Here is a 144,179-nt window from a genome sequence, read left to right on the forward strand (position 1 = left end):
TACTCCATCTTTTTTCTTTTCAGATTTTCTTCTAAGGGCCTTCCCCGTCTTCACCGTCTCCCTCCCCGCCTTCTTCTTCATTTTCTCGTCTTTTGTTCCAGTCCATGGCTAGAACATCTCCACGAGGCAGTCGGTCGGGAGAGCCGACTGACGACCCTCGGTCGACCCCGGAGGTGGAGATCTCTTCACTTTCGGGGCCGAACGTCGATTGGCTCCGGGAGCAATATTGCATCTCGGAGCAGTTTTGGCTGTTCGCCCCTGGTGCCAACTGTCGGGTTAACAGCCCACCTGAGGGTCAGGTGGCCTTCTACGTTGAGGACCTCCGGGCCGGCCTTCATTTTTCGATCCCGGAGTTTGTCCGAAACGTTCTTGACTATTACGGACTGTGCCCGGCACAACTCGCGCCGAACTCAGTTCGGCTAATAGTCAGTTTTGCTCTTCTGTGTCGGCTTTTGCCGACTGATCCTCGGATCTCCCTCTTCCGAGCTTTCTTCATCCTCCGACCCCACCCTAAAGCCCGAGGATGGTGGTACTTTAATCCTCGGAAGGGGCTTTCTTTCATCACTGGTCTTCCGTCGTCCATTCATGGATGGAAGAACCAGTTCTTCTTCGCATCCTCTTCTGCCCCCTGGGGGTTTCCTGCCCGTTGGGGGAATCTCCGAATCGGACCGAACGAGAACAGTCGGGTGGAAGCCGAGGATCGAAAAGACTTCCACCGACTGAAGGACATCTCGGTGTCGAAGCAGAGGGAGCTCGTCACCGAGCAGGCCCTGTACGACGCCGGCCTCAGCCCGATCCCTCGCTTAGGTTGGTTTTTCATTTTTCTTCCCCTTTTTTTTCTTTTTATTTTTTTTTATGGTGCTGACCGTCTGTCATTATTTGCAGATATGCCGTCGAGATCAAGACTGACGGCAGCCGATGTGCGTCAGTACGCCGTTCGAAAGAGGCCAGCGCAAGGTGCCGGGCCGTCGCGACCTCCCAAGAGGCCCCACGTAGCTCCGCCGAGCGAATCGACTGGGTCAGGGACGGAGCCCGTCATCGCACTGTCGGCACCGACAGTGCTCGTCGAAGTCCCGTCCGAGGGACCGTCGGGTGAGGGCACCGCCTCGCCTGAAAGAAGGACGACCGATGAGTCAGTCGATGGCGCACTGGCTGCTCAGCCGGCGGAGGAGAATCGGGAGGGAGCGCACGAACCCGAGCGACCCGCGCCCACTGCTGCCGTGCCATCGGTCGAGACTCGGTCGTGTTCAAGCCTGCCGTCTATTTCCGACGTCAGGGCCTGGGCGTCCGACCGAGGGAAGGCCCCTATGGCGTCGGGCGATGAAGGACAGTCGGCCGGCGGTGGAGGATCGACCGACTTCCCACTCCCCGAAGGTGCATCGGGCCTGGCCAACCACGACTTGGCCAGAAGGCTGTGCCAGGCGCTCCTCCTTCCCGTCGACATCGAGGCGATGAAGAACCAGCGTGTCTTCGACATGCTGTCTTCGTTCTACCCGATGATGATCCGGGTAAGTTCCTTTCTTCTTCATTTTCAATGTAGTCTCTGTAAGCTCGGTCTCCTGACGGTCAGTTTTGTTTTGTGCAGCTGGTCTACAACATATCCGAGCTAGAGGTCGGATACCGAAAGTTCGGCGACATGCGCACGGCTTGGAGAGACAAGGTCGCAGCCGTTGAAGCCGATAAGGTTGTCCTGGTTGACCAGCTGCAACAGTTGGTCGAACGGGAGGGCCGACTTGAGGGGGAGGTCTCCCGACTCAAGGAAGCCTTGGCGACATCGGAGTCAGAGCTGCAGTCGACCCGGGATGATGCGAAGAAGAAGTCCCGGATTGTCCGTCGGCTTCGGCACGAGCGGGACAGCCTCGCCAAGGAGCTGGACGCCGACCGCGAGCAGCTCCGAGTAAGTCTCAGAAATCTTGCTAAGGTCGAGGAAGGCCTGTCCGTCGCCCAGGCCGACGCAGATGTCGCGAGGGCAGAAGCGGAGTCGGCGAAGGAGGCCATGGGTCGGGCCGTTGAAGACTTCCGTGACTCGAAAGAGTACCACGAAGAGCTTCTGGAGAGCGGCTTCCTTTCGTACTGGGTTGGGTACGAGGATGCTCAGGAAGCTGTTCGAAGCCTGTACCCGAAGCTTGATCTCAGCAGCATTGTTCTGCCAGAGTCGAAGGCCCCAGCTGCGGAGGAGACGGTCGATCCAGCATCGGGAGGCCTCACCTCCAGGGCGGAAGCCGAAGAAGATGCGGAGCGAGCTACCGAAGATCAGGCGGCCCCGACTGCTGAAGCCAGAGCGCATTCGCCGACCGTCCCCCATCGTTATCCAGTGGAGGAGGCCGACTCTGAGGACTAGTCGGTTTTCCATTTTTGTTTTTCCTTTTGCTCTGGCTTGTATTCGGGCTTTGGCCCAACTTTGTAAGCTTATTTTGATTTTCAATGAAATCAAAGTCATAGTTTTTTGGACTTAAACTTTTTCCTTCTGCATGTCTTTCTTTTGTCCATGTGTTGTGGGATGCATTTGAACACGTAAGTCGCTAACCCATATAGATCAGTTAGGACGTTCGGTAATTCGTGCCGCCACGAAGGTAGAACTAGTCCCGACTTTGGATCGATCTCTTGATGATCGAGGGCTTAAGTCGGTCGTCCTTCGCCCGACTGCGAGTCGGGCATCCTTCGCCCGACTGTGAGTCGGGCGTACTCATCGAGCCGAAAGCCGATCGATGCCGGATAAGACTTGGCAGTCGGATCTCTTTCGACACATTCAGTCGGATGTTGTTCGGCGCGTTTAGTCGGGGGAGCGATGATAAGTCAGATCCCGATACCCTAATGTCGGGTACTTACACTGCGCCGCGTGATATACGGTGGTAAGCCGAATATCTCCCGGTCGGCTGTAGCTCGGTCGGTGAGTCATGAACGCGACAGTAGTCGCTTCATGTGATAGACAGTGGTAAGCCGAATATCTCCCGGTCGGCCGTAGCTCGGTCGGTAAGTCACGACAGCGGTCGCGCAGGCGTTAAGCCTTTCTTTGGTCGGGGCTCAGTCGGCAAGTTAGCCGATCGTTCGGCCCGAAAGTTCGATCGTAGAAGGAGTGTTGACTCCCATTATCGGGGGTGGTTTGGCCCTTGTGAGCATCCGATACACCATTGGCGGCCGAGCTGATAGTCCCATGCGGACATTAAGTCCGAGTCGGGGCGTCGGGACTCGGCCTTCTTGGCGAGCGCCGATCGTCAGTCGAAGAGTTAAAACTTCAAAATTTAAAACTGAATTTGTATTCTGAATGAACAAGTACAAAGTTCATTGGTGATACAACTTCAGGTTGTCGGCGTTCCAGGTCCGAAAAATGGGTTTCCCTTCCAGAGTCTCCAGTAGGTAAGCCCTCGACCCATAGGTGTCTGCTACCATGTAGGGCCCTTCCCAGTTCGGAGCTAGCTTTCCTTGGTCCAGAGGCTTCGAGACCTCTGCCTTTCTCAGGACTAGGTCCCCCGGCCTGAAAAGCTTTGGCTTGACCTTGGCATTGTAATATCGGGTTACTTTCTGTCGGTATGAAGCCATGCGAAGTTGGGCCTTGTTCCGTAATTCGGGGAGGAGGTCTAGGTCGGCTCTCCGATAATCAAAGTTATTCGGCTCTTGATACTGCTCGACCCTGGTTGATGGGAGCCCAATCTCGAGCGGTATCATCGCCTCCGTCCCATAGGCCAAACTGAAAGGCGACTCCCCGGTCGGAATGCGGGGGGTCGTTCGGTAAGCCCACAGAACGGAGCTCAGCTCGTCGACCCAGAGGCCCTTGGCTTCATTCAGTCGGGTTTTAAGCCCGTGTAATATGGTCCGATTGGTCACCTCGACTTCGCCATTGGACTGTGGGTGCCCGATTGAAGTCAGTCGGTGCGTGATGTGAAATCTCGCGCAGAAGTCTCTGAAGTCTTGGTTGTCAAATTATCGCCCATTATCGGTGATAATGGTATGCGGCAATCCAAACCTGAAGATGATGGACTTCTGAACGAAGTCCTCCATCTTGCGCTCGGTAATCTGCGCCAAGGGCTCGGCCTCCACCCACTTGGTGAAGTAGTCGATAGCAACGACTATGAACTTCCTTTGGCCCGATGCTGGAGGGAAAGGACCGAGAATGTTGACTCTCCACTGAGCGAAGGGCCATGGGGCGACAATAGGAGTGATTTGGCTGGCTGATCGGTGTTGTACGTTGGCATACTTCTGGCATGGTTCGCACTTTCGGACCAACTCAGCCGCATCCTTCCTCATGGTGGGCCAGTAGTATCCCTGCCGCAGGACCTTGTAGGCTAAGGATTTGCCCCCCAAGTGGCTCCCGCAAATCCCTTCGTGCACTTCTCTGAGTGCATAATCTACATCGGTCGGTCCCAAGCACCTGAGCAGGGGAAGGGAGAACGACCTTTTGTAGAGTCGGCTATCCATGATCACATATTGGGACACCGACCATCAGAGCCGCCTGGCCTCCATGGGATCTTCAGGGCTGATCCCGTCGGTCAGGTACCGAACAATCGAATCCATCCAACTTGGTTCGGCCGTCAGTTGTAGCACCTCCTCAACCTTGTCGATACTCGGCTGCTCGAGATTCTCCATGAATGTCCGGCCCAAAGAGTCGAAAGCCGAGGTCGCCAGCCTGGAGAGTGCGTCGGCCCGGGCGTTCTCCGACCTAGGGATGTGAAAAATTTCAAAATACCCGAGGTGCGTCACGAGATCCTTCACTTTCTGGAGATATTTTGCCATGGCTGGATCTCGCACCTCGAATTTGCCTTTGACCTGCCCCACGATCAGCTGAGAGTCGGAGAATGCCTGGAGGCTGTCGATCCCAAGTTTCCTTGCCATCCTCAAGCCGGTGAGGAGCGCTTCATACTCGGCTTGGTTGTTGGAGGCTTTGAAGTTGAATCGGAGGACGTACTCAGTGACTACCCCATCCGAGTTGGTGAGCAGGAACCCTGCCCCGCTCCCTTGAGCGTTTGAAGCTCCGTCGATGTGCAGTACCCAGATGGAGACCGGGTCAGACTCGGAGACCGCGTTTCGTCCGGGGTCCACGTCTTCTGACCCTCGATCGGCCGTCGGACATTCTGCGATGAAGTCGGCCAGGACCTGGACCTTTAAGGCAGGTCGCAGCCGGTACTGTATGTCGAACTCGCTGAGCTTCATCGCCCACTTTGTCAGTCGTCGCGATGTATCAGGTCGGCGCAATATCGCCCTCAGGGGCTGGCTGGTGAGAACCACAATGGCATGCACCTGGAAGTATGGGCGGAGTCGCTGTGCGGAGACGGTCAGGGCGAAAATCATCTTTTCTGTCTCCGAATATCGAGCTTCAGCGCCGTGGAGCACTTTGCTGGTATAGTAGATAGGTTGATGGGTCCGGTTCTCATTTTCTCTGACGAGCACCAAACTGACCGCCTCGGGGGAGGTGGCCAAATAGAGGTACAGCGTCTCCCCGACCTCTGGCTTCACAAGCAACGGGGGAGAAGCCAGGTACCCCTTCAGCTCCTCGAAGGCCCGTCGGCACTCATCCGACCAAAAGAAGCCCTTCGCCTGCCTCAGCATTTTGAAGAACGGGAGGCATCTTTCGGCCGACCGAGAGATGAATCGGCTGAGAGCAATGATCTTTCCATTCAGCTGCTGGACCTCCTTCTTGGTGTTCGGATGGTGCATGTCGTTGATTGCCTTGATTTTCTCAGGGTTGGCCTCGATTCTCCGTTGCGAGATGAGGAATCCGAGGAACTTCTCCGAGGTTACTCCGAAGGCGTACTTAGTCGGGTTCAGCTTCATCCGGTGTCGTCGTAGAGTGTGGAAGGTTTCTTCGAGATCCCGGATATGATCCAAAATCTGCGCACTTTTCACCAGCATGTCATCGACATATACTTCCATGTTGTGCCCGATCTGGTCTTTAAAAATCTTATTGACAAGTCGTTGGTAGGTGGCGCCGGCATTCTTCAGTCCAAAGGGCATTACTCGATAACAGTAGAGGCCCTTGGGGGTCACGAAGGCAGTGTGCTCCTCGTCCTCGGGCACCATCCGAATCTGATTGTACCCGATGAAGGCGTCCATGAAGCTGAGCAGTCGATAACCGGATGTCGCATCCACCAGCTGTCGATCTTTGGAAGTGGGAAGCTGTCCTTCGGACAGGCCCGATTCAAGTCGGTGTAGTCGATGCAAATCCTCCACTTCCCGTTGGCTTTCTTCACCATGACAACATTGGCGAGCCAATCGGGATATGCAGCCTCTCTGATGAAGCCCGCCTCGAGTAGCTTATCCACTTCTTCGTCGATGGCCTTCTGTCTTTCAGGAGCAAAAGACCTTTTCTTTCGCCTCACCGGCCTCATCGTCGGATCGATGTTGAGTCGGTGCATTATTGTTTCTGGGAGAATGCCCGACATATCTGCTGCCGACCAAGCAAATATGTCGGCATTGGCCTTCAGCAGCTCCGCCAACCGTCGTCGTTCTGGGTCGGATAGTTGAGATCCGACCCATACCTTTCGGTCGGGGCTCTCTGCTATCAGAATTGGAACGAGCTGTTCGGCCGATGAGCCTTGTTCTTCCTTCTCCCGTTGGTCTAGTCTGTCGATCGTCAGGGAGCCCTTCAATTCGTCGCTTTGAGCGGAGATCTGAAAGCATCGGCGAGCGAGCTGTTGGTCCCTGCGTATCTCCCCGACTCCATTTTTGGTCAGAAACCGAACCAAGAGATGGTACATCGAGACAATCACCTTGAGGACGTTTAGTCCGGATCTTCCAAGTATGACGTTGTAGGTCGAAGGCACTTGGACAACCACAAAAGTCAAATGGATCGTGCTTTGTCGCGGTTCGGTGCCGACCGTCACGGGAAGGGTAACTTCTCCTTCCGTCATGACGGCATCTCCGACGAAGCCTATCAAGGGCGTAGAGACCCTATTGAGTCGGTCGATTGATAGTCGCATCCGGAAGAAGGTCGAGTAAAACAAAACGTTCGTTGAACTTCCATTATCTACAAAAATTCTTTTTACATCATAGTTTGCTATTGTTGTCGAGACAACAACAGCATCGTCGTGGGGAGTTTGGATGCCCCGAACATCTTCTTCCGTAAAAGTAATCACGTCGTCCAGGCGCAGCTTTTTCGTCGGCTCCCCTCCTGCAGATGTCCCCGGGCCTAGTCGCTTGGAAATCTTATTGATGACCCCGGTCGTTGGCTGATTAGTCGTCGCTTCTTCAGTCGGCTGGGGTCGTCGATCGGCGACTGGTTGAGTCGGTGGGTTCCTCCAAAATTTACTGAGATACCCTCGGCGGATGAGAGCTTCGATCTCATCCTTAAGCTGGATGCATTGCTCGGTATTGTGGCCGTGGCCCCGGTGGAATCGACAGTACTTCCGTCGGTCGAGGCCTTTTGCCTTCAGAGGCAGAGGCCATCGCAGGTACTCTTCTCCCTCGATTTCCATCAGAATCTACGCACGGGGAGCAGAGAGAGGAGTGTAGGAGTCATACCTGGGATGTGTCGGCTTAGGAGTCTGCCGTCGGGGCGACTTCTGGTTTCATCGCGGGGGTGAGACCCGACCGTCGGTCGGGGGCCTGCTAGGTTCGGCGGGGTCTCGACCCTTTCTTCGCTTTTCCTTCGGGCCCTTGAACTCGGTCAAGCACCGGTCGGAGGCTCCTTCGTCCGCGCGCATGTACTTGTACGCGCGCTCCAATAGTTCGGCATACGTCCAGAGGAGGGTCTTGTCCAGGAAGTAAATGAACCGGGATGCCCTCAGCCCCCGTTTCATGGCCGAGATAGCCATGTCTTCGTTGAGGTCCCGGACCTCAAGCATGGCCGCATTGAATCGCGTCACGAAGTGTCAGAGCGTCTCGTTTTCTTCCTGTTTGAGGGAGAACAGGCTGTCCGACGTTCGCGGCGGCTTCCGACTGGTGCTGAAGTGAGCCACGAAAGAGTGCTCGAGCTGCCCGAAGGAGTGGATACTTCTCGATCGGAGATCGGAGTACCATGCCCTGACGGCTTTGCGGAGCGTGGCGGGGAAGCCGATGCAAAAGAGAGCATCGGTTGCCCCCTGAATCGTCATGAGAGCTTTGTAGCTCTCCAGGTGGTCGATTGGATCGGTGGAGCCATCGTAAGGCTCCACATGCGGCATCTTGAACCGACTGGGGATCGGTTCATCGAGAATGAGTCGGGAGAGGGGTTGGGCGGTCTGGAAGTCGACGTCGTTTGAAGACTTCTGCCCGTCCACCTGCAGCTGTGCGAGCCGACGGTCGATTTTCTCGAACCTGCGTTCGTAGTCGTCCATCCGTCGGTGCTGGGAGACCCCAGGAGTGGAGTCTCCGAAAGATTCCGAGAGAGAGGCGGATGGTGTTCGCGGTCGCTTCTCCTTCCTCGCTCGTTCCAGCTGGGAGGGAGAATGCCGTCGGGACCGATGGGCGTGGTGCCGCGGCCGCCCCTCCTCCTCTCTGTGGGAGCGCTGTGGTAGGTGCTCCTACGGAGGCGACAGAGATCGATGCGGGCGTCAGCGGCTGCTCCTGGAGAGAATCGGACGTGCCGCCGATTGCCCGATCGGTGATGGCGGCAGCTGGATCGGCTGTTGCTGAAGGCTTTTGACCGCATCCGTCAGCACGGTCATCTGCCGCACGATCGCTGCGATTTGCGCCTCCGTGGTCACCGCGGGGTGTGGAGAGCTGGGTTCCGCCGCGGAGGGTGGAGGAGAGGCCTCTTTCCGGCGGGAAGAGTGCCTCGTCGATCCGGTGACCCTCGATCGCTGAGCTCTTGTCTTTGTCATCTAGAATTCTGTGGGGGTTGCGATCCTTGGTGCTGTCGATGAAGCACTAACTTGTCACTATGAGCGTAACTCCCCCCTACCTGGCGCGCCAATCTATTGCGGATAATCTCCTCGTCGCCTGATCGCCGGGAATGAGCGCCTGCAAAAGAAAGTCCGCACTGACCGGAGGTGGCTCCGGCGGGGACCCTCCGACGGTCAAGTCAGAGAGGAGACTAGGCAACAGCGAGAAGAAAGCAAGGAGCTCAACGAGAGAGGGAAAGAGAGAGAGAGGGTGCAAGCCTGAGGGTTTTGAAGGGGCCTCTAGCACTGTTGCCTTCCCCGATATATATAGTGGAGCGTTGTATGGCGCCGTCATTAATGGCGCGGACAATTGAAAAATTGTCAATTCACTGTAGACTGTCAGAGTCGCCGTAAGGTGTCAAATCGCCGTGGGGCCATCAAATCACTAGGGTTGACAATGCCATAGGCGGGATAATGCCTCTAGGCGGCAGTGCCGCATGCTGTTGTCAGGACTGACAGTCTCTGGCAGTAGTATGGCGATTGGAGGAGTCGACCGACCTTAGGTCGGTGGCCAGCTGAGGGGCGTCGGGTGGAGATTCGGATCCCTCCGACAGTCAGTCGGGCACGTCGCGGGAGTCGGGCATCGGACCCCCTGGTGCAGTCGGTCGGTAGAGAGCCGTTGATCGGTCGGTAATGGCACCCGACGATCGGTCGGTCGGTCGGTCGATCGGTCGGGTATGCCCGATTATAAGTCGGCACGAGCGGGATCGGTCGATATTCTCCAACAATATATATATATATATATATATATATATATATATATATATATATATATATGATACATATGGTGTAATATATAATTTCTCATTTGTAAGGAGGCAGAGAAAGCATCATCCAAAAAATTAACAATAGGATTTGATTCGATCCGAAAAATTTGAAAGAGGCATAAATTATATATATATATATATATATATATATATATATGATGCATATGATTCTCATTTGCAAGGAGGCAGAGAAAGCACCATCCAAAAAAAATTAACAGTAGGATTTGATTCGATCCAGAAAACTTGAAAGAGGTATAAATTTGAACAGATAGGGCTGACGTTACGGTTGGGCGGACTAGTTTGGTGACCGAATAAAAGACAGTGGGCCTCCAGTGAAGTCGAATATCATGCGAGTATGATGATGTTGGTAAGTTGAGGTAAAAGGTTATTCTGTACCATGTCGGCAGAAGCTTCATGTCCGCTCATCACTCGCCGACTTCAAAGTCCAAGTTCGTTAGTCTTTCGTACTTGTGTTCTAGAAACCAAGAAACGAAACAGTGTTTCCGATTTTAAAGCAGAAATAAAATAGTGCATACCTTGAATTCGTCCCCAAACTTTCATCTAAAATAATTTGCAGAAGCCTCTATGGGTGTGCTTTCTCTCCGCGTGACTTGCTGGATACGTAGCATTGCATCTGCTCGTGTCGGCCGCCGTAATCCTTGGCATGAAGTGCTATAGTTCATGTCATGGGATTAGTGCACTCATTGCAGCATATCATCTTCTGGCCGCAGCTCGAGTTATGGGAAATTCTTAGAATCTGAGTGCATAGCACGTTTTGATAAGCTCCAAAATAATCTGGATGAAATATTTCTTCCTTTTTGTAATCGATTAATTATGGACATGAGTTATGCAGCTAATAAAAATTTGATTTGTAGTCATGCTGTAGGAATTTCCTATAGAAAGTCGCAGGAAATTTGCACTCCAATATTATCTTTATCTTGGAATTTCCTATAGAAAGTCGCAGGAGGGGTTTGCTTGTGCCATTAAACACCAATCCATCGATCACATGTCAGGCCTCTCGGGCCCTGTAGCATTTTTTGTTTCTCCCTTGATGGACCTACACCCATAGAGACGTTGATCATACTCGTTGTCCTTCTAAAACTAAATAAGAATAAAAAAAGGGTTGAGATAAAGAATCATAACTACATGGGCCCATCCTGTTGGACCAAAGTCTGTGGTCTATCCAACTCGTTTCATATTGGATCCAAACATTTCTAATGATGAAGCCACGCTCTTATGGTGATCCATCTTCTCCGGGTACGAGCTATATAATTGAGTGCATCTTTTTCAACAAGAAAGAAATGTTTCCATGACCATAAATCCCTGATGTCGAGAGGAAATTTTACTCGTAAAGAGAGACTGCAACACAGCTTGCGCATTCAATTAATTTAGTTAGTTTCTGACTGGACAGCTGGAGGACTTGGAAAGCAGTCGAAGAGATCTCGTTGGTGGCGTCCCAACCATTAACATGATCCCAATCGGAATGTGTCATTACCGGATTCGAGTTAGGATTTAGCTGGGACCCAACTAGGTTGTTAGTCATGCACAATTGGGATTTAGTCTTTGTTCATTAAGCCTTATCTTCTCGTTCCACTAATGGTTAAATAGGGGGTGGGGGTTTCCTAATGTTTTTGCTAAGAAAAGGAAGGACAAAAAAAAAAAAAAAAAAGAGAAAAAAGATAAAGTGACACCCAGCAACTGCAACATATCTTTGAGACAGTCTCCAAATCATTCCATACCGGTCCTCCAACTTCTTAACGAACCTGTGGTGCTAGCCTACTATTTACATGACCAAAATACCCTCAATCTCTTTAGATATCTATGAATGTCTTTTGAGCAACGGATGAGTTCGAAATGCTTTGAGATCTATGTAATGGGTTATTAAAGATGTTTTGAGATCTATGCAAATCAATGCATGAAGGAGTTTGGAGTGTTTTGAGATATGTAAAGTGGGTGATAATTTAATATGAGTAATATACTAAGGATTTTTTGAGATCCATACAAGTGGATGAATGAAGGGGGTCTTAGAGTACTTTGAGATCTACGTATGGTGGATGATCCTTAAATATGGGATCTATATAAGAGGGTGCTTTTATATCTGTTTCATACAAAAGATCCTTTAAGACTCCATCCTATTTAATATATATCAAGGATAATTTTGTCCAACAACCATTTTATGCTATGATGTGATAGTTATGTGCCACCACTTTATTAATGGAGATGAATAGAATGGTCAGTTTGTAATAATTTAAAAAATTTGAGGGGTCAATTTAAAACTTTTTAAAGTTAAAGATGGTGCCTCTAGGATGAAAAATTTCTGGTTAGACCTGGTTCACAGTGGATCACGGACAATTTATTAGTTGGAAGGAGAAAAAAAGCATTAAATATATGGTAGGGCATGTTGTTAAGGAAGGAAAAGCATTAAATACATGGCAGTAATTGTTGTTATCACACATGAAATAAAAAAGTGGGAAAACAAGGATTAAATTATATATCCATGGTCTACCGTGAATCAAGTCCAACCAATAATTTTTTCTCTAAAACACATCCAAAGTTGAGCATGTATCACTATAGTTTTTCCAAAAAAAAATATCCTTGATGTGGAAGCAAGTCTTGTTCGTTAATAGAAAATCTCATTCTCATGATAAGGTATCAACCGGACAGGTTGTTCTGCTCTTAGCATTCCAAAAGTGTTATTACATTTTGAAACTAAGAACCTCCTATAACTATGGTTCCATCAGTATTACATCGGTATATTAGTCAAGATTTTCTATTGTTTTGTTGTATCTTGAATAGAATTTTCTAATACTAAACATTAAGCTATATTTCAAAAATGATAGGTAATCTTAATTTCAAATATCAACTAATATCGTGATGACATCATCATCAAATACATATTACTAAGATCTCAAGATTTTTCAATTATGAAACTTTCTTTCACTTTCTAGCCCAAGATGGACCAATGTCTCAGTGTTTCTTGAAATGTATCATCCATCCGGAGAGATGTTGTTTTATAAAATTTTGCCCATCCAATAAAAGTATTCCATTGGCAAATTGATATTGTTTACTAAATCCAAATTTTAAACTATATACAAAGTATTGCTGAAAGTCATAAATCACATGAAATATCATTCTAAAATCAAACCAAGGTTCTAATAACAATATTTTTTCTGGTGTGATAGATCTCAACTAAATTGTTATATGCTGCTAGGATGGCTAAGGCATGCCATTTCTCCTATCCTTTATATGTGAAATTATTTAATATTAAAATAATTATCATTATGAAGGTGTTACAATAGAAGATTGAGGGGAACAGAAAAATAATGATGTTATCATCCAAATCATCGTTCACTCTTAAGAAATTAGTTTATATATTACGCAATTGTTTTGGAGAGTAAATTGATAAAAAAAGATTGGAATTTTACAATTTAGATATCATAATTATTTGTCAGCCTTCGGAGTATTTTATTTGGTGATAATCCAGATGGCACACCTCTTGGTTCCATTATTAGGTTATCTAACCTATGAACTAATTGCATATTAAAAAATTGAAAGGATTGCCTTAAAAAGGGAAAAAATTTAAGCAATGAGTAGCCATGACAACAAAGGGAGGCCACTTGCAATCACATGAAAAAATATTCAATAGGTAAATATCGCTTAAGTAACAAGGAAAGAGGTCATCCAAGTCCATTTGGACAATTTTTTTTACCAAACAAAAAGGAAAAAAAAGAAAAGTTCCATTTGGTCAAAGACGCCAATAAGCAATAACTGAAGTCTGAAGAAGTGCTTAGTTATCAGTTTACAATAAGAAAAAATTATTTATGGATCCCTAGATGGATCGAAAATTATTTTTAAGTCTCTGAAGTTTTCAAGTTGAATAAAAAATCTCTGAAATACTAAAAAATTATTTCTGTGTAATCAAAGTACATATCTGTATAACCTGAATATGAATATGCATAATCAAATATTGAAACTAGGTAACCTGCATAATCTGAATATAAATCTGTGTAACTTGAACATAAATTCGTGTAATCTGAATATAGACCTGTATAACCAATCTGTGTGGATGGTAGGGACCTAAAAATAACTTCTTAGCATTTCAGGGACTTTTTATTCAACTTGAAAAGTCAAAAAACTTAAAAATAATTTCGAATGCATTCATATAAATAATTTTTCTATACAATAACTAATATCATATATTTTGTTTGCCTGCTTTTAGTCTCCAAATATCCATCATCAACAGCCCTTATCTTCTTGTTTTTTTAATGAATAAAACTTGAGGGTTTCCCCGACGTGGGGGCGAGCCTTGTTCTCATTGTGGGTGACCTCATCCTCGCTGCTGGGTTGCTGAATTGTTCGTCGCCCACGCGGTTGAGGGAGATGGTCTCAGCCCGTCGCAGAAGCCAACAAATTCCAACGCCTTTCGGCGGTCACTTGGGCGAGGCGTTATCCGCGGTTTGTAGAGGAGACCACTCTTAAGGTTTGAACGGAGCGACCACTGAACCGTCCCCTTCTCGTATTATTTTAACGAGAGGTGTAGACAGGGAGATAATTAATGGTAATGTCCGTCGTGATGAAATGTGGCGTATGATCACGATATCTACTCTCGTGTTACTCGTGTCTTCATCCATCCATCACAGGGCCCCACCTCATTTATGTATTCTAGGGCTTTCTGTTGGATTTTTTATGAGATGCTGGTAGCATCTTTTCCACCAACGGAGATGGGAGGGAAACTCTCACACCCAGGAGATATTACTGGACCATAATTTTTTGGTATAACAGCTACCTTGAAATTTTTTTTTAAAGAATTTGTTTGATTGAGATACATGATCACATTATAAGATAATTTAATGATTTCTAAAATTTTTATCATATTTGATTAGTAAAAAAAATTACTTTGATAAATGATAGCAAAAAAAAATTACTATATTTAGTAATTAATATAATCATATATATATAGAAATATTACCAAATATCTAATAATATATTTGAATAAATAATTTAAGTAATAATTTTTTTTTCTCATTCTATTTGTTGGCTATTTATGGTCTACTTATATAAACGTTATCAATATTGGCTATTTTGAATATTAAATATATTTATATGAGTAAATAAATAGTTTAAATTAATTATAAATATATTAAAAATATATTTCTTATTATAAATAAATTTTAGTATATTTTGGTATACAAAAAAATATATTAATTATTAATAAATCTAATATAAGATTTTTTGATAATTAATAACTATCTATTAATGATAAATTAATAATTAATATTTATTATTATTTATAAATATTGATAATCAATATATTAATATTTTTATAATATTAATATATTAACATAATGAATATAATTATATAATATAACTAATAAATTATTAATATAATATATATGAGGATATTTTCATCAATGAATGATATTTTCAGGTTACCTCCACTTGGTAATCCAGCATGAAAAATAAATACTATGTACCCCATCGGTGCTATTTATTTTACCTTCTCTTAGGAAAATAGACATGGGACTATCTATTTATTTATTTATTGTTTGAATGAAAGGGAGGTAGAAATAGCCATCCAATTTTTATTGAAGATTAGAAAAAATTATTTATTTATTTTACCATCTTTCTTATCTACTTTTTGCACTAAACATGATAATTTGATATCAGATTTATTTTTTCATGTCAAATTACCCCTAACATAATACATGCTTTAAGAAAATTTGGAGTTCCTCCATATATGCCAAACACCAACATGTAGATAAGATAGGGAGCTTCCAAGCTGTCTTCATATCATTTGAAATATGGTTCATTTTACATCTAGTCTAAAGTAATTTTACCTGCTATCAATGAGTAAACACAAGATCACAAAAATGATAAAATAATGCACAATTTGTTTCCAAGTGAGATGTTGAAATTGCCATATTTTGAGGCAAGCATTGTACATGACCTGGTTGTTATACCCCTCTAGCCATTGAGCAGAAATCAAGTTTTCATTCTTGAGTGGCGCCCTATATGTAATTAGACATAGTAATTAATACCATATAGATCTCCCTCCCTTTATCTCTGCATCAAAAAAATATATATATATAAAAATAAAAAAAATATAATCAATGTCATTATATTGCTAAATTATTAACTTTTAATATCATCCTTATTTTTATTTTTCTCCATATTTTAACCCTAACAAATTTCTAGCACTTTTTAGGGGACAACCTAGCTATTTATCATTTAGCCCCACAATATCCCAATAATAAATACTAAGCTTCTTAGAGCTTAAAACAGGAGTTCCTAAGTATATTAGGGAGGAGTCTGACTTCTAGTTAAAACTAATATCACTTTTCTTAGAATTTGGTGCCCTGAGATTCAGCCCACAGCAAGGTTCGCAGTGAAAAAATGGAGTCTAACGAGACCAAGATCATCCCAAACGGAGCTCGGATGGAGGAGATATGAGCTTTTGAAGTCGGCACGAAACTCGAGGCCGCGGAGGACCGTCGCCAGCCGACAACGGCGCTGCCGCAGGCGGCGGTGCGCGGCCCAAGTGGGGCCAACGCGCGGGACGCGCGGCCCAAGCGGGCAGGCGGCTCAGTCGGGCGCATGGCCTAGCTCGTGCGCGGGCCCGCACGAGGGCGCGGCCCAGGCCCAGGCACCTTGCCTGGGCCTGTACCCCGATCCACCGTGGATCGGGCGGTTCATGGCGGACCACGTGGGCATTTCTCATATGTTTCTCGCGGTCCACGGTACTATTTCATGGACCGGTCACGATCGGATGGTCCAGGAAGTTTTCGATCTTGATTTAATGGTTTAGGGGTTTGATTTGGCTTGTTTAGGAGATCTAAACCTAATCTAATTAGGTTAAACCTTTGTTTAAGGCCTTTAAAAGGCCTGTGCCTCAATAGAGAGCGGCGAGTGGTCTGGTTTTTTGCTGAGGAAGCCGTGCGGAACCCGAGAAGAGAAGGAGAGAGAGGCGTGGGGCCACTGTGAGAGAATGAGCAGGGCTCCTGGACAGCGGACGTCGGTCACTTCAGGGGTTCAGGGGGTCTTTCAAGAGAGAGAGCGCTTTTGAGAGGAAAACTTCTAGAGAGAGAGAATTGGGTATACAAGGATTGAGGGTGAGGTCTCCTCTTGTAAAATTTCTTTTTCATAGTAAAGTTTGCATGCCCCGTGGAGGCGAGCCCTTTTGCGGCTGATCTACATATTTTGATTATTTTTATTTTGTTTTGTTTCTTCTTTCTCTTACTGCATCGCGTGGTACTGAAAAAGTCTTGGGAGGTGGTGTCCTAGCCAGACATCTACCCAACAAGTGGTATCAGAGCAAGGTGGTACAAGGACGCAGATTGCAGCGGTGGTGAGCAAGACTGAAGATGGAGAAGATAGGAACAATCAAGATGGAGATCAACAAGTTTGATGGTAAGAGCAATTTCTCTTTGTGGCAGGCAAGGATGAAGGACGTGCTCATCCAACAGAGGTTGATCGATGCTCTCTTGTGCGATGAGAAGCCGACCACCACAGAGGTGCGGGATTGAAAACGGTTACAGATGCAGGCGGTGAGCACCATCCGCATGTACCTGATGGATGAGATGGTGATCCATGTACTGAGCGAGACTTCCCAACGGTGCTGTGGTCGAAGCTTGAGGAGTTGTACATGGCAAAGTCTCTCACCAATACTTTTTTTCTCTGGAGGCAGTTCTACCAACTGCAGATGACTGAGGGACAGAGCATGCAGGAGCATCTAAGCCACTTCCAGAAGATCCTCACCGACCTCCTCAGTATTGGCGAGAATGTTGAGGAGAAGACCAGGGCGCTGGTTTTGCTGGCGTTGCTTCCCCCTTCGTACGGATCCTTAGTGACTGCTCTTCTAGTGGGGAAGAGCACCATCAAGATGGACAAGGTCACCGCGGCGATACTCCAGAACGAGGTTTTCAGGAGGGAGAATCCAGCTTCGAGCTCAGATGGCGGTAGCTCAGCTTTGGTGGCTTCTGGAGGAGCAGGAGGCGGTAGACGGAGCGATAGGAGATCGTAATGAGGGCGGTCCAAGTTCAAGAGGGACTTGAGCAAAATCAGGTGTTACCGGTATGAAAAGTTGGGGCATCTAGCCAGAGATTGCCCTTAACTCAAAAATCGGATGGTGGCTGCTGTAGCAACAGCCGGCAGCGATTCAGATGGAGATGTCCTGGAGATATCTGACGAGGTATCTACTTTTTTCCAGCAGTGGATATTAGATTCTGCATGCCCCTATCATGTATGTTGCAGAGAGGAACAATTTGACTCCCTGGAGAACAGTGATGGCACTGTATATCTGCCGGATGGATCGAGCTATGCGATCAGAGACATCGGGACGGTCAGTTGGAGGATACATGATGGTGCAGTGAGGAGATTGGGGGAGGTCCGATACATATCCAATTTCAGACGGAATCTTATCTCACTTAGCAGACTGGATTCGAGAGAGTACAGGACGGTAGCCGGTGGAGGAATCCTGAGGGTGCTATGCGGCGATAGGATCGTGCTGGAGGGGAAGAAGGAGAGCAGAGGATATTATTACCTGGCGGGAAGCCCAGTGCGAGGTGGAGCTTCAGGAGCCAGATGGAGTCCAGAGCGAGGTGGAGCTCCAGGAGGCGGATTGGGTACGAGACAGGAGACTCGGGAGGATGAGAGGCGACGTCGCAAGGTAAGATTCCTATTGCCATAGGACGATGCCCTGAGCAGGTCTCAGATCAGGAGGAGCACAGCATACGACGGAGATGGGATCGAGCAGCCTAGCTCGACTCCCATGTTTTCCCATCCATGATCAGCAGACGATTGCTCCAGAGCATGGGGGCAAGGAGATCCAGAAGCTCTCAGAGTTTAGAGGAGGCCGAATATCGAGTCGAGGTAGAGATTGTTAGGATTTGACGCCTCAAAATTCAGCCCACAGTAAGGTTTGTGGCGAAAAACAGGGTCCAACGAGATCAAGATCACCCAAAACGGAGCTCAGATGGAGGAGATACGAGTTTTTGAAGTCGACACAAAATTCGAGATGGCGGAAGACCGCTGGCGGTCGGTGGCAGGCCGACGGAGCGGCGGCGGCATGCGACCCAGGCTGGGCCAACGCGCAGGACGCGCGACCCAGGCACGAGGCCTAGGCGGGCAGGTGGCCCAGTCGGGCGCGCGGCCCAGCCCGTGCACAGGCCCGCACACTGGCGCGGCCCAGGCCCGCGCGCGCGGATCAGCCCAGGTCCAGATGCCTTGCCTGGGCCTGTACCCCAATCCATCGTGGATCGGGCGGTCCATGGCGGATCGCGTGGGCATTTCCCACGCATTTCTCGCGGTCCACGGCACTATTCCGTGGACCGATCGCGATCGGACAGCTCAAAAAATTTTCGGTCTTGATCCGACTGTTCATGGGCTTGATTTGGCTTGTTTAGGAGACCTAAACCTAATCTAATTAGGTTAAACCCTTGTTTAAGACCTTTAAAAGGCCTGTGCCTCAACAGAGAGCGGCGAGTGGTTTAGTTTTTTGCTGAGGAAGCCGCGCGGAACCCGAGAAGAGAAGGAGAGAGAGACGTGAGGCCGCTGTGAGAGAAGGAGCAGGGCTCCTGGACAGCGGACGCCGGTCACTTCAAGGGTTCAGGGGGTCTTCCAAGAGAGAGAGTTTTTGAGAGGAAAACTTCTAGAGAGAGAGAATTGGGTGTACAAGGGTTGAGGATGAGGTCTCCTCTTGTAAATTTTTTTTTTTATAGTAAAGTTTGCATGCCCCATGGAGGCAAGCTCTTTTGTGGCTGATCCACGTATTTTGATTGTTTTTGTTTTATTTTGTTTCTTCTTTCTCCTGCTGCATCGCGTGGTACTAAAAAAGTCTTCGAAGATGGTGTCCTGGCCAGACATCCACTCAATAACTTTACGTAGACACACCCACACAAAAATCAACTTGATCACCCTTCTATGGCATCTCCAAAACACAAGTTTTTTTGGTATAATTAAAGATCTGTTTGGCATCAATATTGTTGTTTTTCTGTTTTTGTTTCTGTACAAATTAGTGAGATATTACATGGAATTAACGCTGAAGATAGCATTTGTATAAAGGTTCTGTTACGTACCTCTATTGCTTTTATTTCACTCTTTCTTGAAAGCATAAAATATTTGCTTCCAGAAAGTATAAAGAATTTGTAAACAATTTAAACAAACCAAAAGATTTCACCATACACATTATTCAGTCTATTTCATTTTCTTCTTGGATTTCAAAAAAAAATAAGAAACAAGAGCAATACCAAATGGGACTCAAGTTGTCTGACTTGCTAGCATACCACTGGTGCGTTGGTGTCTTAATTATGACAGTCTAATCTCAAACCCATTTTGCTAGAAAGAGGGACGCTGATTAGCTGCAATTAAATTGTACAGACTTCTTATGATTGATTTGCCCCTAGTTGTGTCCCTAATCATCATTCGCACTAGCTAGTGTGTCTCCATGAAATCAAGGAGCCGGGAAGCCAACAATTGCAGCTCGTCCTCACTAGAGTTTGAAAAGTCAAGAGTACTCTAGAAAATGGTTGCTATCGATGCCATCCACATCAAAATCTGAAAGGTTAGAAGTATGCTACAGAATGCTATCCCAGACTCCGTGGCCTATTCTCTTGTAAGAGGAAACATTTAAGGGAAAAAACGAGCAACAGCAGCAGCTGGAGAGCGATTAGGATACCTACGTGGCTACACCAAAATCACCTCTCCAAAGTGATCCCTTATTCACCACTCCCCATTCCTTGCAAGAGTGGGGTCCTCCTCCCCTCTGGCCGACTTCACCCTCTAACTCTCTCTACTTTATGTCCGAAGTCTTGGAGGTTGACTGACACCTGAAGGTTTAGGTGGGTATTAAACGTTAAGATATATACTTCCGGTGTAAAAACAAGAACTTTCCCGGCCCGGAGAATAGAGAAGCACTGATCTGTGGAACCGGTCTACCCATAGCTAGAGAAGAACTGAACTGGAACCCCACAACCAGGAAACGACGTCAACCAATAAAGTCGAACATCACATCTTTGGATGTATATAAAAGACTGCAAAGGCTCTCTCACGTCCTATAACGTAGGAGAGCACCAAATTAAGAGACCACTCCACTTTGTTTGTGACGACTCCAATTAATTCGGTGACATGAAGCAGAGGGCAGAGGCGAGCTCCACATCCGAGCTGTTGGCATGCGATGTTGAGGCGGCGATGAAGGAGATCGATCGAGGGCATGAGCTCATGACTCAACTCCGAGCCCTCCTCATCCCGTTGCTTCCGGCAGGCGGCTTGACGGAGCTGGCTGGGGACCTCTTTGAGGAGATACTGAAGTCTTCCACCATGGCCCTCTCCAGGCTTCGCGACTGTAGCTGTGGATTGTCGGCTTCTTCTGACTCCGATGATGACCGGAGAAACAAATTAGTTGTTGATGGGAAGAGGAAGAGTACCGAAGAGAGAGAGAGGCCAGATGGTCGTAGGAGAAGGTTTGCTGGATATTCTAACCTCCTCTCTTTCTTGCTTATCCAGCCAATTTGCTGCTAAGAATTTTAGCTCGAAGTCACAGAATTTAATCTGCTAGCTTTTTTCTTTGCCATAGCTACCGCTGTTGTTGTGGGGATGGCCAACTTTACTTCAGAATTGCCAATTTTCTTACTTCGCCTCCTCCTCCTCCCTCCTCTTTCCTTCCTTTTTTGCCCCCCTTTTGCAAGCAAAGGACACAAAAAGCTATAGTTACATCATCCGACAGTTCCATCTTATGGTTCAAATCACCATTAACTATCAACAAATTTAGGAAAAGCCATCAGGCAACATGTGCATCTTCTTGGTGGTGGTCTTGCCATTACTGACGCTGTTGTTGTGGGGATGACCAACTTTACTTCAAAATAGCCAAATTTCTTGCTTCTCCTCCTCCTCTTTCCCTCCTTTTCTTCTTCCCCTTTTTTCAAGCAAAGGAGGAAAAAAACTATAGATACAATCACCATTAACTATCAACAAAACTTAGGAAAAGCCAGCAGGTAACATGTTCATCTTGTACACTCCATACTTAATTTTTCCCTTAAGTATTCTTTTTTAACCTTCTAAAAACGGTATATTTTATTTTTTTTGTGTATCATTATTGTTAATTTATATTATTTTTGTTAGTAAAAGCACTAAACCTTTGATTGTTATATAAAAAAACCTTCCATTTCGTCTCACTGCAGGAAGCAACTTGACTCATGGTCCATTGTTACTTCTGTCCCACATTATGATGGCCACCAATGGAGGAAGTATGGGCAGAAGACGATTAATAATGCCAAATACCCAAGGTACTTCAGTAATCTCTTGATCTAAATTCCAAGGAAAACAAAACTTATTTACATAAAATAACAATTCAAAATTTAAAAGGAAACATAAATATTATAAACCATCTGCCGCAACATCACTGCTTTTAAGAGAAGAAAATATGGGATTCCTGCAATGCAAACTGATTGAAGGTTCTCCTAATATGAAACAGGAGCTACTACAGATGCACTAATTCTAAAGACCAAGGGTGCCGAGCAACTAAGACCGTGCAACAGGAGGACCGCGATTCTGATCCCCCCAAGTTCCTTGTTACTTACTCCATGCAGCACACCTGCAAGAACGTGGATATCAACTCCCCTTTCATTGTGGATTCCGCACCAAGAAACACTCCAATTCTTGGCTCTGAATCTGAATATTCCTTGTGCTATCAGCCTTCTCCATCCTCTATTGTCACTGAGAACCAGAGCCAAGGTTACAGCCCATTGATCGCCGATAAATTGCCAACAGATGAGCTACTTTCTGGCCTTCTTGCGCCTGCAACACCCATTGGCACACCAGGATTGGTAGATGAGATATCGAACATATTTTCACCGCTGTACACTGATTGGGATATGATGATGGATGCAGTTGATTTAACTGAGGTTAAAATATCTGAGAAGGAAATTTCTTTTGAATCTCCGTGGTGGTTGAGAGAGGTTTCTTAAGGACTGGACCTGTAGCTTCCGGAAGAGGGATATAGTGCTGACGAACCGAGGCCTCTTTTGAGCTCCATGCCACTTGCGAAGATGTATATCATGGGCTAAAAATGGATGTATGCATATAATTAAGTTATTATTTTTTTCCCTCTCTCTCTCTCTATCTCTTTTCAAAAAAAAAAAAAAAAAAGAAGATTAAGAAATAGAGTTTGAGAAGCTTCTTAGTTGTAGAGGATGTGCAAGTATAACATGCTAAATGTTGTGTGAGGTTCTGGCAATACAATTATCTTTCATCCTTGAAAAGATTTCTTGTATCTGGGCCTACCTATTTAAGTGTTCACATGGAAATTAAGACACCATTTTGCCAAGAAGCCTGATGGACGACCGGGCAGTTGAGCGAGAATTTTACCATCATCATGTCATCATCGTTTCAAGAAAATGATTATTTTCCTTTTTTTTTTTGGGGGGGTGGGGGGGGGGGGGGGGGGGTCACTATGTCAGAAAAGACAAATATCATACCGTGCCTATTCAGCTACACATAACTACAGAAACTTATGTGGTCACTATGTCAGAAAGACAAATATCATACGGTGTCTATTTTTATCCTTTGTTAGTAAAAAAAAAAAGGCGAGTTCCATATTCTAATGAATAAGAAATGCTTGGAAAATAAAGGGTGGGAAATAGGACAGGAAATCGAGGGGTCAGTTACAACAGTTGACGCTTAACCTAATATAGCAGCGGAAAAAGGAAATATAGGTTTCCAGCTTGATCCTTTCTTACATTTGTAAATATTTTACTGCTCTTTCTCAATAAATTTGGTGACTAAGATGTTAATTAGGCACATTAATCTCCTTTTACATCAAAAAAAAAAAAAAAATCCAGTTGACGCTTAACCCATGGTTGTTTAAAAGAGTTGGTGCTATATATAAGAATAGGTATACAATCCAATACAACTTCGGATATAGGACTAAGAATAATTAAGTCCTTTAAAAGTTTGCATTATTCTTTACATTTAGAATTCAAAAGAGAGCCTCGAAAAAAGAGAGGAGATTTATTGGCAATTTTATTTGGGCAATATTTTTATTTGAGATTTTTGCCTTCAGCTAAAATTTTTCATATTTGTATTGAGCAAGCTGCATGGGAAATAATGTTGTTCTTTCTTTTTTTTTTTTTTTTGAAAGAAAATGAATCATGTTTTATCATGATTCCCTAGAGATTTTTACTTGATGTTTCCTGGAATTATCTTTTTTCAATTTTTTTTCCTTGAAAATCTATTTAGATCGATTCTAGAAGCTATATGATGATTTTGGATGGCTATATTTTTTGAAATAATGGTAACATGCTATCAACCACTTTGTCATTGAAGAATATAATTCCATGGGATAAAGCCCCTCTTCAATGAGCGTGTCCTCCCTCTTGTCAGCCCGCGGACAAAACCATCCCTTTCTTTCTCTTTTCTTCTCTTTCCCTCCATTCCTCGCACATGCCTTATCCTATTCTAGCTCTCTTTCTTCTCTTCTTTATATTCTATCTCCTCCTCGCTCTCTTATTTTCATTAGTATTTGACAAAAAAGGCAACTCGCTCTCTTATTTTCATTAGTATTTGAAAAAAAAAGGCAACTCGCTCTCTTATTTTCATTAGTATTTGAAAAAAAAAGGCAAGATACAGACATGCCGCTAACCGGATCTCCTTTGAAGTGAAATGACCAAGTTTGCCATCTATCATGATCTGATAGTAAGATGGATTAATATTATTTGAATTTTGAAATTTGAATTTCAAAATTTGAAGAATGTTTACTGTTTTTTTTTTTAAGGGATTTTAAATTTTGCAATTTTGATTTTTTTTTTTTTTATTGTTGGCTAGAAGTGGGGGATTTTTTTCTCATTATTTTGTACCCTTTCTAGAAAAGACACCATGCTAGGAAAAACTTAAACCTTGTGACCTAGGGAAGAAACCAAGAAAGAGAGAGTATGTAAGGGATGACCTACATTAGGTAACAAAGTCCATCACTCAAAACCAAAGACACCATGTTAGCAAAATAATCCTCCTTGTCTATAAAATTCTAGAATCCTCACCATATTACTAGCACATATGGATGCAAGTAGAGTGATGAGTCCTACCACACTATAGGGATAAACTAGATTTGGTGTACATTATTTGAAAATAGCAGAGAATAATGTGGAAAACTAGTGGAGGTATAAATAGGTAAACCAATTCTATCTCCACCCCATTTGCAGAATTGTTTTTCTTAGAATTGGATAGTTTGATCACATTAAGAATCTGTTCTAACTTAATATAAGAATTTTTGATATTAGACAACACAATGCAAATCAGTTGAACTATATACGTACTCTTCACCAAATCTTTGCTAATGGAACGACCTCTACCCGTATCATAACATGTATAGATTTCTCCCATAAAAAAGATTGCTTATAAAATCTTTAGGAAGATAAAAGGTATGGGGATGGAAGAAGATAAATGAGGAATAAGATGAGAAGGTGAAATAGTAAAATTCACCATAATTAATTCAACATGATATAATATCTCAATGAATCAAAACAATACGTAATAACCTTTTTGCTGCAAAAAAAAAAAAAAAAAGCCCTCAAGAACTTGTAATCTATGAAAAGGTTTAAAGTTCAAACCTAAAAGGTGAGATTCCCATGATATCTCTTACAAGATACTAAAAATACAACTAAACTCTTAGCTTGATTATATTTGTAAATTTGACAAAGTTTTTTACCCTAGAAAGAATAGGACATGACCAAAAGGGCCATTCTCAGAGATCCGTCTAATCAATCCAAATTAATGAAACGTGAAATGGGTGTGGAGAAGTATGTTTTTTTAAAGTTTATTACTCTTTGTTTTGTCAAAATGTTCCTGCTAAATTTTTTAATATTTTATTTGCCGATTCCCATGGATGCTTTTATTTCTAGATTGGTTTAAAAAATCTCATTTACTCAGAAAAAGATAATTACTCCTTATAGATTTTAGCAGGAATCACTACATGATATTATTTATTGATATTATTTATTGTTTTAAGGTATTTGGGCATGAGATGCAGTTATTAATCAACATGTTAATGCTAGCACCAATCCAGAAGCAAACCCATGACTAAAATTCATGGAATCCATCACTAACGATTAAAAGGAAATATCTATTCTAATCCAACTGCTTCTTCTCCTTCAATTGTCAAACTGCATTTAGCCTTCTTAGAAAATCTTGGCTTAGCATTTTTCTATTTTTTTACCCTTTAATTGCTGAGGATGGTTGTGCTGAGTTACTGATAAAGTAGGCCATACAAGTTTTGTCATTAAATTTCATGAATCTAGCATTCCTGTCTGTCTTACTGATGAACTGGGCTTGCCGGTAAGAAATAGTGCGAGAATAATTTCACTAGTTTCCAACTAATATCCAATTTTCTCTGAAAAAGGAAGCCTTACTTGCATATCATTGCATGGTAAAGCGTATCCAGCTAGCCACCTGTCATCGTCCCCAATTTGTCATAGAAATAAGACAACACTGGTACATAACTCGCTATAAATATGAAATGATGGACAAATGAAACAAAGCAACAAATAGTGTTGTGTTGCGCAAATATACTGAAAAAGGCCTGCCGAAGCCGAACGTCCCCACGTCAAACCGCGGGCGTCGTTTTCTCGTCGTAGACGCGCTCCGGTCCTCCCGTTTGGTGATTACACTGTCCAACTTGGCTGAAGAATTTCTTGACGCGCGGGGGTCCACAATAGTACACGCTGCGTTCTGGCGTGCTGTCTGCGTGGCCTTTTCTTATTGGTTCAGATCAGTGCTTGGTGTTCGTCACTGGCCACACCAACAGTGACCTCGTGACTCTCGTGGTCTGGTCCCAAAGACAAGGACTAAACATTGGTAAGGGGAAAAAGATCTTACACCAATCACCATGCTTCATTAAACGGGATGCTTCCAAGTTGTCAATTCTAAGGGAGCCATCTTAGTACACAACGCTAGTGATTTTTCTTAAGTGAGTTATTGAGTCACCGAAAGCGTTATAGAATACTAATGGCCAGAATAGGCACGTCAGCAGTTTCGTTATCCAGGAAATACACGCACCTTCGTATCTGGAAACACAAATTCCATGCAGGGTTAGGTTTTGCCTGGTCAAAAGGACACGTTCAGCTTCTCCAGATGGACAAACTTAGGGACAAGAGAAACCAATAGTAAAATGCGAGAACCAATAGTCATTGTGTTAGGTACTAGAAATTATAGAGTTAACGGGCAACTATTGCAAACTATTTTCATATATAGTTTCTTCATGGGTGTTTTAGAGTTTACCAAGCTCTCAACTTCTCAGCGTGTTTCTATGCGTTCACTCTGATTCTTTAGCTTTTCAGTAATTTCTAGCTCATGTTTTTGCCTTCCATTATCTTCATGTCATGCATTAATTGTTTATTTCCAACAGCACTAAATATTTTATTTTTACAACATTGCTTGCTTTTCATGCTTATTTTATTTCTTATACATTTTATGAGAAATTTATTTTATTTGCTTGATGCTTCATATGTGATTTATAATTTGGTTCAAGTATCCCCATATCCAACAGGCACATCCTTCTCTTTATTAGTATGGAAGAGAGCTAAAAGAGTCCTTGGCTTATGAAGTTAAAATAATAAATATTAACCAAGGACACAAATGAATAATAAGATAAAAAAATTATGTCTGTCAACACATATCTATTTTGTCCGTGAATAAAGATTTTTTACTTCTCTCTGATGAAACCAAGAGTAATTTAATGTATAATATGTAGATTGTGATATAGACAACATCTTCAAATTATACTGAAATCGTAACATGGAATCCTAGTTAGATTTGTTTGACCCATTTTCTGCTATCTTTATACGATGCACCACTCTCCTAGGTTTTAGAATAGTAGCCTACAACCCAAATCATAATTACAATATGGAATAAGAAAAGAAACAAAGTATATTCGATTTTTATGTTTTACCTGCTTGCCAAGTCTTTACTCCTGTTGATTTAAACTAAAGTGAAAGACGTGTAGAAAGAGTCTTGATAATAGATTTTCAAGAGTCAAATACAATTAATATAAAGCACAAGAAAGATTCATGATATGAGCATTATTAACTTTTAACCGAAGGTGCCAACTTTGCAAGCCAGTAAAATTCCTTGATTTTTGCAACAAAGACTTGAGTTCAAATATTATGTTCACATCAATTACAAGGTTTACGGGTATACAGAGGAGCACTAATGCTTCTTGTTTGGATTATCAGGATTTTCTATTCAAGAAAAAAAAAAAAGAAAAGAAAAAGAACCCTGCTCATATAAATTAGATACATGAGATATGATATATCAACTATTATCCATTACTAGGTATGTGGAGGAGCATTGCTAAATAAATGCTTGAAATCTAGGTGGACTTGCAACCATTTTCCTTAAAAATAGAATAGAAAAGAAAAGAATCACATCTGGGTTTCTAAATTAAAGAATATATAGTAGTGTAGATTGATGAGATAAAACAAACAGGCTTGAATCATACATAATTTGAACCATATAAGAATTTCAAGCATGGGTTTCATTTGATATATTGATTATTAATTATCAATGCAAAGGGAATGAATTAAGTATGGTCTTCACAAACATTAAGTTATTGTTGATAGAAACCTGCTTCAACTTAATAAACCTTACCATGCAACCCTTCCTGCAGAAAAGTCTTATACTTTGTGAAAGTTTTCATCAAAAGATTGTTGGTCTCTTATGAGAGGGTCAACCACACTAAAGTTTTGGAACTTGACCCATGAGAAATAAAAATGCACCCATTGGCCCTGGATGTCGTACTAACCATTTTTGACATGAGACAATCAGTTTTGAAAAAAGATAACATGCATCTCAATCCATTTCCATGAATACCTATACCTAGCTCATTTTATACCATATTGGCTGTTATTCACTGGCATTAAATTCTTAATACAATCCCTTACTTTTCGTAGCTAGTTGGCATGTAACTTGTGCCATTCTAATTTGTGAAAATTAAGGCTATATGTACGGACAATGATCCTTGTAGTGATATCCATGATTCTTGTGGTGCTTTTTGCATGGAGATGTAAAATGCAAGGTCACTGCAATTGGTCAAAGCCCATATATGTATTATTTTCGAAAAAATTAATCCATGAATTCTTTAATCCTCATGATGCAGCGTACAAATATACATATATGAGAAAGCAAGAACAAGCAAATGGGATGGAAGGAAGTACTCTAAAGAACACGGTTATCCTGTCCAATGCAAACGAAGCATTGTTTTAAGCTATCGTGATCAAAGTTTTGGCCAGAAGACCAGTAAACAATTACAATATGAAAAGAAGGGTGCACTCAACAGGTCCTGTTTAATTAACGATTGGTTGATCGCCATCTCATCCAAGGAGAAATTATAAGACAGAATCATTCTCCACGTAGGATATAGGCAAGCCTATAAAAAGTCCGCATACAGTAATTGTTGGAACCCCCATTAAATGCTAGCTAACCATTCCCCATTAAGTTCTATCCATGGCTAACCATGGTTTAGTAGAGAAAAAAAAAGGCACACATCAGTCATCCCTGATTCCCTATTAAATGCTAACTATTGGGGCGATTCAGCTGACTCCCCGATTCTGACTTTTGATTGGCCTGATAAGCACGACCTGCTGATTATCAATCGATGGACCGACTGCCAGTCGACTATCCTCAAATTTGACAAATTTCAACTATGACGACTCGACTGATTTCAGACCGATGACTGTCGGCATATCAGAGTTACCGATCGATGCTCATTCGAACTTCCATAACTACCGACATACGATCGACATATTTTGATTACCGACATATAGTTGGCTTATCAGAAACTGCCAGTGCAGAAAACGTATAATGGCTAGAACATGATCAGTGGCAAGTATAAGCATCCATCCCACGATCACATAATACCGGAATAAGTGAGACCCATATGTCTAACCGTTACAGACGGTTATCAACTACTCGTCTATAAAAGAAGGTAAATGAACAGCATTTGGGAAGGTCTCTTGAGAGTTGAAATTCTGTCTCTTTGAATATTCATCTGCTGTTCATCACTCTCCATCGACTTAAGCATCGGAAGATTTTCGTCAGATACAATTCTGGTCAATGTGGACTTTATTTTGCAGGTGCTCTTCATCAATAACAGACGCAACAGGAGATTAACCGCAACAGATTGACGCACCAGGAAGGGGTAGATACGAGCAACAATGGCAAAGACCAGAGCTTAATATAATTCTACAAGATTTGCGAGATAATTTTTCCATCAGAAAGATCTTCCTCCCCTACCTCTAATGGCAGAGCCCAGCTTCTCGCATCCTGTAATCACTACGGACGCACAAATTACTGCTCTAATGTAGCAAATGAAAGTATTGACAGAAGCGATCCACAGTCTCCAACAACAACAGACACAACAGCAGTAGCAACCACCGATGGAGAAGTCGGTGGCTTATTCAGTGCCATCCAGGCACAGTCGCTGTCCTCCATGGTGCTCATCCTCTTCATCTCCAGAACGACGACTATCTCGACATTCTTATCGAGTCGAGCAACCACATTTTCAGTATTCTCATCATATCGCTCATCCTTTATGATGATCTCCTTATCCTTCTCTTGTACATAGCATCAAGAAGGGAAAAGGCCACGTGCACCTTCTCCTTCCCCATCCTCAAATTCTTTAAGAGATTCTACCTTCGAATTATCTCAACAGCGGTGGCTCAATGACTACGAGTGCAAGTTCAAGGAGATCGATCATCAACTTATCCGACTTTAGGTGGAAGATCGAAAGTCCTCTAACGACTACGACTTCCACACTGCTCAACCTCTCTTTCAATGTATCTTGGATGAATCAATCCCATCTCGATTCAAGATGCTGCAGATGGAGCCATACGATAGCTCCACCGATTCAATTAATCATTTGAAGAGTTATAAGACTCTCATGATGATCCAGGAGGCAACCGACGTCCTCTAATATATTAACTTTTCGGCAACTATTCGGAAGGCTGCTCGAGCCTGGTATTCTAGACTTCAGTCGGAAAGCATGAATTTCTTCAAGCAGTTCGAGCATTCTTTTGTGACCCATTTCAGCACTAGCCAAAAGGTGCCATAGACATCAGACAGTGACTTCTCCATCAAGCAAGGCGAGACAAAGATATTGAGGAATTTTATGGCTCGCTTCAATATGGCCACACTTGAGGTCAGAGATCTCAATAAAGATATGGCCATATCGATCATGAAGAGAGGTCTGAGAGGATCCAGATTTACTTATTCTCTGGATAAGACTCTCCTCTGGACTTATGCTGAACTCTTAAAGCGTGCATACAAGTATATTCGCACAGATGAAGGTGCTTCTGATCAGCGCCAGACAGAAGAAAAAGGTCAGAAAAAGAAATAAATAAAAAATAAAGCTCCAACCAAATCAAATCGGTCAACCGCCAATAAACGAACTTCACTTCATTGATGGAGTCCAAGACCAAATAATTTTGACAATAGGTATGACTCCTATACTCATCTTTTTGCTCCTTGTGCACAAATCTTAATGGAGATCGAAGGAAAGGAGTATCTTTGACATCTTCCGTCAACGAATACTCCACCGAGGAGTCACGACAAGAAGAATTACTGTCGATTTCATCGTGATCACGATCATGATACCAAACAATGTATTCAACTTAGGAACGAAATAGAGGCCTTGATCCGACGTGGTTACCTCGAAAAATTTTGACAAGATCGTCCGACTCAACCTCCCACTGACCAACAGCCTCAGCCACAAGTTGAGAAAATGATCAACCATCGACTAACGACAGGAGTGATTAATATGATCTCTGGATGATTGAAGGACTGGGAGGCAACTTTCGAAAAAGAGTCGGCAAAAAAATGATGACTTGATAATGTAATTTATTTTTTGAAAGATAATATTAGGAGAATACAAACTTTTCATGATAATGCCGTCATCATTTCGACGATGATAAAAAACTACGATGTAAAAAAATTTTAGTCGATAATGGAAGCTCAACTGATATTTTTTTTTACTCAACTTTCTCTCGAATACGACTACCAACTGACCGACTCAGAAGAATCTCGATGCTATTAGTCAATTTTACTGGAGATGCAGTTATCGTGAAAGAAAAAATTACTCTCCTACTAACCGTGGGAATAGATCCACAATAAAATACTATTCTTCTGACATTCACAGTCGTCCGAGTTTCATCAACCTACAATGCCATATTTGGATGACCTGGACTTAATGCTCTGAGAGTAGTAGTTTCAACATACCATTTATTGATCTGATTTTCAACAAGAAACGAAGTCAGAGAAATGCATGGAGATCAACAACTTGCTCAACGTTGCTTCATGATCTCTACAAAGAATAATCAATCTAAAGACTCTTTGTCTATTAATAAATTAGACCAAAAAAAAAATGAAGAAAGGGGTGAACCAGTCGAGCAACTGATTTTCATCCTATTAAAAGAAGAAAATTCTGAGAAAACGATCCAAATTGGATTACAATTGTCTGATCCAGAGCGACAATAATTAGTGAATCTATTAAGAGCAAATATCGATATTTTTACTTGGTCGGCAACTGATATGCGAAAATTTTTTTCGAAAGTAATAACCCATCGACTGAATATTAATTCTAAAGTTAGACTGGTGAGATAAAAGAAAAGACCTCTTGCTCCTGAAAGGCAGAAGGTCATCGACAAAAAAGTCGACAAGCTCTTTATGACTGACTTTATCAGAGAAACTAACTATCTCGATTGGCTCGTCAATGTAGTGATGGTGAGAAAAGTCAATAAAAAATAGAAAATCTGTATCAACTACATAATTTAAATGAAGCTTATCTGAAGGACAATTTTTTCTTGTCAAAGATCGACCAACTAGTTGATGCAACTTTGGGACATCGATTTTTGAGCTTTATGGATGTCTTTGCGAACTACAATCAGATTCGAATGGCATCCGAAGATGAGGAGCATACTGTCTTTATAACCAACAAAGCATCTACTGTTACAAAGTAATGCTATTCGGTTTAAAGAATATCAGAGCCACTTATCAATGGCTAGTTAATAAACTGTTCAAAGCATAAATTGAACGAAATATGAAAATCTACGTTGACAATATGTTAGTGAAAAGCCTCTAAACTTCTGATCATATTCGAAATTTAGAAGAAGTCTTCGACACACTTCGATGACATCAGATGAAATTGAATCTGATTAAGTACGCATTCGGACTAACTTTCGAATTTTTTTTTTGATTTCTTATGTCACAACAAAGAATTGAAGCTAATCCCGAAAAAATAAAAGCTATCATCAATATGAAGTATCCAAGCTCTAAGAAAGAAATATAATAACTTAATGGAAGGATCGCCACACTCAGTCGATTCATCTTAGGATCGACAGAAAGATATTTACCCTTCTTCAAGACTTTGAGATAAGTAAAAAACTTTTCACGATCAAACAAGTACTGACAATCCTTCGAAGATCTAAAAAGATATATAGTATCTCCACCATTACTTACAAAATCGAAAGTGGAAGAAACTTTGTATCTCTATCTGGCGACTTCGACAAAAGCAGTTAGTTCGATATTCATCTAAAAGGATGAAAATCAAATTCAATGATCAATTAATTACACAAGCAAGGTACTTCATAATATTGAAATAAGATATTCAAGAGCGGAGAAAATGATCTACGCTCTAATCATATCATCAGAGTGACTTCGTCCGTACTTTCAAGCACATCTTATAGTCATCTTGATAGATCAATCATTGAAGGCAATTCTATACCGATCTGATACTTTAGATTGAATGACAAATAGATGATAAAACTCAATGAGTTTAATATTCAATATCGTCCACAACTATCCATGAAGGCACAAATTTTAGCTGACTTTGTCATCGAGTATACCATATCCGACAATAATCTTGAGGATGAACTCAATGACAAATCAAAGCAAATTGCAACTCCTAAGACCGACTTAGTATCGATGTAAGTGCTACATATTGATGGAGCATCTAATGCATAAGGCAGTGGAGTCGGTCTCATCCTCACCAATTTTGAAGGGATTGTAACTGAATATGTCCTTCGATTTAATTTTAAAGCTTCAAAAAATCAAGCCAAATATGAAGCTCTCCTAGCCGGCTTGAAGATTGCTAAAGAGCTTGATATTGACAACTTGAAGGTCTTCATCGACTCACAGTTGATTATCGGACAAGTTAAGGGTGAGTTTGAAGCATGAGACTCCATTATAATGAAGTACCTTCAGAAAGTGAAAGATCTTATATCGACTCTGAAATATTTTGAGATCTCTTATATTCTAAGAATAGAGAATACTTGAGCTGACGTATTTTTTTGACTCGCAACTACTTCAGTCAACTCGCTGGGTCGGACATTCATCGAATGTCTTGAACAACCGAGCATTGATAAAGTCGAAGAAGTGCTACAAATCAATGATGAGCCAAGCTAGATGGATCCGATCATCTAGTATTTGACTGATGAAATTCTACCTACAAATCTTTCAGAAGCCAAACAACTATGATGGATGGTCTCGCAGTATATTTTGATGAATGGATAACTTTATAAAAGATCATTCTCTCTTCTCTCACTAAAGTGCTTGAGATCAATGGATGCCAATTATGCACTTCGAGAAGTTCATGAAGAGATTTATGAAAATCACTTGGAGGTAAATTATTGACTTATAAAATTTTATGACAAAGATATTATTGACCCACTATGAAGAAAGATGCAGCTGAATTTGTCCGAAGATGTGAATCATGTCAGAAGTATGCTAACATACAACATCAACTGACCAGCCAGCTGACATCAATTATTACACCATGGCCCTTCGCACAATGAGGAATCGACATACTTGGTCCTTTTTCTCTAGCATCCCGTCAGAGAAAATTTATAGTAGTTGCTATTGATTACATCACTAAATGGGTAGAAGCTGAATCTTTGATGCAAATCACTGAAAGTAAGATGGAAGACTTCATTCAGAAATCAATCATATACAGATTCGGTCCACCACACACCATTATTATCGACAATAATCGATAATTTGATAATCAAAATTTTAAAAAATTTTATACAAAATTTTATATTACATATATGCTTACATCAGTCGACAATCCACAATCTAACGATGAAGTGAAAGTAACAAATCGAACAATTCTACATGGTCTCAAGATCAAACTGAGTGAAACTAAATATCTTTGGGTGAAAGAATTATATCCGATCTTATGGACATATGGGATAACTTCTCGTATACCGACAGAAGAATCACCATTCAACCTAGCTTATAGGACAGAGGTGATGATTCTACTTGAGATCGGATTACCATCAGCAAGAGTGAAATAGTATAATGAGCCGAGCAATTCTGAATATCGAAGAGTCGACTTAGACTTACTTTCAAAAGTTCGATAGCAAGTTTAAGATCGAATGGCAACATATTGGTAAAGAATAGCCCAATATTATAATGCAAAAGTCAAACCGAAGGTCTTTCATCTAAGAGACCTGATCCTAAGAAAAGTAGAAGTTTCAAAGTCTCTAAACCAGAAAAAATTATCTCCAAACTGAAAAAGATCCTAGAGAGTAATCGAGACACTTCGACCGGATGCATATCGGCTAGAAACTCTCGATGGAATGATTATTCTTCAGATTTGAAATGTTGATAATTTAAAGATGTACTATCAATAAAGTTGTTCACATGTACGATGTTTGGAATGAAATATTAGAATTCAAAATCATGAAAGCTTCAATCAACTACAAGTTATCCACAAAATGATATTAGATCGATAAATAATCGATCAATATTTATCGATTGTATCTTAATTTTTCACTGTAAAAATTGACTTACTGACTATATCTCGATTTTTAATTATAAAAACCAACTTAAGTCGAATGACTACTCATGCTAACTTAGCTTTAGCTAAGTAGAATATTATGCCGATTTGACTTTGATCGAATAAAAAATACACCGACTTGAATACGATCAGTCGAAGGATATTCGGCTTATCACCATTTATCAAATATCTAAAGTAGACAAGCTAAGTCAGCTGATATCCGACTAGCGGATAAATTCTACTACGATTATTAGTCGACATTCAAGTCACCGATGGATGATCAGTTGTCTGACTGTTATTCCACGATATTGACAATACAAGTGAAAAAAAGAGATTTCATACTTAAATTTTTTTTTTTCATTCATTAAAGAAAGATTACAAAATTGAGCTTAGTCTAATTATAAAAAGAAAAAGTATTACACCGGTCACCAGTCGGTTTCTTCTTCATCTTGATCCGATATAACTTCGATGGTTGGAGTAATTTCTGGTACAATCAGTGCATCTCCTTCAGTCTCAATCTGTGCGGTGGTCTCCTCAGCAACCTCTTCTCCCGAACTAGGAGAGACAATGCTGCTCAGGTCCAGATTCGAATATAATTTTTTGACTGCATCTCTACCATCCTCGTATCCGAACAATAGGAGGCAAATCCGTCCTCGAGAATTTCATCCTTGAACTTTTATGAATCTTTGAAATTTTCGATGGCCAGACTCAGAGCACCTCTCACCGACTCAGCATCTTCCTTGATGGAGGCTGACTCTACATCAGCCAATGCCAACCTCTCCATGATGGCCCGATGCCTTCCGCACTCTACTTCAAGCTCTTCTATGCATCCGTCTCTCTTTCTCCGGATGCGACTGATGGAATACTTCTTGCTTTTGATCTGAAGTTCGAGAGATACGATATTCTATTGCACCGACTCTAGTTCGGGTCTAGAGGACTGCAGTTCGATCATCACACGGGAGATCTCTTCTTGAAGCATTTTCTCCCATTCGACTGCGTCTGAAGTTGTTCGATAGTAGCAGCTTTCTCAATGTTGGCGACCACCACCTTATCCATCCACGCCCGATGAAGCTCGATGATTTTTTGATATCCACTCTCTAGAGCATACATATCGTGTGTCTACTGAAAGAAAAGGACAAGTCAAGTCGGATAAAAAAAAAGGAGAGAAAAATATCGTTAACTTATCTTAAGTATCGTTAGATAAAATGAAGAAAATATTTCGGATACAGTCCGATCTCTCCTGTTCTCCCTGTCAGTAAGGAGAAGTGCAGCTTTGATGAGTCATCTGACCAATGGCAGATTGGCCAAAGCTGACTCACTGACAGAGATTCGGATTCAAAAAGAGTGATGAGACCCATTGACGATCCATTGTCGGCTGAGGTAGCCGGCATCTTTTCTCACTCCGCAGTCGGTGGTCGTTCGCTTGAAACCACATAAAATCGATGCTCGACTGCATCTGAGATCGAGCTACTTGCAGAATGGCTTGTGCAGCAGCAAATAGTTCTGGTTCGATCATAGATTCGGTCCGAACCCCTGCAGATAGTTTTGGTGCGGCATCTTCACCTCTTGCCATCTCAACTTCGACCGACGGTACTTCAGCAGATGGAAGCATTGTCGGAGCTGATAATGCAATAACCAGCTCATTGCTGGAAACTGTTACCGATGGAATGTCGGCCTCTCTCGTCGGTACCGACTCAGTCTCACCCCAACTTCTCTTCAATGGTCGGGATGGTCTAGCGTCAATCGCTGCTCTCTTCTTAGCAGCATATAGATGGATATCGACAGCTGAAACTCGTGCTGTTGTCCACATGGAAGCAATCAAAAGATAAAATTCAACATAAAATTCAGAAGCAAATAAAAAATAAAGTGACTGATCATGCTAGACCTAAAGAAGTTATTAAAATAAGTCCGGCATCATAGAGAGCCTGCTCTGTCATCAGCTCTCGTTGTGCTGGAACTTTCATATCTTTAAGTCGGAGAAAGTCTTTTCGATCGATGGTATCAACCTGACTATGCTCATTGGGGCTGGTTCTCAGATCATCCCAGCATGAAGGAAAACTCCAAGAAGATGAAGAAGAAATGAAGAAAAATTGATTCTTCCATCTATGAATGGACGATGAAAGATCGAAAATGAAAGAAAGACCCTTCTTTGGGTTGAAAAATCACCAAACCTTGACCTTAGGATGAGGACAAAGAATAAAGAAAGTTCAAAAAAGAGAAGGATGAGGGTTGGTCAGGATAAGACGACGCAGCAGGATAAAGCTGATAATCAGCCGAATGAAATTCGAAGCCAGCTGAGCAGGACAAAAATGGTAATAATCAAGAAGATTTTGGACAAACTTCAGAATCAAAAATCGAAGACCGGCTCAAAAGTTCTTGACATAAAAAGTAATCTGATCCGGAGGAGGAGAGTTCACCCGACCATCCGGACCAAAAGTAGAGAGCTGATATTGCTCCGGGATATGGCACTGTTTCTGGAGCCGTTCGACATTGGATCCGAACAAGAAAGAGACTTCCATCTCCAGACTTGAAGGAGAATTATCGATCGAATTCTTCGATCGACTATCTTGAGAAGTTGAGGCCTTCACTTTCTTACTCCTACTTGCCATTGAAAATGAAAGAACCTACAAGAAGAAGAGAAGAAAAACCTAGAAAAGAGAAACAAAAACTCAACCTGGAGAACTAGAATATGTGAACAGAGAAAGCTCTCAGCACCTAGGGGACAGAACCTTCTGTTGCAGAGGAAAATGACGAATGCAAAAGTGAAAAATTCAAATGAAAGAGACACTATATATATAGGACCCCTCAACGGTCTGGATGAAGTTATTCAAATCAGAGCTCTCTCAGATTTTGACACATGGCTACATCAAAACCGACCACTGATCGGATGGTTTGACGCATCCACTCTCAGATCACGCCACCTCACCACTATCCGTGTGAATGGTGCAGAGCCAATGATATCTGGACATGTGGTCGAAATCGACTAGTCAAAATCGAATCATTCGAATTCATCGGATGTCGGATTATCTTCTCAAAACGACACTCCAATGATGATTTCATAGTTATCGAAATGACAAAACAGCTGGAGATCCTTCGTATTTCAAAAAATTATTAATGTCTGCAGTCGAATCGGAGCTTGAGACAATCCGTGGCAACTCCCTTTGTCCAACGTGACAGACCATGTGACAACATGCATGTCAGACTACCTTGGATTTGGGAGTGGAGGGCACTGTTGGGGCGATTCAGCCGACTCTCCTATTTTGATTTTTGATCGACCTGATAAGCATGATCTGCTGACTATCAATCAGTTGGCCGACTGATAGTCAGCTATCCTCAAATTTGATAAACTCTAACTATGATGATTCGACTGATTTCAGACTGATAACTGTCGGTATATCAGAGTTACCGATTGATACTCATTCGGACTTCCATAACTGCCGATATACGATCAATATATTTTGATTACCGACATATAGTCGGCTTACCAGAAACTGCCAGCGCAGAAAGTGCATAATGGTCAGAACATGATTAGTGACGGATATAACCACTCATCCCACGATCACATAACAGTGGAACAAGTGAGACCCACGTATCTAACTGTTACAGACGGTTATCAACTACTCGTCTATAAAAGGAGATAAATGAACAGTATTTGGGAAGGTCTCTTGAGAGCTGAAATTCTATCTTTTTAAATATTCATCTGTTGTTCACCACTTCTCGCTGACTTAAGCATCGGACAGTCTCTATCGGACACAATTTCGATCAGTGTGGACTTTATTTTGCAGGTGCTCTTTATCAGTAACAGACGTAACAGGAGATTGGCCGCAATACTAACCCTGGCTAATTTTGGTTTAGTAGAGAAAAAAGCCACATGTGCTATTCTTAGTTCTTCATTAAATACTAATCATGGCTAACTATGATTTAGTAGAAAATAAAAAGCATTAATCATGACTAACCATGATTTAGTAGGAAATCTATTCCCTATTAAATGCTAACTATAGCTAACCATGGTTTAGTAGAGAATAAAGCCACACAGCCATTCTGGCTCCCCATTAAATGCTAATCATAGCTAACCATATTTTAGTAGGAAACAAATCGTGCTAAATCATGGCTAACCATGAATTAGTAGGAAATAAAAAGTGCTTATTGGCTTTTCCCTCTACTAAACCATGGTTAGTCATGATTAGCTTTTTTTTTTTGTTAAAAAAGACATGATTAGCATTTAATAGGGAATCTGATGTGTGGTTTCTTCCTCTACCAAACCATGATTTGCCATAGATAGCATTTAATAAGGAATAGTTAACTAGAATTTAATAAAAAAAGCAAGAATGGCTGGTGTGTGGATTTTTTATAGATTTATCTATATTGTATTTGATAGAATGGTTCAATCTAATAATTTTTTTTTTTATGAAGAGATAATAATAATAAAATATTTACTGTTATCACCCAGGATGTAACCTGGTAATCAAGGATTGAAGCCAAACACGGCCTGGATCTCATCTATAGTTAGCCAATCACCGAATACTACGTTACCAATTAAGAATCGGGTGCAGATCACCAACGAGCCATCCGTAGCTTTTTTTTTTTTTTTTTTTTTCTTCAAGCAAAAAATAAAAAAAAATCTCGGTAGCAAAAAGAGCAGTTAGATTTCATGTTCCGGAATATACCAAAAGACAAGCAAAAAGGCTGGCATTCAACGGTGAATAACTGCCAAAAAAGGAGGTGCAAAGATAAAATCTTTCAGTTGATATTTTCGTCCTTATGTCCTTGTCTTTGGGCCGCGTCCCGGTCCGCCGGGGCGGCGATCCATTGGATTCTGGTCTTGTCCGCGAGCACGAGCCCCGCGTTGACTCCCAACAGACGCGGTCGCGCTGTCGTCACGATGGCCTACGTCACTGAATGTCCCTCCGCTGACGTCAAGTCGCGCAGAAGACCGCAAATTTAGTTCGAGAATGAAAGCAAGGTTTTCCTCCGCTGTCCGACAACGATGGGTTGGACTACCGGGTGGCCGGCCGCCCCTGTCCCTTCTGAGAAGTATACTTACCTGCGTTCCTTCCAAGAAAAAAAAAAGAAAGTACTTACCTGCGTGTCTGCCACTTGAGGATATGGATTCTCGTGAAGGCAGCCACCCACTTGGCTGCGGTCTCTTGCTTGAAAGTCTTATCTAGTGGCCAATTAAATATTCACGTATCTCTCTCCATGTCTCAGCCATCTTGGCGTTCAAGCAAGCATCCCAACCTACACCCACCCCACCAACCAAAAAGTAAAGAAAGAGAAAATATTTTACCGTACCAAAATATACATTATGGGGGAAACTATATGATCGGTTGAGGTACAGAGCTTTGAACTGTAAGGGCTTAAATAGAGATGATGATGAAGTTTTTGGTCAAGATCCACTTGGGTATATGGTTTGTGCAAAATCAATTATGTGTTACAAAGATATTATATTTATATAGAATAAAAAATTTTTTTTTTTTTTTTTTTTTGACTATTCTGTTTTTGCAAGGTTATGATTTATAGGGTTGATCTAAGTTGAATATAAATGGATCATCCAATTAAAATATGATAGTATATTTTGTATCATATAGATATATTATATTTGTACTGTGATTATTTAGTATTTACTATCAAGTAATTTGGGAAGCCTATAACTCGTTATTTTTGGTGTGGACTGTGATGGTACGGGGATATGGACATGAACCTGCTAGAAGATCTATTAGGTTTGTTTGTAGCATTATAACCTGGGAGCATACAGACAAGCAAACTAGTGCCACACCTCTGCCAGCTGGTGACACTCATCCAGCAGGAGGACATCGATGACCCTACCAATCATGCAAAGGGGAAGGGCCACACTCCAGATTAACCTCGAGGGATTAAATCAACCCTTTCCAGCTAATGCAAGCACTCGGTGGTAGTGTACGAGCAAAACCAAATGGCATAAGAGGAAGAGGAAACAGCAAATACTATAAAAATTATAGCAACAGTAACAACTGCAGTAGAAGTGGTATCAACTAATTTCACAGCAGTTTCTATATCACCAACAGCCATAATAGTGAAGATTGATAACTAGCCAAGGAATATACATTTGGGCTTTGATCATATATAAACAAGTTCTTGTAAACATGCATGTATTAAAGAATCTTGTTGACCATATGACCACTTATTTTATCCTTTTCTAAATTTCCCTAACGCATGTGACAAACCTACTGGTTTTCTAAATTAATGGCTCCTTTTTAAGCTGGAAGCTAAATGAATGATCAAGCTTCTCATATTCACAAAAATTTTACACTATTCATCTAAATGCACATGGTCATGTTTGGGAATCAGAATTGACAAATACATAAAATAAGGAACTTTAGGTTTTTTTTTCCTTAAATTTATTATCATTATCATCATTTTTCTTTTTTGAGAGAGACAGATCCACTTGTACTATAACTATCGAAATTCAAGTTCTTGAAGATATGCCATCAAAGATCAGATCCGAACATTTGGTCACCAAGCAAAAAGATATGATCACTACAATGAATCCTAGTTTACCATCATTATTTATTAATAATAATTTTTTGTTGTGAGAAAATGATAGGAGCAGGACCAACTATGTTTGGAGACGGATCAGCTTCTCAATCCATGAGTCAAGGAACTAATGCAACCAAGTCCAAGTAGGAGGCTATGATATTTCTTCTATCTTAATTCACTTCTCCTCATGAAATTCAAATTGTTGAATAGATTACAATCTCCAGGCTAGAAACAATTGAGGTTTTCTATTGATAGCAGGTAAGCGTTTAGACTAACAAAAAGGTTGAGAAGCAGTTTGTTACCTATCATTTGGGTGTGAGTGCTATACAACCTTTTATATAGTACTGTCAAAATGAACTGGCCTAGTCCGATCCAGCTCGGCCCATAAGGGCCTAAAATTTGATGGGTCGAACTGAGCTAGGCCCAGCCAAAAAATGAGATACAAAATAACTTGCCTAGCCCAGCCCTTTAAGGGTCGTGGGTCGAGCTGAGCCAGTCCATGGGTTTTGAACCTCAAATTACTGAAGAGTAAAGAGTGAAAAAAAGAGAGGTAGAGAGCTCGAGAGGGGGAAAGCCTTGAGCAGTCGAGTCTAGATAGTAGAGAGAGGCCGAGAGAGCCTGAGGAGAGGCCGGAGGTGGTACAGATCTAACTCGGAGAGTGGAGAGATCGAGAGAGCCCGAGGAAGAGAAGGAGCTGCGGTCGGATTTGACTCGAAGGTAGTGGCACCTCGAGCGATCGAGCCTAAAGAGTGGAGAGAGATCGAGAGAGTCCGAGGAGAAGTAGCACGGATCTAACTCGGAGAGTGGAGAGATTGAGAGAGCCCGAAGAGGAGTTGCGGTCAAATTTGATTCGGAGGTGGCAGCACCGACGACAAGGAGGAGAAGGAGGAGGTTCGTTCGGAGGTTGGATGGAGGGGCATCCGGAGGTTGGATGGAGGATGAGCCTAGAGGAGAAGGAGGGAAATCATCTGGAGATTGGATAGAGGGGCATCCGTCGACAGAAGGGAGGAAGGGGTCGACGTATCTTGATTCGTGATTGGACTCAGAAGTCGGAGGTGGTGGCACCGACGATGAGGAGGAGGGGGGATCTGTAGAGCTGGGAAGTGAAAGGGAGAGGAATAAATGGAGGCGGTCATCCTGCTGGTTTGTGGCAGCGGCCAACAATGTGGAGTAGCGGGGCTTAAGAGTCAGGAATTAAAAAATGAATAGAATTTTTTTAAATTTTCTTTTTTAAATTTTCATGGCCCACCCGGGTTGGTCCGGTCCAATCCATATTAGCCCTTGGGCTGATGTGGAGGGGCCAAACAGGCCCGGTTGTTATTTTGACTATTCATATGACAGCCCAGTCCACCCCATTTACAGGGTTGGACGGGACCGGTTCTGTGCGCCAAGCCCATTTTGACAGCCCTATTTTTATGTAATAATTTTTTATAAAAAAAAATTTTTATGCACCGCATGCGGTGAGCAAAATTATACCACCTCATCTGATTGGGCCACGAAGCTACTGTTTTCTAACATACATTTAATGCTTATAATTTTATTTTTTCATTTCAAATTTTGAATGCAAAATGGTCCTTCTTTTTTAAAAACATTATGACATTATGTGACCATATTATGACGTCCTGTGGTCAAATTATGACTTCCTGTACAACAGTAAGTCATAATTTGACTAAAGAACGTTACAAGAAAGGAAGAGGTATTTTTGTTATTTAAAAATTTCATAAATTTTCAATGACAAAAATGTTCTTCCCTCTTTATGGCTTTTCAAAAAAAAATTATAACTTTTTGTTATGCAGGAAGTTATAATTTGACCGCAGGATATCATAATGTGGACACAAGATGTCATTATTTTTTCAGAAAAAGAGAGGTATTTTCGTTATTCAAAATTTTAAATGAAAAAGTAAAATTATAGACATTAAATGTGCGTTAGAAAGTGGTAGCTATATGGCTCAATAAGATAGAACGGTGTATTTTTACTATACCATGTGCGGTGCATAAAGAACTACTCTTTTTATAATTGGATACCGGTAATTTTTTAATATTTATAATTCTAGTCAGTAATCAACTTAATAGGGTGGTTTTTTTAGAAAAATGATGAAAAAATTTGACACCATATTTTATTGAGAAATTAATGAAACACGAAACAAAGGGGGATGCACAGCAAATCATTCTAATAACCAAATAGAGAAAATAGAATGTTATATGGCTATAGGCCTGATCAAATACCACAGGGATATTGGTTTTAAATAAAAAGAAATTTTACTTAAATTATCCATAATAATTTAAGAAATGAAATACCAAAAAAACAAAAAGGATAGAATGAACAAAGAATCAATCTAATACCCCAATAGAGAAATAGGATGTTACGTGACAGGCATAGTCTAATACCATGGGGAGATTGTTTTTAAATGAAAATATAATTTTACATAAGTTCTTCTATAACAATTGAATTTGTCATGTAGGACATTTTGTAGGAGCCTTAAATGAATTAAAAGAAAAACAAATTTAGTCAAATCCTATGACAATCATGATCAGCTCATCATGCTAGCTGCAATAAAGTTCATATTACAGTTTTTTTGAGTCCATAGGGTACGAGCAAGATTTAAAATCTCACCCAAAAATTTGATAAAAAATTATTATTTAGATTTTTTAATTTTATATAAATATTTAAAATCTTCCAAACACATGATAAAAGACTAAACACATGTTTCCATGAATTTTCATGAAAAGTTTACTTTAAATAAGAGTTTTGGCAAAGCGATGTCTATCCTATGGCTATGGCTCGTAGCCGATAAGGCCCTGGTGGTGGTTGCTCTTGCCTATGAAACTATTTTTACCGCCTTGTGCTTTTGTAGTATTTCTAGCGAGCTAGCCTCATATCCAAGGGTACATTTCCTAGGTAGGGATGTTCTCATCCTTCAGATGGTTATACTGAGTATTGCTGCAATTCTCTACAATGGGGATGTGGTACATATATTGACCCTATACGGTACCCATATGGCGCAAGGAGACTGTATGCTTCATATTTCAAGTGCAATATGCTTTAGGATGGCACTATTAAGCACCATTTCCCTCGTGAAGTGTGAAAGTGAAGTAGCACGTCTCTGAACTAGAGGGCAATGTTTCCGACGCTACGCACCTCTGATGGCCGGCAAGTTGGCACCACTTTCCTATATATTTTGGAGATATCTCGAGTATGACTTAGAATTGTGACACTCCTCAGTAGACATATATGACCAAACTTGGATCCACTCACATATCACAGTTGCCCACAGACTACTTGACCCAAGATAACGTTTGGTGGGCTCTTCAACGTTCGGATTGATCCATGGAGCGAACCAACAGCTCAATTTTTTGACGCTATTATAAAGTCTTAAGCAGGATCGGTCCTGACATTTTTTAGACCTAGGGCTAAATGAAAAAATGAGACATTCTCTATTAAAAATTAACATATTTTAAATATTAATTATCATTGAAAAATTAATCTACGTGCAATAATTTTCTATAGATATATTCGTTAAGCAACGTATAAAACCCATCATTAACCTATTTAATTATTTTTCTTGTTATAATATTATAGAAAACCATTCTTGCACCCTATTGGAACATCAATACAAGGTCTAGGCCTAGGGTCTGGGGCGGTCGCCTAGTTTGACCTGCCCCAGGACCGGCCCTGATCTTAAGTTTCTTGAAAAGCTTGTTTGGATTCCAGAAGATCTTGTTGTTAGAGTGCATTCAGGGAATCACCCATACGTCAGGACACAACTAATCTCCATTTCTTATGAACAAGATAAATCACCAGCAAGCGGAATAAGTTATTCTTGGTAAATAGAGATTAGTCGTTGGCTGCTGCATGCCATCACCTTCTTAAGCCACCCTACTGTCTGCATATTCTTAGAGCAATAAAAGAGGGTTGCCATAATATCTGCAAACCCAAAGGAACTTCGTGCAGCCAAATGGCCCCAAACAGTTGGCCTCTATGGTCAGGTGATACGTTATCTTGATCTTGTAGCTCCTTTTAACGGGAATGGAAGAAATTATCTTTTACATAGACTTAAGTAGCATTTTATTTTATTTTCTTTTTTTTTTGGAGGAAAGACTTAAGCAGCTTAATAGTATATTAGAACACTAGGATTATGATGCAGTGTGACGCATGCATTCTTCGGAACACGTAGGAGTACTGTATGTCTTGCTGCTCTTAAATTGGTGACAGTAGGCTGGGCCCACAATTTACTAATTTATAGATAGGTCTTTATAGTACCCGAGATTTTGCCATATACACTAAATACCAATGTATACCATCATTCCACCTAGGTATTGTAGTAAATAATAACATTTGAAAATGACTGATACACTCTAAAATTATTGAAATAATACAAATTCCACCCAAACTATTTTTCAGAGATGACATGTCAACCGCATACTAGACCTAACTTTCAAGCTACATTGCAAGCAGACATTTTACGGTGACATGTTTTACGTGTAACGGCAAATGGTGAAAACTAAACGACAAAAGCAATGATATTTTAACAACACCCAGTAACTTGGGATGTTGACTGAGTTCATGCGTCTGGATAATTCAACAACACCGCGTGAATTAGAATGTTGACTGAAGACATGTCACAGTGACATATTTTATGTGTAACGGCGAGTAATTAAAAGCTAAACAACAAAAGCAATGATAATTTGACAAATCCGAGTAACTTGGGATGTCGACTGAATTCATGCGCATGGATAATTTAACAACACCGCGTAAATTAGAAAGTTGACTGAATTCATGCATATGGAGCGCATGTTATTCTTCTAACCAAATGAATTCCACTGTCCATCCTGCTGCATTTATCCCACTGGCTATTCTCTGGATCAATGTAGCTAGTTTAGCTCCACAGAGTCTCAATTCTATGCGTGCGCCATAGAAGCATCACTGTGGCATCATATGCATTTAGGATGCATTTGGTTTGTGTCCAAAATCAGAATCATGATTAGAACAGAAATATATTAGAATAAGAGCCAGAATAGTCGTATCTTCCAATATGTTTGATTTGTGACTAGAATCAAAATTGAATTTGAATACTAGATGAGAGTTGAGATTTGATTTTAGAGGATTGAGATATTTTCATCATTTTCTGAAATTGGAATGGATCGAGATTCCTCTCAATTAAACAGCTGGAGTGGGAGTCACTCACTCCCATTCTCGTTCCAGAGTCCAACCTTTCTCAGTTAATCATGCCTTTAATGTAACTCTTTCTATACGATTAACTATGGAGTCTCTGCCTACTCTGTAGAATATTCTAGCTTCTTTATATTAGATTATTCTTAGGCGCCGTTTGGATCCACGATGGGTTTTATTCTCATTTGTTCAGAGACAACATCCAAACATATTGAGCTGTCAGCCAGAATAAGTTAATCTGTTTATCCGGTCAACACAGCCTTATAGCCACTAAACTGATTCAAAAAACAAATATATACCTGAAGCCGTATAGAGGTCCTTTCTTATAATGATCCTCGGGCTCATTTTTTGCCACGTAGCTTGATGCCTATCCTGAAAATATACATTTTAAGTTGCACCGCAAAACAAAAGTGTGCTACAAGTTTTTGAGTTTGCATTTAGTATTCCTAGCTCAATTGTACCTCAGAATGCACCCAGAAGAGCAAGGGGGAATAGCAACAACAAAAAAATTGGTCGAAGAAAAGGAGGTATTTTTGTATTTTGATATTTAAAAAAAAAAAAAACTATAAACCAATTTGGAGCCTCTCTCTCATTTCAAGCATTAGAATGGGCAATGCCAACATCAAAACCAGTGTATTTTGGGTTTAGAATTTGAAGGATTATATTGATGTCGCTTTATATAATTAATTTCAACTATCATACGTTATAACCATATATAGCTGGAGAGCACCTAGCATTGTTCTTGTTTTATTGCTCGACATGATTTACATATGTGTAATGATCAGTGTGATCAAAATCTACATGTGCATGTGTTTAGTTCCATATCGATTATATAATATATAGATTTTGAATATTTATATAGGATTAAAAAAATATAAATAATATCTTTTGATTAATCTTTTTTGATGAATTCCTGATGTCACTTTAGATGATTAATTATAGTTCTATCAGAAGTCATAACAACATATACCATGAGCTAACGTGCATTGTTATTTTATTCCCCAGAAGATCTCCTTTTTTGGATGTCTGCAAAAAATCTGAAACATAAAAATATGCACTTCTTATGTATGGTATCATATTGGGGGAAAAATGAAAAAGGTATTTCTTGATAGATAGTTATTTGTCCCTTAGAAAAGTATTGGATCTATAATTCTTAAAAAAAAAGTTTTTTAGAAAGATTATTTTAAGATCGAATCTATTGCTCCATTATGACGTTTTTATACTCTGGAAAAGCTATTACAGATGCATCTATGATACGATCACCACAAGTGCCTAGCAAAGAAGGTGCAACTTAAAAACACTAGAAGCCAGTCATTTGTTCCTTGTCAACTATGGCAATGTACACGCCGGGCAATATCACGCCCGACACCACTCATCAACTTGGCGTAGACTCTCCTCTTTGAGAACCATGGAAGCTAAACTTGGACTGAGACTCTGGTAGAATAGAAGAAAAAATTCTCCTCTCATCAGCAAATTAAAGGAGGAATTCCTGATCAACATATAGATATTAGCTCTTCATCAGGTCAACCAGCATTGCCGGAGCTAAGCTCACTTGGATCCAAGGAGATGGAAAAATCATTATTGCTTCATGTACCAAGCAATGCCACAATCTCTTGGAGCATATGCCCCCGGCTGGGCCTGCTTGGATTGGACGTTAACCCGATGATGATGGGCTCGTTAGGATCACAATTTGATGACATAAATTTCTTTGGAGCTCTTTTGATGAAATTTACACCTAATTTCAATCTTGTTGCAATCAGCCATTAAATTAGAGGTGGTAGTTAGTGTTGTCATCCTAACAGAGTTGGGTGAGTTTATTGCCGATTTGTGGGCTTGTCTACTAGGAGTGTGGGAGTCCAATTTAACTTGAGAATAAAGAAAAGCTCAGATCGCTAGAAATGATCCAACAGAAGACTCTCTAATGCTTAAATCAGACAGAGCTTTGGTAGAAATAGTAGAATGGAGATATGAGATAGTACAAGCTATGTAGAATGGGAAACTTTTCTTCTATGGCTCCTTTGCCCTTGTTTATATAGAGGTGAAGACATGGTGCAATTGTATTTCTGGCTTCAGGATCAGCGGACGAGCTATAACCGTCTATCTTTCACTACAACTATTAACTTCATGGTAATTGCTTCTCACGTTTTGTCCAGTAGCTTGGATATACGGGCCATACATGGTCTGGCCAATGGATGGCAAGGCCAGGTAGTAATGGTGGTTTGGGCATTGAATCCAGGCAATATCAGTTAGATTGCAGCATTTGATTCATTCATGTGCATGTTATGCTCTATATGTATGGCAATATTGAGTAGTGCACTACCATAGAAGGTTTTTGAGGAATAAAATGCGGTAAAAATTCTAAAAATGCACTTCATTTGACTCAGATACAATTTTTGGAGTAGTCATTTCTTACTCACCTCATACGAAAGACTTCTTTTTCAAATCAAAGTCAAGGTACAAGTATTTTACAAATGGGTCAAAATACCCGGCGTCCTAGCAATGACTCAATCCTCAAATGATATATAATCTGGTTTTTGTTTCTCATTATAGCAACACTACTTTAATGATCCACTTCTGCACTCTTCTTATTTAAGGTTATAATAGTAGACCACAATGTTGTCCTTTTTATCTATATGTCGGCATATATAGTTGGAAAGAAACTCCCGAATCTTTTAACAAAAGGAAGCTTCCATGAATTCTATCCACCACAAGGCCCTTGATTCCTTCATTCAATGGAAGAATATCTGTGATGGAAAATCTAAAGAGAGCCACCAAGCTTTAGTCAAACTTCTTGGTCCTCTTGTGACAAAGCAGGGGCCATGGTTGCAAGTGCCTTGTGACTCATTTTATTGTTGTTTTATCTGACTGAATCTTTGAAACTCTAGAATTCTGAAACTTTGAAACTCTGGAACTTTGCAAATAGTGATTATATTAATCAAAGCTAGGGGAAGCACTTTGCTTCCTCCATTTTCCTTAAGAAAAAAAAAAAAAGATTGTCCAGTTTAAAAATCAATAAACTTGTTGATTAATTAGATCATAGGAATCATTGGGTCCTATTTGCAAAAATTCAGATTCTTTTTTTTGGTACAGAAAAAAGGACTATATTGGAAGTAGGTTGAGAAAGGAATAAGACACCAAAATCTCTAAAAAATAATTTTTGATTAATGACCAATAGTTTGAGTAAAAAAACCATTATGATCGATTAAATTTTGTTATTTTGTCCTATATTTATAAGACAAGACTGCGCAAAGAACCTTCCTACTTGGGCCTTTGGCCCAGAGGCAGGAGCTGGATCACTCAAGAGATTGAAGACTTATAATTTGGGGGTTTTGAGTGCTCTAGAGATTGATGATTTTTGTGTCAGAATTTTCTCCTTTATATCCTTTCTTCATCGTTAATGAAGCATTCTCTAATCGTCTCCACCCCTAGATGTAGTTTGGAGTCTGTATTATATACATCTCCGTGTTCTTGTCTGCTCGTTTGTTTTCTATTTCTTGGACTATTCTTGTCATATAAAATTGATACCAAGCAAATGGAGTAAATAACCACCACAAATGTTGAAGGTGTTCTCTACCGAAAAATCTAAATAATATTTTTTGATTAATTTTTTTTGATGGAGCCCTGATATCACTTCAGATGATTAATTATAGTTCTATCATAAGCCATAACAACGTATAGCTAGAGAGCACTTAGCATTGTTTTTATTTTATTGTTGGACATAGTTCACACACATGTAATGATAGGTATCACAAATTGCACCCTACGTGATCGATGAAGGGATCCGACGACCGCAATGATCCCCAGGGACTATTGGATACATGGTACAAACCTTACGGTGCAAATTGCCAATGCATTGCCATGTTGGTACCCATAAGCTAACGTGCATTGTTGTTTTATTCCCCAGAAGATCTCCTTTTTTGACGTCTGCAAAAAATCTGAAACATAAAAATATGCACTTCTTATATATGGTATCATATTGGGGGCAAAAAAGGTATTTCATGATAGATAGTTATTTGTCCCTTAGAAAAGTATTGGATCTATAATTCTTAAAAAAAAGTTTTTTAGAAAGATTATTTTAAGATCCAATCTATTGCTCCATTCTGACGTTTTTATACTCTGGAAAAGCTATTACAGATGCATCTATGATACGATCACCACAAGTGCCTAGCAAAGAAGGTGCAACTTAAAAATACTAGAAGCCAGCCATTTGTTCCTTGTCAACTATGGCAATGTTCACGCCGGCCAATATCACGCCCGGCACCACTCATCAACTTGGCGTAGACTCTCCTCTTTGAGAACCATGGAAGCTAAACTTGGACTGAGACTATCGTAGAATAGAAGAAAAGCTTCCCCTCTCATCAGCAAATTAAAAGAGGAATTCCTCATCAGCATATGGATATTAGCTCTTCATCACGTCCACCAGTATTGTCGGAGCTAAGCTCACTTGGACCGAAGGAGATGGAAACATCATTATTGGTTCATGTCCCAAGCATTGCCACCATCTCTTGGAGCATATGCCCCCCCCCCGGTTGGGCCTGCTTGGATTGGACGTTAACCCTATGATGATGGACTCGTGAGGATCACAATTTGATGACATAAATTTCTTTTGAGCTCTTTGATGAAATTTACACCTAATTTCAATCTTGTTGCAGTCAGCCATTCAATTAGAGGTGGTAGTTAGTGTTGTCATCCTAACAGAGTTGGGTGATTATCGCTGATTGGTGGGCTTGTCTACTAGGATTGTGGGAGTCCAATTTAACTTGAGAATAAAGAAAAGCTCAAAGGTTGTTAGAAATGATCCAACAGAGAATCCTCTAATACTTAAATCAGGCAGAGCTTTGTTGGAAATAGTAGAAGGAAGATATGAGATGGTGCAAGCTATGTAGAATGGGAAACTTATCTTCTAGGGCTCCTTTGCCCTTGTTTATGTAAAGATGAAGACATGGTGCAATTGTATTTCTGGCTTCGGGATCAACGGACGAGCTATGACCGTCTATCATTAACTACATCTATTAACTTCATGGTAATTGCTTCTCGCGTTTTGTCCAGTATCTTGAATATATGGGCCATACATTGTCTGGCCATTGGACGGCAAGGCCGAGCAGTAATGGTGGTTTGGGCAATATCAGTTAGATTGCAGCATTTGAATCATGCATGTGCATGTTATGCTCTATATGTATGGCAATATTGAGTAGTGCACTTCATTTGAATCACATACAATTTTTGGAGTAGTCAGTTCTTACTCACCTCATACAAAAGACTTCTTTTTCAAACCAATGTCAAGGTACAAGTAGTTTACAAATGGGTCAAAATAGGCCCCAGCATCCTAGCAATGACTCATTCCTTAAATGATATATACTCTTGTTTTTGTTCCTCATTATAACAACACTACTTTAATGATCCACTTCACCACTCTTCTTATTTAAGGTTATAACAGTAGACCACAATGTTGTCCTTTTTATCTATATGTCGGCATATATAGTTGGAAAGAAACTCCCGAATCTTTGTACAAAAGGGAGCTTCCATGAATTCTATCCACCACAAGGCCCTTGATTCCTTCATTCAATGGAAGAATATCTGTGATGGAAAATCTAAAGAGAGCCACCAAGCTTTAGTCAAACTTCTTGGTCCTCTTGTGACAAAGCAGGGGCCATGGTTGCAATTGCCTCGTGACTCATTTTATTGTTGTTTTATCCGACTGAATCTTTGAAACTCTAGAATTCTGAAACTAGGAAACTTTGTAAATAGTGATTATATTAATCCAAGCTAGGGGAAGCACTTTGCTTCCTCCATTTTCCTTAAAAAAAACAATTTTGTCATGTTTAAAAATCAATAAGCATGGTGATTAATTAGATCATAGGAATCATTGAGTCCTATTTGCAAAACTTCAGATTCTATTTTTCTTTTTCTTTTTTTTTTTTTTTTTTTTTTTTTGTACAGAAAAAAAGAACTATATTGGAAGTAGACTGAGAAAGGAGTAAGACACCAAAATCCCTAAAAAATAATTTTCAATTAATGACGAACAGTTTGAGTGAAAAAACCATTATCCTACCATTATGATCCATTAAATTTTGTTATTTTGTCTTGTATTTATAAGACGACACTGCTAAAAGAACCTTCCTACTTGGGCCTTTGGCCCAGAGGCAGGAGATGGATCGCTCAAGAGATTTGAGGACTCGGGGGCTTTTGAGTGCTCGAGACTTTTGAGTGCTCGAGAGATTGATGATTTTTGTGCCAAACTTTTCTCTTTTATATCCTTTCTTCATCATTAATGCAGCATTCTGTTATCGTCTCCACCAATAGATGTAGTTTGGAGTCTGTATTTATCTTCTCTCCTTGTTTGTTTTCTATCTCTAAACTATTCTTGTCATATAAAATTGATACCAAGCAAATGGACTAAATGACCAGCACAAATGTTGAAGGTGTTCTCTACCAAAAACAACGCGAACCTTGCTAATTAACAAAGATGGAAAGTTTTATCAAGGTCCAAAATCACACCTTCACCAAGATTTAGAAGTACTAGGGATATTTAAAAGGGGAACGAACCTCCTATAGGTTTAAAAAGGGAAAACATTAATACTATTCTATGGTATGAAAGTTATGATTTTTATCTTCAAATGAATTATAATTTCATATGTCCCCAGGTTCACTTTTTTTTGGTAGTTATCTTAAATAATATACATGTATTTAAGTCAAAAATCAACAAATTATAGAAAGTATGAACCCAGATTTTACTTGCGGCCTTACTCTTGAACTCGAGACTTGGTTAATTTAGGCCCATAATAATCCCAACGCTATCCCACATTGGCATGGGCCTAAAATATAGCAATACATTTTCTTTTGAGATTACGAAGGGCTAATCCCCACTTCTATCCTATGTTCATCCCACATCCACCTCTTTAAGGGATAACTCCAATGGGAATCAAATCCTTATCTTGGGCAAGAGGTAGTATTATTCAAGCAACTGTTGTTACTAGAACCCGCCTCCGGTGTTTATTTTTGTGTTATTTATGGAGCATCACATTCTCTTGAAGGAGGCATGATGAATAGCCATCCCCTTTTTTTTTGGTAAAGTGGCAATATATGAAAATAGAATTAAAATACTATTAGAGAATATCAAGAAATTTCAAAAAAGATTTTCAACTGATATTAGAGAATATCATGAAATATCAGAAATATAAAAGAGATTTCCAACTGATATACTATATTAGAGAACATCAAAAAAATATCGTGAAAAATCATGAAAGATTTTGAGCTAATATACCATATGAAAAAATTTTGCAATATGTATCAAGTGCACTAAAATAATGAGATCCTAATTCTATTTATTTTCTGCACTGAAATCATTGGATTTCGATTTTTTGAATCTTTATACTCCTGTATATGTATGCCATTCTGATGAATGCAAAATCATAATAATTTTTTCTGCTCAATTCCAATATGGTACCGGAGCCATAACATCCTACATTCTCAATCAACTCATAATTTTATTTTTTTCTTTTTGCCTTTCTCTATGGGTGATACCAACACCAACTCTATCATATCTTCGATTTTTCCTATCTCCTCTACATCTGACTATGAACCTTTATCATCCAATAATCATTTGGCCAACTTTGTGGGTCTTGCTTCTTGTTTTTTTTTTTTGGAATTCATGGGTTATAGACTTAGGATACACTGATTATATGATTCATGATCTTGATCTTTTAAATACATCCTATGTTGATTCTGATTCTTCTATCAAATTTCTTAATAGTGATACAGTTCAAGCCATACACATTGGTTCTATTAGACCTACCACATAATTATCATTAAATGATGTTTTGCATGTTCCTTACTTTCAATTTAATTTGTTATTTGTTAGTAAAATCACTAAAATATTCAATTGTTCTATCATGTTTTTTCCCGAATATTGTATTTTTTAGATATTCCAAATCAAGAAGAAGATTGGACTAGATAGAGAATGTGATGATCTTTACAATTTAGAGCTTAAATCAAACTCTTTTGCTTTTATACCTGTGCATCAAAATAAAGTCAACCTATAGTATTAGCATTTAGGACATCCGGCTTCTGATTTATCTAAAAAAATTTCTACTTTAGATTTTAATATTTTTTTTTCAGCATTTACACTGTGTGCCCATAAGCTAAACAATGTCAATTGCCATTTTTTTCAAGTTTAATTTCATCAATTTTTTATTATGAATTATCCATATGGATGTTTGGGACCTTATAATACACCATTCTTTTTTTTTCTAGTAAAGTGGCAATACAAGAAAATATACTTAAAATACTATTAGGGAATATCAAAAAAATTTTAAAAAAAAAAATCAATTGATATTAGAGAATATCATGAAATGTCAAAAAATATCAAAAGATCTCCAACCGACATACTATATTAGAGAATATTGAAAAATATTAGGAAATATCCGGAAAGATCTTTAGCTAATATATCATATTAGGGAGTATTGGAAAGATTTTTGCAATACATATCATAGGCACTAAAATTACGGGATTCTGATTCTATTTATTTCTTGTACTGAAATCATGTGATTCAGATTTTTTGAATCTTTGTACTCTTATATATATATGCCATTCTGGTGAATACAAAATTATAACAATTTTTTTTGCTCAATTCGAATAAATACGAAAGTGTAGACTCAACCAGAAAGAGCAAAAGAAGAAAAACAAATAAATATACAAAATAATTCAAATATGAAGAGGACATGTGAAGCCAACTGCATCCCTCTACAAGATGGACTCCAAGGGGTCATAAATCAGAGACACCAAAATTCGGAGAAGCATGTCTAAATACCATCCAATATGTTCCATGATTGGCCTCTCTAAACACCAGTTGTGCTGAAAAATTTGAGCAATATCGTCCAACAAGGAATTATGATTCCCATTTGTAGAGATCTTTTGAACCTGTCTTGTCACTATGTGAGATTCTCCTTCCAAAATTAAATTCTTGTATCCCTATTTGAGATTCTCCTTCCAAAATTGAATTCTTGCATCCCAATTCCTTGGTGGCAGCATATATTCGCTTCCAAGTTGCACGAGGTTCAGTAAATGATATCGAATTAGCTTTGAAACATCTTGTTCCAATAAATAGAATGTGTGCTATATGGTCACAGACAATGAAGTTAGTACCAAATTGGGAAACCTTCAAAGAGCCGTCGAAATTGATTTTCACCGTGCCAAGGAGGGGCACCCTCCCCCCACCCCCCTTTTTCTATCCCAAATTGCTCTTCATACAAAATGTTAATAAGAAAAATAGCATAAAAAAAATTGGTACATTAACACGTTCAGCGTGTTTGATTGGGAGAGTTGAATTCTAGAATAGATATGGAAATAGATGGCTTTTATTTTAGCCATTCGGTTAAGAGGAGTCTCATTATTGTTCTGATTTCAGTACTAATAAAAATATCCAATTCTCTCAAAACTCATTCTCTACTCTCTTCCGGTATTCAAATTTTATTTCGATTTCGATTATGAATTAAATATATTAGAGATTATGATTTTCAATTTTGATTTCAATCCATTTCAATTATGATTCTAGTTTCAGCTATCAGGTATGTCCATTGTTACGGATAAGGGTTTGGTCCGTCACGTGAGGTATTGTCCGCTCTGATCTATGGATCTCACGGTTTTGCCTTTTAAAAAGTACCTCACGTAAAAAAAAAAAAAATTTTGCTCCTTATAAACGTGAGTTCTCCTTAACTCACAATCGATGTGAGTCTATTAATATCCTTCACATTATTGAAACTACAACACCCATTATTTCTTTTTAGTTGAGCTGATGCTATTTTGCCGCATAAGCTTTCCAACTTGCTTCCGTCCAGAGGTGTAGCTCTGCTCCGTCCATTTACTTTTCTGACTTTTTGATATTACCCACCTAGCTCCCGAATGATCGCAAATGTTGTCCCATTCCGGACGATGTCACGACGGATGGAGGTTCTGTGCATCAGAAAAATGGCGTGGGAAGGCTATAATCGTGATAATTAATCTTCTCTTAATTTTTATAACACGAATCTTTCTTCTCCTGTCTTTGTCTAGACATGTTCTAGAGGCAAAGTAGGCGTGGAAATACATCTAGCAGATATCATGCATATTAAATACCAAGTTTTCATGCTATATGCTCCTTTTGGTCTAGATGTAGATAGTCTTCCATCAGGAGACCGCCCATTTTTTTTTTTTTTTTGACTCTTCATCACTCTCACTTTCTCCCTGCAGGTTATGATGTTTGACAATAACGAGCATAACATCCAAACATGGTAATTCTGTTGCATTAAATGAATGCATTTGGCTTACTTGTATCCACCCCCACATAGAAAAGGAGGTATTTAGTTGACGACTGGAATTGAAATAGATTGGAATGAGAATCAAAATGGTGATATCACCAAATATTTTTGTTTGTGACTAGAATCAAAATAGAACTTGAATACTAAAGAAGAGTAAGGATTGGATTTTGAGAGATAGGGACATTCCCATTCCTCCAAGATAATAGAGAATGTTTTCATATGGTTTTTTAAATTAGGAAATGATAAATAATGGGGGTTGAAGAAATTAAATTAATCAAGGCAAAATAATAGTTGTGATGAGAAGAATTTTGTACTGAGCTCATCTCAATTTTGTTACTGTTAACTATATATGAATACATATAAATAATGATTGCAACCTGTAGAGCTTGCAACTATTATATTGTGTCCCAACCAAGTTTAAGATCGATTTTGATGTGGCTGTGTTGAAAGATAAGGTGGCTGTGGTTATATTACCCGAAACTGTGAAGAAATTATCATCGAAGCAGGGGGTAAAGCCATTCCTCTATATCCAGTATACTATGCAGAATTGATTGCAGCCTGGTATGGTACGTACGTTGCTGTGGTAGAATTGCAATCGTCAAATGTTTGTCTTGAGGGAGATACCTTGTCTGTCACTTCTATGATCACTAACCAAATAAAGGGTAAAAAACATGACCATCCTGTGTTCCTACTGAATATTCTGCAGTGGAGGAATTGTAATAAAAATTGTACTCTTTCTCATATCTACAGGGAAGCAAATCGTACTGTTGACTTCATCGCAAAAAAGGCACAGTAGGATGATTGTTATTGGAATACTAATGATGTCATTCACATATAAGGAATTGGCCACTACTTTGCAGGAAGATAGAACGGGCACAGTGATGCAAAAAAGACAGTACCAGTTTTTGAAGACTTTTGAAACCTATGACCAGCCGTGGAGGAATAATTAGCTCGAGGCGGTCTTTACTTGATTTTGAGTAACGAAGGAAATGGCTTTCATCATACGGCGTATACTGCATTAATAATTCCCCTGTTGAAGGACTTGGCATCTTGGCTTGCTAATCCACTCAACTAATGTACTTTGTAATATGGGGATCTTGCCTCTGTTTTTGTTTCTGTGTTGCTGTTGCACAACCACAACAGTGAGTTTATTGTATTAGATGACTATTTGATCTTATTACTGTAATGAAAGCTTCAGGCTCCAGTTCTTATCTGAATCCCAAAACAAATAAAAAGAAAAAAATTGGTCAGCTCCGTCTCATAGTGTTATTTTGAAGCCGACAGTGTGTTATTTTGAAGCCGAGAGTTGAGTTGGACCTACTCTGAATCCCAAACTCAAGCTATGCACGTAGGCCTGGCCTGCAAAATGGGATGGAATCTAAGACATTAAGAGGTATTTATACTGTAGTTCGACAAGGATACTTTTTGGCACCTTTCTTTGAACGGTTTGTGATGTTCTCATTGTTGTTGTGATAGCCCAGTCAGTCCAAACGAAAAAAAAAAAAAAGAGAAAAACAGGAGATCGGAAAGAAGACTCCCGGTAGGAGTCTTCTTCTCCGATCAAACCTCGGAGAACAGAGTCCTAGGACCACCAGGAGTCCTAGGGCTCTCTATAAAGAGACCTCCCCCTTCCTAAGAGATCCCTCACCGGTCTTTTTCCCACTTTTCCTCCCAAATTCCTCCGATTGAAGTCGCGGCCCTTGATCGTGCTCACCGCGATTTCTCGCCGGCGGGACCACCGGAGGCCGAGGTAAGCTTTCCTCTCTTTCCTCTCTTCTCTCCCTTCGTTCCCGTGCCGATGTGCATGCTCGCCGGCGACCGAGGTCGTCGGATTTTGTTGTGGAAGAACTTTCCTTTTTGCCGTTTTTCCGTCACCGGTGGTCACCGCCGACCACCGGTTTGGCCTCCTCTTACTGCCGGATCGTCTCCCCTCCTGCCGACGGCCGTCCCATGCTGGCTGCGCCGCCGGCCGGCCAACCAACGAGGGAACCTCACGGTCCCCTGTTTCGGCCCAAAAGAAACCCACAGGAAAGAAGAAAAAGAAAAGAAGAAGAAGGAAAAGAAAAGAAAAAGAAAAGAAAAAGAAGAAAAAGAAAAGAAAAAAGAAAAGGAAAAGAAAAAAAAAGAAGAAGAAAAATAAAATAATATAATAATAATAATAAATAGGATTTTCTCTCCTCTCTCTTTCGTGAAGAAAAAGAAAAAAAAAAGAAAGAAAAGAAGAAAGAAAACAAATAAAATAATAAATAAAATAAATTAATAAATAATGAGATAAATAATAAAATATGAGAAAAAGAGTTTCTCTCTCTTCTCTCTCTCTTCAGCTTGAACTAGTATTTTCTCTCTCTAGAATTGGACTTTCTCTCTCTACTTTCTCTCTCTAAAATCCTCTCTCTAGATTATTTCTCTCTCCTAAGATTTTTAAAAATTTTGAGAAGAATGATGATGAATTTAAATGATCCTAGTGATGAATTTTTGTTCTGTGATCGTCGGACGGTACACCGACATCTACTTTGATCAGATCAGATATTTTTAAGATTTTAATTTCTATAATTTTATTAAATTATCCACATGATAATCTTAGTATGATTTGATCTGATCGATCAGATTTGTTGAATCATATTGTCTGAAGAATTCAAGATGAGTTTTCTCTCTCTAAAATTTTTTCTCTCTAAAATTTTCTCTCTGTAAAATATTCTCTCTCTTGATTGATTCTCTCTCTAAAAAGGTTAGTGAATGAAGAAATTTTTTTTAATAGTCCTGATCTGATTCTAATGAAGAATCCTGATCCATGATTGTTAGACAGCATACTGGCACCCACCTTAATCAGACCATGAATCTTTAGATTTGATTATCCATGATTTCGATCTAGTTATGACTTGATTTGATCATGTTGATTTCACCAATCGAGATATTGGACCAATCGTAATGTTGGATTGCGTCACCTGATCAATTTGAATTATACCTCATTGATTTCTCTCTCCTCTGATTTTCTCTCTCCACTTGATTTTATGAAATCGATGAAAAAATCTCGGTCCTATCACTTCGAATCCGATTTGATCTGATAGTCAAACTTTGGATCGTTTAGGTCCTAATTAGATTTTGATTAGATAAAATTAGATGATCGGACCCAATCTAAATCGTTGAAATATGGTGTTGGTGCAAAAATCTGCCTGCGCCGGAGAAGCTGGAATTGGGGAAGCCGCGGTCGCCGCCGGGACCTGCAAAGGAAGTCTAAATCGGAGGTGGGGTTGCTCCGGCAAGATCCTCCGACGCTCAAGTCAGTTCTCTGCCTCAACAAGAATGGAGTGCTCGAACGGAGAATTTAGCAGAGTTTTGAGATAAGAAAATGAGCTTCGAGAATAACGTATCTGGGTCCCCTTTTTATAGGCGGAGGAGGCAACGGATTGATGGCGACATTTGTAACTGTCTGGTAGTGGACCACCCATGGTCAGGGAAATTTATTGCGAAGGGTAGTGGAGTAGACACGTGGCTATTATTACGGCCTGCCACGTAGAGCCAGTTGCAGGTAGTGGAGCGGCGTCCGTTGCCGCTAGTTGTCAGGGAGTAGTGGAGTCGCGCAGCACCTGCCGCAGGGAGTGGAGCAGAATCGTGGCCGTTGACACAGCCTGTCAGAGAGTAATGGGTCCGCCGCAGGGGGTGATGGAGCCGCGCGGAATCCGCTACAGGAAGTGGAACAGGATCATGGTTGTTATTGTGACCTGCCAGGGGGCGCGGATCTGTTGATTGAAGCTTGGCAGCGGTCGGAGTCCGGCCTCTGTAGAGGTCCGGGAGGGGTCCTCCTGGCGGTTGGGGTCGTGGGTGGAGCCCGACTTCCGTGGGAGTCCGGGCGGAACCCTCTCGGAGCTGAAGCTGCGGGCGGAGCCTGGCTCCCGTAGGAGTCCGGGCGGAGTCCTCTGTAATCAAAGTTAAAGGTGAAGTCCGGCTCCCGTAGGAGTCCGGACGGAGCTTACCAGCAGTTGACACCGAGAGCGGAGCCCGGCTCCCGTAGGAGTCCGGGCGGAGTCCTCTGCAATTAAAGTTAAAGGTGAAGTCCGGCTCCCGTAGGAGTCCGGACGGAGCTTACCAGCAGTTGACACCGAGAGCGGAGCCCGGCTCCCGTAGGAGTCCGGGCGGAGTCCTCTGCAATTAAAGTTAAAGGTGAAGTCCGACTCCCGTAGGAGTCCGGACGGAGCTTACCAGCAGTTGACACCGAGAACGGAGCCCGGCTCCCGTAGGAGTCCGGGCGGAGCTGTGCTGTAGTTGATGTCTGAGGCGGAGGCCGGCTCCCGTAGGAGTCCAGGCAGAGCTGTTCTATAGTTGACGTCGGAGGCGGAGCCCGGCTCCCGTAGGAGTCCGGGCGGAGCTGTTCTGTAGTCGATTCCGCTGAGGGTTCCGGCTGTGGGTATTTTATACCCAACATATGGTATTCGTATTCTTTCTAATTATTGAAATTGATTCTGTATAGGATTGTGGATGTTTGATCATGGGATATTGCGATATGATCTACGAACAGAATTTTTGAAAGAAAAATTTATAGAATTATGTGGATTTATTGGAATGCGTTCGAGGTAAGTAATGTTTCACTTTTTCTAGATTTATCGACAAATTATAATATATTTTTTTGACATGATTTGTGAAACGATGCATGAATTGGATGAATGGTATTTTGTTATGAAAATCTCTTATTTGAAATGTTATGATGAAGCATGATTGAACATATTGATTCCATGATGCATTATATTGATTTATTTCGATACTACATGATTATATATTTTATTATCAAAATTAGAATATGAAATATGATTTTTGAAGAATTATGATATAAGAAATATTATGAATTGACAACCTGACTATGTAAAGGACCCCACCAATGGGGGCATATACGTTGGCAATTGATTGTCCTGAGGGTTTATGTCGCCAGCGAGACCAGCGGTTCCAAAGGACATGGCTGCCAGATGATTCACAGCCTACCGCAAGCAGATACGCGGTATTATGACCCTGCCACAGGAAAAATGTGATCATAGCTCATGGTTGACGAAAAGAATTGAAGAACAAAAGAAATTGAAATCTCGAAAGAAACTTGAATTTTTGAAAAATAAATGAATTTGGCATGAATTATGTTGCATAATTGAAATTGATTTTGAATTGATGAACTCTATATGCTTATTTTTCATAAATAATTATTTACTTAAATACCTGATGAAATCTGTTGAAAGTGATCATTGCTTACCGGGCTGTCTAGCTCATTACCTCCTATTTTACTGATTTTACAGATGTTGAGGAATTAAGATGATACAAGATATGAATGGAAGAGTGATTAGAAGCAGAATCTTTATACTTTTATTTTCGGTTGAAAGTCTTATTGAATTTGATGTAAGGACTATGAATCATTATTTTTATTGAGATATTAAAGAAAAAAATTTAGGTCGTTATGTTTTGGATTTAAATTAGTGACTAATTATTCCGCTATTGTTTTAAGAGAACATGATAAGATGCCTTGCATGCTTATAGGAAGAGTTTTCTATGAGTATGCGGCGGTTGCCATGACCCTCGATTCACAATCTCGGGTCGGGGACGTGACAATTAATATGGTATCAAAGCATAAGTGGATGAATTATGAAACATAGAATCAGATATAGAAGAAGTGTAAGTGGATAGACACTAAGGACATTATGGTGTAGATCTTTGATGATTGTAGTAAGAGAAATATTTATAAATTTTGATTAAACATTGAGATTATATATAAAAGGATTACAAGAGATTATGACATATAGAATTTGAAATATGATGGATGATCTATTGATCATGATATGATTAATTAGATCTTGATCGAAAGTAATCACAAAAAGATTGACATAAAATTTTATTGTGCATTATGGTTATTAATTTGATCATTGGTTATTCAAGTGAATCGTAAGTTCAAATTCGATGTGAGAATAATACTATGATATTACTTCTAGTTGAGAAATTGACTATTATTAGCAAGATAAAGATTTGATAATAAAATGTTGTTCCAGAATGGGCTAAGAAAGTTTTTTTTATGATGCTTGATTGAAATATTTATCGAAAGTAAACTTGGTATGTGGATCATATATAAAGTGACAGATTAGGATAAATGCATATTTGAGGATATTGCAAAGAAATCTATTTCTTATTGATGAAATCGATTATGAGGTTGTAGAATATTCATCGTACTGAAATCTTTAATCATTATCCTTAGATCTAAATAATGGATCTTATTATGTCTCTTAGAGACTACCTGATGTGTATGAAATTTCAATTTAAAAATTTCGTATCTAAATTGATCAAGAGATTTTTTGATATTATTATTGAGGTTGTTAATAAAAAATTGATATCTTCAGATTAAGATAAAAGATCTGATTTATATTTATTTTAGATTAAGGGATCCATGTGAATTTATAATTTAAAAATTTGAGATTTAGGAATTAATATGGAGTTCCTTTGCTTTTGTTAATGAGGTCCCTAATTGAATCTACTATTAAATGGAGATTTGATTTTTTTGAAGCTTGTATGATTGTTATGAAAGGATATTTGATAGATATTGAAGATCCTGATGATAGAAATTTTAGAAAAAAATAATGATTTAAAGTTCTTATATATTAAGATTATGTCCAAATTTGGTGGAACATCGAAGGATTTTTTTCTTCATTAATTTGACTTATAAGGATTTTTGGTTTGAAAATTATCGAATTGAATTGATATGAAAATTAAGATTTGATTCATATTGATTATAGTAAATCTATATGATGGTTTAAATATGATATTGGACTCAAGGGTTAATCAAGATTATTGTACACCAGTAAAGGTATGAATGAGAATCGAAAGTTAATCTTTGATTTCAATTGAAATTTAAAATTTTAGGATAAAGAAATAATTTGATCAAATTTATTTTGGTGAACCTAAAAAATTTTGATTGTTAGATCAGAGTGCGCAGCGGAAGTATGGTAATCTGGATTACTTTGAGTAAGTCAGAAATATTGATTCTTTGAGTCAAAGAATTATGATAGAGGATATGGTTTGATACAAAAAAAAAATTATTGATATTAAAAAGAATAATATTTTAAAATTTTAAATTATTTTTGGATATCCCTAATGTGATTTTCAAAAGTAGAGCTTCCATCTACTATGCTATAAAAATAATTAACATCATAATTCTAGGATGAGTAGACCTTTGATTTTTGATTTTAGATTTAGAATATTTAGAGATAAATTTTTTCTATCCTAGAATTAAATTTTACAATTCTCTATTTATGAGAAAGAATTTGAGATTGTTTATCGAATAATGATTTCGATCTTAGATTATTATACTCAAATATTTATCTCCAGAATATAATAAAATTTGAAGTTTGGACTCTTTTGATCATTAATATTTCTCTGACTGAATAGAAAAGATTGAGGTTATCTATTGATATTGACGATTATTCTAAAAAGATGGATTGGAGTTATTTATAATTTAATTTGATAATGAATCGATTAATTAAGAGTTGTTAATGTTTAGATAAAAAAAATTGATATACTTACTTAGAATAGAGACATTGATTTTGATTATAAGAAAAATATAGTTTTGATTTAGATCAATTTTTGAGTTATTGATTTTTATTATGGAATGACTTAATGATGAAATTTGCTTCAAGAATTAGAATATTTAAGAGTTTGAGGGTTTGAGTAAGAAAATTTCAATGATTAGAAATAGTGATATTAATTCAATCAACAATGATGATATTGATCTTTATGAAATGACTTAATGATGAAGTTGTATCGAGAATTAAAATATCAAAAGTTCGAGAATGAGATTGAAATGATAAATCTTCAATTTTTGAAAGTACGAATAAGAGAAAATATTTTGAATTTTGATTGATTAGGATGTCATAGTATAATTTACGAAAGTATATTTTTCTATCTTATGATGGACTAAAATTAAGAGTGGTTCATATTTTGAAATAAATAAATAAATAAATAAATGATGATGAATGAAGTTCTTATGCAAGAATATAGACATTGACCTTTTTCTATTCACAAGAGATAGATTTGATTTTAATTTGAGTCATGAGATATTGAACATTAATTTTTATAGGAAATGAGATCATAATTTCAAAATCTTGAAATATTGAAAATCTTTGAGATGTTGGTCTTGATAAATAAGAAAATGAATGGTTCCGTTTCAGGTAGATATTTGATGTACCGACTTTTTCCTTATGGAATGATTTAAGAATGAATTCATATCAAGAATTAGACTATTAAAATATTTATGGATGAGATTCAAGTAAGAAACTATGAAGACTCAAGCAAGAAAAATTTTAAAGACGAAATTTCTTTTAGAGGGAAAGAATGTGATAGCCCAACCAGCGCAAACGAAAAAAAGAAGAAGAGAGAAACAGGGGATCGGGAAGAAGACTCCCGGTAGGAGTCTTCTTCTCCGATCAAACCTCGGAGAACGGAGTCCTAGGACCACCAGGAGTCCTAGGGCTCTCTATAAAGAGACCTCCCCCTTCCTAAGAGATCCCTCACCGATCTTTTTTCCTCTTTTCCTCCCAAATTCCTCCGATTGAAGCCGTGGCCCTTGATCGTGCTCACCGCAATTTCTCGCCGGCGGGACCACTGGAGGCCGAGGTAAGCTTTCCTCCCCTTCCTCTTTTCTCCCCCTTCCTTCCCGTGCCGATGTGCACGCTCGCTGGCGACCGAAGTCGCCAGATTTTGTTGTGGAAGAACCTTCCTTTTTGTCATTTTTCCGTCGTCGGTGGTCACTGCCGATCACCGGTTTGACCTCCTCTTGCCGTCGGATCGTCTCCCCTCCTGCCGATGGCCGCTCCACGCCGGCTGCACCGTCGGTCGGCCAACCAACGAGGGGACCTCACGGTCCCCTGTTTCGGCCCAAAAGAAATCCACAAGAAAGAAGAAAAAGAGAAGAAGAAGAAGGAAAAGAAAAGAAAAAGAAAAGAAAAAGAAGAAAAAGAAAAGAAAAAAGAAAAGGAAAAGAAAAAAAAAAGAGAAGAAGAAAAATAAAATAATAATAATATAATAATAATAATAAATAGGATTTTCTCTCCTCTCTCTTCCGTGAAGAAAAAGAAAAAAAAAGAAAGAAAATAAGAAAGAAAATAAAAAAATAATAAATAAAATAAATTAATAAATAATGAGATAAATAATAAAATATGAGAAAAAGAGTTTCTCTCTCTTCTCTCTCTCTTCAGCTTGAACTAGTATTTTCTCTCTCTAGAATTGGACTTTCTCTCTCTACTTTCTCTCTCTAAAATTCTCTCTCTAGATTATTTCTCTCTCCTAAGATTTTTGAAAATTTTGAGAAGAATGATGATAAATTTAAATGATCCTAGTGATAGATTTTTGATCTGTGATCGTCGGACGGTACACCGACATCCACTTTGATCAGATCAGGTATTTTTAAGATTTTAATTTCTATAATTTTATTAAATTATCCACATGATAATCTTAGCATGATTTGATCTGATCGATCGGATTTGTTGAATCATATTGTCTGAAGAATTCAAGATGAGTCTTCTCTCTCTAAAATTTTCTCTCTCTAAAATTTTTTCTCTCTAAAATATTTTCTCTCTTGATTGATTCTCTCTCTAAAAAGGTTAGTGAATGAAGAAATTTTTTTTAATAGTCCTGATCTGATTCTAATGAAGAATCCTGATCCATGATTGTTAGACAGCGTACTGGCACCCACCTTAATCAGACCATGAATCTTTAGATTTGATTATCCATGATTTCGATCTAGTTATGACTTGATTTGATCATGTTGATTTCATCAATCGAGATATTGGACCAATCGTAATGTTGGATTGCGTCACCTGATCAATTCGAATTATACCTCATTGATTTCTTTCTCCTCTGATTTTATCTCTCCACTTGATTTTATGAAATCGATGAAGAAACTTCGGTCCTATCACTTCGAATCCGATTTGATCTGATAGTCAAACTTTGGATCGTTTAGGTTCTAATTAGATTTTGATTAGATAAAATTAGATGATCGGACCCAATCTAAATCGTTGAAATATGGTATTCGTATTCTTTCTAATTATTGAAATTAATTCTGTATAGGATTGTGGATGTTTGATCATGGGATATTGTGATATGATCTACGAACAGAATTTTTGGAAGAAAAATTTATAGAATTATGTGGATTTATTGGAATGCGTTCGAGGTAAGTAATGTTTCACTTTTTCTAGATTTATCGATAAATTATAATATATTTTTCTGACATGATTTGTGAAACGATGCATGAATTGGATGAATGGCATTTTGTTATGAAAATCTCTTATTTGAAATGTTATGATGAAGCATGATTGAACATATTGATTCCATGATACATTATATTGATTTATTTCGATACTACATGATTATATGTTTTATTATCGAAATTAGAATATGAAATATGATTTTTGAAGAATTATGATATAAAAAATATTATGAATTGACAACCTGACTATGTAAAGGACCCCACCAATGGGGGCATATACGTTGGCAATTGATTGTCCTGAGGGTTTATGTCGCCAGCGAGACCAGCGACATGTCGTCAGAGAGACCAGCGACAAACCGCCAGCGAGACCAGCGGTTCCAAAGGACATGACTGCCAAATGATTCGCAGCCTACCGCAAGCAGATACGCAGTATTATGACCCTGCCACAGAGAAAATGTGGTCATAGATCATGGTTGACGAAAAGAATTGAAGAACAAAAGAAATTGAAATCTCGAAAGAAACTTGAATTTTCGAAAAATAAATGAATTTGGCATGAATTATGTTGCAAAATTGAAATTGATTTCGAATTGATGAACTCTATATGCTTATTTTTCATAAATGATTATTTACTTAAATACCTGATGAAATCTGTTGAAAGTGATCATTGCTTACTGGGCTGTCTAGCTCATTACCTCCTATTTTACTGATTTTACAGATGTTGAGGAATTAAGATGATACAAGATATGAATGGAAGAGTGATTAGAAGCAGAATCTCTATACTTTTATTTTCGGTTGAAAGTCTTATTGAATTTGATGTAAGGACTATGAATCATTGTTTTTATTAAGACATTAAAGAAAAAAATTTAGGTCATTATGTTTTGGATTTAAATTAGTGACTAATTATTCCGCTATTGTTTTAAGATAACATGATAAGATGCATTGCATGCTTATAGGAAGAGTTTTCTATGAGTATGCGGTGGTTGCCATGACCCTCGATTTACAATCTTGGGTTGGGGGCATGACAGTTGTTATCATGGAAAAGAGGTCTAGGAACGGGATCCGTTTTCTTAGAATGAATGGGCTCATTCCGTCAATAACATTATAAAGTGAGCTTTACTTCAACATGGTATATATTGGCCCTGTGCAGTTCACACAAGAATTTTCCACCTCCATGGAAGCGTCAATCTTTGCTTGCTTAAGAGGATTTGGCCTGAAAAATGACCAGAAAACAAGAAAGGACTTTATTATGCTAATGACAAACAAAACATACTGGTAATGACCAATTAGCAATACACTACAAGAAATTTGATTTTTTGCGACGAAATTTTTTCGTCGCTAAAAATCTTATTTTCGTCGCTAAAAGTATTTGCGACGAAATATATCGTCACTAAAAATTTGTAGAGAAAGCCTCGTAGCAAAAGACCTTAGCGACGAAAATATTTTATTTCGTTGCAAAAAATAGTAAACCCAGACGACGAAGTTATGTACTGTATTAGCGACGAAAATATTTTGTCGCAAGAGCTTAAATTTTCGTCGCTAAAATTGCAACGAAAAAAAATTTCGTCGCTAAATATTTTGATTAAAAAAATTTTTTTCTTATTTTTTGCGACGAAAATGAATTTCATCGTAAAACTTAGCGACGGATTTCGTCGCAAAATAATTTGTCGCAAAAATTGTGACGAAAAAAATGTTCGTCACTATAATTGCGACGAAAAAAAAGTTCGTCGCTATAATAGTAACGAAATAAAAATTTTGTCACTAAAAGGGCGACGAAATAAAAAATTTCGTCGCTATAATGGCGACGAAATAATAATTTCGTCGCTATAATTGCAACGAAATAAAATTTTCGTCGCAAAAAGTTTAAATTTTTAGCGACGAAACTTTTTTTTCGTCGCAAAAATAGCAACGAAATAATTTCGTCGCAAAAATTGCGACGAAAAAAAAATTTCGTCGCTATAATGGCGACGAAATAATAATTTCGTCGCTACAAGGACGACGAAATAAAAAAATTCGTCGCCATAATTATGACGAAATAAAAATTTCATCGCAAAAAGTTATAATTTTTAGCGACGAAACTAAGACTTTCGTCGCAAAAATAGCAACGAAATAAAAAATTTCATCGCAATGAATAATAAATGTTTTACTTTTTTGGGTTCACAATTTTTTTTGCGACGAAATTAATATTTCATCGCTAAAATAAATTTTTGATAAAAAATAAAATTTGTATTAATTTTTCAAATAAACCTGCTCAAATACAAATTATCTGATCAAACATATTTTAAATAAACAGTATGTTAACACAATAAAAATATTCTAAGTCAAAAGACCAATTTCAAATAACAGAAAATTTCATAACCATCTTTGTCATATACAAAAATGTAAGTCCATACACCATTTTAAATTTAAAATAAGTACAAACTAAGTATGATCTGACTCATTGGCCTCGTTCCCTCCTCCAGGCGTCGATCCCTGACCCGATACGTGTCGCGATGGTGGTGCAGAGGCGGCATCATGTGACTGTAGAGGTGCTAACTCAGAAGCATCAATACCGAGCCGTCCCGCCACCGCAGCTACGATCCTCTCGAGCGTCTGACTACGATTCATCCAGTAACTAATCTGATCTTGCATCATGCTCATGGATGTCCTAACTGCCTCTGGCACCGATGCATCATCAGACCGGCCGGATGACGAACTGCGTGATTTTTTGGACCGCATGCTATGACCAGATCCTAGCTGCCGCCCGAGGATGGTATCCAAAATCGTATCATCTGTCATCAAACAAACCTGCTGCGATCCAGTATCACTATCAGATCCCACCTCCCTCGTCGCCTGCTCTCTCAATTCTAACATTTTTTCCTTCACAATAAATCAAATAAAATCATAAATTTTTTTCAAACTCTTTAAAAGTATTCAAAATGTAGAGTATTAAGTAATGATACTTACATGACGTTGCCTCGCCTCCTCGATCACGAACTCGCCACTCTTGTTTTGATAGAATTTAGCATAGGCGTCGACTCCGGATAGTCCCTATTCAAACAAAAAAAAAAGAAAAAAAAGATATCAAAATAATGTAAATATTTAATAAAAAGTTACAAAGTATGATTGCAAATGTAGTTACGTACCATCCTCTTCATTCCCTGTGCAAAAGAGGCACTTCCTTGCGTGTGAATAGAATCAATCTTGCTCCTATTCACCTTATTCGCCTCCGATCGTCGCTACAAAATACATACAATTATAACCAATAAAGGACATAACATAATTAAAAAAATTTGGAACACTAGACATACCTGAAATGCCTCACTTCCAAAATGCTCACATAACCACCGCCAATCGTCACTAGACCCAGCCCAATTTCTGTATGGCTGGGTCACAGGATCAATCCCCTTCGCCTGCAGCTCATTGCAGTATTTATGAAGCCTACATCGCCGATCTCTGTATCTATTTGCAGCCATTTTGAGAATAGTGTCCGTCACTTCTTCGTCAGTGCAATCCTCGAAGTCAATATTATCCTACACAGTAATCATACCAAAAAGCAAATACATGAAATTATTCATATAATAAAAAATTTATTTATATAACCAAAAATAATATGGATCATGTAATGATATGCAAGACATCCAAATTTAATTCTTACCCTGATGTGAGAGACTAGAGCATCACGGTATCGAGGAGCTACATGCTTGAAACTTTCAGCAGCCCACGGAAAATGATTCCACATATACAAACTGATCTCATTTGCGACGATACTAGCCTCTGTGCCAACCGGATGATCTCGAAATATATGTACCTTCGGTTTTTCATTGTGTGTATGCACATATTTTTCCAAAACAAGACCCCTACTAGGACCACGCACTGCACCTCGATGCTGTGTTCCTACATGTAAAAATTGATGAAATGAACATATATCATGTATCACTAAATGCATATAACAAAACAATATATATGGTTTATAAATTGATAGAGATGTACCTGTAAGGGGATGATGCTGCGGTACCATGGCCTCCGGCTGGGCAAGCTCTGGCTGAGCACTAGGCGGCTCTGTGGACTCGAGCAACTGAGTCTCATCTAAATCCTCTGACTCATCATGCAAAATGCTAAAGTGAGGAGTGTATCATCAAGCGGAGCCTGCTGCCTACCCCGTGAATGTCTACGTCCAGGACCAGTCATGATGTTGCAATGATTAAAATAATTTAAATCAGTAAGTAATCAAAAAAACTCAAGTATTACATGATATAATAAAAAAAAAAATTGAATTACTTATTCATATTAATTATTGTTCTCAGATTCTGAACTCGTGTCCATATAGTCATCTTCGACGGGAGTCATAGAAGACTTCGACCCTGAAGTACTATCATCATTGTCGTTAACGAAGTCATTATTGGATCGTGCTCGTGTCCGTGCCCTTATCGACGATCCAACAACAGAAACATCCTCAGGTTCATAGTCGTCTCTTTGTAATTGTCCTATGTCAATCGTATCATCTGGCACTAATATGTTATCTGGTGCTTGCATTTGATATGCTTCGTTTTCAATAATTGCACAGACTTCATTCTCAAGATGTTCATCGTTCGGGCATGTGAAAAGTGCAGGATCAAACAAATGCCTATGCTGAGCCCTTATTGCAACTCGCCAAGGCTCTTTCATTTTGTTATCATCAATATACCACACTAGTCTTGCTTGCTTTGTAAAAATATAAGGATCACTTTCATACCATACATGACCAGTGTGGACACTGACGAGTTGAGGATCTATAACAATTGGCCTGTGTCGTCCTAAGTCATACTATCGACACTTGAATAACACAATCCGTCGAAGACCACTATATCTCAACTCTATAACCTCATGCAGAACACCAAAAAAATCTATTATTTCACCCTTGTGCTCGCCCTCCACGCTTATTCCACAATTCTGTGTGGTTCGATCATGATCGCGATCTTCCGTTAAGAATCGCACACCATTGACTATGCATGCTGAATATACTGATACACGTCTGTCAGGTTTTCGTGCAAGTGCAGCTAAGTCATTACTGATACAGTTAGGATTGTCTATACGTAGCTGAGCTATCTACAATTAAAAGAACAATAAGCAGGTTAAATTTGACAAAATAAATACTATATAAACAAACTTTTAATCATGGATGAACATGAACATAACTTACCCGTTCGTCAAACCATGATGCGAATTGATTCCTATGTCGTGCCGCTGCTAATGTAGGATTACTTCTTCTGAGCTCACTTTCGTGTTCTCTGAAGTGATACAGTAATACCATGTATATTTTAATTTAGAGTCCACGTGCATTCATTGATATATCAACAAATAAAAATTAAATGTATATACTCACATCATGTAGGCTTCTACCTCCTCGCAATTGTTTAGCACATACCAATGCATGTCATCCGTTTCTTGTGGTGTCAACATTCGAAAATCTTTTTTACCATATGGTCGGGCAACATTGGAGAACACGGACAATCCATCGGTCAGAATCTCGTCAACATCAATATTCCACTGTGGCCTTGTAAATTTGGTCTCCACTCGTCGAAGGTACATAGAGCAGAACGTCAGACATTCATTCATAACATGTGCCTCTGCTATTGAACCTTCAGGCCGTGCTTTGTTAGTGACGGCACTCTTGTATTCACGCATCTCCCTATTCAATAAATTATCAATTGATATCACATATAATAAGAATACAATAATGAATAATAAATATTACAATATCATGCAATTACCTTTCAATTGGGTACATCCATCTTGTATGTACTGGCCCACCCAATCTAGCCTCATGTGGAAGATGAACAGAAAGATGCACCATGATATCAAAGAAGGCGGGAGGGAATATCATCTCGAGCTTACAGAGAGTAATGATAATCTTCTTCTCCAATATATCGATCTGACTTCGTCTCAATGTCTTCGCACATAAGTCTCGAAAATAAGTTCCCAGATCAAGTAACGCATCACACACATTATCCGGCAACAATCCGCGCAAACCAACTGGGAGCACATGCTGTAGAAGTACATGACAATCATGACTTTTCATCCCGACGATCTTCCCATCTTTCGACTTGATGCACCATTTCAAGTTTGAGGCGTATCCATCAGGAAACCTCACTGATCTCAAATATGAAAGAAATTGATTTCTCTCTCTTCGATTCAGTGTATAACATGCCAATGGCTTCACCAGCCTATCCCCTCGTCGAATCAAATGTAATTCCTTTCTAATCCGCATATCCTCTAAGTCAAGACGAGCCTTCACGGTATCCTTTGTTCTTCCTTCGATATTGAGAATGGTATAAAATATATTATCAAATATATTCTTTTCAATATGCATGACGTCAAGATTATGTCGAAGAAAAAGCATTTTCCAATATGGAAGATCAAACAACTTGCTCTTTTTTCTCCAATTTTCGATACTTGTTCGCACCCCTACTTGGCTGGCCAGACCCTTACCAAATATGACATCCTATGGGTTTGGTAACTGATTTAAAATATTGTCCGTAGACCAGAATCTTGACTGCGCACGTCGTTCATGCTTGCCATTGAACTTAAGACTTCTCCTCCATCTATGATCATCTGGCAAGAAACGTCGATGGCCGGTAAAATAAATCTTTCCGCGAATACGGTCCGATGTAATATCATCGTTACAAGTTGGGCATGCTTTATACCCTTTTGTACACCATCCAGAAATATCGCCATATGCAGGAAAATCGTTAACTGTCCAAAGCAATGCTGCATGCATACGAAAGATGCCTCCTACAACATGATCATATGTTTCGCATCCTTCTTCCCACAAATATTGTAACTCTTCGATCAATGGCTCTAAAAATATGTCTATGTCTCTTCCAGGAGCACGGGGACCCGGGATCAACAAGGCCAATAGATTAAAAGGTGATTTCATGCACTTCCATGGCGGTAAATTATAAGAAAATACCATAACAGGCCACATACTATAAGCAGTACTAAGATTACCATATGGATTAAATCTGTCTGTTACCAACCCTAGCCTGACATTTCGTGAATCAGCTGCAAACCATGGATATTCACGATCAAAATGTTTCTATGCATCTCCATCTGATGGATGTCTCATGACATCATCGTCCATATTATTTACCTCCTTATGCCACCGCATGTCACAAGCAGTATACCTCGACATGAACAATCGACGCAATCGTGGTGTAATCGGAAAGTACCGTAGAATCTTGCATGGTATTTTCTTTTTCTTCTTATCCTTACCATGACTTTCTTTCTATCTGCTTGAATGACAAATTGGACATGCTTGTAGATCTTGTTTATCCTTCTGAAATAGAACACAATCATTCGGACATGCATGTATCTTTTCACAGCATAGGCCCAAGTCATCGACTCCCAAACCGAGTCCTTTCAATAATTTTTTGGCTTCATAATGACTTGACGGAAGTAACTCTCCCTCTGGCAGTAAGTCCTTCAAAAATTTGAGCAACCAATTAAACGAGTTGTTTGACCACCTATCAAGTGTCTTCATGTGTAATAACTTTATTACGGCGGACAACAGAGAGTACTTCTTACAACCAGGATAAACATCACTTTGTGCATCTCTTAATAGACGCTCGAATCTATCATTTATAGATATATTAATGTCCTCTTCAGCTTCTTATCTCGGAATGGAATGCTGATGTTCTGCTCTCACTTCTACATTTACTTCAAATAATTTCGGATGAAGATCCTTTAAAATTTCTCTATCTTCTTCACCAAGTGTTTGTCTTTCACGACTGCATGATCCACCGACTGACGACGGATTTATGGGACTCCTGGACAACATGTTCGAGCTAGTCGGCAAATCTTCACCATGACAAGTCTATCTCTTGTAAGTCACATCTATACCGTGTTCGTATAAATGATTCTGAATATCCGATAAGGTACACCAAAATAAATTTCTACATCGACGACATGGACAACGAGCTTTCCCATCTTCTCTAGTATGATTGGACGCCACATTCATAAAAGTCGTCACACCCGTAATATACTCGGGACAGAACTTATCACGCAAAGACATTCAACCACGATCCATACCTACATATTTATGATGCAAACTATACAATCAATTTTATGTAATAATAGTTGACTAACGCCTTATATCTCCTACCTATAGGGTGATGGTCCTATTCCATTCAGGAACGTAAGAATTTAATATTGCAATACATATCTTGTATACCAAAAAAATTTCGGCAGCATTTCGACGCAGTTCTCCAAATACACAAGCATTAAAATTGTGCTATGTATCCAGAGAATATGATCGAAAATACCGACAAAACTCTGCGATATAGAAGCACATGTGTTGCAATATTAAATTCATTCACGTGCCCAAACTGTCCACGAGGACAATTCGAGAATAGTGTGTAAAGCACCAATATTTTTTTCATAAAAAAAAATATTGATTTTTGCACGCTATCCTCGAACGGAAATTCTAAGGCTTATAAATTTTTTATGCTACAATTAATATATTATTATTAAAAAAAAATATTTTAAAAATATTTTTAAATCATGATTAAAATTAATTATATCAAACAAATAATTATATCTAACATTATATCTAATTACTAAAATAATAAATAATTATTTTTAATGACTAAAATTTATTAAAAAAATTAAAAAAATATATAAATTAAAAAATTGGTTTCACCTTCAATCGTGAGCAGTGATGGTGACAATCCGCGGCAACCGGCGGTGGCGGCCCGGCGACGACGCGGCGGTGGCGGCCCGACGGCGATGCGGCGGCGGCTGCGGCGGCCCTACGAAAACAAAAAAACCAGACAGACTGAGAAAGGGAGGGAGAGGCCAGCGTGGCGGCGGCGGACGAAGGCGTGGAGCTGGCGAGGGGAGAGGCCGACGTGGTGGCGGAGGAAGGCGAGGACGGCGTCAGGCTTGTCGGGGGTGGTGATGTGGAGGAGGGATTTGGAGGCGACGAGGGCCTTATCCTTGGCCGGCGAGGAAGAATAGGAGGAGGAGGTAGTCATTTCGGCGGCGGCCGGCGAGGAAGAATAGGAGGAAAGTATGGAAGGAGGAGGAAAGGGAGGGAGGAGAGGTGGCCGCCACCTTCGTTTTATGGATTGGAGGGTTAGGGTTTCGATGGATTGGAGGGAACCGGAGGGAAGGAGGCAGAGAAGAGGGAGGATTCGGTGCGCGGAGGAGAGGGTGGCGAGGCGGGAGGGAGATGGCCGGCAAGCTGGGAGGTGGGCTCGATCAGCGACGGGGGGCGGGCTCGAGCGGCGACGGTGGCGGGGAGGGAGGGCTCGACGGCGGTGGGGAGGGAGAGAGAGAGAGGATGGTGGCGGGGAGGGAGAGGACTTATCGGGAAGGACGACCGGCGACCGGGGAACGACGACTGTCGCCGGAGATCGGGGAGGGAGAAGATTTGGATGACCGCGGCGGAGATCGGGCCGGGAGGGAGATCAAGCGGGTTTTTTTAATTAGGGCAGAATATCAAAGGTTTTATTTTTAATTAAAAAATATTTAGCGACGAAATAAATTCGTTGCTAAAAATAAATATTCTGTCGCGAAAAAATTTATTTTTTGCAACAAAAATATTTTCGTCGCAAATGATTAATTTTTGGCAACGAAAATTTAATTTCATTGCAAATGATCGAAAAATCAAGTTTCTCGCAACGAAACAAATATTTTGTCGCTAAAAATTCAATTTTTGGCGATGTAACTATTTTCGTCGCAAAAAAAATTTAGCAACGAAAAATTTTTCCATCGCCAAAAAAAAAATTTTTTGCGATGAAAAAATTTTCGTCGCTAAAAATCAATTCTAGCAACGAAATTTAAATTTTCGTCGTAAAATATTCAAAAATTTTTTAATAAAATAAAATTTAGCGACGCAATAGTTTCGTCGCTAAATATAAATAAAATTGGTTGCAAAAGTCTTTTTTTTTAGCAACGAAAAATCAATTTCGTTGTGAAAAATATAATTTTTTGGCGACAAAATTTTTTTTTGTCGCAAAAAATAAATTTTTAACTACGAAAAAAAATATTTCGTCGCCAAAAAAACTATTTTTTACAACGAAAAAAAATTTCGTCGCTAAAAATGAACTTCTAGCAACAAAAAAAAAATTTCGTTGCAAAAGATATAACTTTTTGCAACGCAATTTTTTTCGTCGCAAATACCTAATTTTTGGGGACGAAATTTAAATTTCGTTGCAAAAGCCTACTTTTTTGCGATGAAAAATATTTCGTCGCTAAAATTTCATCGCAAAAAATCAAATTTCTTGTAGTGATACTAAAGATTAGTTTCTATAGCCTTTAAAAAAAATCAGAAAGTAATTTGTGTGTACATTTCTTTATATTATTGCATTTCTACATATTATGAGTTAAGCTTAACAAGTAAAAATAAGTTAGTTTTTATATGTTTCCCTTTTTGCTTGAAAAAGTAGCATATGTGTACATTGTATCGAGTAGCTAGAGACTCAAATTCGACTCGGCTCAAAATACTCAAATTCAAATTTTGATTCAAGATCGATCAAATATTAATATTTAAATTCATACTCTACTTGATAAAAAAAAAATCAATACTTAAGATCGACTCAAATATCAATTGAACCATACCTAAGAGCTCCAATTCAAATTGGAATTCGGGCTTTAGTCATGATAAAAATATATGGTTAACATAAAGTATAATATTATATTATATTTTAAATATTAAATCAATAATATATTATAAATAAAATATAAAATTATTAGAAAATATATATACGATTTAGCTCGTGGGTCATTGAGTCAAATATTTTGCTATTTGAGCGTGACTTAAAAAATTATTTAAATTATTTGAGATCGGTAATAGTTAAATTAAATCGAGCTTAGATTCAAGAATAGCTCATGTGGTATTTGGCTTGTTTGCGTTCCTAATACATCTCGTATGCTTATAAGGTGGGGGAAGAAAGCAAGGGAAGGACCTATGAGAGTAAGGACTGACAACAATACCAATCACATCAGGCTGCATCATGTACACAGGACACTGAACCACGCACAAGCCTTTTTGTCCGGTGGACACGCCATATTTGCCTACTGCGGCCAGCACATTTACATTGTCCATTGCCCATTAAAGTGCGTCAAACTTAGCAAGCTAGCATTTAGCCTAAGCCCGTTGACACCTCAAGACATTGTTACCATCATGAGACAATATTATCTTAGCACCTGGAAAATGGAATGCTAGCCACCCAAGGTAGCCAAGTTATTTTGTCTTTCCAGCATCTTTCCATCATCATCACTAATCAAAAGAATTAGAACAGATTTTTAAAAATGATCCTCCTCCAACTTCCCTAAGATATTCTTCTAAACATAACTCATCTTTCACCCAAGTGAGGTAATATATATTTATTTCTAGCAATAATACAAGAGATAACAACTGGGAAAAGTTAGGAAAAAACAAGAGGATCCTAAACTAAGGAAAAATGCGTGCCAAATAGATAGATATAGAGAGAGAGAGAGAGAGAGAGATTTTACTTGGGAGCTATAGTTGTTCCAACTTTTTGAACTTGGGCATCACGTTATGCACAGAAATCTCCCGTAGGACCTACATAGATTTGAAGGCATGAGTATGGTATCAGCGAGAAAACGTATAGGATATGCTAGATGGAAGCTATGAATCATTTTGTTAATTGGAAATATCTTTATTGTGAAAATACTGTTCGAAACTAAATGCATCAAATGGTGCTAACCGATACCAAAAACAGGAAGAATTCGTGCTTTGTTGGACAAGATTTTCTCCAAGGGGCCCACTTAGATCACTCCATGACTCGTGAAATCAGAATTTATAAGCAGAGAGGACCGAAACAAGGGCCCACGAATCGAACACCACCTCCCATCCAACCAGGATTTGATGATATATAATCATTTAAAGATAAGTGCTGAGATATATAATATTTTAATTGGTGTCCCAAGCATTTCGCTTTCCCGTTGGGGCCGTTCATGTATGCTTTCACATAGCTTTCAAAACCGACCAACAAAGCTTATCGTCCTTTGCACACTAATTTTCAAAGGGAAGCTTCCAGGGTTATCGCATATCCCCATCTCTCACTTAATTTATCCAACGTTGGCAACGTAACTTTTCATTTATTTATTTACTTTATTTTATTTTCATGGGTGTGGGGACTGGGGCCCCCTGCAAGCTGCTTTGGGCGATCGAATTTCCAAGATTCCATACACGAGTTTAGACTTCGTTCACACCGCTTCACACTGGACCCTGCTTTTTGGACTGACACGTCAGCAGTGTCTGACGTCAACGTTCGATGCTCCGAAAACGTCATCCGCCACTCGGTAGCCGCTCGGCCGTCCCTTGCCGTCCGTTAGTACCCGGATCAGTTGTGGGGTTGCCAACAGGGAATATCCTCCAGGCGAATTATCAGCTGCCACCTAATAGGTTCCCGATTCGCTTTGCCTGCCATGCTTTTGTTTCTCCGGTAGGTGATTTGGCTGCACTTTGATGAAATAAGATTGCTCATCGTAAAAATATAGTGGGCTTGGATTTTCAAAATTTGTTTGTGGACTCCGCTTATTGTCTTGAAAGATGGTCTACCAGCGTGTGGAGGCTGAAAGTCTTGGGATTTAATTTTTTTTTTATTAGAAGGGAGATTTTGATCATCAAGCATGCAACCAGATTCTTTATCCAACCAAATTATTTATGGAGCAGGATGATGAGAACTCAATATTGGACGTGAAGTCAGGATTCAAGATCTGGACTGTCGAGATTGCTCCTTCATCTGAAAGAAAATTTATGCCCACACCCTAGCAATTTTGTCCCAAATCAGATGGTTGATTGGGGATAGGGGATCGGTGGATGTGAGTCAGGATACCTGGATTTTTATTTTATCTCTTGTTTGTTGGCTGACCTATGTCAACATAGAGATGGATGATCAAGTTCGAGACTGTGACTTGCTCACTGTCGATGGTAGGATTGGAGAGCACAAGACATCACTCATCTTTTCGATGGCCCACTCATCGATCGGATTTTCACTATCCCGATTTCTATCCTTCGAAGCTAGGACTTGAGAGTGTAGGACCGTTCATGCTATCTAAGAGCTCCCATGAGAGATTTGTCTAAGATTTTTAGGCCTGCAATGAGTACTAGGATTGAGGCAGTCTGGATCTGGAGAGTGGCTGCTTATTCTAGGATGAGGCTTTTTCTCTAAAAGATTTTCTTGACTTCTGATGCATATGTTACTCAGGGATAAGGGGCTAGAGGATGAGCCAATAAAACATGTCTTCCTGCGATGTCTGAGAGCGAGGTTGATTTAGAGGACGGATGGTTAGCCATGAGAGAAGAACAGCAGCCCTGGGCTAGATCTCTTCTTAGATGCAATCTGTTGGAATACTGCTGAGGGGTCATTGTATCTGGAGGAAAGGATGGCATATATTGCCTACTAGATCTAGCTCTCCAGGAATGGCTTAATCTTCGAAGTCGAGATAGTACTCGCTCATAGAGTGCTGGAGAGAGTCTTTTACTTGACCGCAGAATACAGCCGCTTTGATACCATCGGCCTGTTCCTTAATGACTCCAATTTTTGGGGCTCCATACTGCTCCTGCAGTGATCCAGAGAGTTATCTTTATTTTCTGGAAGATCCCTCCCTCAGGGTTTATCAAGATTAAATTTGATGGTAATGTCAAGAATGGTAGGAGTGGTGCTGGCTTTATCAACTGAAGACTGGATATCAAATTACTGATGGCAGGAGATTTACATCTTTTTGAGCCTTCCATCCTAGGTGCTGAACTTCGTACTGTCTGGACGAACATTATCTGTGCCAAGCAAGAGATATGGGCTGAGAGGATCCTCATTGAGGGAGATTCTATCACCATGATAGGCTAGATCTAGGACAATATGATGCAGTTGGAGGCCCATCCACTCCTTCACGATATTCGGACTTATCTTCGTGACTTTGCTGCAGTGTCTGTACTCAGCATATCTTTCGGAAGACGAGAAATGCCGCTCATTGGATCACTTCTTATGTGGCTCAACACACTGATGATTGGATTTGGCATTAGAATCAGACATGCCTGTAGTTTTATAGGATATTTTATTTTTTTGATCTTATGTGGTGTGGTCATACTAGATTAGCGTGAGCATCCGCTTGCACCCAAAAAAAAAAAAAATTATTTGGTTGCCAAATATTTTACTCTAGTAATAAATGATTTAGTTTTAAGCAGACTATCTTAGTATATTTTAATTAAGAGCAATATTATTTCACTTTTTAAGAGTGAATTTATTCTGAGTTAACTGAATCAAGTGGTGGAGCAACCAACTAAGAAATTTTGTTCCATGCTAGAAAGGCAGGCAACTATAAATTTCATGTTTGATTCGTTCTCCTTTAAAATTGATGATATGTAGTCTATATTAAAAAATATATTTTCCTTATTAATGATAGTCAACCATCATGATTCCATTCAAGCATTTCTTTTTTTAATTCTAATTATAGATGAATGTTGTAAGAGCAAATGCAAATTTTGGTAGAGCAGCATTAGATCCAAGTCACTAGCATTGATTTGGAATACTAAGCAAAAACTAGTTCTAAGTAGTAATAGATGTAGAAGTTGCGGACTAATATAATTTGTTAATTCATTAGGTGTTGATCCCGGTAATTTAGATTCAAATCATGTTTGTATCATAATTTGGCTACACTAACCTAGGTTATGTCTCAAAAAGATAAAATAATAGCAAAGTGTACTTGCATATAGCAAGTACAATAGCATTTTGTGACACATCATTTTATAGATTTTCTACTGATTTATTTCACAATTTTTAACAACTTTATATTATATCTCAAAATATATAATAATAATAATTTCTTTTTATAATCTTTTGCACTGGCTGCCAAATAAGAAAAAACAATTTGATTTCAGATGAGACATACATCATTCGACCGGCAGCCATGAGTCACTATCATTTTGATAAGACTCCTGAAAAATGCATGAAGAAAAACTGTGATAGCATCTTGCTTGTCATTTGCAAAAGATTTCGCACGCATTTGATCAACTTATGCAAGAAGAAAATGCTTGTCGAAATCAAATATGGGAAAATTTTAAGGAAAATGTTTGTTGAAACTAAACATGACATCAATTATATCAACAAATTGATATGATCCAAATAAAGTATAAACCTTATCGGTTATTTCTCAAGCTCTTTTTGGGTTTTGGTGGCATTGCTCTTCGTACAACATCATCGTGTATCCACTTAAGACTACATTTGCAGCAGGTCTATAGGCACTTCGATGAAAATAAATATCCTGCATATCAAAATTAGATTCCTCTGTCATATGGCAACCAAATGTTTATCACATGTCATTTTTTATAGCTTTTGATTAATAGGCTATTGAAAGTGTTGCGGGCAACTCTCTCGTCGCCTATCATCAAAAATGAGAACCTACAAAATAATATCCATACTAATCAGAGTTATCTCCGACAGAGATCCTCTGATCCTTAAATCAGAGAAAAAAACTGGGCAACAGTATTTTTGAATGAGAAAGATGGCAGAGCTCAATTCGAAAGTGGCTTTCTGATGCTGTTGCCTTACCTCCTTTTTATAAAAAAGATAGTTGTAACTGTCGAATATGATCCTGCATTTTATGGCGTAGAATCATTAGGCTGTAATCTCATTGTGGGTTATTAATTCTCACGGATTACGCCACGATATTTGAGGGATAACTGTCCATGACAGTTATGATATGTCGAATGAGTCGGCTGACTATGCATCGGGGGTTGACCGTCGGTTGAGAACTCTGAAATACCGACGATCGAGATAGTCCACTATCTGTAGTATCCGAACATCGGTCGTTTGCCGATCTTGAGTCGGTGAGGTGTGTTCGGTTGGTCGGTTGAGAGTAGTGTCAGCTTGCTTGATTGATGTTCGGTCGGTAGTCATTTTCAGGATCATGTCTGTTTGTGGGGCCAGAGTCAGGTGTCGGTCAATCTGCGCTGGAGATCAGTCGATTTATGGAGGTCGGTTGGTTTATCCCAACAGTTGCCCCTCCCACTTCTGAGTTCAATGGTGAGTCGCCGCGTGCATCGCCACATGGTCAGTTGCCTTGGACGAAAGGAGTTGTTGTCTATCATGTCGAATCCTGACTCTGGCATCACATTCTCTGGAGTATGATTGATCAACCACTTTGTCATCTTTGAGTTATCGTATCAGCAGGAAGATCTGGTGTCAGGCGTTGTTTGTGGAAGATGAGCCGACGTCAGGTATTATATCGGGAAGGTGAACTGGCATCGTGCGATTTAATTCTGGCATGTAGATCTTCGCCACGTGTCAAGGTGTCACTGGGTCGGAGTTGTGCACGCGGATGGAAGTGATGTGGTTTAATCTGGTGCAAGTGCATTGAACCGTCAGATCGATAATGGGTCCAGATGCTACCACGTGTCATCATTCGGTGTGGTCTCAATCTGGCTGCTTTTATTTGGGCCGTTGGGCGTTCTTCTATATAAAAGACTGCGATCAGCCAGGTATCCATCCCACATTTTGTCTCTTCTGATGGGAGAGCTCTGCCAGAGAGCTGCTTGAAGCGAAAATTTAGTGCAGGGGCAAAATGGTAATTTTAAAACTTTTTCAAAATTACTATTTTACAGTGAAATTATTAATTAATCTAATTAATTAATACTAATTAACCCTATACTATGATCTAAATATGATACAACAGCATGCATTTAAATTTGAAATTCAAATTTGAATCAGTAAACCTTTTACAGTACTGTATTCAGAACACATCACCTTTTGCGGGTAGTCGATCACCGCAATCTGATCACCGTCGGAGGGCTCTGATCGTTATGCCACAGCCACACAAATGTCTGGCCTCTGTGGATCATCCACACGAAGCTCCCGTCTGATCAGCTCCTCACGAATGCTAGTTCGTGATTTCACCCTTTTAATGGCAGATGTTGATCGAACTCCTTCGATCGATGTGTGCCGACTTCTCGGATGCTCCGGATCATCTGCACAGTTGCTTGAGAGGCTGATGGATCTCTCTCTGAAATTTGGTGGACTCACGACACTCGTGGCACACCAATCTCACTTCCCGAACCCTAGGTAGAAACCCTAGGGTACACACCAAAAACCCTGCGCCCAATTTTCTCTCTTTTCTTTCTTTTTTTCTCGGAAGGTTTTGGACCTTCACCTTATGCAGAAGCCTTCCTCACACCCCAAAGTTTCTCTCCTAAAATTTCTACGTACGTCCCACCTTTTTCCTCTTTTTAAAATAACGTCGAACGTGTCTTATCCGCGTGAGAGGATAAAGACAAGAGGTTACACATTTGAATTCAAATCAAATTTGAATTCAAACGAAAACCAACTTATCCCTATCCTTTTGGGCGTGAGAAGAGAAGGGGCGTGGCTCTTTGTGCATAAAAAATATTTCACGAGAAACCTTTTCTCGTATAAGTAATGTGGCGCACAAAATGGATAAGGATGAAAGGGCAAGTGATAAGTTATCCATTCAAATTCAAACATGCTTTGAATTTGAATGGCTAACTAATTATTTTATCCATCCATATGGTGCACAAATGAGGGCGTGGGGAAGGGTTTTGCGTGAGAAAAATTTTACGAGAAGTTTCTTCTCGTGAATTCAAATGGGTGCAAGGAAGTTGGGTGTCGCAGGGAATTTAAAACAAGGTGGTTTGATTCAAATTGAGCCAACCTAGTTTAAAATAGGTTAAGCACAATTAGACCAGATTAAATCCAACATAATTAGGCTTAATTAGACTCAATAAAATTCTAATCAAATCAGAAATTAACTAAACCTAACCCCTGATCAAATCAGAGACTAAACCACCTTAGCGATTAGGTCAACATTTAACTTAATCGGGTCAATCCAAACTGAATCCAATTCAATTGGACTTGATCCAAAAATAATTACTCAATCAAATTGAGTTAATTAGTGATTAAATCACTAATTAAATCTCTCATAAATATTGAATCCAAATCCGATGGGCAATCAGGCATCAGAGACCATCGATTGAAACCCTGATCAAAGAGTTCAAATTTCAAATTCAAAATTTGAAATTCAAAATTTTGACCCCGGTACCCAAAATGTGTGGAACTCATGATTAGAGAATTCTAATTCTCAATCATAGAGTCTCAGATAGATAAGACTCATAATCAGCCATCAGATCAGAAAGGAACCTCTAATGTGTGTGACCCCGCAGGTTCGAACCTAAACCGGTAGCACAGGAACCAATTCCTGTACTAATCGAAGTGACCATCTAGCAATGGTACCCGATGACCGGATAGGTCGAATAATCGCAATCGCAACATTCAGAACCTACGTGAATATGGTTACCGTATAATTCATCCCTTTTGACCCCTGTGTTTAGGACGACTCAGGGTTAAACTGTCAACCCTGATGATATCATCCGAATCGTGCTCAACTCAATTAGTCCTGTGACTCCTCACTAGGACTACCCTGGCCAAAGTTTTGCTAAATTGAAACACGACTGTACACAGCTCCTAAACTGGAGTGGTCAATCCCATCTTGACACACGCACCGACAAGTCAAGTACTTGACTACACCCAGCAACCTTCCGTCACTGAATTAGAAATTCAGGTAGTCCAGTGCCTAAGTGCAGTGAGTTGCTTGCAAGTCACCGTGGCGATCTCAGGTCGGAGGGATATTTATACCCATATCCCATCGGAGTAAATCTTGACAGCAGAAATAGCTCCGGAGTTGGTCACGTTCAGTGCAGATGTACCATTACATCTCACCTGTATGCCATACCAGTGTCTCCACACTCTTTGGTTATGAGGATAACCAACCATATGGCACACAACGACCTATGCTCGATAAACGTTGTCGTCCTTGGTAACAACGTATCATTTGGTCGCGAATATGTTTAAGGACTAAGCGACAAATCCTCCTTTGTCGAGTCTAAATAGTCCTAAGAACTTCACCACAACACAGGAGTTTATTAGAAGATGAAATATTTATGATGAAAAAATATCAAAATAATTTTTATTTATTTATAATTCATGTACTAATACAAAAAGGAGCACAACCGTCAACAGGCTGACGATTGGCTTTGGGACACTATTCCCAACAATCTCCCACTTGGCCTAAAGCCTATCGGTGCAGTATCTAATACCCATCTTCGACTTGTAGTCGTTGAACTCCTTCACCGCAATGGCTTTAGTGAATGGGTCGGTCAGGTTCTCCTTCCCGTCGATCTTCTGAAGGTCGACGTCACCTCGATCCACGATCTCCCGGATGAGATGGTAGCGGCGCAGAATATACTTCGTCCACTGGTGTGCCTTTGGTTCCTTCGCCTGAGCAATGGCTCCAGAGCTGTCGCAGTAGAGCAGAACTGGACCAACAAGGGAGGGTGCTACTCCGAGCTCGGTGATGAATTTTCTCAGCCACACCGCTTCTTTGGCAGCATCTGATGCAGCAATATACTCCGCCTCGCATACTGAATCAGCCACAGTGTGCTGCTTGAAACTCTTCCAGCAGACAGCCCCACCATTAAGGGTAAAAATAAATCCTGACACACTCTTGCTATCATCGCGATCAGACTGGAAACTAGAGTCTGTAAACCCTATAAGTCTCAAATCCGATTCACCATATATAAGCCACTGGTCCTTAGTATTTCTTAAATACTTCAGGATGGTTTTAACAACCTTCCAATGATTCTCTCCTGGATCAGATTGGTATCTACTCACTACCCCCAGTGAGTATGCCACATCTGGTCGTATACATGTCATGGCATACATGATAGATCCCACTGCCGAAACATATGGAATCCTACCCATACGCTCTCTCTCTTGAGGTGTTGTCGGACAATCCCTCTTCGAGAGAGAAATTCCATGGCCTATCGGTAGATAGCCTTTCTTGAAATTTTTCATGCTGAACCTTTTCAGCATAGTATCAATGTACGTGGACTGGGATAAGCCAAGCAACTTTTTGGATCTATCCCTATAGATCCTCATCCCTAGGATGTAGGAAGTTTCTCCCAGATCCTTCATGGAGAACTGTGACGATAGCCAAATCTTTATTCCCTGTAATGCAGGGACATCATTTTCGATTAAGAGAATGTCATCCACATACAATACAAGAAATACTACTCCTGGACCATTAGCCCACTTATAAATGCAGGGCTCTTCTCCGTTCTTAACGAAGCCATACGTTTTGATCGTCCTATCAAAACGTATGTTCCAACTCCGAGATGCCTGCTTAAGTCCATAAATGGACCTCTGTAGCTTGCACACCTTAGACTCATCTGTGGATGTGAACCCTTCAGGTTGTATCATATACACCTCTTCGTCCAGCTCTCCGTTTAGGAAAGCTGTCTTCACATCCATCTGCCAGATTTCATAGTCCAGATGGGCAGCTATCGCAAGCATAATCCGAATAGATTTGAGCATTGCCACAGGAGAAAACGTCTCGTCATAGTCTATACCATAACGTTGACGATATCCCTTGGCAACCAGACGGGCTTTATATGTCTCCACCTTTCCGTCTGCACCCCTCTTCCTTTTGAAGACCCACTTACATCCTATGGGTTTTACTCCTTCGGGTGGGTCAACCAATGTCCACACATCGTTGACCTTTATGGACTCTGTTGGGTATAAAATACCCCCAGCCGAAGTCCTCCACAGAATCAACGACTCCGCCAACAAGGCCGACCTCAAAAGAAGACTCCGCCCGGACTCTTACGGAAGCCGGGCTTCATCCTCGACTCCAACGGCTGCAAGACAGACTGCGCCCGGACTCCCACGGGAGCTGGACTCCGTCGATAACTTCAACAGCAAGTAGACTTCGCCCGGACTCCTACGGGAGCCGAGCTCCGTCCTCAACATCAGCTGCCGGTAAGCCCTGTCCGGACTCCTACGGGAGCCGAACTTCGCCTCTGACTTTAATTGCAGGGAGACTCCGCCCGGACTCTTACGGGAGCCGGGCTTCATCCTCGACTCCAACGGCTGCAAGACAGACTGCGCCCGGACTCCCACAGGAGCCGGACTCCGTCGATAACTTCAACAGCAAGTAGACTCCGCCCGAACTCCTACGGGAGCTGAGCTCCGTCCTCAACATCAGCTGCCGGTAAGCCCTGTCCAGACTCCTACGGGAGCCGAACTTCGCCTCTGACTTTAATTGCAGGGAGACTCCGCCCGGACTCTTACGGGAGTCGGGCTTCATCCTCGACTCCAACGGCTGCAGACAGACTGCGCCCGGACTCCCACGGGAGCCGGACTCCGTCGATAACTTCAACAGCAAGTAGACTTCGCCCGGACTCCTACTGGAGCCGAGCTTCATCCTCAACATCAGCTGCTGGTAAGCCCTGTCTGGACTCCTACGGGAGCCGAACTTCGCCTCTAACTTTAATTGCAGGGAGACTCCGCCCGGACTCTTACGGGAGCCGAGCTTCATCCTCGACTCCAACAACTGCAGACAGACTGCGCCCGGACTCCTACGGGAGCCGAGCTCCATCCTCAACATCAGCTGCCGGTAAGCCCTGTCCGGACTCCTACGGGAGCCGAACTTCGCCTCTGACTTTAATTGCAGGAAAACTCCGCCCGGACTCTTACGGGAGCCGGACTTCATCCTCGACTCCAACGACTGCAGACAGACTGCGCCCGGACTCCCACGGGAGCCGGACTCCACCGATAACTTCAACAGTAAGTAGACTCCGCCTGGACTCCTACGGGAGCCGAGCTCCGTCCTCAACATCAACTGCCGGTAAGCCCTGTCCGGACTCCTACGGGAGCCGAACTTCGCCTCTGACTTTAATTGCAGGAAGACTCCGTCCGGACTCCTACGAGAGCCGGGCTTCGTCATCAGTCCCGATCGCTGCCGAACTTCAGCCAACGGATCTGCACTCCCGAGCAGACCACGGTAATGGGCAACACGATCCTGCTCCACTCCCTGCGGCGGACCCTACGCGACCCCATTACCCCCTGACAGGCTGTATTAACGACCACGATCCTGCTCCACTCCCTGCGGTGGATCCTGTGTGATTCCACCACTCCCTGACAAGTCACGACAGCGGACGTCGCTCCACTCCCCGTAACTGATTCCACGTGGCGAGCCATGGCGATAGCCACGATTCCACTCCACTACCCTCCGTAATAAATTCTTTCTGACTCTGGGCGGCCCACTGCCAGACGGTTACGGATGTCGCTGTCAGGCTACAGCCCCCTCCACCTATAAAAGGGACCCCAGATACGTTATTCTATAAGCTCATTTCTTATCCCAAAACTCTGCTAAATTCTCCATTCGAGTGCTCCATTCTTGTTGAGGCAGAGAACTGACTTGAGCGTCGGAGGGTCTTGCCGGAGCAACCCCACCTCCGGTTTAGACTTCCCTTGCAGGTCCTGGCGGCGACCGCGACTTCCCCGACTCCAGCTTCTCCGGCGCAAGCGGATTTTTGCACCAACAGACTCCATTTCGGATTTCATGGCCTCTAGCCATTTCTCAGAGTCAGGTCTCTGCATTGCATCCATGTAGGTGATCGGATCCTCATCGTTTTCATCAAGTTCGACAGGATCACCATCCCGGATCAAGAAACCATAGTATCTGTCCGGTTGATGTGGTACTCTACCAGACCGCCTTAAGGGTGCATAATCAATGAGCTCCGAATCTGATCTAATCAAATCCGGTTCAGGTTCAGTAACATGTGTCGGTTTTTTCACCTGTCGAACTTCGTCAAGTTCGACTTTAGAGACAACAGTTCCTTCACTAAGGAACTCCTTTTCTAAAAAGATTGCCTTAAGACTGACAAACACCTTTTGCTCATCAGCAAGGTAGAAATAATATCCTTTGGTCTCTTTTGGGTACCCTATAAAATTACACTTGTCAGACCTAGGTCCAAGCTTGTCTGAAGGTCGTTCGAGCTTTTTCTGGGAGTATGGCATGGGTTACTTCAGCGCCGTAGCGCCTGGTACTCGGGCATTGGCTCGAGGCATTTCCTCTACCCCTTCTTACCCTGAAAAAGCAGGGTCGTAATCCTTTGTATAGACGTTGAGGCGGACGGACACTAAGATGGAATAGACCTGCTAATATGCCTAATGTACCCGCTGCAATATGATGAGAGGCTATTCCTCCCGGAACAAAAGGATCAAAACCATGTCTAACAGGGTCCGATTCCTCCTTTCAGACACACCATTATGCTGTGGTATTCCAGGAGGAGTCCACTGAGAGAGAATCCCATTCTCCCCTAGATACGTCAGAAACTCATTGGAAAGGTATTCACCTCCTCGATCAGATCGAAGAGTTTTAATACACTTCCCAGTTTGTTTTTCTACCTCATTTCGAAATAGTTTGAACATTTCAAATGATTCCGACTTATGCTTCATTAAATAGATATACCCATACCTAGATAGGTCGTCTGTGAAGGTTATAAAGTAGAAAAATCCACCTCTTGCACTTAAGCTCATGGGTCCACATACATCAGAATGTACCAGACCTAAGAGTTCACTGGCTCGCTCATTTTTTCCAGTAAAAGGTGACTTGGTCATCTTCCCAAGAAGACAGGACTCACAGGTTGGAAGTGATTCACAATCACTAACTTCAAGAATTTCTTCTTGAGCCAACCTATTTATCATGTTCTTATTGATATGACCTAGCCTACAGTGCCAAAGGTAGACTTCTGATACATTATCTATTCTAGAGCATTTACCGAATTTTTGAACCACATTAATAGGCTGTGATAGTAAGTAAATTCTATTATTTAATTATCCAACAAATATTGTAACACCATTCAAAATGATATTGTAAATATTTCTTTTTATTAAAAAATCATAACCGTACATGGCCAAAAGGCCTACAGAAATAATATTTAATAAAAAACTTGGACAATAGTGACATTCACTCATAATTACATTACGAGAATTGATTACAAGACTCATGATTCCTAAAGCTAGAACTGGAACTTTGCTTCCATCTCCAACATTCAGGAACCTCTCGTCTTCATCAAATCTCCTACTGACCTGCAGACCCTGCATCGAATTACAAATATGATAAGGGCTTCCGGTATCCAATACCCAGGCAGTAGTATCACAAATCAAAAAGTTGCAAGGAGTTATCATATAATTACCTTGCTTCTTCTTTGGCCTGTTCGGGTCCAGGGAGGCAATGTATTGAGGACAGTTCCTCTTCCAATGCCCGTGCTTCTTGCAAAAGAAGCACTCCGCCTGGCTCTGGTCGTGCTTGCGCTTCTTGGTCTGACCCCGTGCTACTGTCCCAGCATGAGATTGCACCTTCTTATTTTTTTTCTTCTTGTTCTTCTTCCCCTTCCCAAAGGGTTGACGACGAGAAGAAGACCCTCCCACTACATTCACCGACTCCTTATGGAGTTGGTGATCCTTCTCAAAGTTCTGCAGCAACTCCAACAATCCGTGGTAGTTTACTGCAGGCTTTGTCATTCGAAAATGAGTAAGAAATGGGAGGAAGGACTTGGGCAAAGAATTAAGGATCGCATCCTTACCGAGCTGCTCGTGCAGAGGAAAGCCCAATTTGCTTAGGCGCTCAATTATCTCGATCATGTACAGTACATGATCAGTGACTGAGGCCCCATCCCTCATCCGAGCATTGAAAATGGCACAACTAGTTTTGTGCCTTTCAACGTCGTCAGACGTGCCAAAAGAATCGTTCAACATTTGAAGCATCTCCTGTGGCTGGGCGTTCTCAAACCTTCGGCTGAACTCGTCATTCATTGCTGCCAGCATAATACATCGAACGGTGGTGCGGTCATTGAGCCACTTCAAGTAAGTATCTCGGATCGCCTTACTAGCGTTCGGAGCTGGCTCCTCAAGTGTTGGATCCGTTACTACATAAAGGATCCGCTCATGCTCAAGGACGATTTTCAATTTTCGATACCAGCTATCGAAATTGGGTCCCATGAGCTTGTCATTATCTAATAATGACCGGAGCGACAGGGTAGTGGCCATAGCTGCTTAAAGGAAAATAAGACCTCTATTAGTACATAAATTAATACTAAAGACTTGGATTTTAGTCTAAAATTTTTTTCAATATTTTTACGAACTGGTAGCCTCATCCTCCAATTCGAGGAATTACATTAATTCCTTAATGGGTACTAGAATCCATACAGACTACACACGAGCCCAACTTTGGTTGGTCAACCCATGTGCATCTATGGGTAGGTTCTTAACCAGTTGTTTCTCTAAACAACTTCTAGTAATTGATTTTGCCCCAGAACCTAATCAGTAGGCTTTGGCCTCCACTGAAAAGATCTGGTTAGGTCCAACCATTAACATGACTTAATTTAGTGAATCGGACCAATAAATGATCAGGCCCGACTTTGGCCGGCCAACCTAACCACCATCAGAAAGACTCAATCAAATTATCATATTATGAATAATAATTTCATTAGCCAATGAGCACCAGGCCTTTGGGCCTCCAATGATCATTGAACTAATGGACTCATTATCACTCACTTAATGGGAGGCTATGACTTAGTTATCATTATAACTTAATCATTTTAGGGACCTAATAATTTTGAAGATTTTATTAAAGAATAGTAGAGAAGAAATCATCCAGCCAATTTCAATCCTCCCACTGACTTCACCAAGTCAGATTAAAAAAAAAATTAATTAAAGCTGGCATTAGGAGCACCTAAATCAGTCACACTGATTTACCTAATGACATGGGTGAGCTCTAATCACCAAGTGATCTAATCAAAATCTAACTTACCAGATTGGCCAGGTAAGTGAGATCAGTGGTGGGGATTTGCCATTAACTCGTTAATGATCGAATCAATGCGAGTAGCTCCCGCTTAAGAACCACTGGTCAAAACTGTCGAACTTACCTTAGACACCAACCGGTTCATTAGTTTTAATTTTGATCAACTTAGTAAATAGGGCTCCACCGCATAGCCATGAATTAAGTCCATCTTGATCTAGTTAAAGACATGGACCCATTCAACTACAACTATTGAAGTTGAGTCTAGAGTATCCTTGACCTAATCTAATTCAACTTTTGATTAGATTTGACCAATTACTCCATTTAGTCTATTTTTTAAACTAACTTTAGGTCTAACCCAATTATGGACCTAATTCATCTAACCCATTGACCCACAAGTTTATGCAATTGTCTTAGGTCTTAATTCACAATTCTAGACCTACTAGACAACACTTAATTCTTTTAATTAAGTACTTGGACTGATGGATCAGGGTTTGGCATTTCAAAAATAATTTTTAAATTTGAAAGATTTTATTTTTTGTTCACCAAATGTGTTAACTCATTTCACAAACGGGTCAGCACATTTCATAAACAGCAATTCTATTGCTCATTTCATAACAGAAAATAACTCAAAATAAATCATAAATTTTCTTTTAGATCTAATCTAACACATTCATGATAAATTTCTTAATTAAGTCCTTTCGCTCTTCATCGGCATGGGATATAATTGCATCAGCACCCCTACCGCTATAGGAGACCCCATCGAATGGGAAGAGAGGGCCTTTAAACCCTATTTTTCTCCTATGACCGGACGGCCATGGCAACCAACCCAATTAGATTACTTGCTACTTGGATCAAGTATATCTAAATATACCAATTTTAAAATTTAAATTTTGAATTTCAAATTTCAAATTTTAAATTTTAAATTTTAAATTTTAAATTTGAGATTTCAACCAAATTTTAAATTTTGAATTTTCAATCTTTGAATTTTAAATTTTGAATTTCAAATTTCAAATTTCGAATTTCAAATTTTAAATTTCAAATTTGAGATTTCAACCAAATTTTAAATTTCAAATTTTGAATTTTGAATTTCAAATTTCAAATTTCGAATTTCAAATTTCAAATTTCAAATTTGAGATTTCAACCAAATTTCAAATTTTGAATTTCAAATTTGAAACTTCTAACAAATTTTAAATTTCAAATTTCAAATCTTTTTGAATTTTGAATTTTGAATTTTGAATTTCAAATTTAAACTTATAGATTACACCTTAATCTACGCATGCATATGTATATCATATTCTAGAACCATGCTCTGATACCATTTGAAGCGAAAATTTAGTGCAGGGGCAAAATGGTAATTTTAAAACTTTTTCAAAATTACTATTTTACAGCGAAATTATTAATTAATCTCATTAATTAATACTAATTAACCCTACACTAGGATCTAAATATGATACAACAGCATGCATTTAAATTTAAAATTCAAATTTGAATCAGTAAACCTTTTACAGTACTGTGTTCAGAACACATCACCTTTTACGGATAGTTGATCACCGTAATCTGATCACCGTCGGAGAGCTCTGATCGTCATGTCGCAGCCACACAAATGTCTGGCCTCTGCGGATCGTCCACATGAAGCTCCCGTCTGATCAGCTCCTCACGAATGCTAGTTCGTGATTTCATCCTTTTGATGGCAGATGTTGATCGAACTCCTTCGATCGATGTGTGCCAACTTCTCGGATGCTCCAGATCATCTACACAGTTGCTTGAGAGGCTGATGGATCTCTCTCTAAAATTTGATGGACTCACGACACTCGTGGCACACCAATCTCACTTCCCGAACCCTAGGTAGAAACCCTAGGGTACACACCAAAAACCCTGCGCCCAATTTTCTCTCTTTTCTTTCTTTTTCTCTCGAAAGGTTTTGGACCTTCACCTTGTGCAGAAGCCTTCCTCACGGCCCAAAGTTTCTCTCCTAAAATTTCTACGCACGTCCCACCTTTCTCTTCTTTTTAAAACAACGTCGAACGTGTCTTATCCGCGTGAGAAAATAAAGACAAGAGGTTACACATTTGAATTCAAATCAAATTTAAATTCAAACGAAAATCAACTTATCCCTATCCTTTTGAGCGTGAGAAGAGAAGGGGCATGGCTCTTTGTGCGTGGAAAATGTTTCACGAGAAACCTTTTCTCGTGTAAGTAATGTGGCGCACAAAATGGATAAGGATGAAAGGGCAAGTGATAAGTTATCCATTCAAATTCAAACATGATTTGAATTTGAATGGCTAACTAATTATTTTATCCATCCATATGGCACACAAATGAGGGCGTGGGGAAGGGTTTTGTGTGAGAAAAATTTCACGAGAAGTTTCTTCTCGTGAATTCAAATGGGTGCAAGGAAGTTGGGTGTCGCAGGGAATTTAAAACAAGGTGGTTTGATTCAAATTGAGCCAACCTAGTTTAAAATAGGTTAAGCACAATTAGACCAGATTAAATCCAACATAATTAGGCTTAATTAGGCTCAATAAAATCCTAATCAAATCAAAAATTAACTAAATCTAACCCCTGATCAAATCAGGGACTAAACTACCTTAGCGATTAGGTCAACATTTAACCTAATCGGGTCAATCCAAACTGAATCCAATTCAATTAGACTTGATCCAAAAATAATTACTCAATCAAATTGAGTTAATTAGTAATTAAATCACTAATTAAACCTCTCATAAATATTGAGTCCAAATCCGATGGGCAATCAGGCATCAGAGACCATCGATATGAAACCCTGATCAAAGAGTTCAAATTTCAAATTCAAAATTTGAAATTCAAAATTTTGACCCCGGTACCCAAAATGTGTGGAACTCATGATTAGAGAATCCTAATTCTCAATCATAGAGTCCCAGATAGATAAGACCCATAATCAGCCATCAGATCAGAAAGGAACCTCTAATGTGTGTGACCCCGCAGGTTCGAACCTAAACCGGTAGCACAGGAACCAATTCCTGTACTAATCGAAGTGACCATCTAGCAATGGTACCCGACGATCGGATAGGTCGAATAATCACAATCGCAATATTCAGAACCTACGTGAATATGGTTACCGTATAATTCATCCCTTTTGACCCCTGTGTTTAGGACGACTCAGGATTAAACTGTCAACCCTGATGATATCATCCGAATCGTGCTCAACTCAATTAGTCCTGTGACTCCTCACTAGGACTATCCTGGCCAAGGTTTTGCTAAATTGAAACACGACTGTACACAGCTCCTAAACTGGAGTGGTCAATCCCATCTTGACACACGCACCGACAAGTCAAGTACTTGACTACACCCAGCAACCTTCCGTTACTAAATTAGAAATTCAGGTAGTCCAGTGCCTAAGTGCAGTGAGTTGCTTGCAAGTCACCGTGGCGGTCTCAGGTCGGAGGGACATTTATACCCATATCCCATCGGAGCAAATCTTGACAGCAGAAATAGCTCCGGAGTTGGTCACGTTCAGTGCAGATGTACCATTATATCTCACCTGTATGCCATACCAGTGTCTCCACACTCTTTGGTTATGAGGACAACCAACCCATATGGCACATAACGACCTATGCTTGATAAACGTTGTTGTCCTTGGTAACAACGTATCATTTGATCGCGAACATGTTTAAGGACTAAGCGACAAATCCTCCTTTGTCGAGTCTAAATAGTCCTAAGGACTTCACCACAACACAGGAGTTCATTAGAAGATGAAACATTTGTGATGAAAAAATACCAAAATAACTTTTATTTATTTATAATTCATGTACTAATACAAAAAGGAGCACAACCGTCAACAGGCTGACGATTGGCTTTGGGACACTATTCCCAACACTGCTTTCATGCAAAAATATTTCTTGTCGTTTTCTCTTTGAGTTCTTTTAAATTTTTGGTAGTTCTTCCAATGGGTGAGATTCCTGCAGGAGGTGGTTGGTCGGAGGTTCCGGCCAACGACTCTCTGTCGGGCTCGAGAGTTTTTTAATTCTCGGGTCCGATTGTTGGTTGCTTTCAGAAGCGGCATTGCTCTTCGGGGCGATGTCAACTTTTCACTCTTGGTGCCGATGGTGGGGTCAACGATCCATTACCGTATATCCCGCATCCCCATCTCAACTGCACGATCAAGGTAATCTTCGATGGTGGATGAAAATCTGAAGCCCTCCTTTAGCTCTTATATAAGGAGGGTGTGGTCGTCGATCGGGTGAGACCCTCTCTGTTCCCACACGAGTGGGTTAAGCTGTTGATGTGGTTGGCCGAGCAATATGATCGATCAATCATTTTCACAGCTCAACTCGAGTCATATCATCCCCCGAGCTGGAAGGTGGAGTTTGTCGAAGAAGTCGATTCAAGGTGGGCCTATCGATTCTTCAGTGGAGCGAAGGACAGCGATGAAGATTAGTCAGTATTTTTGTTGGTTTCTCTTTTTGTAAAGAAAGATGTAATCGGACTTCGGTCTAATTTTGTAATCTTTCTTTTTTGATAATGAAAGAAGTACTTCTATTCTGAAATGCTCCTCTGTATCGTCGAGTCTGCAATGTCTATTTGTAGAATAATCTCTGAATGTAGATCGTAGATCCGACCATTTCGCAGACTTTGTAGAATCTGCTAGTTGCGTAGTTTCCGACGTACTTAATTAGGATAACGATGGTAAGTCGAATATCCATTACCTGAAGCTTGATCAGATTTATACGTCGTATTGTTTGATAGTCGATGGCAAGCCGAATATCTCTCGACTGGTTATGGCCATGTCGGTATCATTCCAATCCGACCTTGATTTTCTTGGTATTTTATCTTTCTTGGTATTTTGCCTTTCTTAGTTGATTACTAAGTCGGCAAATTAGCCAGCTGCTTCAATAGAGAGCTGACTATGAGGGCAGTGCGGCTTTTGTGGAGAAAGTCTGCGTCACCGGCGCTGGCCTCCAGTTGTAGTCGGTGGGTCGGTTCTGCGAGGGAACCAGAATGTAGTCGGTTTTGAGATAGTCAATCTTCTGACTTTTACAGTGAAAGTCGAAGTATATTCTATGTCGAGATAGTCGATCTTCTGACTTTTACAGTGAAAGTCAAAGTATATTCGGTGTCGAGATAGTCGATCTTTCGATTTTTACAATGAAAATCAAAGTATATTCGATGTCGAGATAGTCGATCCTCTTGCTTTTACAGTGAAAACCTGCATACTTGATGTCACTTTTAAATCACAGTCGGGATGTCGGTTTTTCCAAGAGGACTAAAATATAGTCGACACTAAAGCAATTGATTCTTCGAGTAGTTGCATTCGGAAGGAAGTCGAGTAGAATAAAACATCAGTCATATTTTTATTAGCTAATTATCAAAACAACAACAACATCATCGTGAGGAGTTTGAATTCTCCAAACATCCTCTTCCAGAAAAGTTATTACATTGAGTTGTTGTCATTTTGCCGACTCTTCTTCAGGAGTTATCCTTCAGTTCAGTCATCCAGAGATCATATTGATGACTCCCCGCAGTCGGCTGATTATTTACAGTTTTCTCAGTCAGCTGGAGGTTGAGTCGGTGGATTCCTCCGATATTTTTTGAAGTAACCTCATCGTATCAGGGCCTCTATTTCATTCCTGAGTTGGATGCATTGTTTGGTGTCGTAGCCGTGGTCACGGTGAAACTGACAATACTTCCTTCGATCGTGGTTCCTCATTTTCATCGGTGGAGGGTGCCGTAGATATTTCGTCCTTTTGATCTCCATGAAGATCTACGCACAAGGAGTAGAAAGAGGGGTATAGGAGTCATACCTGTTATACGTCGGCCTTGGACTCTGACGTCGGGGTGAGGCTCACTTATTTGTCGGGGGCCTACTTGATTCGACTGGAGCTCCACTCTTCTTCTACTTCTTTTGATCTTTGCTTTTGGTTTGGCACCGGTCAGAGGCTCCTTCATCTGCGTGCATGTACTTGTATGCGTGCTCCAAGAGTTCAGCATATGTCCGAGGGAGAGTCTTATCTAATGAACACGTGAATCGAGATCCTCTTATATCTCTTTTCATGGTCGATATGGCCATATCTTCATTGAGGTCCTTGACCTCGAGCGTGGCCATGTTGAATCGGGCTATAAAATCCCAAAGTATTTTGGTCCCTCCTTGTTTGATCGAGAAGAGACTATCTGAGATTTGCAGCAGCCTCCGACTGGTGCTGAAGTGGGCCACAAAGGAATGTTCCAGCTGTCCGAAAGAGTGGATGCTTCCCGATTGAAGTTCGGAGTACTAGGCTTGAGCAACTTTTCGAAGAGTGGCCGAAAAACTGATGCACAAGAGGACATCGATTGCCTCCTGAATCGTCATGAGTCTTATAGCTCTCAAGGTGGTTGATCGGATCGGTGGAACCGTTGTATGGCTCCACCTGAGGCATCTTGAACCAAGATGAAATCAGTTGGTCTAAGATGTGTTGGGAAAGAGGTTGTGCGGTGTGGAAGTCATAGTCGTTGGAAGACTTCTGACCGTCCACTTGGAGTTAAGCAAGTCGGCGATTGATTTTCTGAAACTTACGTTCGTAGTCGTTGAATCACCATTGGTGGTGGAAAACTCCAGGAGTTGAACCTCCCGATGAGTTAGAGGGAGAAGTAGATAGTGTTCGCGGTCGCTTTTCCTTCATTGTCCGATCCAACTGAGAAGGAGAGGGGCATCGTGAATGGTGGGTAGCACGTCGAGAGCGCCGTGAGTGCCACTGCTCGTCCCGATGAGAGAGCCGAAATGGCCACTCTGAAAAAAGAGATGGAGATTGCCGTGGATGACGGTGGCTATGCCTGGATGGCACCGAATGCGCCACCGGTTGCTCCACCGGTGACTGTGGTGGCTGGGTCTGCTGCTGTTGGAGGCTTCTGACCGCCTCTGTAAGAATATTCATTTCCTGCACGATCGCAGCAATCTAGACGTCCGTAGTGACCACGGGTCATGGGGAACTGGGCTTTGCTACCAGAGGCAAGGGAGGAGTCTCTTCCCGACGGAAAGTGTGCCTCGCTGATCCGGTTGCTGTTGACCGTTGAGCTATGATTTTCATCATTGCGAGTTGTCTTTTCTCCTACCTGGCGTGCCAATCTGTTGCAGCCAACTCCCTCGTCGTCTGTCGTCAGAAACGAGAACCTGCAAAATAATGTCCACACTGATCGGAGTTGTCTCCGATGGGGACCCTCCGATGCTTAAGTCAGAGAGAAAAATTGGACAACAATATTTTTGAATGAGAAAGGTGGTAGAGCTCAACTCAAAAGTGACTTCCCAATGCTATTGCCTTACCCCCTTTTTATAGAAAAGATAGTTGTAACCATCGAATATGGTCCCACATTTTATGGTGTAGAATCATTGGGCTGTAATCTCGTAGTGGGTTATTAATTTTCACAGATTACGCTGCGATATTTAAGGGATAACCATCCATGATAGTTATGATATGCTGAATGAGTTGGCCGACTATGCGTCGGGGGTTGACCGTTGGTTGAGAACTCTGAAATACCGACGGTCGAGATAGTCCGCTGTCTGTAGTGTCTGAACATCGGCCGCTTGCCGATCTTGAGTCGGTGAGATATGTTTGGTTGGTCGATTGAGAGTAGTATCGGCTTGCTTGATTGATGTTCAGTCGATAGTCACTTTCAGGATCATGTCTATTTGTGGGGCCAGAGTTGGATGTCAGTCGGTCTGCGCTGGAGATCAGTCAGTTTATGGAGGTCAATCGGTTTATCCTAATAGAAGGAGCTAAAAATGTACATACAGATCCAATCTTTTGTAGATAAAAGATTTATCTGAGAATCTATATTTTTTTAGATAAATATTTTCAGACAATATTTAGATAGAAAAATAATTTATCTATATTCTTTTACACATAGAAATGTAACTTTAAAATTTGTTACCCATGTTCTTTTATATTACTATTTTTCTGGATAAGTTAGTAAAATTTATCCAGATTTTCGATGATATTCCTTATGCTTTTTAGATTTGACTAAGTTATTAGGTATTGAATGATGAAAATATTGAAAATAAGGATGGATATTTTAGGTATAGTATTAAATATTTATTTTACTGACTGATGAAAAAATGATTTAACCATCTTCTGGATAGATAAATTTTTTTTTTATTTTATGGATAAATATTGTCCATGGTAAAGTAATTTACTTATCTTGAAAAGTACAAGAACATAGGTAAATTGATCAATAAAAAAATTGATCAATTTTTCTATGATATTTACCTATAAAAGAACGACCCTGATAATATCCCTTGACTCGCAAACAAGAGGTTCAAGGTTTGTGTCTCGAAGTGCTATTATCTCAAAAGTTTCATCCCAAATAATTACATTATGTGAAACTATCCCAATAGTTATATGTAGGTGGGACTTCCCAATGGAACTCCTTCCTATTTCTCGAGGAGAAAAAAAAAATGCTCATTTAAGTCGCATATATTTTAACTATAAATATTTTATGAGCAATTCTTTGTGCACCGCACGCGGCGTAAAAAACTACGCATCACGTACGGTGATTAGATCACGCGCGGGATTGAAGAGATGGTGATGGAAAAAAAAAAAGATCGAGCCTCATGCGTGATTCAATCACCGCACATGGAGCACGAATTTCTGCACTGCACACGATGCACAAAAATTTTTACATATTTTATTCATCATATTCATCCTATTAGCATCAAATACAACCTCTTAGAAAAGTCAAATTTACGAGAATCATCAACTTACTTATGCACCATGGACTCTCTATTCATGATATCCAAATGAATCACTTTCATCACAGTCCTTAGAATCCAAGAAGCAAAAATTAAAAAGAAAAAAGAATTATAAGGTAAGAACTAAATGTTCAACCTTGATCGTCTCACTGTCATTTTTGTCTTGGTACTACATTTAGAAACGTACCATTAAATGGCAATTCTGTAAGATGGCAACATAGAACGGAAATTTGACAGCTTTCCCCCATTATACATCGAATGTGTGTGGCACCTTTCATAAGTCGTGACTTGTGAGTTCTGTGACATGACAGCAATGGGTGGTGGTTGTCCTCAAAGAAACATGATTCTGAGCAATGACCACATTGATGCAAAATTAGAAGATCATGGCTTATCAAATTCCCATTTGATGCTACAACAATATTCAAGCAAATCGCCCCACCTACATATATAGTTTGGAATCAATAATTGAAAAATTCTATAGCTGGGTAACCCAAACAATGCAATTCTCCATCTAAATACTATCATCTAATAATGTTTGTAGTATAAATTAGAAGTTGTTTTTTGAGAAAATATTGGTCCAAAGTAGTTAACTAATCACCATGTTGACTTATTCAATTAGCATCTTAATCTAGAAGGAACAGTCTCGTGGCCTGTATTATTGTGTTAAGATGAGTTCTTATGCGTGTGATGATGTCCCTCTTGCATCAGTAGTTTGACTTGGCGCTTTCACTAATTTTTAGCGTAGACCATTGAATTACCTAAATTGCCCTCCACCGATTAACGTCTCACACCAGGGCCATCAGATCACTCATCGTCCATCAAACCATAAGCTTGATTGATCGGGCATCAAGATTCGAACCATGAACTCTGACAACACTGTTAGTAACAGACCACCAAAAAAAAAAAAAAAGAAAAGCCATCTCTCCCCATGGAAGCCGCCATCGAAACGGCCCAACTCCCCTCGCCGTTAACGGAAAAACCAGACAAAAATTCGAAAAATAATCCCCAGACGCTACAAGTTACCCATAAAAAATATAAAAAAAATTAGGAGCGCTGCCACTTGGCAGCGAAATTGCCGGAGTAGCCGCTAGATGCGATGACGTCGTTAGGATACGTCATCCAAATGACGCCATAACCTCTCTGTCGTTTTCGGGGTTCGCTCTTTCCATGTGGCTTCCTTATCTCTCTGGGTCCCCTCCTTGTACAGTAAATCCTTCCCCTGATAAAACCAGAACAGGCTCTCCCCTTCTGGCCCTCACAACCCCTGGCCACTTCTTTATTTTGGTGAAAACAAAGAAGATCTTAGGAATGGTGGGAAGAGGAAAGAGTGTTAGTATAGGATCCTTGGAGCAAGAGAATTCTTCCTTGATGGATCCAAAGACGGCGACCCGAGTGCTGATCAAAGGGAAAGAATCGGCGATCAAGCTGCAGAGTCTGCTGCAGGAGTCTTCCCCGTCGGAGGATCATGGAAAGAATTCGATGATCGGGTTCTTCATTGAAGAAATTTTGGGCTCCTTCGATGGAGCACTCGCTACTTTGGACTCTGTTGGGGCACCAGAGACCCATTTGGATCAGGCGAGTACTCCTTGCTCTGATGAGCAAGGAAGAGATGATTCCAGTAAGAAAAGGAAGGTTGCATCTGTTCGAAGAAATGGTTATAGGAGAAGGTAATAATCTTTTTTCTTCTTCATTTATCACTTATTTTTTGCACTCATATACTTATCTTTTTGGGATGAGTCCGATATTTAATGTTGGGCCTTTTTGGATTTTAGTAGGAATATCATCTTTTATTTTGGCGATAGCACCTTCCCATCGTTATTATTTATTTGCGTTTTAATTCCCTTTAGTTTTAAGTAAACAATTGGTGAAGTTATATGGAATTTTTTGATTACTGTATGAGGCCCTTATGTGCGTACTTAATTTATTGATATTTTGGCTTGCAGGGCTCATCCGTATTCGTGCAGAAGGGTCTCATCGAAGACGATGGATGATGGTTATACGTGGAGAAAGTATGGACAGAAAGATATCTTTAGTTCTAAGCATCCAAGGTACTCCCTTTTCCATTGTTCCTTTATCTCAATCATCTCAGATTCAAGATAAATCTTTGTTTATCAGCTTGTTTGCAAGGTTTTTCAGCTACAAATTTAGGTCAGAAGCAGGTTGGGTGCAACCCCTGATCCAAGACAAAGTTTGATTTGCAGCATATGGATTTTTTTCTTTTTTGGTGAAGATGGATTTATTATACCAATCTTCTGTTAATACATCCAGGAGAATCCAAAATTAGAATATCTAACCATCAGAAGTGATATCTGACATACCAATCCACAAGATAGCCTTTGTATGATTACTCACATATGTTGCCATCCAATCTATAGTACTATTAGCTTTTGTATAGATAAGTGGCATCTCATAAGCCAGTAAATTAATCTTTATTCTCCAACAATCGTGTGTCAGAGGATAGAATCAATGTTTTTTTATGTTAAAGACCTAGTTCGCCACCCTTACTTTTTTCTTTTTGCTAATTATGGTGGCAAGAATCTTTATTTCTCTTTTTAACATGCTCAATTCCAACTACAGTTGTCATCCAACTAAACAGTGCTAATTATACCTTTTTAACTATTTTTTCCACCTAAACCACTTGCTTGTCGATGACCATATCGACAACTTGCTAGCATGGAATTAGCACCTCTCTATTATAGTCAATTGTGCTACTTTCCCTACTGCTTCTTGCTTCTTTTCTTTCTCTAAGTTCCTTGGATGGTGGATATATCTTGATTGGATTTGATCCAAAGCACTTTCCCCACGTCATTACTCGCTCTTCCTTATATGTAAACACGACTAAGATTATAGATACTTTCTATATCATGACAAGATCTGCTAGCTATGGTGGCCCCTGAATGTTTCTCCTGAATAGCCTACTCAATTTATTCTAGGTAAAGTGAAACTTGGAAAGCAACACATGTGGTGCCAATCGACCTAGAGGTGGACGACCAGAACCACTCCTATATGGCTATAATTCATGTGCAACAGAAGCCATCCTTTACTATTAATTTATCTTGTGCCTTAAAAGCAATTAGCCCAGAGGTATGTTGCTAATTGGTGGGGTGGATGCAGTTGTTGAACATCCAAGTAGTATCTTGGGGAGTTGGGCATCACCAGGTTTCATTTAGAGAAGGAAAAATAGACAGGCCTCCAAGCCGAAAACAAATTATTTAACTTGATTTTATGAGACTATAGGAGGTGTGGGGCATGGGGGCACCTAATTTGTGATGACTCACTACCTGAATCGGTGACATAGTTAGATGATCCTTTTCCCTCAAAGACCGAATCTCGAGGACCAACATGGAAATTTCTTGTACATGAATCTTCATATCCTATCATTTATTTGTGCTTTGTTTTCTCTCATTTGAAATTTTATATGAGAAATTTGTTATGTAAGACTACATTTGGATAAGAAATAGCTACCTATCCCTTGAATAAATTTAACAATTGCTATTTACCCCCTAGACACCTAACCAAGAAATAACTTTATCTGTTATTTGGTTGGTGTAGTTAAATACCCCCTTTTTTTAATTTGTTGACCAATTAAGTTCATTCACCACTTTTTGAGTGATGCTTGGCTGGTTAGCTGGATAATTTTATGTCTGCATCCAAAATTAGGCTAAATGTACTAGCAGTGGCTTCCAGACCCCCATCCCTCTATTGGATAAGTTTTCTGCTAAAAAAAGATATTGAAAATTTATGAATCTGACTAACCCAAATCATATGTTGAACTTGATAAAATGTATGATTATCAGAGGAACTGAATCCAAATTGATTGAATTCTTGCAGGAGCTACTTTAGATGCACTCACAAATATGACCAAAACTGTCAAGCCACAAGACAAGTCCAGAGATCAGAGGATGATTTCTCCACGTATGTGATTACTTACATGGGAGAGCACACATGCAGTGATCCAACCAAGCCCCCTCATCTGCATCCACCCTCCCATCAGAGACCAACCTTTATCATTAGCTTTGGATCGGAAACTGCTGCAGATACTCAACAAGAGCCCCTCTCAAACTCTCTCCACTCCTCAATACTAAAGCAAGAGAGTGATGAGGAGGTGCTAAGTGACCCCAGTCCAGGAAGCTCGGCTTCAGAATTTTTCATGTTGCCAGACCTCGACATATTTGAACAGTCTGCACCCATGGCACAATACATGCAAACCGCATTGGATCGATGTGATGTTATGTCCGATGTGCATTCTCCTAATAGTTGTTTAGACATGGAATTCGGGATCCACTTCGATGTTGATGATGTGTTTAGTCTTGATCAAGACAGGCTTTTCCAGGATTAAAAGGTTTTCAATGTACTTCAGTACTTCAAAAGGTCTTGCTAGCTTTGAGAACTTTTTCCTTTTCTTGAAGGGGTAAAATTAGCTAAGGAACTTTTCTTCACTGGTGAGGAATATGAACTAGCTCTGATGTAATTATATTGTATAATACGTTTCTGTGTTTTTCACTGATAAAAGGAACATGATCAAGCTTTCACATAACTTCATATTCTCTGCTTCACTGTCAAAACATTAGTTTTGTTTTATCAACTAAAGTCTCCTAGTTAATTTGATATTGGAGGAATTTGGTGCCCCATTACGGCACACTCATTATCTTCTTACCAATGTGTGTGACATTTAGCCAAACATAGTCCATGATTAGAAGATTGGGCATAACAATGGATGATGGCATCATGTCATTACTGTGTTCTACAGTACTAAATCAATTTGAAGGTCACAAGGATGCGTCCCCACCTTCGGCCATGCTTGTCAGCTATCTCCTAAACTTTATTCCCAACAGTAAAAGGAGGACAAAAGAAAAGAAAGAAAGGAGTGGAGGGGAACGTTTTGGGTTAATCATCACTTAAATTAGGCTGTGCTGTATTTTTCACATACAAGAATGATGGATTTGCTTTCGTGACGTTGACCATCGCACCCTACACAGTCTTAAATCACTCCAAACTTCCTAATCCATTCATTTGCATAGATCTTGAAATGACTATTGCGCGATCCAATGGTGGATTCGTGCAAGGGAATTAAATCCTTCTTTTTTTTTTTTTTCAACGAGTGGGGCCCAAATGGGTTCAAAATATTGTCTTCGCTATGGCAATGGGGTTGGATTCTTATAGTTCTGCTGCTCTTACACTAGCAGTGGAATAGCCTCAGACACCACCATCGCTGGGGCTCTAAATTACATTATATGTGGCATGGAATTAGCCCACAGGTAGTGGCGCGTCATACTGCCATTAAACTAAGATGACATAGCCGATAATTGCATAGATTGACTGTATGAAAGTGGATGACACGATTTTTTTTTTTTTTTTAAGCAATTAAACACTTCGTTCGAATGATGTTGATATGTCCATCAAATGATCTGTGTATCTTAAAACATGAATAGATTTAAATTTGCTATATTATGATGACCGTATCATACAAAAATATGTTATCAAAATCACTCATTTAATTTATGCCGCTTTTAACATTTAAATCGGGAATAAACATGACTTTTCATTTATATTTTTTGATATTGCAAATCATCTTTCATAATTTACATTATCAATTTGATTAGTCTGTCATTTATTTTCAATTTTAACTTTTTATATTACATGTTGCTAAATTGAGAAAGCATCCTCTCCAATGAAAATTCTGAATGGTTTAGAGTAGGTCACCAGAAGGACAACAATAAAATTAAAGATGAAACAAAGCAAAAGATGGTCGAAAAAACATTGTGTAAACATCAGTTTTCCTAGTGATGCGTATGCATGATTCAAACCCCATCCTTTGGTCTAAGATTTTGATAAGTTAAGGTGGCATCACCCGACAAAGAAATCTAAATGACCTAGATTAGATTGATAGCAAGATGATGATAATGGCATTGAAAAAGAATCAAAACAAAAGATAGTCAAAGATTGTGCATATTATTTTCCCTCCACATGCATATCCAAGCGTCGGATCCATGGACGGTGACCCAAAGAGGGGGTGCAGAGCGTGGGGCACAATATGAGCCGGTGTCCACCTCACAGATATCACCTCAACCTGCGAATTAATAATGCAGTCAAATTTCCAAGGGATGGTGAGACAAATTAGGTAAGCTTGGACCCGGTCAAGTCAAGAACATAGGAAGAGTTCTCCGTTTCACACCAGACTAGATTCTTTTTGATAGGATATGAGTAAACATCTCATCTTGGAAAAAGCTTTGTTGAACCACTTCATTTCCCACTTGCTGCGTCTTTGGTCGCAAAGCATGTGAAGCCTTGACTGAGCTCCATGCACACTTTATGCATTGGACCGATCCTCGAGTGTCTTTTTTGAGTGAATATGGAGGACATCAATCCTCGAGTGCCACAAAAATGAAGGGAAAAGGAAGCTAGGAAATCATGTTGTTTTTTGTTTGGCTGGAGATGATCTGACATACATAGGAACATAAATTATATATATATATCAGATTATCATGTTTGATATAAAAAGAAGATAAAAGAGATGATAAAATAAAGAAAAAAATTTATTTTTGTACAATAAAATTTAGGGGCACTAGCAATCGAGTGATCCAAGTTTCATATTTGTCAATTTGATCAATAATATAATAAGATTGATCCAAATAAAAATGATTAAATACAGCTTAACATCGTTTGTCCATGACCGTCACATGACTACACGCGACCCATTAAAGCCAATCCAAACCATCCATCCTACCACCGCTCACCAGCGTTCTCATCGTAGATGAGTGGATTCGGATCCCCCTCTTCTAGCACCCACACCTGACAGCAAACTCTCCTGAGCACCCCATCGATGGCTAGATCTATGGCATCCTTCCTCGCCTGGAGCCCTGCCGAGCTACTGTGCCGCCAGTACATCATCCTAGGCGCCAGCTCCGACATGTTCTTCCGCATCCACTGCACCTCCACTAGCGGTATCGCCACCAATATACCAATGATCTGGACCCCATTGAAGACAACCTCCTCCTTCAGAATAAACATCGAGAACTCGAACTGGTCCTTTGGGAGGTGCCACTCATATTGGGCCCACACCCCGATCTCCTTGAAGAACATCGAGATGCAACTGGCTAGGATCCCATCGAAGGTGGACCTTTGGGTCGATGTGTCGCTTGGTGACTAGAGGCAGAAGCTGGACCGAAGCAACAGCTGCACAAATCGGATGAGGTCGTAGGAGCATGCCCCCTCGGAGCCATCGATCGCCTTGTAGATGTTTGTCTGATACTCGCACTCGACCTAGATGTTGCAGCGAATGTTGGGGCTGCCTTCACCGCCATCGTTGGCGAAGAGCATGAGGTTGGTGCAGCGGGTTCGATGGGCATGGACGAGCCAGGCATTGAGACGAGCGAGGGTGGTCGGGTAGAAGGATGTGGGGTGGGGGACGGCACACTCCTACCAGGGCCAAAGGTAGGCCTTGAGGGAGACAACGGTGTCGTTCAATAAGTTGGGGAGGTGGAGGAAGGAGGTGCCCCAAAGAGGGGTTGGGGTCGGCGTCAGGGTCCTGGGAGATGTCCCAGGCAGGGCGGGCAAGGATGAGGAAGTAGTTGTGACCATGGCGCTGGCCCCGGATGGCAGGACGATCACGGCGGAGGAAGTCAATGAGGTCGCGGTTGTGGAGGGCATTGGAGTTGAAGAGGGGCAGCTGATAGAGGAGGGGAGGGCATCGAGGGTGGCATACTAGGGGAGGAAGATGGCGTCGGCAAGGGCTTGGTCAGAGCTGAGTATTATCAAAATCAGAGGCCATGTATGATTGTTTAGTGGGACATATACATGCGGTCATGTGACAGTCATGGGCAAATGGCATTGAGCTCTGTCTATCTATTTTTCTGATTTTGATCAATTTTGCTATATTATTGACTAAATTGGTAAATATAAAATTTGAATCACTCGATTGCTAGTACTCCTAAATTTTATTGTACAAAAATATTTTTTTCTAAAATAAATGATAGGTCACATATAGGGGTGGCAAAAATCGATCCGATCCGTCAATCCAACCCGCATTCGACTAGCCTTAAACATGTTTGGATTTGCATTAAACAGATTTGGATGTAAACGGGTTAACTTGTTAACCCGTTTAATAATCAGATTAAGTTTAGGTTTCAAACAGCTGATCCGTTTAACCCGTTTAATAAATAGGTTGGGTCGGATTGGATCGGATTGTAATATAAATCCGTTTAACCTGTGACGACTGGAGACATTTAACTCTTTAAGGGCTTTAGGGGTTCGATCGATGAGTTTTTGTCGGTTCCATTGTTCGCCACTTCGATCCTCCTTCTATCGACACTCTAGGATTTTCCATCCCATCTCATTCTCGACACCCCTCTCAATTGAGGACCCCATCTGTTTCCCCACTATCTTCCCCACCACCACCGTCGGAAATAGGTGGCTGTCTGCTACCAGCTCCTCCCCGTTTGCGGTCGTGTTGGCCAATATTATCCCTGCACCTCCTGCCACCCTCACCACCTCCCCCTTCTCTACGTGTAAGGCTTTAGGGACATTTTTCTCTTTATTTCACTTCCAGGTGAGAGCATCTTATTTCGATTTTCATTCGGATCTGCATTTTTTCTTACAAATATGATGTTTTTATTTGATTTTTCAACTATTTTTTTGAAATTTTATTCAGTAAATTATTTTCTACTTAAGAATCTTATGTTTTTATGATTTTTGATGGGCTTTTTGGGGTTTTGTTCAATAAATGCATGGATGTGGATGATACTACTGATTTCTTGATGTCATAGGAACTTTGCTGTGTTAGATTTGATGAGGTTGGTTGTAGCTTTGTTAATGATCAGTTTAGAGTTGTTTTTTGGTCTTGGTTGCTAGATCTGTTGGTTTTTAAGAACTACTACGATCGATTTGATTTTTTTGGTTAGAAATGGGCGGATCTGGTCGGTAGCTATTGATGGATGCTTCCACCTCCTCCGATGCTAATTGCTCTAATAGCTCTCATTGCTGTAGCTTTAAAAACTCAATTATTTATTATTTTGTATTCTTTTGATTTCTATTTTTTATGTAAAATATCAAAATGTGCAATATGGCCTATGTGCATGTTGGAAAAATTGTCCGATCAGGGTCGGATCGTCAAGGTGCATCTGAAAAATTTTTTGTTCTAAATTTTGTAAACTTTATAAAATTATACCTTGTATGTAGCGGTTCAATAAAGAAGGGATCAAGAATCTCAAGATTTTTTGAATCTAATGCCTTGCAAGGTCTGAATGCACAGACCCTCTACTTCGCATGCACACCAGACTTCGTAAGAAAGCGGGATGATCTTTTTGCACCAATCTTTCAAAAGGGATGAAGGGGAGAGGTTGAGATCTGATCTCACACTAGGGGAGTGCCTTCGATGGGCTTCTTCATGCCAAGAAATCAGCACTTAGGAGAACCCACTCCAAGAAAGAAAAGGATGCCTCCTTTTGTCGCACATCCACTTTCTATCTCACGGTGATCTTGTTTCTTTTTATCACACAAAAGTTTTCACTCACCCACCGATTAGTTGGGTCCCTCCTTTAAATAGATATGGTGCCCAAATTTGATCAAAAGACTCAAGGGGTTAGGACTCCTAATCCAAGTAGGAAGTCCACATGAGAAAGGATGCCAACCTTTGCGCATGCACAAACTCTTCACACGCACATATCTGATATGGAGTAGAAAAATTCAGCACCTCTCTTCCTTTTGGTCGGCTACTACAAGAGAGACTCTCTGGTATTTGAAACTTTTTGGTTCTAAACCAAATCACTTCATATTTGACTCAATTTAGATCCGATTCGAATCTGATTCGAACCAGATTCGAAGAGCATGTCAATCCTAATCTAATTAAGATTCTGGTCCAAGTCTAAGTTAGATTTTTTAGCCCATTCAAGCTTAATTAAATCAAATCTAATCTGAAATTAATTAACACTTAAATTCAATCTCTCATAAATCTTTTGGATCATAGATCAGATCATTATCATCTTCGAAATTAAACATATACCTTATGTCCAGTGCTAGCTAGATATAGACAACTATTTAATCCCGTATGACCTCTAACTTAATTCTCAATTAAGTTAATCTATTTATTCAATCAAGTTATGTACTTTTAAATTGAACACACAGATATTAAGTTAATTATTTCTTACTTTGTCTGACTTTATGCATGACTCCATACGTTCGAACACTAAGGATGCACTTGGTTAGTCATTAAAAAAATATTTTTTTTACTTTTTAATTTTTAAAAAGCAAAAATCAAAAAGCAATATTTGGTAACATCATGAAAAGTAAAAAATTAAAATTAAAATAATCAAAATAATTACTTTATATGCAAAGCAAAAAATTTTTGCTTTTCAAAACTTGCTTTTTTATTTTTTTTTGCTTCCCCACATCTAAAATGCCAAACTGAAAAGTAAAGATCCCAAACCCTTCTTCCTCGTCGAGCTCTTCACCTCTCCACCCCCTTCTCCCTTCCTTCTCAAACTTTTCTTCCTCGTCAAACTCTTTACTTGCCATTCCCAAACATTACTTTTTACTTTATAGCAACGTAGTTACCAAACATACTTTTTATTTTTTTGCTTTTACTCAATAGTAAAAATAAAAAAAAATAAAAAATATTTTTAAAAAATCAAAAATAAAAAAATATAACCAAATATATCCTAAGTCGGTAGCATAGAAACTAATTTCTATACTAATCGAAGTTACCATCTACCAATGGTTCCCGACGTCTGAATAGAGTGAATGTTTGTAAGATAACATTCAAGAACCATGGAACATGGTTACCACATAATTCATCTCTTTGACCCTGAATGCTTAGGACGATCTAGAATTTAGCTGTCAATCTTAGATTAGTCATCTACATTATATTTCAATATTTTTTAAATCTCATAACCTCAATATGGATTATCTCGATCGAGATTTTATTCAATTGAAATATAGTGATGCATCAACTCCTGAAATTCGAAGAGATCAATCCTATCTTGATCTGTACACAGACTTCGCAAGTACTTGACTGTATCCAGTAATTTTTCATCACTATTTTAGAAATACAGGTAGTCCGACATCAAAACACAATGAGTTACTGCAAGTCATCGTGGTGATCTCAGATCGAAGTGACACTTATATCTATATTCTTCACGAGCTGCTCTTGACAGTAGAGCGCTCAGCAAGTGAGTCATTTATTCAGTGATGATATATTCCTACATCTCATCTATATGCCATACCAGTATCTTCATACTCTTTAGTTACGAGGACAACCAACTTATATGGCACACAACGACCTATACTCGATAAATATTATCATCCTTTAATAATGTATCATTTGATCGCAAACATGATTTAAGAACTATTCAATAAATCTTCCTTTATCGATCGTCATATAGTTCTAAAGACTTCATCACATCACAAGAGTTCAATTAAGGAAGATGTAACTTTTGTGATAAAAATATCAAATAATTTTTATTAATTCATAATTTATATATAAATTACAAAGAGCACAATCGTCCAAACAATTGATTTTGTTTTAAAGTTTGTATAGAGAGGCTATGATGATTTTGAAATATCTTTTTGCTAATTCAAAACAGCAATAATCTTGGACGGCCTTCTTCTACAGGCAACCGATTGTTGTTGTTTTGATTTAGTTATAGATAAAATACTAAATCTGAGCCTCCTCTTCCTCTTCCTTTCTTTGATGTTCTAATTATTTTTAATTTTTTGATGGTTAATATAAACTTTCATTATATGATATAGATGGATAAAGAGCCTGTTATCAATTTAGATTTAGAAAGTGATGATGATGGTGCATGCCAATGAATTGGCACCCATGGGTTCATATACACCTACACTTGGTGATTCTACTGGTAAATATAAAAGATGATGTTGCATCCTATTTGAATTTTCTGTATGTGCTAATGTTATAGCTTCTTTTTTTTATTAAGCAAGTTTTCTCCTCATATTTTATATTATTTAAAGTGATCATATGTTAAACAGTAGCAGCAATTATTCTCCTTTAACGATAATGTGTTTTCAGTTCGAAATGGTATATTTTGTCTTGAATTAAATATATTGGCTGTTTATAATATTTATCTTATTTAAAAATAGGTTAAACAGGTTGAGTCGGATCGGTTAAGCAGATTGTTCATCTACTAAACAGGTTAAATGATAAATAGATTAAATGGATTAGATCAGGTCGATTAAACAGATTAACTGTTTAATAAACAGATTAAATAGGTCGGATCGGATGATCTATTTATTAAATGGATCAGATTCAGATATGAAAATCTGATTTGTTTAATAAACAGATCAGATTCAGTTTTGATATTTTCTAATCTGATATGCATCTGATCCGATCCGTTAATAATCTGGTCTGATCCGATTGCCACCCCTATTTACATGTTTATTTTATTGACAGAAAAGATAAAATGAATATCATGAAGGAAGTGGTATTTTTTTTATACCAAATTATCAAGTGAAAGTAATTTGAAATTGTTATTGCTTGACAGAAATACTTTCACTATTTTTTTGTTGAAACCTATAAATGCCCTCTTTTAATATTGTTAATCCCAGAACAGTTGCAACTCAAAATATCCCCTTTTTGTCCAAATTAATCAATTAATAGTATGATTGTATTTAAATATATTTACTTAACAAGAAATTGAAATACTATAATTTATTTATAATAAGAAACATATTTTTTAATATATATAACTAATTTAAAAATATTTACTAACTCAAGACTTAAATTGTTTATTGAAAACTATTATTGGAAATTTTGTAATATTCTAATGTAAGATTACCTACAATCAAATATAATAATCTTTTTAAATATTTTTTTAAAAAATAATATCTATCAACCAAATATATTAAAATTTATTTTTTTATAATTATTTTATAAAATAAATAATTTTTAGAAATTATTTAATTACCCTGTAATCTACATAATCCAACCAAATGAATCCGAAAGTGACCATGTTGATGTCAGAGGCCCAAAATAAAAGAACACGTCACGCTATAACCTATCTTTCAGGTCTAAAGCTAATCCATGGATGACAACAAGGATTCTGCTTTCTAGTGCTAACAAAGGCACCGGCTATGATTCAGTGGGCTCGACAGCTTGGTGAGAATAAAAAGGAGTCCGGTGATTGGTGGGGAGAAGCTGCTTTGATGGATTCTATATTTCGAGAAAGCTGCTTAAATTTCATGTACTACGTATGGTTAAAACAAATAAATGTGTACCGAAAATAAAAAAGAGGGTGTAGCAGATAATTCCCAGTAACGGCCAAGGGATACTTTTAACTTTACTTTTATATAATAAAGTTGGGTGGCCTTTGCTTCCCTTTACCTCAAAAAAAAAAAAAACTTTATTTTTATAGTTTTTTGCTCTCTTTTGTATTCCACCTTTTTGGCCAAAGATAAGTGTGGCTGTTTTCCCTCTTTTGTTAGTACTGACGTTTGCACTAACATAATGGTGCTGGCAGGTGCGATGCTTTTTTTTTTTTTTTTTTTTTTTTTTTGTGGTGAAGGCTATTTGATACTTTTTAAAGATGTGCATTAATATAATGAGTGGATGGCATATGCAATGCACGCACTTGAAATCCACATTTATCATTTCAAAAAATAAGAATTTTCACAAGCACTTGAAGGAACGACCATCACCATCAGTGCTCATATAAGAAGTTTTCAATACATTTCTAGCCTTTCTTCTTGAGAGAGAGAGAGAGAGAGAGAGAGAGAGAAGGGGGGTACTCCTAGCATGCTAGTTTAGATGAGAACTTTGCATATAGGAATAAATTCTTTGCCTTCAAATTTCAGGTACAGATGATTGAAAAATAAGAGGACATGAGTGCAGTGAAAGATTAGAACTCAATCAAGGGAACCTAGTGGACTAATTAAGGAATGCCAGGTGTGCTTCTTTTGTCGTAAAAAAGGAGGTGGCAACACCTCAATAATTTTATTATTGTTCTTAAGCATATAGATAAGCATTTGCAAGACTAGATAGAACAGATGGAAGATTTGCTACATCAAATCAAATAATGATATGAAGCAGCCCCTTTTCCAGCCAACCAGCAGCTGGTTTGTTGCCTTCTCTAAAGATGTGCTAGCCTTGGCATAGTAGAAAGAATCAATAATTGACCAAGGGTCCAATAGCAATGGATTACTAGAATCACAACCCACTCTTTGTCCATTAATGCAGGAAATAACTGATCAGTGTCTTTCCACCTGAGTTGGAGGTCACAAGAGAGATCATCATATGCATCAAACCCATGGTGGAGAACTGATATTCACATGGAAGATGATGCCACTTGATTTCCACCCAAAGTAGCAAATCTTAGTAGACATATTATTAGACTTCCAAATCCATGAGAAATTAGCAACTTGCATGGAAATTGATTCTGCTTCTCAGAGGGTAAGGTATGGATAACCTATAAATGGACTATATTGGAAGTATTGTCATTCCGACCAGAACATCATGTTGAAGATTCCTTCGAGGAAATTCAAGGGACAATATCTGAAGGAAAGATTTCATGTTCCGGTCGGTAGTCAGAATTTTGAACATCACATCCATATTGAGAGTCAGGCCAACGGGAGTGGTTGTGATCCAAGGTTGATAGAAGACAAGCATGTCAGAATCTGAAGAAGAGATCCACTTAAATTGACTAGAAATAGAAGACAAGGATGTCAGAATCTGAGGACGAGATCCACTTAAATTGACTAGAAACAATATCAGTATATATCATTTGATTATGCAACAGAATCTGAAGAAGAGATCCTCTTAAATTGACTAGAAACAATATCAGTATATATCATTTGATTATGCAACTTAGGCATAGAGTTATCTTTGCATTTTTATGAACCTCATGATCTCTGGAAGTTGCCTGCATGTACCTCTATCCAAAAGTTGACCGACCGCAGCGAAGTGGCCTCAGATTCTTAGTCAACCTAATTTAAGGTCCATACTTGTTTCAGGATGCTTGTGTTCATTGAAAGTTGCATTAATTACAGACATTTACCCTGCTTCATCATACCGATCTTCCTGCTATAAGGTAACTCCAAATATCAAAAAATCAAGAGGATTGAGTATTAGGGGACAAATTAGTCTTAGCCCACCTAACTCAACCTAAGCACCTAGCTAACCCTCTACCCGATATAATTGAAGTCATCCAGAATATCAAGGCAACCTTCCAGTCCGGAAGCATATCCCGAATTTGAGGGTATCGGAAAAGATCTTTTGGGTACATTACAATGTCCTAATAAAATCAGAGTTGCAAAGCAAAAGAGGGATGGCCTCTTCTCACCGTGTCATCAGTCAGTTACTGCTTGCAAACTCATAATCCACTATTCAATTCAGCAAAGTTTACATATTCTCTGCATAACTGTTGAGCCACTAAACTTTATGAATAACTTGAGGTTCAGTTTATTCGACAATACAGGCAACTTTGTCAATGCAGAAACAATCCAGATTATAGCTAAAGTGTCATGTCCTGAACCCAATATCCGGATCGGATATGTGATGGCTGCATAATCTTTAGAATAAATCCTAAAGAATATACAAGGCCCATAAAATTTCTTACAATACCTCAATATCTATAAATAATAATGGTCTACTTTTATAATAATGAACAAAATTTATATAATTACAATTTTAATTTCTTCTATCATCCGGCTGGATATCAATAACGCTCAATCTATTCATCTGCTCACCCGCAAATCCAAACCATAGTCAATCATGAGCATCTTATAACTCTGAGGAAAAAAAAAAAAAAAAAGAGGATGAGCTTTATAACCCAGTAAGAATTTTGTATATCACATCAATATAATAATATAATATGAAATTAAGAATACATAATAAAACATAAAATCTCATGTTCAATATCTAGAATACTGCAAACATCCATAAATTATTTGTTTTGTCAAAAGAAATGTATCATCATATGTTAACGGATGAAACACTTTTATTCAGTATTAGTTTCATATCTTGTCCTCCATTTCTCTTTTCACAATCATATGATTTTTAATTTTTTTCTTTTCGGCTCTAGACTAACCAAGATCATGCTTCAATCTTCATCTAATCCAAATATCTCCCTTAAGTCATAAAGACTGTCCCAGGGATAAACTCCTGGTGAACTATCCCAGGATGAGCTCCTGACCGACTGTCCCACATATAAAAGCCCATGGAGGCTGTCTCAGGTATAAACTCCTAACGGACTGTCCCAGGCACGAGCTCCTAATCGGTTAATCTATGGATAAGTCCGTGGAGGCTGTCCCAAATTTAAGCTCTTGATATGTTGTTCCTAGCATAAATTTCTGACAGACTGTTCCACATGACGAGGCTACTCTAAATAATATTTTTTTATTTAATTATTATATATTGATTTCATCAAATCAATTCTGATTTACAGTGTGATCAAAATAGATATGTCATATTCATATAATCATATCATCAATCACTAGCATACATATATATTAACACATAATATATGTATATTGAAAAATCATACAAGAAATAATAGTATCTCAACATGATAATCCATCAATATGAATCCAATAATATAAAACCAAAGATACAAATCCAACAATAAAAATAGTATATACAATGATGATCATGCACAGAGATTCTTACCTCTATCGGTGATTAATTCAAACACAAAAATCGATAAACTCCTCGATCTATGAATTCGAAATCAAGGTATTTTGCTCGATTCCTTCTGGTACAAATAATTACATCTCGACATAATCAAGATCAAATATAAAATTTAAAGATGATTAGAGATAGTGAAAAATTATAGAGAACGACGTTAATATTAGAATTTCAGTACCCCTCCTAACATAAACCAAGATCTAGATTTGTTTAAATACCTGGACCTCCACTAGTCCATAAGACATCTAGAGAGAGAAAATTCATGAAGAGAAAAAAATAATCTAGAGAGAGAAAATTCTAGAGAAAAAAACTAGTAAAGAGAGAAAATAGAGAGAGAAACTTACTAGATTTAAATTCTAGATCTGAAGAATCTTGCTCGATGTCCTCTTATCCAAGAAATCATTTCTCCTATATATTAAAATTAATATTTCAAAATAAATCAAATTAATCAAATAAATCATCTAAACCCTTCTATCGGAATTTACCAGGGTTCACCTCCAGTCTCAAAATCTTCTTCTAGAATTTTTTATAATCCATCTAAGAGAAATAATTAAAAATTATTTGATCAACTAAATAAAATTAATTAATAAATCAAAGAAGAGAGAGAACTCTCTTCTTCCCTTCTTCTCTTCAAACAGGGGATCGTTCCCCATTCTCCCTCTCCCACATGTGGCCACAGACCACCGAAACCAACCACCCACGACGGCTCTCAACGGCGACGAACACCATGGCACCGGTGATGGCCCCAATGGCGGATGTTGCCAGCTGCCATTAGTGAAACCAAAAAAAAATAGGGGCTGTTTTATTTAAATGCAAATCCGACGACCGCCAGCTCCAATCGGGCGTCAGCAATTAGAAAACAACCACAAGAAGGAAAAGAGAGAAGGAAAAAGGAGCTTATCTTGCTTCGACGGGCAGAGGAGGGTTTTTGGCGATCTTCTTCCCAGCAGCAACCTGTGGAAGAACACAAGAAATCTCAAATGATTCTTGACGATCTCTCAAGCGATTTGAGGTGATGATCTAGGAGAGGGGAAGGGATTCTTATAGACAAGTTTTTCTAGATTAATCTGAACATCTACAGCTCCAATTTGAATGGAATCGAGAGAGAAGAGACTCTTAACCGGAGTCTTCTTCCTCCTCTCCTTCCACGTGCGATGCACATGATTTGTGGGGTTTTTGGGCTCTTTTAAATTTGGGCTTGGTCTGAGAGTCTAATGGGCTGGGTTATTACATCCTCCCTCTCTTAAACATAATTTCATCCGAGAGTACCTCAAGCTCACTCATCGTTTACATCATCCTTTGAGAACTTCTAGTGGCCTCCCTCTCAAAGTACTTGCTTCATAATGTCTCAACATACTATGGCATCCCAAAACTCGATTATTATATTTTACGGTACATATCAAATTCTCTTAATCTCTTTCCAAAGAACAGAATCTTCCCAACTTTGGATCATCATTGCTTGTTCTTAAATTCATCACTTTGATTTATTTCATTCGAAAAAAATACTATTGAACCAATCTACCCTTAATTGTTTCAAATGGACCCAAACCTTTCGATTGCCAATAAAATTAATTCCTTTTGATCAATTCTACACAAAAGTTCTAATCAACCCAAATCTAATATTAACAAAACAAAAGAAATACCAAACATTGGTCACTCTTCATGTTCTATAGCATTTTTTCATCTCTTAATATCATCCATATTTAACACATATTTTATTTTTAGAAAAATCTCAAGCTTCTACAACCATATAAAGTACGATATCAAAATTTCAAGGAGCCATCATTCCACTAACTCTAACTTTAAGATGTGTTGATGAAAATTGCATAGCCACACCCAAATTAGCCAAAGAATTTCTAATATTTCATTTTCCCCTATCAATAGAATCTTTCTTTGCTAACTCAAATCTTTCATTACAAGAATTTTTAGATTAAAAAAAATATTTTTAGTCAGTTCAAATCACCACACTTCTACTGTGCACTCTGATCTAAATTTGTTAAATCGTGTAGGTTAATTTATCGAATTCTGACAAAAATAAGACTTTACATTAGAATCTAAGAAAGATTGAACCTATTTTTTTTTCTACTCTTTTTTTTTTAAGATAAAGCTGAAGTAAAACTTCAGGTCTCTTTGTTCTTATTATGTTTTAAGTATATCATATCAAAATTAAATCTTGATCTACTTTCTATATTTGAAAGCTTTGCATAAGCTTTACCACTCATCCAGAATCCAATATATCTAGAATTAGTTTGAAGAAAGTTAACCCTAGATTTATCTAACAATCAGTAAGATGAGTCCAAATCAATCTTTTTTTATAAAATAATTAACTCAAATCTCCAATAACTAAAAATCTTCAAGTCAACATCGTTGTGAGTAGAATCAACTCAGTTATTTCTTCTGGAGCTTTCTTCATTATGACCCTTAGCATCAATAAATAGATCGATATGAAATCTTATCCCTTATCTGTTAAGATTCATATAAGTCTTCTAAAATTTAACAATAGTAAGATATCTTAGATCAGCTTAGAAATCTAAACTTTGAATTGAAATAATTTATACACCCTAATGTTTCTAACAAACATAAAGAAGGTAAAGTAATCTAATATACAGGATGGTAATACAAATCATTAAAGATTCCACCAAAATATATATGCCATGCTCTCACAATAAAATTCAATTACCAATAGAACCAAATATACTTTTCATTTACATATGAATTTATACATGATCCTTTTGTAGGTTCGATGCCAATATATATATATATTCCTCCCTCATGAAATGCAATTTTTTTTTAGGCTACATCCTAAATAAATTTCCTTCTGATAAGCCCAAATTTTAGTAATTAAATGATTGATATCAAAATTAGAAAAATCATCATAATCTCTATCCATATCAAGTTTAAAATCTCAAATCATCTAAATCATAATTGAACAAATATACTCAATACAATATATCAATATATCCTACTTTATTCTAAAATCAACACCTGTCATACTTGGGTCAAATCCTACTTATTAAAATTCAAGATATAACTCATCAATTCTATTATAGGTATCATATACCACTTATGTACCAATTTTATTATAGTATCTATTGATCCAAATCCAAACATTGAATCCTTTCTGCTACATATATCATATATCTAGTGATCATAACCTTATATCGAAATGCTACTTAAGTCACAGTCCTTGATGATCATAATCTTAAATTCTGATATTCTTCTATCACATCCTTAGTAATTCATAATCTTATACTCACATATCCCTTAACTCACAGTCCTTAGAAATCAAAAGTTTAAGTTTCGATATCACTTATGTCATATCCTAGTCACTTATGTCTCAGTCCTAAGTAACCTTAAATCTAGACTCCAATACCACTTTGTCATATCCTATTGATCATACATAAAATTTTGATATTACTTCAAAATTTCTAATGATCTTAAACATAAACTCTGATACCACTCTATCATGCCCCGAACTCAATATCCGAATCAGATATATGATGGCCACACACTCCTTAGGACAAATCTTAAAAAATATGTAAGGCCCATAAAATTTCTTACAATACCTCAATATCTATAAATAATAATGGTTTACTTTCATAACAATGAGCAAAATTTATACAATTACAAATTCAATTTCTTCTATCATCCGACTGGATATCAATAACGCTCTATTTATTCATCTGCTCACCCATAAATTCAAACCATAGCCAATCATGAGTATCCTATAACTCTGAAAAGAAAAAGAGAAAAAGAGGGGGGTGAGCTTTACAGCCCAATAAAAATTTCGCATATCATACTAATATAATAATATAATTTAAAAATAAAGATAAATAATAAAATATAAAATCTCATGTTCAATATCTAAAATTCTGTAAATATCTATAAATTATCTGTCTTGTCAAAAGAGATGCATCATCATATGTTAACGGGTGAAATACTTTTATTCAGTATTAGTTTCATATCTTGTCCTCTATTTCTCTTTTCATAATCACATGATCTTTGACTTTTTTCTTTCCAGCTCTGCACTAACCAAGATCATGCCTCAATCTCCATCTAATCCAAATATCTCACTTAAGTCATAAAGGCTGTCTCAGATATAAACTCCTGGCGAATTATCCCAAGATGAGCTCTTGGCCGGCTGTCTCACATATAAAAATCTGTGGGGCTTGTTTCAGGTATAAGCTCCTGATTAGCTATCCCAGGCATAAGCTCCTGACCAGCTGATCCACGTATAAGCCCATGGAGGCTGTTCCAGGCAGACTATCCCAAGCATAAGCTTCTGACAGGCTATTTCACATGATGAAGCTAGTCCAAATCATATCTTTTTCATTTAATTATTATATATTGATTTCACCAAATCAATTCTGATTTACAATGTGATTAAAATAGATATATCATATACATATAATTATATCATCAATCATCAGTATACATATATATTAACACATAATATATATATTGAAAAATCATACGAGAAATAATAGTATCTCAATATAATAATCCATTACATTAATCCAACGATATAAAATTAAAGATACAAATCTAACAATAAAAGTAGTATATATAATAATGATCATATACAGGGATTCTTACCTCTATCGATGATTAATCCAAATACAGAAATCGATGAACTCTTCAATCTACGAATTCGGAATCAAGATATTTTGCTCAATTCCTTCTGGTACAAATAATTACATCTCGATATGATCAAGATCAAATATAAAAATCAGAGATGATTAGGGATAGTGAAAAATTACAGAGAATGACCTTAATATCAGAATTCTAGTATCCCTCCTAAGATAAACCAAGATCTAGATTTGTTTAAATATCTGGACCTCCACTGGTCTATAAGACATCTAGAGAGAAAAAATTTATGAAGAAAGAGAAACAATTTAGAGAAAAAAACTAGTAGAGAAAGAAAATAGAGAGAGAAACTTACTAGATTTAAAATCTAGATCTGAAGAATCTTGCTCGATGACCACTTGTCCAAAGAATTATTTCTCCTATTTATTGAAATTAATATTTTAAAATAAATCAAATAAATCATCTAAACCCTTCTATCGAAATTCACCAAGGTCCACCTCCAGTCTCAAAATCTCCTTCTAGAAGTTTCCATAATCCATCTAAGAGAAATAATTAAAAATTATTTGACCAACTAAATAAAATTAATTAATAAACCAAAGAAGAGAGAGAAGAACTCTCTTCTCCCCTTCTTCTCTTCAAATAGGGGATTGTTCTCCATTCTCCCTCTCCCACACATAGCCACAGACCATCGGAACCAACCCCCGGTGGTGGCTCCTAGCGGCGGCGAACACCACGACACCATCGATGGCCCCAATGACAAATGTTGCCGACTGCCATTGGTGAAACCAAAAAAAAAATAGGGGGCTATTTTGTTTAAATGCAAATCTGGCGACCGCTGGCTCTAATCGGACGTCAATGATCAGAAAACAACCACAAGAAGGAAAAGACAAAAGGGAAAAGGAGATTACCTGGCTTCGACGGCCAAAGGAAGGTTTTCGGTGACCTTCTTACCAGCGGCAACCCATAGAAGAACACAAGAAATTGTGAATGATTCTCGGTGATCTCTCAAGTAATTTGAGGTGATGATCTAGGAGAGGGGAAGGGGTTCTTATAGATAAGTTTTCCTAGGTTAATCTGAACACCCGCAGCCCCGATTTGGATGGAATCAGGAGAGAAGAGACTCCTAACCGAAGTCTTCTTCCTCCTCTCCTTCCACGTGCGAATGCGTGTGATTTGTGGGCTTTTTGGACTCTTTTAAAATTGGGCCGGGTTCAAGAGTCTAATGGACTGGGTTATTATATTAAGTGCCTCAATTCGTAGAAAAAATGGAGCTGAACGAGCGTTTCAATCAGTTTTTTACTGCATAACCTAACCTCATCAATAGACTTACAACAAATTCACCAGCTACCCATGAAGCATTATCAGCTAGCGTAATCACTGAACACATGAGTAAACATGTGGAATGAGCTTTCATTTTTGCCAGTTGTCAATTTTGACATCAAAATACAAGGCTCATATCATAGATGACTGATTTGCATCCCACACTGCAGAATACCCTGCAGAATAACAGAATTCATTGCCAACTTGGATGTTCTAAAGTCCCCAACAAAAAGCTGATCAAGGGAATGCATAAATTTTACTACTCAACAAACTCTGCCGCTAAGATATACATGCAAAATCTGACAAAATGATGCCCATCAAGAAGCAGACTCGAACCATCTTCGGACTTCTGGCTAGAATTTGTAGCATCTTTGGTTTTGTTGAAATAACACTGAGAAAATTTGGAGCGGTATTGCTATGTCAACTTATCCAGTTTATCTACTACTTCATCTCCCAACGACTCCTTTGTGTTCTTCAGGTTTTTTCGTGACTTCTTTTGCTCCAAATCACCAGTGGTTTGTATCTGCCTTTTCTTGGAAGTTGCTATCGTTTCCTTTACAGCGGAAACATCTTTCTGCACATGGGCAAAAAAGAGTAATTTGATCATGTCTGTACAATTAAAATTAGTTGATAATATTTGGGGTACCAAGTTGCAGTGCTTACTTTTTCTTCTGCATTTGATTGCTTTCCTTTAACTTCTCTGCCACCTTGGGGGGAGTTTGGTTTTGCCATTGACTTCCTATGTTTTAATTTAGCAGTTGATTCAACCTTTCCTGTCACAGAGCCTGTCTTTTGTTTTTTAGCTTCCTTACTTTCCTTTGCACTAACATCTGTTTTCCTTCCCTCAGTAATACTTGGCTCAACTTTGAGCCCTTCAGTAGATTCAGATACTTTGGATGATATGTTGCGGTCTCTCTGGCTCTTTTCCTTTTTCAACTTCTTTTTGTCGCTTCTGTTCAAGTCAGCATTCATAGCTGCAGGTGAAGAGCTTTGTTGCAAATTTTTTATCCCATCTTACAGAGTTTCCATGAATGTGCTCTATAGTTTCTAATTTAGCTTTCTGCAGCCTTAGTTTCTGGATGTTATCAATAGCAAACTCCACAATAGGGTGATGTTCAGGACCAAAGGTTTCTAAAAAATAAAGTGCACAACTAAAATCAACGTAAAAACTTTTCTGTTTTCGTGATAAAGAGACGTAAATAATGCATTCACAATTAGTAGCTAACCAACAACCGAGTAAGAAGAAAAGGAAACAAAATTATTTAGCAGCAAACAACTATGGAAAGGGAAAAGAAAAGCAACAGGGAAACTTCAATAAAAGTTGTCAAAAAAAAAAAAAAATCATCATTTTTAATCATCACTCACAAGTGTGTTCAAAATCCTATTCAATACAGATTTTCCTATTAAACAAAAAAGCCGAGTGGAGAACAGGATCACATGCATTTAGAGGAACAAACCACTGTTTTATCTAAGAGAATCCCTTGTATGTCTGATTTATTTCTTAGTAATATCTGTTTTCTTAATTATGAGCACATCCACCACTTCCATCTTGGGCTCTCAGCTAAATTTCTGCTACTGCTAACACATGTTTCCAATGCAGCAAAACTATAGCTATGTTTCTGAGTCAGTTACAACTTGCAAGGTTCTAAGTAGTAATTTCTCAAGGCACTCTTCCAAAAGGAACTTCACCTATGAAGCCCCATTACAGTTCTAGTTGCATGCTGCCAAAACATGGGTCAACTTGAAAAAGCAATACCTAGAAAATTTATTGTCTCAAGAACCTGGTAACCCAGGGAAAGGGAAATCCCTTTGCTGAATATATTACCATTGTCGGATTACAACATCAATGGGCTCCCCATCATGGTACCAGACCCTTCTAACACCACTCTTGGCAAGCACGTTACCAAGTAGGTGAGAGCATGGGGTTTGGCTGATTTTTTAAATGAACAAAAAATAGGAGAAGAGGAAAAGTGTGTGTGTGTGTGTGTGTGTGTGTGTGTGTGTGTGTGTGTGTATTTGATGATTTTTTACACCAACTAAACGCATATCTGACATAAGGGCATTACTTTTCATTTCCCTAATTGTTTTAAAATGAAAAAATGTGTCAACAGCAAATAATAGGGTCAGGAAAAACATACCACAAGCACCAACTGCATGCATAATGCATGCTTTAAATTATAAAAGCCCCATTAATAATAAATATCTTTTTACTAATCACAGCTTTTAGTGTAGAAAAAAATGCATTACTTTGGTGAAGCGCATGCACGCATTCTTTCTCATGAATCCCTTTCCATAACGATTTTGATCTTCTAGAATTTTTTGCTTTTCATCTCTAGTCCTTTTTTCTCATCTTTTCCTCCTTCCCTAGTTATTTTATATTGTTAACTAATGATCAAAATGAATGGAAATTATGAGAAGGCACACCCTCTTTTGAGAAAATAGCCTGGCTAAGGTAAGTGATCATAATCTATTTTCAAGTCATTTCTTCTTCCTCAGGTTCTTTTCAACATCTTTACAGGCATCTACCTGCTCCTCCGTCCTATTGTTGGGAATGCTAAGGCAATTTGCAGGACTTCCATGACAATCGTGTCATCCCTAGCAAGTTGTATCCAAGATACTGTGTGATGCATGACTACCTTACTCATATCTGTAAGTCTAAAATATTAATTACCTGAACTGAGAGCAGGTATGTTAAGTGCAGACCAGAGCTCTCAGAAGATTTAGGGTACGGAGATGTTCAAGAAGCGGGTGCATAGCTCAGATTCCAAAGAAGATCTAAGTAGGTGGAGCAACGTAGGCAGAAAGTTTCAGCTTTTTGTGAATCAGTTCTTAAATTAATCCACAAAAACAATATAGAACACAGAAAATATTAATATATTCCGTAACTTTTCCTGAGAAGAGACCTGGCTGATTTTAAAATGACAATTGTGCAACAATTTTATTGAAATTCATATATATATATATTAAAATTTTATGTTATATATTGCTCCAAAATTATAGAGAGATCAGGGGGTTTTCTGCAAAATAATTTTATATATATATTCTTTCCTTGTTTATCTCCCGTGACAGCTTAGAATTCCTCTTCGAGTGAACCTCTATTTAAGGGTGCGCGGTGGTTCCTAGTGTTCTAGCGCGAGCTTGGTTCTTGGCTTTCTCTCGCTGGTGTTCTTCCTGGCGTTCTTCCGCTGGTGTTCTGTTGGTGTTCTCCCTGGTGTGTCGTCTCTCTTTCTTCTTGAGTTCCTGGTAGATGAAAGCTTTTGGTTGGTGTTCTACCTTTCTTCTTCCTTCTCGGTTTCACGGATGCCTTGTGCTGATGATCGAACGCTTGTTCGATTGGTAAGGAGGTATTCATCTTGATTTTTTGTCGAGGATTGAGAAAGGTATCTTCGCCTCAGGTATTCTCTTACTTTTGATCTATTGCCGAGGCTGAGATTGGTAGATCCGATTGGATCTTTATTGCCTTCTATTCGATACTCTATTGCCTTCTTGTTGATTTTGGTTTTGGATATTTTATACCTCATATTGTACCTATTTTTCGGGATGGATTTATAGTGGATTGCTCCTCCTCCCCGTGGATGTAGGCCCCTTGTGCCGAACCATGTAAATCTTGGTTTCTTTATCTTTGTTTATTTATGCCTGAAATGTGTTTGGTGAATTATCTCAAAGAGATTAGACATTAGATCAAAAGCCTAGGTCGATCCTATCCGGTGCGCGTGATCTCAACAATTGATATCAGAGCACTTGGATGGCTGGTGACAAGAAACAAAATTTTTCAATGGCTAATGATCCGGCGTCTGTCTCTCACTCCACCACCATCAGGTATGAAGTGGCCATCTTTGATGGCACGGGAGACTTTTCACTATGGAAGGTAAGGATGAAATATTTGTTGGTTAAAGAAGGTGTAGCAAAAGCCCTTAAGGGTATGGATTCAATCCCGGGAGATAATGAGGCTGCTAAAGAAGAAATTAACGAGAGAGCCCTAGGAACCTTATTTTCAGGTTTAAGTGATAAAGTCCTACGCAATGTTGTGGAACTACATACAGCCAAAAGGGTATGAAAAAAACTAGACAGTTTATATATGGCAAAATCCCTGACTAATAGATTATATTTTAGGAGAAAATTACACACATTTCGTATGACAGAAGGAACTTCACTTAAGGATCACTTGGATGAGTATAATAAGCTCCTGCTTAATCTAGTAAATATTGGTGTCGATGTAGATGAAGAAGATAAGGCTTTGATTCTAATTTACTCTTTGCCTAAGTCCTTTGAGCATATTACCACTACCATGCTTTATGGAAGAGAAACAATAAGTCTTGAAGAAGTAGAAGCTACATTGTTATCCAATGAACTTAGATTAAAAGTACAGCTTCAGCATCAGGCTCAGACTCCAGCTCAAGGTCTTACTGTTAGAGGTAGAGATGAACAGAAAAAGGGGGGACAGGGTAGAAGTAAGTCCAAAAATAGATCAAAGTTTAGGTCCAAAAGATCAGATATTTGTCACTATTGCAAAAAGCCAGGCCACTGAAAATCTGAATGTAGACTTCTACAATCTAAAAGGGAGAAGGAACAAAAAGATAAAGGAACAATCTTTGATACAGCATCAATTGCAGTTTCTTCAGGAAGTCATAGCAGTATACCAGATGATGCAGTGTTTACAGCTGCCTGCAGTGTTAGTCATACTGACACTTGGATCATGGATTCTGGAGCATCCTTCCACATGACACCTCACAAGGAATGGTTCTCTTCCTTTAGATCTTGTGAAGGTGGTACTGTTCTTCTTGGAGATAATGGTATCTGTAATATAGAAGGTATTGGAACGATACAAATTAAATCTAATTCAAATACCGTGGTGATATTGGATGATGTCAGATATGTTCCTAAATTAAAAAGGAACCTTCTCTCAATACATGCCTTTGACAGAGCAGGATATGAGGGCAGATGGGGTAGAGGATCTACAACTATCAAGAAAGGGGTATTAACTTTATTGAGAGGTAAATTAAGTGGCACCCTTTACTACCTGGATGGCAGTACAGTTGTTGGTCAGGCATCAGCAGTACAATCTTCTATTGAGCAGTTGACACATTTATGGCACTAGAGACTAGGACACATTTCAGACATAGGTCTACAGGAGCTGAGCAGACGTGGTCTGCTGAGTGGTCAAAAGATTGGTGTACTTGGATTCTGTGAGCACTGCATATTTTGAAAACAACACAGAGTCAGCTTCACTACAGGCGTGCATAGGACAACTGGTATATTAGACTATATTCATTCTGACCTATGGGGACCTACCCCAATTACATCCAAGGGTGGATCAAGATATATACTTACTTTTATTGATGATTACTCCCAAAAAGTCTGGATATATACCATTAAAAATAAGAGTGATGTATTTGAAACATTCAAAAGGTGGAAGTCTATGATCGAGAGGCAAACTGAAAGGAAGGTGAAACTTTTCGAACTGATAATGGTTTAGAATTTTATTCTACAGAATTTGATAACTTTTGCAAGTCAGAAGGTATTATTAGATATAGAACAACAGTGGGTACACCTCAATAGAATGGTGTGGCAGAACGCATGAACCGCACACTATTAGAGAAAGTCAGATCTATGCTATCTAGTTCTGGATTAAGTAGAGATTTTTGGGCAGAGGCCGCTCACACAGCCTGCTATATTATAAACTGATCTCTAACATCAGCATTAAGCATGAAAACTCCGGAAGAGATGTAGACAGGAAGACCTGCAGACTATTCAGTACTCAGAATCTTTGGGTGTCTAGCTTATGCACATGTAAGAGATGAAAAGTTGGACCCTCGGGCTAAAAAGTGCATATTTATTGGATATGCATATGGGGTAAAGGGCTATAGATTATGGTGCATAGAGCCTGGATCTCAAGGATTTCTAGTCAGCAAGGATGTGACATTTCATGAGACAGCCACTACTTCAAGGCAGCTACAGCCTAATTCTTCTCAGAGAGATCAGGATCGGGGTTAGCAGGATAGGACTGTTGTAGATATTGATCAGACTATTAAATCACAGTGCAGCAGTCAAGTGAAGATATTTATAATGAACAACAACAACAGACAGATGCAGAGATTCAGACTCAGGAGGAGGTGACATTACAAGATCAGGTTCAGATTTATAGTATTGCCACTCGAAGACCCAGACGTCAGATCAGAGCACCTCAAAGGTATGGCTTTGAGGATTCTGCTTGTGCTGAGTTAGTTTATTATGCTCTGAGTGTTGCAGACACCATTGGTGATGAGCCGACCATATATCAGGAGGCTATTAGTAGTTCACGGGTTGATAAATGGACCATGGCTATGGTTGAAGAACTTCAGTCTCTAGAAAAGAATCAGACTTGAGAGTTAGTCAAATTATCAAAAGGTGAGAAGGTAATTAGCTGCAAATGGATCTTCAAAAGGAAAGAAGGAGCCACTCCTCAAGATTTTAGATATAAGGCCAGGTTAGTAGCAAAGGGATACAGTCAACGGGAGGGTATTGATTACAAAGAGGTATTTTCTCCGGTAGTCAAACACTCTTCTATCTGTGTGTTACTTGCTTTTGTTGTTTCTCAAAATTTGGAGCTGGAACAATTAGATGTTAAGACAGCTTTTTTTCATGGTGATTTAGAGGAACAGATCTATATGCAACAACCATCTAATTTTGAGGTTCCAAATAAAGAAGATCATGTATGCTTACTCAAGAGATCATTATATGGTCTCAAGCAGTCTCCAAGATAGTGGTACCATAAATTTGACAGATTTATGGTCGACCATGGATACAGTAGATCTCCATATGACAGTTGTGTGTATCACCAGCAGCTTTTAGATGGGTCCTTTTGTTATTTGTTATTATATGTGGATGATATGTTAATTGCAGCCAAGGACATGTCAATCATCCAGAAACTGAAAGCCGAGCTCAGTACTGCATTTGATATGAAGGACCTTGGATCGACAAAGAAGATACTTGGGATGGAGATTATTCGTGACAGGCAGTCAGGTAGATTTTTTCTTACTCAGCATAGTTATATTGAAAAAGTTTTGGACAGATTTGGTATGTCTATAGTCAAGCCTGTCACTACCCCCTTTGCTAGTCATTTTAGACTTTCTGCCAGAGACTCTCCTCAGACTGAGGATGAGGAGAGATATATGTCTAGAGTGCCATATGCGAGTGCAGTTGGCAGCATTATGTACGCGATGGTCTGCACTCGACCTGATATTTCACAGGCAATAAGCGTTGTAAGCAGATACATGGATAAGCCTGGAAAGGCTCACTGGTCAACTATGAAATGGATACTTAGATATCTAAAAGGTACTTCTAAATTGGGATTGATATTTACTGCACAGAGTAATTGCATAGTTACAGGATTTTGTGATTCAGATTATGCTTGTGACTTGGACAGGAGAAGATCTTTGACCGAATATGTGTTTACTCTTTCTGAATGTGCAGTCAGTTGGAAGGCTACTTTGCAGTCTACAGTTGCTTTATCTACCACTGAAGCAGAATATATGGCATTGACAGAGGCAGCAAAGGAAGCTATTTGGCTAAAAGGGTTGGTACAGGATTTGGATCTCGAACAGGATTGTTTGGACATTCATTGTGACAGTCAGAGTGCTTTGCACCTTGCCAGAGACCAGATGTATCACGAACGAACAAAGCATGTAGATGTCAGGTATCACTTCATCAGAGATCTGGTAGAGAAAAGGTAATGTCAGGCTTCAGAAAATTTACACTGCCCATAATCCGGCTGACATGTTCACTAAACCAATCCCTGCAATTAAGTTCAGGAATTTCCTGAACTTGATTGGTATAAGCATTTGGTAATGCCCTGCGGAGCTTGTGGTGAGGAGGAGGTTATAAAAGTTTTTTTTTTCACATCTGATATAAAAGGTACAATATTTGTTGCAAGGAGGAGGATTGTTATATATTGCTCCAAAATTATAGAGAGATCAGGGGGTTTTCTGCAAAATAATTTTATATATATATTCTTTTCTTGTTTATCTCCCGTGACAGCTTAGAATTCCTCTTCGGGTGAACCTCTATTTAAGGGTGCGCGGTGGTTCCTGGTGTTCTAGCGCGGGCTTGGTTCTTGGCTTTCTCCCGCTGGTGTTCTTCCTGGCATTTTTCCGCTGGTGTTCTGTTGGTGTTCTCCCTGGTGTGTCGTCTCTCTTTCTTCTTGAGTTTCTGGTGGATGAAGGCTTTTGGTTGGTGTTCTACCTTTCTTCTTCCTTCTCGGTTTCATGGATGCCCTGTCCTGATGACCGAACGCTTCTTCAGTTGGTAAGGAGGTATTCATCTTGATTTTTTGCTGAGGATTGAGAAAGGTATCTTCGCCTCAGGTATTCTCTTACCTTTGATCTATTGTCGAGGCTGAGATTGGTAGATCCGATTGGATCTTTGTTGCCTTCTATTCGATACTCTGTTGCCTTCTTGTTGATTTTGATTTTGGATATTTTATACCTCATATTGTACCTATTTTTCGGGATGAATTTATAATGGATTGCTCCTCCTCCCCGTGGATGTAGGCCCCTTGTGTCGAACCACGTAAATCTTGATTTCTTTGTTTTTATTTATTTATACCTGAAATGTGTTTGGCGAATTCTCTCAAAGAGATTAGACATTAGATCAAAAGCTTAGGTCGATCCTATCCGGTGCGCGTGATCTCAATATTTTTTTTTAAATACTATAATAAAATAGAAGATTAAAATATTTTTAATCTATATCATGCATACATAAAAATATAAACCACAAAGATTTAGTCCATATGCTGAAATTATACATATCTGAAATTTAACATGTGATCGAATCACATACTTGTTTCGTAATTTCTTTCTTCAAATTTAGATTTGCAAGAAAAGAGATTCTCTCTTAGCCACACAAGTATCCGACCTCTACGAGTATTTACTCAGGATCAACCTGAAACAGTCCTCTAAAGATTGAATTTTCTTTTTTAAAAAAATTCAGCCTACGAATCTGAACGAAGTCTGAATCGTGATCAACTCTTTGATCTCTTTCTTTGATCTTCTTCTTCTCTTCTTCTCTTGCTTTTCTTCTTTAATATATGCTGCTACCAAACACCCAAAACCAGCACTCAAAGGAGGATGCCAAAGCCCTTATGGGCATGTGAATGTGGGACGCCCAAAGGTGGGGCGTGTGGGACGCCCAAAGAAGAAGAGAGGAAGAGAGGGAATGGGAGCTTCTAAAAGGGCGTGGGGTTTGCTGGTTTGGATGCCTTAGTGACCTTAGGGGAGGTTCCTTTAAATAGTCATAAGGATTGAATCCTATTCAATCTCATAATACAAGTCCTACTCGCATTAGGTTTCCTAATAACTTAAGTTATTCAATTTCCTTTAGGAAACCTATTAGGTGCCAACAATTGGAGCTCTTGCACCCACTAATTCATACCCTCTTTTACACCTAAGGGATGCCTCAATATAAGTCCACACGCCCTCTAATCATGGGACACATCCAACTTGATTAAATCAAGGTGGCGCCCAAAAATAACTATAAAAAAAATTAATTAAAGATTTGCATCCTAAATTCAACTGATCCAAAATTTTAGACATCCAACAATTGGAGTCTAATGAATCTAATTCATTTAGGCTATTAGTAGGTAATTAAGTTTAAATTATCTTATTAAATAAAAAATCTAAACGTAAAAAAAAAAATTAGATCCAACCATGTGCTAGCAAAGTTATCTTGAACCCAATTGAATTTTTCTAAGCCCAATTGACATTTCATAAGTTCAATTATTAATTTCAGACCTAATCCCTTTGTTGTGTGACCCCATAGGTTCAATTCTATCTGGTAGTGAGATATACAATGATCTCTATCAAAGTATCATTGAAACTCTTTTCAATGGATCAGAATAATTTCACTCTAACTCATCAAAGATTGTCGATCCAGAACAACCCTAGTGAGCTCTCACAATCCACCAGTGACACCTAACAGTATGTAGTAGCAATCCAGTAGAACTGAAATGAACCTCTAAGTATAGTTAACATATGATTCAGTCCTTCTATCAGGAGTCCTGACTAGATGGCAGGTCATGGATAAATCATCAAACCTCAACATCAGTCATATGATAGATTCGATCAGTTCAAGTATAATTGTGATTTTTATAGAAACTTCATTCCAGCAATCACACTACTTTGGCCACAGATTTTTAGACTTAGTCTCTCAAATTTTATAGGCCTACTCCTCTCTATCAAGATCGATAAATCTCATCTTGATGCGCATCTTACTCCTACAGTGGACCAACTGTTGCCAACATCCACTACAAAAACTCATTGAGATCCATGTTTATATGTCAGTTAAACTCCAGCAGCCTCACTACGAATAGTAGTACCAATTCAGAACAAAGAATCAATCACATAACTACAGCATCGAGACAATCACTAACGATTGAATAAAAATCTAAGTGATCTCTCGTATGGTCATGCTCAGTACTAGTTGTTCTCTAACAACTATCCGCACTCGTCGTTCAGTGTCTCTACACTAGAGATTAGAGACTCATCTATCCTGAAGAAAGCGATCTGTGCATCGATCTATCCGGATCGATCACCATCCTCATGATAATCCTATGACCGAAAGTATTTAGGAATTAAATACATATCTCTAATTCTCAATATCTTGAGAATATGTATCGAAAGTTAATTTCATAAACGATTGAAGGACACATCACACTTGAATGAGTAATAAATTTGCCCTTTTATTGATCAAATCAATATATTAAGTACAAAATTATATCCTAGAGTTATTACAATATGTCAGCCATATTGGCTGCTAGGATATACATCTAACAATTTTTCACTTAGACTAAAATCAATTGGCTACAAATCTAAGTCTCATTTTCTTAAAGTGGACTTCTATTTTCGATTGGCTCAACTGCTTAGTCAGTAGGTCTGTCACGTTGTCCGTGGAGTCTACTCTTCGCACCTCGATATATTTCTTTTCGAAGTAATCATGTATAATATGATACCACCGCTCGATGTGCTTTGATTTCTAATGAGACCTCAGCTCCTTAGCAAATGTTATGGCTCCATTGTTATCGCGGTAATGTGGTATGGCATCCAATGTCATAACCCCAAGTTCTGCGACGAACTTCTTGAACCAGAAGCCTTCCTTTACAGCATCCGAAGTAGCGACATACTCAACCTCTGTGGTCAAATCTGCTATGATGGGTTGCTTGGAACTCTTCCAGCTGACTGTGCCACTATTGCAAATGAATACATATCCTGATATAGACTTTTTATCATCAGGATCAGATATGAAGTCTGAGTCGGTATACCTCTCAACTCGTAACTCAAAATCTCCTCTAAAGATCAAGAACAAATCCTTAGTCCTACTCAAGTACTTAAGGATATTCTTCACAGCTATCCAGTGCTCCTCGCTTGGATTTGACTGATACCTGCTTGTGACACTTACAGGAAGGACAATATCAGATCAAGTACATATCATGATATACATGAGGCTCCCTATGGCTGAGGCATAAGGAATCCTACACATACGCTGAACTTTCTCAGATGTGGTCGGACACATCATCTTGGAGAGATTAATACCATGCCTAAGAGGTAAAAGTCTTCTTTTAGAGTTTTCTATGCTGAACCTCTTCAGCACCTTCTCTATGTACAGCTTTTGTGACAGGCCTAGTATCCATTTAGATCTATCTCTATAGACCTTTATTCCGAGAATATAGGATGCTTCTCCTAGATCTTTCATGAAGAATTTTTTGGACAACCATCTTTTGACCATGGTCAGCATGGGAATATTATTTCCAATGAGAAGAATATCATCCACGTACAATACGAAGAATATTATTGTGCTCCTACTAATCTTTTTGTATACACATTGTTCCTCTTCATTTTTGTTGAAATCAAATGATTTAATCGCATTATCAAAACGATGATTCCAACTCCGAAAAGCTTACTTTAATTCATATATGGACCTTTGCAGCTTGCAGACTCTGTGATCACCATCACCAGATGTGAAACCTATAGGCTGCTCTATATAGATATCTTTCTCAAGATATTCGTTCAAGAAAGCAGTTTTCATATCCATCTGTCAGATTTCATAATCATAGTAAGCTGCAACAGCAAGCAGAGTGCGGATAGATTTCAGTATGACTACAGATGAGAAGATTTTCTGATAGTCAATATTCTCCGCTAACTATAGTCTTTTGCCACAAATCTAGCTTTATAGGTCTCTACCTTACCATCAGCATCTATTTTTCTTTTGTAGATCCATTTACACCCAATGGGTATAATACCCTTAGGTGGATCCACTAAGGTTCATATTTGGTTCGAGTGCATCGAGTCAATTTCTGACTTCATAGTATCTAATCATTTCTCATAATCGATATCAGACATTGCCTCGTCAAAGATATTAGGATCATCACTATGATCTTTATCTCTCATAAGAAATATTTTCTTTACTTTCTCCGTAAGTATACCCATGTACCTTTCAGAAGGTCGGAAGACCGTGCTAGATCTACGAGATAGTAAAGAAAAGTCAACTATTGGCTCATGAATAATGGGTTCCTGAGGATCTATAGCTCTTTGCTCTTCAGAGATCTTCTCTTCAAGCTTAACTAACCTTCCACTGCCATCATCCTAGATAAAGTATTTTTCTAGGAATATGGCATTACGACTCACAATCACATTGTGATCTTGTAGAAAGTAGAAGTAGTATCCTATGGATTATTTTGGATATCTTATAAAATGAGCTATTACAAATCTATCCTCTAGTTTATCAGTCATTTGTCTCTTGACATAGATCGGACATCTCCAAGTCTTAAGATAACCTAAACTTGACTTCTTACCGTATCATATCTCATATGGTGTAGTAGGAATGAACTTTGATGGAACCCTATTCAATAGGTGAATGGCGGTTAATAAGTTATGTCTCTAAAGATATAAGGATAGATCAGTGAAGCTCATCATGGACCTGACCATATTCAATAGGATCATATTCCTCCTTTCAGATACTCATTAAGCTGAGGTATTCCGTGAGGAGTCCATTGAGAGATTATGCCATTATCCTTGAGATATCTCAAAAGTTTTCGACTAAGATATTCACCTCCTCGTTCAGATCGAAGAACTTTAATAGATTTTTCTATTTATTTTTCTAACTTATGTCTGAATTCTTTGAACTTTTTAAAGGCTTCAGATTTATGTTTCATCACATATCCATACCTAGACAGATCATCGATAAAGGTAATGAAATAGCTATAACCACCCCTGGTCTGCATATCAAATGGCCCACAGACGTCAGTGTGTACCAGGACAAGTAACTCAATGATTCTTTCCCCATGTCCTACAAAAGGTACCTTGATTATTTTTTTTCGAAGGCAAAATTCATAAGCTGGATATGACTCTAGATTAAGAGAGCCAAAGATCTCATCTTTTTTCAGTTTATTTATCCTGTCCTCTCCAATATAGCCTAGTGTATGGTGCCACAAGTACTTTTGATTAATTTCATCTCTAGATCTTTTTTGATCTACGACACTCACTATTTGCTCATTTCAATTTACATTCGTATCAACATGCAAGTGATATAAACTATCAATTAAAAGATCTCATACAACCAATTTATTTTGTAAATAAATGAAATAAAATTTTTTATTGAAATTAATTTCAAAACTTTCCTATACTAGCACAGATATGAAAATCAAATTTTGATTAGCTACAGAAATAAAATAACAGTCTTTTAAATCTAATCTAAAATCAAACGGTAATCGAAGAGGATAAGTACCAATGGCTTCTGCAATAATTTTTGCTCTATATCGACCTGTAGGATCATGTCACCTTTCCTCAACCTTCTACTTTCTATTAAACCCTACATTAAGGTACATATATAAGCATTCGAGTCAGAGTCTAATATCAAACTAGAAGTAGAAGAAATCGTAAGATTAGATTCAATTACGAACATACCTTTCAAAGGTTTATCACCCTTTTTGATCTTTAGGCTCTCCAGAGTGGATAGTTCCTCCTCCAGTAGCCTTCAGCATCACAGTGAAAATACTTTTTCTTTACTTCGACCTTCTTAGAAGCATCCTTCTTTGGCTTGTTCTCTTTCTTCTACTTAGCAAATTTTGTCTTCTTCTTTCCAATAGACTTTCTTTTGGAAGAAGTCCACTCCACAGTGAGAACAGTGTCTTTTAAACTCTTCAAGGTTTCTTCCGTAGTAATCAACATGTTGACCAGTTCAAGTATAATGCAATCGAGTTTGTTCATATGAAAATTTATAATAAATTGACGATATGAACTCATAAGAAATTGAAGGATCAGATCCATCTACAATTCTTTTTGTATTTCAAGTCCGAGCTTTTCAAGCTCCTCAATGTCCTTGATTACTGTCATACAGTGCTCATGGACTGACTACCCTTCATGCATCTTCAAATTGAAGAGTCTCTTAGATACTTCGAAGCATGCAGTACGACTCTGCTCACCATACAACTCTTGCAAGTGAGTGATCCTAGCCCTGACAGTGTGCATATGCTCATGCTGGCTTTGCAACTTATTTGACATAGATGCCAGCACATAGCACTTGATCCGACTGTCTTCATCCATCTACTTTTCATAAGTAGCACTTTACTCATCAGTAGGACAGGTTGGTAACACTATGGGTTCCTGATCGAGTACATGACTTAATTTTTTTGAGGTCAGGACGATCTTGAAGTTTCTAAGTTAGTCTTTGTAATTAGTTTCGATCAAACGATTGATTTCAAGGATACAGACTACAGAGTTTGAGGCTGATATTATTTAACTGTGAGAGTAGAGATTCAAGTTAGACTTTTATATTTGAATGTTATATTTGCTTCTAAGAATTTTAAGATGCAAACAATGACTCTCACTAATTTTTCAGATCCCTCCACTCTTTAGGTGGGAAACGAAAATCCTGACGCGATAAAAAGATTTTCAGTAGGTGCTACGATCCCACCAATGTCATGCACCTCATCTAACAGTTATTGATAATACGCACACCAATGCGTAGGCAACTCTTTATCTAGATGCTTCTCTAAGCATGTTGCAGCGATTTGATCTCTAAGTCATGTGGGCTCATCTAACAGTTATTGCCCATACTTTTTAGTTAAGCCTGACCCACCATTCACAAACAAATGCAAGGCCATCATTGGATCCCTCATCTAATAGTTATTGGGCTTAACCCCATCCTTATCCTGGAGTAACTCTTTACTAATAGAATGGTTACATGTTTTTGATGCAACTGAACCACTGTGACCAGTCGAGAACAATCAACGTCGATAGCACGTCCGCACATCTATAATGGTGGAAGATCTATAGATTTAATATTTGTAAAGAGATTTAAATTTAGGTCTCATCTAATCAGTCATCATTTGACCGATCGACATGAGCCAAACCAAACCTCTAAGCAACCTTATTGAAGACTCAATCTTCCAAATTAGTCAGGTAAGTGGAGATCAGTGGGGGTCCCTCCGTTACTTTTCTTAAATACCAATAAATTGGTCAGACAAGCTAACGAATCAATTAAATAATCACATCTCAATTACTTGCATTAAACACCAATAAATCAATTGGTCCAAATAGATTAACTCAAGCGAATCAGGCTCAAACCAACGAGCTAAATTAGATCCTTAGGTTAATCAATTCTACATATGAGATTCAAACGATTTGATCAATAATAATTGTATAATCATTTAACTTAATTGATCTAACTCTAATCAATACTTGACTTAATTTGATCAATTACTTAATCGAATTAGACTCATATAATTTAAATAAAAAATTTTATATGCAATCCTGTTACATGATCTAATTTTTGATTTTTTCATAACTAAAATCCTCATGCACAAATACAAATTTCAGATTCCAAAATCAAATTTCAAATCTAAATTTTTTGCATGAAAGTAAGTTTTAAATCATGAAAATAATTTTCAGATTTAATATACAAACATATATCTCATATATGCATGTAAAATTCAGATCTAAATAAATTCAAATCAACAATATGATGTTATATATCTCATATACTAATCATGGATCATTATTGAAAGTAATTTTATGACCTAAACATGAAACCATATATCTCATATATGAATCATGAATCAGGTCATATAAAATTTCAGGTTTATGTATGTATCTATATAGCATGTGAATATTAACTAGAAACTATTCTAGATCAAAATTCAGATCTATGCATGATTAGATATATCAACTATATATTCTAAAATCAAATCCAAAATTAAATTTTAGATTCAAAATATTCATCTATACATCTCATGTATCAAGAAAAATCAAGTTTTGAAACTCTTTTCAAAATATGTATGACAATTTCATGCATATGAAACCCGTGGCTCTGATACCACTGTTGAAATTTCGTATGTATGGACATGTATGTGCGTTTTAAAATTTTATTTTCTAAACAGCACAATAAAATAGAAAATTAAAATACTTCTAATCTATATCATGCATGCATAAAAATATAAATCACAAGGATCTACTTCATATGCTGAAATTATACATATGCTGAAATTATACATATGTTAAAATTTAACATGTGATCGAATCACGTACCTATTTCACAATTTTTTTCTTCAAATCTAGATCTAAAAGAGAAAATATTCTTTTTTAGTCACAAAAATGTTTGATTTCTATGAGTATCCACTCGAAATTAGTCTGGAATAATCCTCTTAAGATCAAATTTTCTTCTCTAAAAAAATTCAGCCTGTGAATCTGAACGAAGCTTGGATCGTGATCAACTCTTTGATCTCTTTCTTTGATCTTTTTCTTCTCTTCTTCTCTTGCTTTTTTTCTTTTGCATATACTGCTACCAAACATCAGGAACTAGTACTCAAAGGGGGACGCCAAAGCCCTTATAGGCGTGTGAATGTGGGATGCCCAAAGGTGGGGCATGTGGGACGCCCAAGGGAGAAGAGAGGAAGAGAGGACGTGGGAGCTTCTAAAGGAATGTGGGGCTTGCTGGTTCGGATGCCTTAGGGACCTTAGGAGAGGTTTTTTTAAATAGCCATAAGGATTGAATCCTATTCAATCTCATAATATAAGTCCTATTTGCATTAGGTTTCCTAATAATTTAAGTTATTCAACTTCTTTTAGGAAACCTATTAGGCACCAACAATTGAAACTCTTGCACCCACTAATTTACACCCTCTTTTGCACCCAAGGGATGCCCCAATATAGGTCACATGCCTTCTAATCATGGGATACATCCAACTTGATCAAATCAAGGTGGCGCCTAAAAATAACTATCAAAAAAATTAATTAGAGACTTGCACCCTAAATTTAATTGATCTAAAACCTTAGATATCCAATAATTGTAGTCCAATAAATCTAATTCATTTAGACTATTAGCAGATAATTAAGTTTGAATTATCTTATCAAATAAGAAATCTAAATGTAAAGAGAAAATTGGATCCAACCATGTGCTAGCAATGTTACCTTGAACCCAATCGAATTTCTCTAAATCTAATTGGCAATTCATAAGTTCAATTGCGAATTTTAGGCTTAATTTTTTTTGTTGTGTAACTCCATAGGTTCAATTCTATCTGGTAGTGAGATATACAATGATCTCTATCAAAGTATCATTGAAACTCTTTTCAATGGGTCGGAATAATTTCACTCTAACTCATCAAGGATTGTCGATCCAGAACAATGAGCTCTCATAATCCATCAGTGATACCTAGCAATATGTAGTGGCAACTCAGTAGAACTGAAATGAACCTCTAGGTGTAATTAACGTGTGATTCAGTCCCTCTATCATAAGTCCCGACTAGATGGCAAATCATGGATAAATTGTCAAATCTCAATATCAGTCATATGATAGATTCAATCAGCTCAAGTCCAATTATGATTTCTATGAAAACTTCTTTTCATCAATCACACTACTGTAGCCACAGATTCTCAGACTTAGTTTCTCAACTTTTATAGAACTATTCCTTTGTATCAAGGTCGATAGATCCTATCTTGATGTGCACTCTACTCTTACAGTGGATCAATTATCGCCAACATCTACTACAAAGGCTCATTGAGATCCATGTTTATGTGTTAGTCAAACTCCAGCAGCCTCACTACAAGCAGTAGTACTATCTCAGATCAAAAAATCAGTCACACAACTACAATATCGAGACAATCATTGACGATTGAATAGAAATATAAATGATCTCTCGTATGGTCACGCTCAGTAGTTATTTTCTAACAACTATCCGCACTCGTCGTTCCATGTCTCTACACTGTAGACTAGAGACTCATCTATTCTGAAGAAAGCGATCTGTACATCGGTCTATTTAGATCGATCATCATCCTTATGATAATCCTATGATCGAGAGTATTTAGGAATTAAATACATGTCTCTAATTCTCAATATCTTGAGAACATGTATCGAAAGTTAATTCCATAGATGATTCAAGAACACATCACATTTGAATGAGAAATAAACTTGCCTTTTTATTGATCAAATCAATATATTAAGTACAAAATTGTGTCCTAGAGTTATTACAATATGTCAGCTATATTGATTTCTAGAACATATATCTAACAAATTTAACCAAAATTATTTCACATATATGAATTGACCAAACAGAAACTATGATAGCATAGCAAATATCCATGATCCACCTAACATGAGTTGACATGAATTATCCAACCACACATAACCATATGCAAATACATTAGTGAGTAAGCACGAAAGTGAGCCTATTGAGGAAAAAAAATCACCTTCGCGTTGTTTGACATTCAAAAATTCTTTCTATTGTTCCTGAAAATTTCACATTAAATATCAAAGCTGTTTTTGAATAGATTATTAATCTTTCTGGGAAAAAAAGAATGTTCTTCGTAAGAGCTGCTACAGAATGAAATAGAGAATTTTGGGCAGTTGCGCAAGTGTTAGGCAACTTTCAAGTCAAGAAAATAAGAAACTAAGTCACAAGTAGCCAAAAGAAAATAAATGTGTGACAGATTGAGATAAATGAAGAGGGACCAATAGTATTTTTAGGTTGCCAAAAGAAGTATATTGTCATGCTGCAAACTTTTAGCATGCATATCTTGCTAGACATTTACAATAACAAGCATGTTTTGATCTAGAGGGTCTGAAAAAAGCTAGAATCTCTTATTTCTTTCTCACATTTTTTATGAGATCTCATCATGAATAACATATCCTAAGGAAATTTAACAAGAAGCCGATACTACATCAGCGTTAGCTGCTTTCGACAAGAATTCTGATTAGGAAGAAAAAGGATAATAAAGGCCTCTGCAAATAATATAACTTCCTCAAGAAGGAAAAAAAAATCAAAAAATTGTAACTCCATGTGCATTGTTATTGATAAGACCGCTTTTCAGAGTTTGTTTAAATAGTAATGTTCGTTAGGCATATAATGATACATTCAAGATTGATGGACCCATCCATACCGCTGCTTTTCTGAGCCATCCGCCTTACCAGTATGGACAATATCTAGTACCACTACAGTCCTCATATCTGTCTTAATTCCTGCAGTTTCTGAATCATCAACATAATCAAATTTTCTGCCATATATAGTGGAAAGATATATATTAGAAAAATGTCAAAAATTAGTTGCAAACCTAAGTCTTGTGCTTGTGAAGCTTCTTTGTTTTTATTGGTACTGCATGGGTCAATCATCCGATTTATTGCATCAGTGTCTTCTGAATGGACTTCTGCAGAAAATGCAAACTGATAAAGATGCATTATCACAAGGAACAATTATGC

The 144,179-nt window shown here is 39.0% G+C and overlaps 3 protein-coding genes and 1 pseudogene across 3 annotated transcripts; 2 read left to right on the forward strand and 2 right to left on the reverse strand.

Annotated features, from left to right (window-relative positions):
• The first annotated feature begins 20,607 nt into the window (after positions 1 to 20,607).
• Positions 20,608 to 22,659, forward strand: LOC105045992 (probable WRKY transcription factor 70). The gene is made up of 3 exons (XM_010924456.4): positions 20,608 to 21,018; positions 21,736 to 21,840; positions 22,029 to 22,659. Exons 1-3 carry the CDS (start codon positions 20,684 to 20,686, stop codon positions 22,519 to 22,521), a joined length of 933 nt encoding a protein of 310 aa, XP_010922758.1. The 5' UTR covers positions 20,608 to 20,683; the 3' UTR covers positions 22,522 to 22,659.
• A 7,231-nt stretch (positions 22,660 to 29,890) lies between these two features.
• On the reverse strand, positions 29,891 to 76,571 carry LOC140858049 (uncharacterized). Its single transcript, XM_073257484.1, has 7 exons — positions 76,413 to 76,571; positions 76,238 to 76,346; positions 71,216 to 71,454; positions 70,869 to 71,090; positions 70,704 to 70,796; positions 70,525 to 70,608; positions 29,891 to 30,151 (listed from the first exon to the last, which is right to left on the reverse strand). Exons 1-7 carry the CDS (start codon positions 76,569 to 76,571, stop codon positions 29,891 to 29,893), a joined length of 1,167 nt encoding a protein of 388 aa, XP_073113585.1.
• Positions 76,572 to 103,157: 26,586 nt separating this feature from the next.
• On the forward strand, positions 103,158 to 106,457 carry LOC105045991 (WRKY DNA-binding transcription factor 70). Its single transcript, XM_010924455.3, has 3 exons — positions 103,158 to 103,587; positions 103,864 to 103,968; positions 105,752 to 106,457. Exons 1-3 carry the CDS (start codon positions 103,229 to 103,231, stop codon positions 106,257 to 106,259), a joined length of 972 nt encoding a protein of 323 aa, XP_010922757.3. The 5' UTR covers positions 103,158 to 103,228; the 3' UTR covers positions 106,260 to 106,457.
• A 2,186-nt stretch (positions 106,458 to 108,643) lies between these two features.
• Positions 108,644 to 112,432, reverse strand: LOC105046201 (probable xyloglucan galactosyltransferase GT19; annotated as a pseudogene).
• Between the last annotated feature and the right edge of the window lie 31,747 nt (positions 112,433 to 144,179).

Source organism: Elaeis guineensis, chromosome 5 (genome assembly GCF_000442705.2).
Source record: "Elaeis guineensis isolate ETL-2024a chromosome 5, EG11, whole genome shotgun sequence".
In the NCBI taxonomy this organism is placed as follows: Eukaryota; Viridiplantae; Streptophyta; class Magnoliopsida; order Arecales; family Arecaceae; genus Elaeis; species Elaeis guineensis.

Bases quoted from the DNA above. Each gene is read 5' to 3' on its own strand.
- LOC105045991 (XM_010924455.3), top strand. From the start codon at position 103,229: ATGGTGGGAAGAGGAAAGAGTGTTAGTATAGGATCCTTGGAGCAAGAG. The intron at 103,588-103,863 runs GTAATAATCTTT...TTTGGCTTGCAG, and splicing joins AGAAATGGTTATAGGAGAAG to GGCTCATCCGTATTCGTGCA. The intron at 103,969-105,751 runs GTACTCCCTTTT...GAATTCTTGCAG, and splicing joins TTTAGTTCTAAGCATCCAAG to GAGCTACTTTAGATGCACTC.
- LOC140858049 (XM_073257484.1), bottom strand. From the start codon at position 76,571: ATGACTACCTCCTCCTCCTATTCTTCCTCGCCGGCCAAGGATAAGGCC. The intron at 76,347-76,412 runs GTCCGCCGCCGC...TTGTTTTCGTAG, and splicing joins CTCGCCAGCTCCACGCCTTC to GGCCGCCGCAGCCGCCGCCG. The intron at 71,455-76,237 runs GTGAAACCAATT...TTTTACATGTAG, and splicing joins ATCACTGCTCACGATTGAAG to GAACACAGCATCGAGGTGCA.
- LOC105045992 (XM_010924456.4), top strand. From the start codon at position 20,684: ATGAAGCAGAGGGCAGAGGCGAGCTCCACATCCGAGCTGTTGGCATGC. The intron at 21,019-21,735 runs GTTTGCTGGATA...GTCTCACTGCAG, and splicing joins CCAGATGGTCGTAGGAGAAG to GAAGCAACTTGACTCATGGT. The intron at 21,841-22,028 runs GTACTTCAGTAA...AATATGAAACAG, and splicing joins AATAATGCCAAATACCCAAG to GAGCTACTACAGATGCACTA.